The 142,663-nt window shown below is 41.8% G+C and overlaps 3 protein-coding genes and 1 long non-coding RNA gene across 4 annotated transcripts; all 4 read right to left on the reverse strand.

Moving 5' to 3' along the window:
- Positions 1-12,341: 12,341 nt before the first annotated feature.
- On the reverse strand, positions 12,342-39,525 carry slc7a6os (solute carrier family 7 member 6 opposite strand). The gene is made up of 5 exons (XM_034185499.1): positions 39,287-39,525; positions 29,536-29,865; positions 25,468-25,674; positions 24,869-25,001; positions 12,342-13,752 (listed from the first exon to the last, which is right to left on the reverse strand). Exons 1-5 carry the CDS (start codon positions 39,473-39,475, stop codon positions 13,601-13,603), a joined length of 1,011 nt encoding a protein of 336 aa, XP_034041390.1. The 5' UTR covers positions 39,476-39,525; the 3' UTR covers positions 12,342-13,600.
- Positions 39,526-68,951: 29,426 nt separating this feature from the next.
- adgrg3 (adhesion G protein-coupled receptor G3) lies at positions 68,952-89,036 on the reverse strand. Its single transcript, XM_034185510.1, has 13 exons — positions 88,904-89,036; positions 88,765-88,830; positions 87,508-87,559; positions 84,080-84,167; positions 81,094-81,234; positions 79,427-79,594; positions 79,293-79,347; positions 79,124-79,215; positions 77,518-77,636; positions 76,092-76,366; positions 72,029-72,131; positions 71,584-71,915; positions 68,952-71,505 (listed from the first exon to the last, which is right to left on the reverse strand). The coding sequence occupies exons 1-13, from the start codon at positions 88,962-88,964 to the stop codon at positions 71,375-71,377; spliced, it is 1,683 nt and encodes a 560-aa protein (XP_034041401.1). The 5' UTR covers positions 88,965-89,036; the 3' UTR covers positions 68,952-71,374.
- A 5,779-nt stretch (positions 89,037-94,815) lies between these two features.
- LOC117523896 (adhesion G-protein coupled receptor G2) lies at positions 94,816-119,942 on the reverse strand. The gene is made up of 7 exons (XM_034185521.1): positions 119,917-119,942; positions 119,232-119,338; positions 102,213-102,328; positions 100,592-100,860; positions 100,344-100,449; positions 99,053-99,381; positions 94,816-95,024 (listed from the first exon to the last, which is right to left on the reverse strand). The coding sequence occupies exons 4-7, from the start codon at positions 100,761-100,763 to the stop codon at positions 94,912-94,914; spliced, it is 720 nt and encodes a 239-aa protein (XP_034041412.1). The 5' UTR covers positions 100,764-100,860; positions 102,213-102,328; positions 119,232-119,338; positions 119,917-119,942; the 3' UTR covers positions 94,816-94,911.
- Positions 119,943-123,951: 4,009 nt separating this feature from the next.
- On the reverse strand, positions 123,952-130,921 carry LOC117502147. The gene is made up of 3 exons (XR_004558197.1): positions 130,768-130,921; positions 124,734-124,854; positions 123,952-124,067 (listed from the first exon to the last, which is right to left on the reverse strand). It is a non-coding gene; the product is annotated as an uncharacterized LOC117502147 (long non-coding RNA).
- Between the last annotated feature and the right edge of the window lie 11,742 nt (positions 130,922-142,663).

Genomic DNA, 142,663 nt, shown 5'->3' on the forward strand with positions numbered 1-142,663 from the left:
TGTTAGAGGTGGGCAATACCAGGAATTTTGGTATTGATCCGATACCACGTAAATACAGGCCCAGTATCGCCAATATCAATACTGATACCAATACCGATACTTTTTCATATTTAACCTTCATAGATCAAAAGGATCCAAAAGACCTAGGAGAGAATTTTGTCAAACATTGTATGTGACAACAAAATACTTTATTATAACAAGCAACATTTTTGTTTTAAAAAAATATCACTCAACACAACTTAAAACAAAATCTCTTGAGGTAGAGGGCTGACAAACCACAATACAAGGGTGCGCTGCTCCATGTTGTGTGACACAGCACAGCGCTGCTCTTACAGACAGAGAGTAAACTTTGATGAATCTGCGTGCGCAGCAGTCAATGTGTGCAGGAGAGAAAAAAGCTTGAGTATCGATCTTTTTACACGAAGATCGTTCAATATCAATACCAGTGTTGGTATCGATATTATCAATATTAGGATCGATCCGCCCACCTCTAGTGTGTGGCAGGAACCACAGGACAGGTGCTCTCCTGCCGTGCGGTCCACGGACCATCAGCAAAAACGAGGCAGGCAGCCTTTGAAAGCAGACAGACAAGGTTTAAGAACGGGTTTGAATGTCACCGGAGAAAACAAACTGCCCACTCTCAGAAAAAAAAAAAAATTGTAAAAAGGAGAGCCTGCCTATAGAGCATGAGGTGGGGTACACCCAGGACAGGATGCCAGTCTGTCACAGGGCCACAAACAGACAAACAAACACATTCATACCCACTCGCACACCTACGGACAATTAAAGATTCCAGTCCATCTAACTCGCAAGTCTTTGGATGTGGGAGGAAACCGGAGCACCGGAGGAAACCCACGCAAATACGGGGAGAACATGCAAACTCCTAGAAAGGCCACAGGCAGGAATTGAACCCATGACCTTCTCGTTGTGAGGCAACATTGCTAACCACAAAGCCACCGTGCTGCCACTACATTAGTAAAGCAATATTTAATTCTAATGATATTTAATAACTTTGAAATTATAGGGCACCACCTATTTAAAGCATAGGTACTTAGGTACTTACATAGGTACAATAATCATTGATCAGTCTCAAATCTAAAAATCATAACTTCTACGATACAATTGACCAACAGTGTTTCCACCTGAACACAATAAAAACCCACGGCAGGAATATTTACACATATACAAAGAAATGAACAGTTTACTGACATTTTGAGTATATGAACAATGATTAAATAGTTTTATTATGGACACATTTTGTTCCTCATGAGACGCTGAAAGACAGCATTGAAATAAAGTTTAAGAAATTAAGTAAATAAATCTGATTTGAAGTTAGTGATGAATTTAGTGATGTCCCTAATTACAGCCCTCTTAACCCCCTGCCACTTTAAGCAATTTTTTGATGTAGATGGAAATTAATATTCAAAGTTTTCAGCTAGTTGACAGTAGGGCTGTACAATATGGCCTAATTATTGTATCTCAATACTGTCATAGCAATATGATATACAATATGACTATGATTTCACACAAATTGCAGCAACAGTGAAAATTAAACATTCTTAAACAAAACAGTAGTAATACCACACTCATTTTGCACTCATCATAAGGTTTGGATACTCTGCCGTCCAAAAGTATTGGAACACTTGGTAATTCACACATTTTAATTTGTTTATGCCATTTCAAATACAAGAAATAAAAATATAAAGAATAAAAATTTCTAAAATTATCTTCCTCAAACTCAAACTGAAAGCAAATCGCTAAAACTCGACAATATCTGTAAATAATAATCAGTTTTATTGCCACTTTTCTTCAGACAAGTCAGGGGATGGAAGCATGAACATTTCCAACTCACTGAATATGTCTTGGACTTTATTTACATCAATTATGAAGAAATACAAAAGTTTCTTTCACCAAAACATCAAAGGCTTACATCAGATGCAAGCCTAGATTACCTTTCTGGTAAATTGTAGCTAACGTTCAGGTCTTCTTTTTAAGAAAATCCTCCTCTACACCACAGGAAGCTGCATTTTAAATTTTAAATTAATTTATATTAAGTTGTAGACATTTGATTTCATTTTGAGTTAATTAATTGAAGATTTATTTTGAACATAACAAAAGAAAAAATAAAACAACAATGCAAAATTGAAGTTAGTTCAAAAAGAAGTGAGAAGAAGTTGAAACTTATCAAATCCCACCCCTTCTCCCTGTGTAATGATTCCTGTTTCAATATCAATTCCTGTTTCCTTAAAAATACTGCTGTTGACAATCATGATAATAATAATAATAGTAACAATCATAATGATACAATACAGTTTTAGAAAAAGACAAAAAAGAACCCAACAAAACAAACACAACAAAAAAGATAGACCCAACTAACAGTGAACATAAATAAATCCATAAAACAAATATACAAATAAATAATCAATAACAGTTTCCCGTGAATACCGAGTGACTCTCACACTTCATCCCTGTATCCCATGAAAACACATTCTTTATATTTTAGTTAGCTTTAAAACTCCAGCTTTTGCGGGCTTCTGTTATTCTTCTCTGCAAGAGTCAAGACCGAAGTCAGACTACCAAAGCAAGAAATTTAGCTGAGGAAGCTTCTGCGATTAGAAGCAAAACGTCCTTGCATCAAGCAATCCAGTCCAGTTGAAGATTCAAGCTTCTCTACTATCAGGCTGGTATGTTATTATCAAATTTACCAAAAGTTATGAAACAAAGGATGAAGCCATGTGGTAGCTTTTAGGTAACTGGGCCTGTTTTGTTGTGTGGGCCGCTGAAGAGGAGGTACTGCTGGCCCACCACCACCAGATGGCGCCCTGTTTGGAGTGCGGGCTCCAAGCACGAGAGGGCTTCGGAGCCGCTGGGAGTGACAGCTGTCACTTATCAGCACCAGCTGTCACTCATCACCATCACTATAAAGGCCGGACTGCAACTCCACCTCCTCGCCGAGAAATCAGCTACCAATCGAGGTAACCTTCTCTGCTGTGAATATGTGTAACTAAAACATTGTTCTGTGTGCAGCCGTGTTCCCGCGGGCTCTGTCAGAAGCTGGATTGGCGGATAGTGGGAGGGCGACGTTCTTCGCCTCTCACTCCATCCAGGAAAGAGACCAACAGGAGCTGCACGGGTGAAATTGTTTCTGGAGGTGGAGGTTCTCCCTACCGGAGGAACTAATCAAGGGACAATTACTGGGTGTGTCTTCACACACCCACCATTAACTGTTTCTGTTTCTGCCAGCAGTACCTGGTCTGACAGCTGGAGACGGTGGCCACCTGGGACTCGGGACTTGGTGGCTCCGGTGTTCTTCAGATCCGCTGGCGGTGGAAGCCGTGTGGGATCCGGCTCTTCTTTGGACAGACGTCTTCTATCCTCGAGCCTGCCCACACGTCACCTTGTATACGATTGACTGTACTCCTCTATTGTTTTTGTCTGTATTCCGTTGTGCAATTCACAACATTAAATTGTTACTTTTTTGTTGTGTGGGCCGCCGAAGAGGAGGTACTGCTGGCTCACCACCACCGGATGGCGCCCTGCTTGGAGTGCGGGCTTCAAGCACAAGAGGGCGCCAGAACCACTGGGAGTGACAGCCGTCAATCATCCTCAACACCAGCTGTCACTCATCATCTCATCATCACCATCACCATAAAAGCCGGGCGGCGACTCCACCTCCTCTCCGAGAAATCTCTTACGATACAAGGTAATCTCTCTGCTGACTTATACGTCGAATAATAATCTGATCTGTTTTGCAGCTGTTTTTTCCTGGTGGTATTCCTTGACTGGATTTTCGGAGCTGCACGTGTGTATGATTGGAGGTGGAGGCTCTCCCTCCACAAGAATCAGTAATCAAGGTTGCTGGGTGTGAGGATTCACACTCACTACCTTCTGTTTTTTCTGCCAGCAGTACCAGGGCCGACAACGGAGGACAGAGACCACCTGGGGACTCGGGGCTTGGCGGCTTCGGTGTTCTTCAGGCCGTTGGTGGTAGAAGCGGTGTGGGTCCCGGCTCTTCGTTCATCTGAGGTCTCCTATCTTCGAGCCTGCCCGCAATCCTCTTGTGTGTGATTGGCAGTACCTTTGTTTATTTTACGTTGTGTTCTTGTGCAACATTAAATTGTTACTCCTTCCCTTATCCATTGTCCGTTCATTAGCGCCCCCTGTTGTGGGTCTGTGTCACTACACCTTCCCAACATGTTTAGCCACAAATAAAATTAAGCGCTTGGAAAAAGAGAGAAAAACAAGAAAAGTGAGAAGAGGCAAGAATCCGAAGACAGAGAGGAGGGCTCAGTTCTAAAAATTTTAAAAGGGACTCCTTGTCATAAAACTCCACCCACTTGGGTGTGTAATTTCACATCAGAACATTTCATTTCATGTGCAGGGAGACACAAATGAGTCAAATACTTAAAAACATTAACTATGTTAACACACTTTGTTCTAGGCACTTTTGAATATAAGAATATTGAAGTTCCCTAAATACAACATGAACAAACTATTGGTTAGAAACAAAAGCTTGGCAGTGAAAATGTCCTACAAATTACACTGGCCGAAATTTCACCGATGAGTATGGTTTCAGGGAAAACTTTGATGAGCTCTAAATTACCACTCTGGACAGCACAGCTGGAGGGAGTTTTTCAGGAGACATCTCCAGGTGGCCCCAGGAATTTCTAGTCAACTTGAAACATCAGGCCTTTTGGGGAAAAGAATTAATGCACTTATTAGATTACGGCTAAGTGAGGCCATGTTAGCTACAACCATCAGATGACAAAGTAAAACCTTTTAAATCATTCTAAAGTCAGTTTTTAGCAGAAACAGGGTAGTTTTAAGCAGAAACGAGGTGATAATCTATGAATGGCTGCTGATGCTCTGACATAGCACGTAAGACTCAGATGTGTTGCTATGGCAGTTTGATCACTCCCCCGTCTTTTCTTATGAAATAATGCTGAATTTATGTGGAAATTGTTGTACAAAAGCTTCAGATATCTGACACTGAGATAGATGATGACTGGAGTGCAGTTTTATACTGAACCGAGGTGATAATCAGTGAATTGCTGCTGACGTTCAGAAATAACGCATGCACAGTGAGGGCAGGGGGGACGAATTTTAGGGGAGAACTGTTCAGTCGGCGAACCGGCACTGGGGAAAGAGCGTATTGCTGAGGTCTGCATGTTTATTACAGACGTGGTCCAAGAGACTTTCTCATTTGGCAGCAACCAACTCTTCATTTCCAGCAGCAGTGGAGGCTGCCACCCAGTAGATGTAGTTGATGATGGACTGTCACCAGTCACCAATGGCCTCACACCCTTTGCTCTTTGAATCCGTGTCCAGCTTCTTTGACACACCTGCAGAAGACAACATAATGCCCTCCTCAATAATGGTGTTTGTGCATATTATAATAGATTGTACCATTTCCTTATTGGGTGTAATAATGAAATACCTTTTGCTACATGCTGGAAGCAATATGAAGTCATTGGCTTGTTCTCCCTCGTCTACTTGCCAACTTGACTATGCCGGTCTGTTACAAGGCTGCTGACATGTATTTGATGATCTCCCAGGGAAAGCCAGTGATTGCTGGAGCTCCTCCAACTCACACCAACTGCTGCTCCTCACTTCATTGATCTAGCAACATGAGAAAAACATTTAAATTAGTAACGGCTTTCTCACATATAAAAACAATGGAAACTTGTATTGTAAGTATACACATTCATATTAGCTTTTCACTTCATCATCATGTGTCATGTGTGTGTGTGTGTGTGTGTGTGTGTGTGTGTCATGTGTGTGTGTGTGTGTGTGTGTGTGTGTGTGTGTGTGTGTGTGTGTGTGTGTGTGTGTGTGTGTGTGTGTGTGTGTGTGTGTGTGTGTATATATACTCAACAAAAATATAAACGCAACACTTTTGGTTTTGCTCCCATTTTGTATGAGATGGACTCAAAGATCTAAAACTTTTTCCACATACACAATATCACCATTTCCCTCAAATATTGCTCACAAACCAGTCTAAATCTGTGATAGTGAGCACTTCTCCTTTGCTGAGATAATCCATCCCACCTCACAGGTGTGCCATACCAAGATGCTGATTAGACACCATGATTAGTGCACAGGTGTGCCTTAGACTGCCCACAATAAAAGGCCACTCTGAAAGGTGCAGTTTTATCACACAGCACAATGCCACAGATGTCGCAAGATTTGAGGGAGCGTGCAATTGGCATGCTGACAGCAGGAATGTCAACCAGAGCTGTTGCTCGTGTATTGAATGTTCATTTCTCTACCATAAGCCGTCTCCAAAGGCGTTTCAGAGAATTTGGCAGTACATCCAACCAGCCTCACAACCGCAGACCACGTGTAACCACACCAGCCCAGGACCTCCACATCCAGCATGTCCACCTCCAAGATCGTCTGAGACCAGCCACTCGGAGAGCTGCTGGAACAATCGGTTTGCATAACCAAAGAATTTCTGCACAAACTGTCAGAAATCGTCTCAGGGAAGCTCATCTGCATGCTCGTCGTCCTCATCGGGGTCTCGACCTGACTCCAGTTCGCCGTCGTAACCGACTTGAGTGGGCAAATGCTCACATTCGCTGGCGTTTGGCACATTGGAGAGGTGTTCTCTTCACGGATGATGCGAAGGAGATGTGTTGCACTGCATGAGGCAAATGGTGGTCACACCAGATACTGACTGGTATCCCCCCCCCCCCCCCCAATAAAACAAAACTGCACCTTTCAGAGTGGCCTTTTATTGTGGGCAGTCTAAGGCACACCTGTGCACTAATCATGGTGTCTAATCAGCATCTTGATATGGCACACCTGTGAGGTGGGATGGATTATCTCACCAAAGGAGAAGTGCTCACTATCACAGATTTAGACTGGTTTGTGAACAATATTTGAGGGAAATGGTGATATTGTGTATGTGGAAAAAGTTTTAGATCTTTGAGTTCATCTCATACAAAATGGGAGCAAAACCAAAAGTGTTGCGTTTATATTTTTGTTGAGTACAAGGTCTATAAGAAAAGTATCCGACATTATTTTTTTCAAAAACTATGTGGATTTGAATCATGTGTGATTGCGTCAGACAAGCTTGAACCCTCATGCGCATGCGTGAGTTTTTTCACGCCTGTCAGTTGCATCATTCGCCTGTGGGGAGGCTTTGAGTGAGCACTGGTCCACCCCTCCCGTCGGAATTCCTTTGTCTGAGAACTTCCTGAGAGACTGGTGCTTTGCTTGATCAAAATTTTTTCAGAAACTGTAAGGCACATCCAAGTGGACACCATTCAAGAAATTCAGACAGTTTTCTGTGAAAATTTTAACGGCTGATGAGAGATTAAGGAGTGATACTATCGCTTTAAGGACAGCCCACGGCACCGGACGGCACGTCGCGCCCCGAGCCGCCGTCGTCAGCCTGTTTCGAGCTGAAAACTTCCAAATTTAAGCCTCTGTTGACCCAGGACGTCGTGAGAGAGCAGAGAAGTTTCAGAAGAGGTCAGGATCAGCAGGTTATCCGGACATTCCACTGTTAAAGGAGATTTTGTAATGAAAGACATGCTGACGGATTCGCGCGTCGGCACCCAGCCGCTCATGGCGCGGCACCACAGCAAAACACCTCTGTGTTGATAACCATTCGTAAGATTCAGGCGGTTTTCGATGGCTTTCAGTTGAGTGAGTATCCGAGAAATTGTTTAACAGCTGGGCATGTTCAAACTTGTCCTGTAATGCTTCCAACGGAGGTGTTTTGCTGTGGATGATTTGAGAGGATGGGATATGCAGGGCATTATAGGTAAAAGTGATAGTAAATGTTTAAGGGCACTGATGGGCTTTCTGAGGGGAACAGGGCTTTATAATATAGTGTAGGCATTGTGTTCATCTGGATAGGTAGTTCCAACTTTGGTGCTTCTTTTATTATTATCGTTGTTATTTTTGTTTTATTGCTATTATTTTTTATGTGTACTTAACACACACCAGAATGTAACCTGAAGTATCTATACATCCATTGACACATCCAGTACACTAGGTGGCGGTATGGACCTAAGGTGATGGTTGCCACCCGCCAATCAAAGGGGCGAAGAAGAAGAAGAAGCAGAAGAAGAGCAGCAGTAGAAGTCTGTTTTGAAACGTTATCTCGTGTTTGAGCAGGGCAGACTGACTGACTGACTGACAGCTGAGCAGAGATAAATGTTTTAAAAGTGGTAAATGTTTTAAGCTAAGTGGTAAATATATCTGGCAATGTTTGCGATAGCTTGCTCACCTAGCTCGCCAACCTAACATACAAGGATATATGTCACGCATTTGAAACATAGTGAAATGATGTTGGTTGCTCAGCTTCGTAGAGGTGTGTGTGTGTATGTGTGTGTGTGTGAGAGAGAGAAACAGAGAGAGATGGTGTACCTAACTAAACAAGGTGAGGCAGACACTTTGCTAATGATTCTTCCCAACTTGTATAGAAAAAAATCTCTTCCCTACTAACACGAGACCTTCAGGTTTGTGAAAACCTGGTTCAGGATGACCTCACCAACGTGGTGCTGGCACTCAGACCAAAGTAGTGGTTGACCCCAGTGAGAGCTGTATGGCAATGCAGGCTGATGTGAGATGGCTGGTGTTTGACACAGTGGTGTCAAATGCCATGTTGACAACCTGGTCAGCACAGCACCAGTCCTGCAGCAACTTGCATGTAAACCAGGCAATGATCACTCCACATGCCTCATTGATCTGCTTCTTATACGCCGGGACACCAAGAAGCTTCAGCCGCTCTGCATCTCCGACCACCACTGGAAAACACTCCTCCACTTTGCTGAGCATCGGTGTTATCTTGCTGTCCCAGTGTAGGGTGCACAATGGACGTGGTGTCCAGTATCACCCCTTATGTTTAACAATAAAGTCAATTAAAATTTATATGTGTGTCCGACATCATCACTGCTGCACAAAACTCAGGGTAAGGCCACGTGAACTTGTCCCATTGACCTCCATTTAAATTGTCTATAGTACAAATGAATGGAGAATCTTGAAAGTTGAATTCTGAGAAATGCCCAAAGGGCAAACAAACAAGTTTTACTTTGATAACCCCATAGGACATGTTACTGTATAAAGGTTCACTGCATTCAACATTTCCAGGTCAACATTTTGGAAATTAGACTATTAATTGAACATTTTTGCAATTTCACAAACGTTTATGCATTATGTGGCAGTCCAAAATCTCAGTGGAGTGCCTCAAAACTTTGTAAAAGTCATTTTTTATGTTCATTGGAACAAATTGCAATGCCAGCCAAATTGATACTTTGAAATTAAAATTTCCCATTCAAATTTGATGCACCCTACCCCACATGGCTGCTTTTTTTTATGTCTTCGTTTTTGGCTGGCTCCTGCACCTTAATTTGAATATGTGCACAATCCCAGATTAAATAAGATATAAGTTTATCAGTATAAACAGTATAGTCATTTCTATATTGCAATTATTACATGTAAAGACAGCCTAGAACTTATGCTGTGTTCACATTACTAGCTGAAGTGACTGAATCTGACCCTTTTATGTGCCAGCAAGAGTATGTGTTTTTACAAAAAAAAAATTTCCAGCAGCTGGCAACTCTTTTTAATGTCATGAACACTGACAAAATAATAATAATAACAATAATAACATTTAAAATGAGGCTTATCTTCATAATTAACTGGTTTATTTGAGGGAGAAAAAGAATCACATTTGATTTCATTGGCATGGGAATGCTAGTAACATTTCAGTTTAGAATTTCTTTTGACCCACAGATGAAGAGCAAAAATTAGGGAGAAAAAAAAGGAAAATACTACATTATCAAATTTCTCTGAAACCTAAAACTTTAGCAGATTACTTAAGTTATTAAGTATTTATACATTTAGCCCAATATTTACAAACATCAAGCTAAATATGTATTTAGGTAAATGTTGAGATGAATATGCACCTTAATAAAAGTGCTATAGGGGAGGAGGAGGAGGAGGGAAAGACATTTAAATAAAGCTTCTAATGACAGACATTTTACATGTAAGGGCGTGTTTATTCAAATTTGCAACTCATGGATGTTTTGAGCTATTTTGTAGCCTGCAGTCTTTTATCAGTTTCAATTGAAGGGGCACTTGTAAAATAATAATGATTTTTAAAAATTGTTGTTTGTGCAAAAAAAATTTTGTGGGGGGGGCGCTCAGAGGGGGTCTTGCCCAGGGAGTAATTCAATGTAGAACCGCCACTGATGGCAAGGTTTACATCCTTCCTTGGTGAACTGATGCTGTGTGGTAAGTAAATGGAGTGGTGTCCTGAGTCCGGACCACTCTGTCCACACTCAAAAATCACCCACATCTGCACATACATCCAACTACTCACTTATCACCAAAGATAATTTCTGGCTCTGCCATTACCCCTGACCTACCAGTTTCGCCAACAACACAAATGTTGAACTCCTGTTTCCCACTGTACTCACTGTGAAAACACAAGCACCAGCACATCAACGGCAAACAGCAAATCTTACTTATGCCATGGCACATACAAATTATTTGTCTTATTCATTGCACCTTAGGGTGGTATCTCACTGGGCTGTGACAAATTGTGAACAGCATTCAAAAAGGAGTTCCTGAAATTTCGTGAAACATTTGCAGGGGTTTGCGTTCTCAAGACATGTCACAGGTGTCTTGAACTCTTATGAAATGAAGCCCCAATCACACATAGCAAGAATGAGCAGGAACCAGCCCGACACGGCAAATACTGCCGTAACGACACAGTCAGGAGGAAAAGAGGCGTGGTCAGCAGTGTCAGAATGTATCTAGATTACCTCGTCCACAGCTGCACGATGGCATCCAAAGCGCATGTAGACAACAGGTAGATGACACAGACTGCCCTCAGACGGCCATAAAAAGCGCTGAAGACTGCCCGATGTCCAAACGTCTGGATGGCAGACCAGAGTGGGAGAGAGCACTGTGTTCCTCAATTTGCACAGGACCCGCTGGTACCGAACACCAGAGTACAACCAACATATGGACCTGACTCACACCATATTCGGCACAGTGCGGTCACTCAATCATGCAATCACATCCCAGCGCTACTGACCTCACGTGCGTGTGTGCATAGAGCAGAGGTGCTGGACTGATGACATGATCTCTGGGTGTGGGTTCATAATGTGAATGAGCAGCAACGAGTGCGCCGTTGCCAGCTACTGGACACTGCTGGCAGTCGACCATGCTGTCCCATGTGTCAGACACAGGCTTTCTAGGGAACTTTCTTTTTTTGTGTGTTTTGGCTCACTTCAGCCGCACAACCCAACTCTGGACACCGCAATGGCTCTATTATCACATGGGATTTATTTTTGCGTGGTTGATTACAGCACACAGCAGCAGCAGAGGGAGGAAATTTTATCCACAGGCTGCAGTCTCGGCTCCATGTCCACCCTGCGCTGTGAAACACTCCTGGTCCACTGTTGGAGGTGAGATTCATGTTTATTAATGCTGTCACCGCCTGGCACAACAGTTCCATGTTGCATCTCCTACAGAGTTAGGTGATCATACATTACAGCGGTGAGAGTACAGAGAGGTGCAGCTGCCCGTGGTACATAAGAGATTTGTTTGAAAGTTTGCATTATTTATGTCACCCATGACACTGTACAATACAGTATCTAAAGTTGAGGACAACAAAAAGCATTATGGTCAGCGGTAGATTGTATTCCACGGAGTAACTCTAGCAGGGAACAATAATGAGATGCAGCGGGCTGGCACTCTGCTGGACACTATCCAGCTATTCAATCTGGGGAGTGCTGTGCCACCATGTTTCTTCCCCTACTCCATAGAGCCACTCTAGGCTTTTCCCTCTGTGGTTACATTCTGAGATTTCCTCACAGCCATCCTGACCACTTTGTCAGCAAGGAGCAAACGTGTTCATTTATATCACGCTTTTCCATCTGCATTAGACGCTCAAAGCACATTACACATCAATGCCTCACATTAACCCCAATATGAGGCTGCTGCCATGCAAGGCAGTGTGAGTCAAAGTTAAAATAATCACTCATTTGTGTTTTGTCACAAATTTGTCTCCAACTACTCACCAGCAATCGCAGCCCAGTGAGATACCACACTTTGGTGAAGTGTTCAATGTGCACGTTCACGTCATGACATTAAAAATGTGAATAACTGTGCAGCACTAATTCTTACATTTTCAAACAAGAAAGCAGATGGTTGAAGTGTTGACTTTAACCTTTCTTAGCTTCTCATTTACAGACTTTTAATCAAACAAATATTGTTTCCCGACAATCCCGAATCCTCTCCGGATCAAAACAAAATCTGTTTCATAGCTTAGTTACATTTCAATTCATTTGTGAATTTTTAATCAAACACTATAAACATTCATATTTTAACTTTATTTTCAAAGCTTTGTTTTATACACATCTACATATTTACAAAAATGTTTTGTCAACAAGCATCCATGGAACATAATCAAATTCAGAGCATATTGGCTTAACTTGCACACCCACAATAAAAGTTAGACATCGCGCTTCCACAGTACTCAATCTAACGCACAGGTACACACACAAAACGCAAACACGCGGCTCAAAACGACTCACTAGCAGCACATAGCACACAAGGTATACCGCACTAATGCACACAACTTCTAACATTCACAGAAAAGAAAAAAATTCACTCCATCAGCTTAAAAAATAAACACACTCTGGATCCTGCTGCAAAGACAAACCTCTACTCCTGCAACATTTGTTTAGTGAAGAGTCACAGGTGTGAGACCAATGTCTCTAAAATTTAATAGAGCCAAGCCATGCACAAAGGGGAAAATAAATAAATAAATACATACATACATACACTTATGTGGTGCTTCCCGCCAAAAAGAAAGAAAAAAAAAAAGTTTTTTCTGGCAAATAGTTAAATTCTTTAGTGCTTTAATTAACATATAGATTTTTATTATGTTTGCAGCATCTCTGAACACTTTTTTTTTTTAAGTTAAAACATCTGCAACTGCCAGTTAACTCCCAATAAATTTTTTTTATTCCCCTGATTATGTTCCAGACTGCCATCAGTATCGGTTCAGCACAGTACAAGAGACATTCTGTGATATTATTATTATTATTATTCCAAAACTAATAATAATAAAAAATCCACACCCACAGAGTGATTCAGTCTCAAGATCAAAACATGAAAGTGTTTTATATGACCGGCCAACTGCCGGATGGAGATGGGACAAGCAAATAAAAATTGCAGCACTTCAGTCTCACCATACCAAATACAATTACAACATGGTTGGAGACAAAACACACATTAATGCACCGCCGGGAAACATTTCGGAATAAATTTGCTGCAAAATATCTCCATTAACAATACTAATGCTGGATGACATTGAGCATAAATGACTTGTTACCAGAATGATCTAAATCCGTTGACAGTCAGGAAAATAAGTTGGCTTTGGAGGCTGCATTCTAGTAATGTACTCAAACTGTTTTGGCTCAAACATGCTAAACTGGGCACTGATATTTGAAAAATTACATTTTTAGCACATAGCAGGCGTAGCAGTTCTCCCCCAGTCACCCTTACAGACACAGTGGTCACTGGAGTTTGGTTTTGTTGGTCAAGAGGTTGTTGGGGAACGTGGAAAAGATCAATCGGAATTATAGTTGTCACAATCAACATCGTCGTCATCATCATCATCATCATTGTTGTCGCTACCATGGCAGCACAGCTCACGCAGCACTTCCCGCTGATAGCGCTCCCAGCTCCTCTGGCTGTACGAGTGCTCCTCCTCCCAGTATCCTGAGTATACACACATTAAGACAAAAATCACATAACGACATCAGGTAAGAAATGCATGTTTTCTAAGTTAATTCCAAATAAAGATTTTCCAATGCTTGTCCAAAATCAATCATGGCCATGGTACCAAGTCCAGACTGTTTTCACAGCCACTGATGCAGCTGAACAACAACGGACAAAAGTCCTTCAATTTTTTACATTGTTGAAACAATTTCCTGACAAAACCTAAGATATCCAGTGACTGAAAAATTAAAAGCATCAACGGCTCCAAAACGTAAATAAACCTATGAGGATACTTCAGAAGTCCACAGCCTCACCAAGAAACAAGGGATGAAAGTCACATTTTGGGGCATAACTCTATACTATAAAGCCTTGTAACAGTGTCCATAAAAACTGAACTGACTATTTCTCTGCAGATGAGAACTTCAGACAGTGAGAGAAAACCTGGTTTTTCATCCCTCAAAAACATCAAGCAGGTGACCCCTGCTGGGAAGGTGGTTGAAGTCATCCATGCCATCATATATATTTAAAATCTATCTTTGGATGTGTGAATCAAATTGAGAATCGACTTAAAATCAGCAAATCGATCTTTTCAACCCAGCACTATCATCTACAGGCAAATGATGGCTAAGTGTACATCAATTTTATTTATATAGTGCCAAATCACAACAAACAGTTGCCCCAAGGCGCTTTATATTGTAAGGCAAAGCCATACAATAATTACAGAAAAACCCCAACGGTCAAAACGACCCCCTGTGAGCAAGCACTTGGCGACAGTGTGAAGGAAAAACTCCCTTTTAACAGGAAGAAACCTCCAGCAGAACCAGGCTCAGGGAGGGGCAGTCTTCTGCTGGGACTGGTTGGGGCTGAGGGGAGAGAATCAGGAAAAGACATGCTGTGGAGGGGAGCAGAGATCAATCACTAATGATTAAATGCAGAGTGGTGCATACAGAGCAAAAAGAGAAAGAAACACTCAGTGCATCATGGGAACCCCCCAGCAGTCTAAGTCTATAGCAGCATAACTAAGGGATGGTTCAGGGTCACCTGATCCAGCCCTAACTATAAGCTTTAGCAAAAAGGAAAGTTTTAAGTCTAATCTTAAAAGTAGAGAGGGTGTCTGTCTCCCTGATCTGAATTGGGAGCTGGTTCCAGAGGAGAGGAGCCTGAAAGCTGAAGGCTCTGCCTCCCATTCTACTCTTACAAACCCTAGGAACTACAAGTAAGCCTGCAGTCTGAGAGTGAAGCGCTCTATTGGGGTGATATGGTACTATGAGGTCCCTAAGATAAGATGGGACCTGATTATTCAAAACCTTATAAGTAAGAAGAAGAATTTTAAATTCTATTCTAGAATTAACAGGAAGCCAATGAAGAGAGGCCAATATGGGTGAGATATGTTCTCTCCTTCTAGTCCCTGTCAGTACTCTAGCTGCAGCATTTTGAATTAACTGAAGGCTTTTCAGGGAACTTTTAGGACAACCTGATAATAATGAATTACAATAGTCCAGCCTAGAGGAAATAAATGCATGAATTAGTTTTTCAGCATCACTCAGACAAGACCTTTCTAATTTTAGAGATATTGCGCAAATGCAAAAAAGCAGTCCTACATATTTGTTTAATATGCACATTGAATGACATATCCTGATCAAAAATGACTCCAAGATTTCTCAGTATTACTAGGAGGTCAGGGTAATGCCATCCAGAGAAAGGATCTGGTTAGACACCATGTTTCTAAGATTTGTGGGGCCAAGTACAATAACTTCAGTTTTATCTGAGTTTAAAAGCAGGAAATTAGAGGTCATCCATGTCTTTATGTCTGTAAGACAATCCTGCAGTTTAGCTAATTGGTGTGTGTCCTCTGGCTTCATGGATAGATAAAGCTGGGTTATCATCTGCGTAACAATGAAAATTTAAGCAATGCTGTCTAATAATACTGCCTAAGGGAAGCATGTATAAAGTGAATAAAACTGGTCCTAGCAAAGAACCTTGTGGAACTCCATAATTAACCTTAGTCTGTGAAGAAGATTCCCCATTTACATGAACAAATTGTAATCTATTAGATAAATATGATTCAAACCAACGCAGCGCAGTCAGTGCCTTTAATACCTATGGCATGCTCTAATCTCTAATAAAATTTTATGGTCAACAGTATCAAAAGCAGCACTGAGGTCTAACAGAACAAGCACAGAGATGAGTCCACTGTCTGAGGCCATAAGAAGATCATTTGTAACCTTCACAAATACTGTTTCTGTACTATGATGAATTCTAAAACCTGACTGAAACTCTTCAAATAGACCATTCTTCTGCAGATGATCAGTTAGCTATTTTACAACTACCCTTTCAAGAATTTTTGAGAGAAAAGGAAGGTTGGAGATTGGCCTATAATTAGCTAAGATAGCTGGGTCAAGTGATGGCGTTTTAAGTAATGGTTTAATTACTGCCACCTTAAAAGCCTGTGGTACATAGCCAACTAATAAAGATAGACTGATCATATTTAAGATCGAAGCATTAATTAATGGTAGGGCTTCCTTGAGCAGCCTGGTAGGAATGGGGTCTAATAGACATGTTGATGGTTTGGAGGAAGTAACTAATGAAAATAACTCAGACAGAACAACTGGAGAGAAAGAGTCTAACCAAACACCAGCATTACTGAAAGCAGCCAAACATAACGATATGTCTTTGGGATGGTTATGAGTAATTTTTTCTCTACTAGTTAAAATTTTATTAGCAAAGAAAGTCATGAAGTCATTACTACAACCCCTGGCAAAAATTATGGAATCACCGGCCTCGGAGGATGTTCATTCAGTTGTTTAATTTTGTAGAAAAAAAAGATCACAGACATGACACAAAACTAAAGTCATTTCAAATGGCAACTTTCTGGCTTTAAGAAACACTATAAGAAATCAAGAAAAAAAAAAAGATTGTGGCAGTCAGTAACAGTTACTTTTTTAGACCAAGCAGAGGAAAAAAAAATATGGACTCACTCAATTCTGAGGAATAAATTATGGAATCACCCTGTAAATTTTCATCCCCAAAACTAACACCTGCATCAAATCACATCTGCTTGTTAGTCTGCATCTAAAAAGGAGTGATCACACCTTGGAGAGCTGTTGCACCAGGTGGACTGACATGAATCATGGCTCCAACACGAGAGATGTCAGTTGAAACAAAGGAGAGGATTATCAAACTCTTAAAAGAGGGTAAATCACCACGCAATGTTGCAAAAGATGTTGGTTGTTCACAGTCAGCTGTGTCTAAATTCTGGACCAAATACAAACAACATGGGAAGGTTGTTAAAGGCAAACATACTGGTAGACCAAGGAAGACATCAAAGCGTGAAGACAGAAAACTTAAAGCAATGTCTCAAAAATCGAAAATGCACAACAAAACAAATGAACGAATGGGAGGAAACTGGAGTCAACGTCTGTGACCGAACTGTAAGAAACCGCCTAAAGGAAATGGGATTTACATACAGAAAAGCTAAACGAAAGTCATCATTAACACCTAAACAGAAAAAAACAAGGTTACAATGGGCTAAAGAAAAGCAATCGTGGACTGTGGATGAAAGTCATATTCAGTGATGAATCTCAAATCTGCATTAGGCAAGGTGATGATGCTGGAACTTTTCCAATGCCGTTTCAATGAGATTTATAAAGATGACTGCCTGAAGACAACATGTAAATTTCCACAGTCATTGATGATATGGGGCTGCATGTCAGGTAACGGCACTGGGGAGATGGCTGTCATTACATCATCAATAAATGCACAAGTTTACGTTGATATTTTGGACACTTTTCTGATGTTTAAGGATGATGAAATCATTTTTCAAGAAGATAATGCATCTTGCCATAGAGCAAAAACTGAAAACATTCCTTGCAAAAAGACATAGGGTCAATTTCATGACAGGGTCAATGTCAACGAGCAGATGTGATTTGATGCAGGTGTTAGTTTTGGGGATGGAAATTTACGGGGTGATTCCATAATTTATTCCTCAGAATTGAGTGAGTCCATATTTTTTTCCTCTGCTTGGTCTAAAAAAGTAACCGTTACTGACTGCCACAATCTTTTTTTCTTGATTTCTTATAGTGTTTCTTAAAGCCAGAAAGTTGCCATTTGAAATGACTTTAGTTTTGTGTTATGTCTGTGATCTGCTTTTTTTCTACAAAATTAAACAACAGAATGAACATCCTCCGAGGCCGGTGATTCCATAATTTTTGCCAGGGGTTGTAGTTAAAGTTAAAGGAATACTCGGCTCAATAGAGCTCTGACTCTGTCAGCCTGGCTACAGTGCTGAAAAGAAACCTGGGGTTGTTCTTATTTTCTTCAATTAGTGACGAGTAGTAAGATGTCCTAGCTTTACGGAGGGCTTTTTTATAGAGCAACAGACTTTTTCCAGGCTAAGTGAAGATCTTCTAAATTAGTGAGACGCCATTTCCTCTCCAACTTACGGGTTATCTGCTTTAAGCTGCGAGTTTGTGAGTTATACCACGGAGTCAGGCACTTCTGATTTAAGGCTCTCTTTTTCAGAGGAGCTACAGCATCCAAAGTTGTCCTCAATGAGGATGTAAAACTACTGACGAGATAATCTATCTCACTCACAGAGTTTAGGTAGCTACTCTGCCTTGTGTTGGTATATGGCACTGGAGAACATAAAGAAGGAATCATATCCTTAAACCTAGTTATAGCGCTTTCAGAAAGACTTCTACTGTAATGAAACTTATTCCCCACTGCTGGGTAGTCCATTAAAGTAAATGTAAATGTTATTAAGAAATGATCAGACAGAAGGGGGTTTTCAGGGAATACTGTTAGGTCTTCAATTTCCATACCATAAGTCAGAACAAGATCTAAGGTATGATTAAAGTGGTGGGTGGACTCATTTACATTTTGAGCAAAGCCAATCGAGTCTAACAGTAGATTAAATGCAGTGTTGAGGCTGTCATTCTCAGCATCTGTGTGGATGTTAAAATCGCCCACTATAATTATCTTATCTGAGCTAAGCACTAAGTCAGACAAAAGGTCCGAAAATTCACAGAGAAACTCACAGTAACGACCAGGTGGACGATAGATAACAACAAACAAAACTGGTTTTTGGGACTTCCAATTTGGATGGACAAGCTTAAGAGTCAAGCTTTCAAATGAATTAAAGCTCTGTCTGGGTTTTTGATTAATTAATAAGCTGGAGTGGAAGATTGCTGCTAATCCTCCGCCTTGGCCCGTGCTACGAGCATTCTGGCAGTGTGACTCGGGGGTGTTGACTCATTTAAACTAACATTCATCCTGCTGTAACCAGGTTTCTGTAAGGCAGAATAAATCAATATGTTGATAAATTATTATATCATTTACTAACAGGGAGTTAGAAGAGACAGAGCTAATGTTTAATAGACCACATTTAACTGTTTTAGTCTGTGGTGCAGTTGAAGGTGCTATATTTTTTTCTTTTTGAATTTTTATGCTTAAATAGATTTGTGCTGGTTATTGGTGGTCTGGGAGCAGGCACCGTCTCTATGGGGATGGGGTAATGAGGGGATGGCAGGGGGAGAGAAGCTGTAGAGAGGTGTGTAAGACTACAACTCTGCTTCCTGGTCCCAACCCTGGGTAGTCACGGTTTGGAGGATTTAATAAAATTGGCCAGATTTCTAGAAATGAGAGCTGCTCCATCCAAAGTGGGATGGATGATGTCTCTCCTAACAAGACCAGGTCTTCCCCAGAAGCTTTGCCAATTATCTATGAAGCCCACCTCATTTTCTGGACACCACTCAGACAGCCAGCAATTCAAGGAGAACATGCGGCTAAACATGTCACTCCCGGTCCGATTGGGGAGGGGCCCAGAGAAAACTACAGAGTCCGACATTGTTTTTGCAAAGTTACACACCGATTCAATGTTAATTTTAGTGACCTCCGACTGGCGTAACCGGGTGTCATTACTGCCGACGTGAATTACAATCTTACCGAATTTACGCTTAGCCTTAGCCAGCAGTTTCAAATTTCCTTCAATGTGGCCTGCTCTGGCCCCCGGAAGACAACTGACTATGGTTGCTGGTGTCGCTAACTTCACATTTCTCAAAACAATCGGCAATAACCAGAGTTTGTTCCTCGGCGGGTGTGTCGCCGAGTGGGGAAAAACGGTTAGAAATGTGAACGGGTTGGCGGTGTACACGGGGCTTCTGTTTAGGACTACGCTTCCTCCTCACAGTCACCCAGTCAGCCTGCTTTCCCGGCTGCTCGGGATCTGCTGGAGGGGAACTAACGGCGGCTAAGCTACCTTGGTCCGCACCGACTACAGGGGCCTGGCTAGCTGTAGGATTTTCCATGGTGCGGAGCCGAGTCTCCAGTTCGCCCAGCCTGGCCTCCAAAGCTACGAATAAACTACACTTATTACAAGTACCATTACTGCTAAAAGTGCGGGAGAGACAGGAGAAGCCGTCATGCTAAACCGGCTAAGAGCTAGTAGCTGTGCTAAGTTAGCGGATTCCTAAAAACACACAAAGTGAATAATGTGTAAATAATTTAGAGGTGATTCAGCAGAGGGAGTGCTTTAGTTAAGGCACGTGAAGATTACACTGTGAAACAAATCGTTATCTAGTTAACTAGATCAATCTAACTGTGCAGACTAAACAGCTAACAGATACAGCAAAACACCGCTGTGCTCCGGAACAGGAAGTGATACAATACCGCAGTGAGAGCCAACCACCAGTAGAGGCAGAGTAGAGCCGTGTGTGAAAGAAGTACTGTGATTCACATTCTGGAGCAGAAGGTGGCAGTAATGGACTTTAGTGATAGGGGATTCTATCACCTGCATAGTCAGGTTACAGACGCCAGCTGACGTTAAATGTATTCCTGGGGTCAGAGCTCCCAACACTGCATCCCATCTTAGGGTGCTGACGCTGCAGAAGGGAAGCCAGACTAAGGAACATGACATGAGATATAGTTGCATAGGTATTTATGTCAGCACCAATGATGTCTGGATAAAGCACTCAGAGGTCACAAAAATGGACATAGAGAGGATTTGTGACCTTGCCAGGAAGATGTGTCGGCATCAATTAATAGTCTCTAGTCCCCTCCTCTCCCGGGGTAATGATGAGGCGTTAAGCAGGCTGACATCGTTAAATAGGTGGTTGGCGCAATTATGTAGACAGCAAGACTTTAGCTTTATTGATAATTGGCCTTCTTTCTGAGGCCGCCGTGGCTTGCTGATGCCGGAAGGCCTTCACCCTATTGGGATAGGCGCCGCCATCTTGTCTGCGAACATAGCTAGAGCTCTACAGGGAGGGTAACATTAGGAATTTACAGTAGGCCACGGAGCAGGTGAGACCCTGCAAGGCTTATGACAAATGTGGGTATGGAATTCGTTGGTTTAGCGGGGAAATTAGTGCAGAAAATCCACTATGGTGATAGTGCAGTTTATCTGCCAGGGAGGGGAAATTCAACAAGTCGAGACTGTGGCCTGCTTCCATAGACGTGTCCATAAAAATCATAGAGGGATATGCTTTGCAAACTTAGTACCCATTACAACATTGAATGATGTTGAAATTGAGGATGGCCCAGTGGTTGTTCTAGCAATAGCAAAGATTTCGTGTCCGCTACCTATAACACGTGTGGAATGTCTCAAACCTAAACCTACTTCCAGGCATCTTGTATATGCTACTCTGGAACCACCCCTAAATCCAACTGTCAACCCCACTGAGGTCCTTAGTCTGGGTCTCATTAACATAAGATCACTATCCTCAAAATCATTGTTGATCAATTATCTAATTATTGATCATCACTTAACTATGATTGGGTTATGTGAAACCTGGCTTAAACCTACAACTGTCCTCCCCTTAAATGAGGCCTGCCCACCAGCATATACATTTAGTAATGTCCCTCGTGATGCGAAGAAAGGCGGGGGGGTGTTGCTCTTATTTATAAATCTAGGCTTAGCTTATTAGCTGTTGGGGGTCACAAATGTGATTCTCTGCTTTGCTCAGGATATTACGCATTGCCAAGGTCAGAAGTATAAATCAGCTGTATTACTTTGTCACTGTATATAGGCGTCCTCGCCCATAATCTGAATTCTTAGATGAATTGGGTGCGTTCATCTCTAACTTGTCAACTAGTGCAGATATTCTGATCACTGGTGACTAACATTCATATAAATAGGCCTTCTGAGCCCCACTGCAAATCACTTATGGAAACTGTGGATGCATTAGGATTTCGGCAATGCATTCGGGACTCGACGCGCATTAGTGGAAATACCGTGGATCTGGTTCTTGCACGTGGTATTGCTGTCACAAATACTGACATAATGCCTCTTACATAGGGGTCTCTGATCACTCATTAAGTTTACAGTTTCACTGCCGAACAACATCCTTATATATCACTAAGATGATGCATCAACTCCTCAACTAAGACTGAACTCGAAGCTAGACTGCCCGATGTCTTAGCTTCACATTTGGCAAATACCCAATCAGTAGACAGTCTTGTGGATAGTTTAAACTCAGTGCTCAAAACTACACTTGTCATGAATGCGCCACCTGTGTTAAAACCGCGCTCCCGCAAAAAAGTCACCTTGGTTCAATGATTACCTATGTGACCTCAAGCACAAGGCAAGAGGTCTAGAACGGAAATGGCATCGTTCAAAATTAGAAGTATTCCACCTTGCGTGGCATGTTGTTATCTTAGACTAATAAGCATGCATTATTGGCTACAAAGCAGCCTATTACTCTGATTTGATCAACAAAAACAAGCATAACTCAAAGTTCGTGTTCGACACGGGGCAACACTTATTCATGGACAACCACCTGTAGTTCAGTCTCCTTTTACAGCAGAAAATTTCCTGGATTACTTTGAGAAGAAAATAGAAGTTATTAGGTTAAACATATCCCAGCATGCCTTAACCCAGCCACTACACCCTGCTATTGAGGTGGGCACCATTACTGAGGTATTAACTAGATTTACAGAATTTGATAGTATCTGTCTAGACATGCTGACGAAACTCGTAACGTCAACAAAAAGCACAACCTGTTTATTTGATCCTATACCAACAAAACTGTTTAAGGACCTGTGGCCCACTCTTGGGCCAACTGTGCTGGAAATTAAGCTCTCTTTAACTTCTGGATCTGTTCCTAAATGTTTCAAATCTGCAGCGATTAAACCATTACTTAAACCTAATCTTGATACTAGTGTATTGAAAAACTATTGGCCGATATCAAATCTATCATTTTGCTCTAAAATTCTGGAAAAAGTGGTGTCACGGCAGCTCGTGGACTATCTTACTGAGAATAATCTCTTTGAGCCACTGCAGTCTGCTTTTAGAAAATATCATTCCACAGAGACGGCTCTCACTAAAGTGGTGAATGATGATCTGCTTACAATGGATTCGGACCAGTGGTGGCGCCAAGGGGGGGCTTAGAGAGGCTTAAGCCCACCCAATAATGAGCCAAGCCCCCCTCAGCCCCCCCAATAATTCTGCCAATAATGTGAATAGCGACTGACATGTTTGTGGATCTCAACTGCAGTTTTGCACTGAGAATGTCTCAATATTGAGTAACTGAGCAAAGTGATGAATGTGTGTGTTCGGTGATCCACCAATGGTGAATCACCCTTCACAAACAGAATTTTCAGTTTTGCAAATAAACATTTATTTGTAAAAACCCACACACGTTAGAAATAAGAAACTTGTGTTTGTGGATCACAAAGCACGTGTACAAATCAAAGGATATTTGTAAATTACCCTCTGTGCATTTGCAAGTATTAATGAGACAAATTTAACTCCATACTCAAAAAAAATTAGGTTTCCTAAATATTTATTACGGCACTCTTAAAACTTCACTTATCTTTATTTATACCTATGTGCAAGTTTACTGAATTTGTAATCATTCTAAGTGATGTGTGTGTGTGCACTGATAACGACATTTTGTGGAGCCCCTCCAACTTTTACCCCAGCCCCCCCCCCAACAAAAAGTTCCTGGCGCCGCCACTGATTCGGACACCACTATGGTTCTGATGCTGTTAGATTTCAGTGCTGCCTTTGATACCGTGGATCATCATATTCTACTTGATAGGCTGGAAAATCATTTTGGGATTACTGGGAGTGCCCTTGCATAGCTGACATCATACTTGACCAGTTGTTCTCACTGTTTTGTACAGTAACACTACCTCTAACCTTAGTGACATGAAATTTGGGGTTCCACAGGGGTCCATCTTAGGCCCCCTGCTTTTATCAGTTTATATAGCACCCCTTGGGCACATATTGCTGTGTTTTGGGATTACCTTTCACTGCTATGCTGATGATACTCAGTTATACTTGCCAATAACTGCTGGTAATCTTGTTCATATAAAATCCTTAGAAGATTGCCTTGCATCAGTGAGAAGTTGGATGTCTAGAAACTTCCTACTTTTAAACTCTGAAAAGACTGAAATGATGGTTCTTGGTCCAGTGAGACATCTGCATCAATTTGACCAGTTAACGCTTAGCCTAGGCTCGTGTGTCATACATCACACTGACAGTGAGGAACCTTGGGGTAATTTTTGATCCTACATTGTCCTTTGACCTCCACATTACAATTATTACAAGGACTGCTTTCTTCCACCTGCGAAATATAGCAAAGATTCATCCCATCCTGTCTATGGCTGATGCTGAGACCCTGATCCATGTGTTTATCTCTTCTTGATTGGACTACTGCAATGTCCTATTTTCTGGTTTACCGCAGTCTAGCATTAGGTCTCTCCAATTGGTTGAAAATGCTGAAGCCAGACTTTTGACACGAATCAGAAAGTTCGACCACATTACACCCATTTTGGCATCCCTTCACTGGCTTCCTGTCCCAGTGAGAAAAGATTTTAACCCTCTGGGGTCCGAGGGCATTTTTTGGACAGTTCAGTCACCTGGCATAAATGTTTTATTATTGCTGTTAACGGCTCTCCAAGCATCCCACAATCAAGTTTTATGTCTCTTTTTTCAGGACAACAGTATGACAGTTGAGAACATTCACTTGTACATTTCATTTGAGAATCCGTGTTCAGAAATTAGCATCAGAACATTTAACAAAGTTGGATTTGAGGGAAAAATGGACAAAACAACTGAATAAGTTTCTATGTCAGCATAATAATTCGTGACAGGAATAAATCCACAATTTCATACCACCATAGCGCTCCTCTCTGTCACTGTCTGTGTTGCTTTCTTCATCTGGGTAATCATTCCTCCAGTTGCCTTCCTCATTTTCATCATCCTCATCTTCATACACCTCTTCTTCGTGCACAACATGGTCAGGCACCTGGAATAAACAGCAAACCGCCTCAATCGCTATATAGCCACATTTTATAAACTAATCAGTTATTAAGCGCAGAAACGGATGAAGCATAAACCCTCAGGCATTCAGCAGTAAACTGCCTGGGCCGTAACACGCTTTGAAAATAAGGTTTCAAAAAAATTACACATGAAATTTTAAATTAGCCAAGTAACATTACTATGGTTTAACAACAGTATTTCCTGTATAGGCTCAAGTTAACAGTGGGAACATCGGACCAAAGATCTAAGCTTCAAAACGTGTTCACCACTGCCCCCCCTTAAAAACTAACAAATATTCATCTTAGCAATAACAAGTTTAGGCGACCATTCTACTTTGTATAAGACTTCTCAACACAAGTGTTTTCAAGAGATGCTACTTCTGAACTTTCCCTGTGACTTTACTCAACTCTGAACTAACTTACTGTGGTTTTATCACATTCATCCACACGTACCAGTTCTCCCTCATCGACGTAAGCCCTGACAGACAGAATGTCCTGGATCCAGCCCGGTGTGGCCGTTTCCTGGTAGTAAAGGTCGTAGACGTAGTCATCGTTCTGCTCACGGTGTTCCTCTCCTACTCCTGTTCCAGACACGCTCAGGCGCTCCCGCAGCATTTTCACGTTGTTACACAGGATTGTTTCAGGATCGGAGGTCAGGGCCTATAGAAGAACACAATAAGTTAGAACTTGAAGCTAGATTATATTAAAAGCTTCTGCAAATAAATAAACGACCCATGTCACATTAAGTGTAAGACCCCTCTGTCTCCCTCTGGCTCTACCTCACACGCAGGACTCCACACATCCACACGTTCTTATTTGTGCTTTGATGAGAGCTTTAAACTTCATGTCTGGCACATCATTAGCTGTTGAGTACTCTATCATCCATAAATTATAATAGTACACTTTTCCTTCCATCACTGTAATGTAACATACAGTGAGGCAATTAAGTATTTGATCCATTGTCGTTTTTGCACGTTTTCCCACCTACAAAGAATGGAGAGGTCTGTCATTTTTATCATAGATACACTTCAACTGTGAGAGACAGAATCTAAAAATAAATAAAATAAATCAGAAAATCACATTGTATGATTTTTTAAAAATTAAGTTTACAATAAATAAACAAAGCAACCTGTGATGGACTGGAATCCTATCCATGGGGAAATTGTGGACTCGCGTCTGTTTCATGCCACAGAAAGTGGAAAAAAAGCACCGGCCCAATGGGCCATAGGACCCATAAATACTTGACTTTTTCCTGTATGATTTACACTGAGGCTAAGAACCATATTGTAAATCTGATCAGATTAAAAAAAAAAACTCCTCCCTTTCCACACCCCCTATTTAAATACACAAATTCATGTAAATAGGCCCTGGGAGCTGGGAATCCCCACTCCGTCAGATCAGTCAACATGAACACAGAATTTATAGAGTATGAGCTACAGATGACTGGACACGGTGTGGAGACACATGGATAGTTTATTTGGTACCCATGCAAATGGAATAAATGTTAGTGGGAGCATGCGTGTGCTGTGAGCTCAGAGCAGCACACACATGGAAGTTGAAAGAAAGAAAGAAATTAGGTGCGCCAGCTGGCAGTGTATGACATTCACAACTTTACTGACACGTTTATTGACAAATAATGAACAGGGAGACAATTGGGGGCCTGTTAAGAATCTGCAGCTCTAGTGTCATCATCAAGGAAAAGAAAACATTAATAATAACAAAAAAACGCATTTGAATGCGCACTTGCCTAAATGTGCCCACGCTGGTTTTGGTCGGAACAATTACAAGAATAAACTATTTACCCACACATCCACTGCACTGTGCACAATGGATGGCTGTTCCCAATCCAATGCATTTGCGCATACTCTCTCTCTCTCTTTTTTTTTTAAGTTAGCGGTTTAATATGATGAAATTACTGGAACATGGAAACAAATTTTGAAGAAAATCTGTATACAAACGGAGGTTTTGCAGCCCTGAATTTCACTTCAGTATGTGCACATTATAAATAACTGCACCACACTTAAAAATTTCAGTGATTGTAAGCAAATTTTAATTGCATAAATAGAATTATTGGAAACGTACCTGAGCACTGGATGTTGTGAGCTTCGGGGCTCGTTGTGCCTGTTCCGCGCTCTTCTGGAACCGGGCAGATTAGTCTGTTTAATATTAACTTTGGTGACATGTTTCTTCATCTTGCAGTGTTCTTCCAAGGATTTATTGATGAAATCCAAACATGCAGAGAGCTTTACCGGGGAGCTGAACCTTGCGGACGAATTCTCAGAGTCTTGCCTTTGTCCTCTCTCTCTCTCTCTCTCTCTCTCTCTCTCTCTAAGCCCGACAGACCAAAACTTGCAAAAAGACAATCAAAATGGCCCCATCCAGGTACTTTCGATATTATCGAGAATCTGACTGGCTGAAAGTTTGCCGTTTTAGAAAAAGTAACCAATGACAGTGCGCTTTTTTGCTTGCAGTTCCCGTGTATATGAGGAAAAATTTAACTCGCACGGGCTTACACCAATCTCAGACATGGCCCAGAAATCCATGAAGAATTCTCAACCCTGCATAATACAACCCCTGGCAATAATTATGGAATCACTGGCCTCGGAGGATGTTCATTCAGTTGTTTAATTTTGTAGGAAAAAAAACAAAAAAAAAAAACAGATCATAGACATGACACAAAACTAAAGTCATTTCAAATGGCAACTTTCTGGCTTTAAGAAACACTATAAGAATTCAGGGAAAAAAAAAAAAAAAATATGGACTCATTCAATTCTGAGGAATAAATTATGGAATCACCCTGTAAATTTTCATCCCCAAAACTAACACCTGCATCAAATCAGATCTGCTCATTAGTCTGCATCTAAAAAGGAGTGATCACACCTTGGAGAGCTGTTGCACCAAGTGGACTGACATGACATGGCTCCAATACGAGATGTCAATTGAAACAAAGGAGAGGATTATCAAACTCTTAAGAGGGTAAATCATCACGCAATGTTGCAAAAGATGTTGGTTGTTCACAGTCAGCTGTGTCTAAACTCTGGACCAAATACAAACAACATGGGAAGGTTGTTAAAGGCAAACATACTGGTAGACCAAGGAAGACATCAAAGCGTGAAGACAGAAAACTTAAAGCAATATGTCTCAAAAATCGAAAATGCACAACAAAACAAATGAGGAACGAATGGGAGGAAACTGGAGTCAACGTCTGTGACCGAACTGTAAGAAACCGCCTAAAGGAAATGGAATTTACATACGAAAGCCATCATTAACACCTAAACAGAAAAAAAACAAGGTTACAATGGGCTAAGGAAAAGCAATCATGGACTGTGGATGACTGAATAAAAGTCATATTCAGCGATGAATCTCGAATCTGCATTGGGCAAGGTGATGATGCTGGAACTTTTGTTTGGTGCCATTCCAATGAGATTTATAAAGATGACTGCCTGAAAAGAACATGTAAATTTCCACAGTCATTGATATGGGGCTGCATGTCAGGTAAAGGCACTGGGGAGATGGCTGTCATTACATCATCAATAAATGCACAAGTTTACGTTGATATTTTGGACACTTTTCTTATCTTATGTTTGGGGATGATGAAATCATTTTTCAAGATGATAATGCATCTTGCCATAGAGCAAGAACTGTGAAAACATTCCTTGCAAAAAGACACATAGGGTCAATGTCATGGCCTGCAAATAGTCCGAATCTTAATCCAACTGAAAATCTTTGGTGGAAGTTGAAGAAAATGGTCCATGACAAGGCTCCAACCTGCAAAGCTGATCTGGCAACAGCAATCAGAGAAAGTTGGAGCCAGATTGATGAAGAGTACTGTTTGTCACTCATTAAGTCCATGCCTCAGAGACTGCAAGCTGTTATAAAAGCCAGAGGTGGTGCAAAAAAATACTAGTGATGTGTTGGAGCGTTCTTTTGTTTTTCATGATTCCATATTTTTTTCCTCAGAATTGAGTGATTTCATATTTTTTTCCCTCTGCTTGGTCTAAAAAGGTAACCGTTACTGACTGCCGCAATTTTTTTTTCCTGAATTCTTATAGTGTTTCTTAAAGCCAGAAAGTTGCCATTTGAAATGACCTTAGTTTTGTGTCATGTCTGTGATCTGCTTTTTTTTTCTACAAAATTAAACAACTGAATGAACATCCTCCGAGGCCGGTGATTCCATAATTTTTGCCAGGGGTTGTACAGAGAATTCAAAGGAAAAAAAAAAAAAAAAACCTAACAACCTCAAAAGACTGTGCAGTCACACACTAACCTAAAGAGAAGCTAAATTGCTTTAATGCTGCTTTTCTTGTTTCCACTTTACTAAAACCTTAACGAACCATGACTACAGTTATAAATCTATTTTTTGACATAAAAGTTACTTCAGAACATATGTTACAGGATCTCCCAAACAAGTTAATAAAAAAAAAAAAAAAGCCTGTAACTCATAGCCTGGAAAATATACTATATAAAAAAAAATTAAGTATATTTAAAATGTATGGGCCAACCCAACTCAATTTAACCCACCTTAAAAGCAGATCTGTCCTCATCTTTGGCATCTTCATGCACCAGATCGACCACCTGCACCTCCCCAACACTCCAAGGCTTCTCCAGCTCTTTCACAGTTTCACCTGCACCTTCAGAAGCAGCCATTGGCAAGCTTTGTTGCTCAGTTGGACTAGGCAGCCCTGCACGGTGGCTTGACAGTATTCTATAGCGTTCCTCCCGCCTGGTGCTCCACTTGGTGTGGCGTAGGTCTCCAATGATTCGTTGAGAACTGGCAACAGAGGGGCGCAGAGCATGAGCCACACGAGGGCGGGCCAATGCCTGTCGAACCTCTGTCTGAACGGGAGCATCCTGTTGATATGAAGACGCATGAATTTCACTATTAGTTATGATACAGCGCATCCAGAAAGTACTCACAGTGCTTCACTTTTTCCACATTTATTTTTAATGTTACAGCCTTATTCCAAAATGGATGAAATTCATTTTTCCTCAAAATTCTACACACAATACCCCATATAATAACAATGTGAAAGTTATTTTTTTTATTTTATTTTTTTTTTAGATTTTTGCGAATCTATTAAGAATTTTAACTAGAAGCCCTAAGAAATCACATGTACTAAGTATTCACAGCCTTTGATATAAAGGTCCAAATTGAGCTCAGGTGCATCCCGTATCCACTGATCATCCTTGACATGCTTCTATAGCTTAATTGGAGTCCACCTGGGGTAAATTCAGTTGACTGGACATGATGTGGAAAGGCACACACCTGTCTACATATAAAGGTCCCACAGTTCACAGTGCAAGTCAGAGCACAAACAAAGCATGAAGTCAAAGGAATTGTCTGTAGACCTCAGACAGGATTGTCTCAAGGCACAAATCTGGTGAGGGTACAAAAACATTTCTGCTGCTTAGAAGGTCCCAATGAGCACAGTGGCCTCCATCATCTGTAAATGGAAGAAGTTGGGATCTACCAAGACTCTTCCTAGAGCTGGCTGCCGGTCTAATCTGAGTGATTGGGGGCAAAGGGCCTTAGTCAGGAAGGTGACCAAGAACCCTATGGTCACTCTGTCAGAGCTCCAGCATTCCTCTGTGGAGAGACGAGAACCTTCTAGAAGGACAACCATCTCTGCAGCAATCCAGCAAGTTTCATGAAAATCGGAGGAAGTTGCCAATTTACCATATTTGGCCTCTTCGTGAAGTTGTCCAACAAAACTGATGCAAAAAGGGTCAATAGCAAAACCAGCCACAAAACTCTAACACCGGGTTATCCGAGTGTGAGAAGAGGCAAAAGAAACTCTGAAAACTTATTTATATAATTTTTTCTTCGGAATCGGACCAAACGGACAACGGCTATGGATTAAAATACAATGTAAAAAAAGGTTATTGGACCTTGGATTTATGTAAAACAATAACTTTCAGCACAGTTTGGGACCGCGGCTAGCCACGCTACTTCCAGGTGAGGTACCGAGCAGTGTAAACAACCGGAGTTGAAAACACTACAATTGGCACCAAAGAAAAGTTCGGTGGTTGAGGAGTCGGAGGAGGTTAAAAAGGCGCTTGAGTCAGTGTCACTGGACATAGCTGACATAAAGGACAAGCAGGACAAGATACTCAAGCTAGTGGAGGAAGTCGCGCGACTACGAGCGTTATTAGAGGATAAGAACAAGAAGATCGAGGCTCTTGAGAAGAGAGTTGAGGACTTGGAGCAGTATTCAAGGATTAATGATGTGGTTGTGACTGGTTCAAAGATTAAACCCCGCTCATATGCCCACGCAGTGACCGCGGGCAGTGATCTCGAACCCGGCGAGATGTAGGAGAGCTCTGAGGAACAACAGGTCGCCGCGTTCCTGGCGTCCAGGGACATTGATTTGGACATAAACTGTCTTGAAGCTTGTCACCCTCTCCCAATGAAGAAAGGCGCTCCTCTTGTGCTTATGAGGTTTTTCAACAGAAAAGATAAGGTTACATTGTTGAGGCAAGGAAGAAAACTGAAAAGGTACAAATGTTTACTTGAATGATCACTTAAAAACAAATGCAGACATTGCTAAAAAAGCCAGATACTTAAGGAAAACAAACAAAATTCAGAATACATGGGTCAGGAATTGTAAAGTCTTCATTAAACTGAATGGGTCTCCTGACGTAGCTAAGGTGCTGGTTATTAAGGACATAAAAGAGCTGGAAAAATATGAAATATGAGTCAATAACGCATGGAGAAATAAAAAAGTGTAAAAAAAAAAAACTAGTTCTACTTCACAAACCACTGAATCAAAACTTCAGGAGATGAAATAATACAACAGAGTATAATAAACCAGGAATTATTGGAATTAAAAGCAACTGAGTATACTGAACATAAGATAATGGATTTGGAAAACGAAATAGAGCCTGATAATGTTTTTTTGACTGATACCGTTCTTTGCAACTACTATACGGAAAAGGATTACAATAATACAGTTAAAACAGAAGGTAAATTATCAATCATCCACTTTAACAGCAGAAGTATGTACACAAACTTTAACAGTATCAAAGAATATCTTCAGCAGTTTACAAAACCCTTTAGTATAATAACAATTTCAGAAACATGGTTCAATGCGCAAAAAGGAATACAATTTGAGTTGGATAGTTATAATCTAAACTACATCAACAGAGTGAATAAAGGAGGTGGAGGTGTTGCTATATATGTGCATAAAAATATTAAATTTAAGGTAACGAAAGTATGACATTAACAATAAAAGATGTGTTAGAATGTATATCAATAGAAGTTTAAAATGGAAACAAGAAAAACATAAGTTGTTCATGGGTGATTCTTAGACTACAGGCACTTATGTCCTTTGATCATATTGTATGAAAAACAGAAAAAAAGGGAAATTTCACACTTTTATAGTTATCTTTACAATGAAAGTGTTTTAAGAAATTTGTTCTAGTAGTCTATGATGACTTTTTCACCTTTTTTCAGCATCATTATATGCAAATATTGCCGTTTTGTGCTTGTCCCACACCGACTTTTGATCTTCAATGATAAAAACGAATGGTAAAGAAACATTTTTTCTAATGTTTTAAAATATCTCTGAAGAAAATATCAGTAAACTAATCAAAACATAATTGGGGTATTCAATGTCATACAACTGTTGTGATTTTTTTTAAACAAAATGTAGTTGTCCCACACTATTGCCATAATTTCCACCACAACACTGTAATGTCCCTTTAAACAGTTTGTATGAAAGATTGTTTGGGTAGTTTCTATGGAGATAAACAGTGACATCAGAGCACATGTATATAGCGCCAAATCACAACAAACAGTTGCCCAAGGCGCTTTATATTGTAAGGCAATGGTGTGCTGGAAATTACATTTACAAGGCCAATAGTGCCCGTAGTTAAAGAATCACCCTTATATAGGGCACCAGGCTCAAATATGGCTATATTTACAAACTGGGTGGACAAAATGTTTTCATCAATAAATAACAAAAAAATATTTATATGTGGAGATAACATTGATCTAATAAACCCCAATAGACACACACCAACAGACAAATTTATAAACAATGTACAGCATGAGCTTATACCCAGTTATCACCAGGCCAAGCAGAATTACATTGAATAGTGCAACTCTAATAGATAACATCTTCACAAACAATATAGAAACTAAAAATATAAGTGGTTTATTGATATGTGACATAACTGACCATCTTCCTGTGTTCACTGTGTATGACTCCAACTGTAATTTTCAAGTAAAACCCCAATACTCTGCATTTAAACGAGTAAGAACCCAAAAAGCAATAGCTCCACTCAATAATGACTTAACAAAACAAGATTGGCACACTGTGTACAGGGAGAATGATGTGGATTGTGCCTTCAATAAATTTCTAGACATTTTCAGTTCATTATATGACAAACTGTCCAATACGCCAAGTCAACAAAAACAGTACTGCCACCAAAAGTCCATGGTTAACAAAAGGTCTACAAAATGCTTGCAAAAAGAAGAATACATTATACAGACAATTTGTTAGACTAAGGACAAAAGAATCTGAACATAGATATAAATTATATAAAAACAAACTAATATAATCAGAGCCAGCAAGAAATTATATTATAACAATCTATTAAATAATATTAAAAATGACACCAAGAGAATCTGGGAAATTCTTAACACTATAATCAAAAATAAGGTAAGAGGTCATTCTTATCCAAATTATTTTATTGATAAGAACAGGGACATCTATAATATGAACAACATAGTTAATGGTTTTAATAACTTCTTTGTTAAGATTGGACCCGACTTGGCAGCAAAAATTCCTGAAGGTGGTAACAAGGAGCAGGAATCACTCATAAAAATCAATCCAAACACAATGTTTCTCTCCAGTGTTAGTGAAGCCGAAATAATAGATATTGTTAATAAATGTAAAAATAAAAAAATAAAATAAAAATCAACTGACTGTTATGACATAGATATGAAGCTAGTAAAAACAATAATTAAAAGCATATCAAAACCCCTCACTCGTATATGTACCTTGTCATTTCAAACTGGGACATTCCCAAACAAAATGAAAATGGCAAAAGTTATTCCACTATACAAAAATGGAAATAAACACATCTTCACAAACTACAGACCGGTCTCTCTACTCCCACAATTTTCCAAAATTTTAGAAAAGCTTTTTAACAACAGGTTAGAATCCTTTATAGAAAAATATAACATTAACGAGAGTCAATATGGGTTTAGGTCTGGAAGGTCAACTTCACTTGCAATAACTGAAGCAATAGAAGAGATCACAAACACCTTAGATAGTAAAAACTATATAGTTGGAATATTCATTGATTTAAAGAAAGCGTTTGACACACTTAATCACTCAATTCTACTCAATAAACTGGAAAGATACGGTATCAGGGGAGTGGCTTGGAACTGGATTCAAAGCTATTTAACAGAGAGACAACAGTTTGTGCAGATGGGTGCATTCAAATCTGGATGTTTGGGCATCGCTTGTGGGGTCCCACAGGGATCCATACTGGGTCCACATTTTTTTAAATCTTTATATAAATGACATTTTTAATGTGTCACAATTATTAAAATTATTGTTATTTGCAGATGACACCAATATATTCTATTCCTGTGATAATTATAGCAAACTTATGTGGTAAATAGTGAATTAATTAAGCTGAAAACCTGGTTGAATATTAATAAATTATCCCTAAATATAAATAAGACTAAAGCCATGTTTTTCGGAAATCATAATGACAGTTTTAATTTACCAATAAAAATAGACGGTGTTGAAATAGAAAAAGTGTCATAAATCAAATTTTTAGGGATAACCATTGATAGTAAATTAAGCTGGAAGTCTCATATCAGCCACATACATAAAAAAGTTTCCAAGAATGTCTCTATTATGTACAAAGCAAAATATTTTCTGGATCATAATGCATTATATTTATTGTACTGTTCTTTAGTCTCTCCTTATTTAACATACTGTATAGAAATCTGGGGCAACAATTACAAAAGTTTGCTACATCCCCTCTGTATACTCCAAAAGCGTGCAATAAGAATCATCTATAAGGTAGGATATCTCGATCACACAAATAAGTCTATTTTTGCAATCCAAATTGTTGAAAATGCCAGATTTGGTTAATTTCTACACTGCACAATTATTATATAAAGCCAGTAAAAACTCATTACCTAGTAATATTCTGAGTCCCTTCACTCAGAGAGAAGGGAGCTATAACTTCAGGGGATGTGGTAACTTTAAAGTCAAGGCAGTAAGAACTACCAGGAAAAGTTTCTGTGTGTCCGTGTGTGGCATTAAACTGTGGAATAGTTTGGTACCTCAGGGCAAGCAATGTACAAATATCCATCAATTCAAAAAAGATACAAAGAAATGGTTCTGTTGAAATACATGAATGAGGAGAGAGGTGCGTGATCATTATGTCTTTTTAATTTATTTCTACTTAATTTACCTTTGCTTTTTTGCCTTGTCTGCAACAGAAGGGGCCTCGCTAGGACACACAAACTTTCATAAAATACCTAGAATTATACTGTACATCAATTTAATTATATATATCACAGCAATAATTGAAAATTATATTAAAAAAGAAAATAATAAAATCTTACTATATGTTTGTTAATATATGTTAACATATTTGCATAATACCTGTTATTGCTGGTGTCGTAACCATGGTAATAAAAGTATTATTTTTATACATCAAGATCCTGTAGTCAAAATGCTAGTCAAATAGAAGTATGGTGCCGATGGTAATAACTTAGAGAGGTGGGAAACACACACACATATATATATATATATATATATATATATATATATATATATATAAATTTATTGATACATAAAAATACTTTTCTTTTTCTTTCCTCCTTGTTTCCCCCACTTACATCACTATCACCAGATCAGGGCCGGCAAGTGGTGGTCTGTTGCTCGAAGGTCTCCTCCTTCTGCCAAACCTTGTCTTTTAATGCAGAGCCTAGGACATTCAGCAAAGGGTGGACCTGTGTCAGGGGGCGACCCCTCTCTGGCAGCAGGTTTACAAAATACTTTGCATTGTTTAATGCACCACACACAAGACGAATGGGGAAGGAGGGGAAGGTAATAAAATTAATGAAACATATTTGTATACATATGTGTGTGTGTGTATATATATCTATATATATATCGAGAGAGAGAGAGAGAGACAGAGAGAGAGAGAGACAGAGAGAGAGAGAGACAGAGAGAGAGAGAGAGAGCGAACTACCATCAACGCATACAATAATAATTCTTCTAAATAGTCATTCCCTGAATAAATGTGGGGAACTTACTGACATATGAAAATGACTCAAGGAATGACACCAGCAATATCAATAAAAAAAACTGATTGACAATAATAATAATAATAATATTATTATCGTCATTATTACTAACTATTATGGTGGGAATTCGTCGTCTTCTTATTATTATTAGATATTCATCACTAATATATGACATCAATTACATAATAATAAAAAAGGAATATTGGTCACACTCGTTAGTGGTAATAATGTATGGGTGTTTGGGGGTGGGATTAAATAAGCTTGTCTTCTGCTAAACTCGTCTTGTGCTAAACTGATTAGCGCTTACACGGCTTATGTGCATGCTCTAGTCTTCTGTTTGTTTTTTTCTGGGGATGTCACAGTGCCACACACAGGCCTGGCATATGTACTACAACGTTAAACAGCTGCGAGCCTCGAGCATTTTTTGGAATGGAATTATTCAAGTTACTCCACTAATCGTTTCAGCCCGACACTGGAGAAAAGCATTTTTCACAATGCCACACTAACTCCCAACCTTACACAAAGTACTCCCTTTTCTGAACGGGTTTCTATTTAGTTTTATGGAAAATCTTCAGTCAATTATCAGAAAGCCTGACCACAGCTTCAAAGTGAAAATACTGAACATTTGCAATAAAATCCAGTGTTCCAGTTACAACAGCCTCATCACAACTTATTTTAGACTCTAAGCGCTTTAGAGAAAACTTAACTGTCCTTAAACCAGACAGCAACCTTTTCAAACAAAAACAAAACTGAATACAAATGGGGTTATAGTGAATAAGCTTTTGAAAAGCTGTTTTTCACGAGTTAGACAAAATTGAATCGCTCCAGATTTGGTTCAGTTTTTAAGGTAAGTATAAATAAATAAAAACTGTCACCCTGAGAGTGATCGGTATCTTGCAAAAAAGTTGAACAAAACAGACTGCCAGGAGGAATGACCACCATGAACAGGGACTAACGGGCAAGGGAATATAAGATATTCATGCGAAATTTGGAGGAAAAATTTCGAAAATTGCAACCAGGAAAGTTGTTACATTAAATTTGGTGTTTGACCTTGATCATGTTTGCTGAAAGGTATCTCCATATTCCATATGACCGCTATATGTGAACTTACAAGAGTCTGCAATGATAATTTACATGCTTTGTCAAAAGCGTTTTTTTTTGTCAAAAAAAACATTAAAATGAAATTGTCATTTCAGCACTAGAAATACATTCGCGAGTGCACAAATTAGCCATAATTGGATGCTCAAATTAACCAGGAAGGAGTTTCATAAAGAAGGCCATATTTATAACACATAAAGTAGATATCAATACCTTCAAAATGGAATCAGTGAAGAGTTTTATTTACTGCCCACATGAGCGTTTCTTCTAATACAATTTGACCACAAAATGTTTTTTTCAGATTTCAGAGGTTTCTCCCACAATAACTGTTTACCACAGATATGCCAAATTTACATATTTCATAGCCAGTATAGCTGGCATTAAGGAGCCAAGAAATGGAAAGGCTTCTTTGACAGTAATGGTATGCTTCAGTGTCTCAAATATGGATGCTCGCAATAGTCAATGTCATATTTTCCACAGTTTGAGCATACATAAACTTCACAGTTTAGTGTCAATGTCTGTCTGACTATCGTCCAAGTCAGAGTGTCCATGACAACGGCCCCAGAAAATTTCAGGCATCTAAGTCCATTATTTGCTGAGATATTCTACCTTGAACATGGCTCCAGAAATGATGCCCATAATTTTTGCCTAAAAAACGGCAGACCCCATGCACACTAAATTCGCCATATCTCATACTACTTGGCCTACAGGCCTCAAACTTCAGATTTGTTGTTCTGTATAGTCTGGGAATGTTTGATTAAAATTTGAAGAAAATCAGAGACAAAGTGCGTGAGGCCCTCGTTGAGATATTCTACCTTGAACATGGCTCCAGAAATGATGCCCATAATTTTTGCCTAAAAAACGGCAGACCCCATGCACACTAAATTCGCCATATCTCAAACTACTTGGCCTACAGGCCTCAAACTTCAGATTTGTTGTTCTGTATAGTCTGGGAATGTTTGATTAAAATTTGAAGAAAATCAGAAACAAAGTGCGTGAGGCCCTCGTTGAATTGACATAGAATGACCCCGCTGCGTTTTCTAGGCCCGAGCTCATTTGAAATGGACAGACGGAAAGTCGAAAAGTGTGCCGTGGTCTGATAAGTCCACATTTCATATCGTTTTTGGGAATCATGGACGTTGTGTCTTCCAGACAAAAGAAGAAAAAAAAAAAAAGACCATCCAGATTGTTACCAAAGCAAAGTTCAAAAGCCAGCATCTGTGATGGTATGGAGGTGTGTAAGTTGCCCATGGGTTGGGCAACTTACACACCTGTGATGGCACCATCAATGCTGAAAGCTACATCCAGGTTTTGGAGCAACACATGCTGCCATCCAAGCAATGTCTTTTTCAGGGACGTCCCTGGTTATTTCAGCAAGACAATGCCAAGCCACATTCTGCACGTGTTACAACAGCGTTGCTTCAAACCAAATTATATTAAAATAAAAACAAATGAGCAAGAAAGGTTTTTTTTTTATGTCAATTTCTGTAACAAAAATAAAGTCTGAGTAAAACGTGTCCTGTTTACCAACAAGCAAACACCAAACTATACGCTAATCTGCGTGACACAATAAATGACGTGACAGACATGTTAAAAGACCGTGTAAAAAACATAAATACTACCAAGCTTATTTATTTTGCTTGGGGGGCTGTGAAACATTACTTTGAGCGGCCTACATCACATATCACAACTCTGCTAAGCTACCTGGAAGCGGGATGCGCGGCTAACAAAAGATGGCAAAGACACGTTGCTAATCAAAGGTAAACATGGTAAAGAATATACGACAAACAGACACTTCCTATTCTTAAACAGCGTGAACGGACAGATCGGCTGACATTAACAGACACCTCGCCGTTAGCTCGCAGCATTAGCCGCTAGCAGCGGCCCTCTCACCTGTGTCGCGACAGTCGTCACAAGCTTAAACACAGAACTCTCCACTTCAGCTTCACTGGACTCCGGAACCGATTCCGTCGAGTTCTGGGATGTCTCCGGTCGAATCCGTTTGCACGCCAGTAACAAAGCGTCCGCAGGATCGACTCCTCTTTTCCGCTTAACTCGGAGGATAGTTGTGTTTGGATCCATGTCGCCTTTATGTCTGAGTGAGGCGCGAGCTGCGACTCCGCCTCTTTGAAGGAGCCCGCAAGCAGACAGTGCGGAGGCGCCGCTCTGCGCATGCGCAAAGTAACATTTCCATCTTCAATAGGAAAATAGTTATGCTCAAAAGTTTACATACTGTGGCAGAATAGATTTTTTTGCCCATTTTTCAGAGAATATGAACGATAACACAAAACTTTTTATTATTTTATTATTTATTATTATTATTATAATCAAGGTTGAAGACTCACCTTTTTACAACTGCTTTTTATTAGAAGATTTTATTGCTAATATTCATTTTTTCTTTCCAGCTATTTTGTTTTTTGAATTGTCTTTTTGGTTTTTTAATGTGTTGTTGCAATGTTTGTTTGTATGTATATGTAAAGCACTTTGAATTGCCCAGTATTGCACTCTATGGTAAATCTGCATGGAGTAGACAGTTCTCCAAAAACTGACTGTGCAAGAAGGAGAAGAGTGAGGAAAGCCAACAAGACACCCAGACAACCCAGAAGACGTTACTGTATAGGCTTATGTGGCTGTGATTGGAGAAATTGTGCACAGTGCAAATTCTGCATTTTGTATCACCAGTTATACAGTGTCATGATGAAGTAGTATAGAGGAGGATTTTCTTACAAAGAAGCCCTGAAAGTTTAGCTACAAATTGTCAAAAGGTACATCTAAGATGCAAGCCTAGATTTGATCTGTTTTGGTGAAAGAAAATCCTTCTCTGCTCTGCTCTACTATGAAGTTAAGAAGCAACATTACATTCTATTCAAAGCTTCACTCAGTTGTTGATGGTTGACCCATAGGGGGCACTCTTCTGATCACAGCACATTTTAATGTAGACAGGCAATGGAAGCTTAATGTCAATGTGTTTATTTTATCAAGATTACAGACCCATCAACTTGATTTTTTTTCTTGACACAGTACAGTGAATTGCTAGCAGAGTTGTAGATGCACAGTAGTTATATCTTATTGGCTGAAAAATACCCTCCATTGGTGACAACTTCAGACTGCGAGACAATGTCTGACAATGAAGAGCTGTCCTTCATACTGGAGTTACTTGCCCCAAAGAAGAAGAAGAAGAACAACAACGTGAACGACGTCAAGGCTCTCTTCCCCACTAGCTCCACGTACAGATTGGCCACAATGGGGGATACTGGAGACTCCATTGCGCAACCATGAATCTGCCTCTAGTAATTCCCCCTAAACAGGAAATATGTGGTGTTAAGACAGATCTCCAAGAGTTGGCAGATGTGGTCTGATGTGAGTTTGGTCCTTTCAAGTAGAGTGCATCCTCCAGCAGTCTCTGCCTCACAGCTGAGACAGGTCAAGCAACCCAGTCCAGTCGAAGATTCAAGCTTCTCTGCTATTTTTTCATAATGTGAGTCTGAACTAATTAATGACATTTTATCATACTTTTAAACAGACTGTTGAAAGTAAAACACTCTCACTCACACACACTCATCTTCAATCACTTCAATCACGGGTCACGGGGGCTGGAGCCTATCCCAGCAGTTATCGGGTGTGAGGTGGGGTACACCCTGGACAGAACGATAGTCTGTCGCAGGGCCACATATTGACAAACAAAAACATTCACACCCGGAGGAAACCCACGCAAACACAGGGAGAACATGCAAACTAAACCACACAGAAAGGCCAAAGGTGGGAATCGATCCCACAACCTTCTCGCTGTGTGTAACCACTAATCCACTGTGCTGCCAGTAAAACACGTCATTTTCATTTTTATGTGTTTGTTGGCCACAGAACCATGAAGTGAGCAACAATAAGGACAAGCTTGATAATCAAAGTAAACCTCAAAATTAGATTGAGGTATGTACAGTAATGACTATGACCAAAGACCTGCCAGACGTTCATCAGGAGGAGTTGAAAGAGCTGGAAGCTCAAGCGATGAGAAAAGAACATGATAAGGAGTTGCAAGCACAAGAGGAAAGTTATCAAATAAAGGTGGAAGCCCAGAAGACCATGGTCAAAGAACTTGAAGAACAAGCAGCCCAGTTCCAATACAAGCTGGAAGGTATGAAAAATAATGTCAAACAAGAGCTGGCATCAAGAACTTTGTCACTTTTTTTTTATTGAAAAACATAAACTAGATTTACATAAGTTTAATTAACTATAAATTGTTAAGTTACTAAAACTTTAACAATTAAATGTTTGAAAATTATTTTATTTAAGTTGGCAAACTCACATGGTTTAAGGCAATCGGTTTCCTCAAATGGTTTGAGTTCATCTAACTCATTGAGTTTTATGGTGTATGTTTGGCACACTTTTAATTATGACTGGTTAAACTGCTTTGTCACAAAATAGAGTTATAGCAAACTTCAAATGTTTGTCTTTGAAACTACCTACAGATATGAAAATTCTGTTGGCTAAATAACCCAAATGATGTATTTAAATAATATCTGAACTTGTAACAGTTTTGTTGCAAGTATGAGTCATTCTTCTATTGAAAAATGTTAATTTTACACACATTACTACTTTAATAGAGATTTCTGCCCTAAAATATCCACCAAAAATAACACAAATTTATGTTTGCAGGAGTTGAAGAATAATTTGATTTACCTGTAGGTCAGCTTTAGCCAATCTACCTCACAATGTCTCATAAATAATTTACAGTTGTTATTATTATTATTATTGTGGTTATTAGTGGCAGTAGTATTAGTGCATCCCTCTGACAAAGTCCAGTTTATGCCATTTAGCAGTGTGTAAAATAATAGTTTTAAAAAGCCTGATCATTTCTCTGACCATTTGAGTACAATTTTATTGTTGGGAAAGTGTCGTGACACGGACCCACAACAGGGGGCGTTAATGAACGGACAATGGATAAGCCAAAAGTAACAATTTAATGTTGTGAATCGCACAACGAAATACAGACAATGACAGAGAATGTGGATCGTCAATCATACACAAGGTGACGTGTGGGCAGGCTCGACGATAGAAGACGTCTGGCAAGAGAAGAGCCGGATCCCACACAGCTTCCACCGCCAACGGATCTGAAGAACACCGGAGCCGCCAAGTCCTGCGCCCCAGGTGGCCACTGTCTTCAGCAGTCAGACCTGGTACTGCTGGCAGAAACAGAAACAGTTAATGGTGGGTGTGTGAATACACACCCAGCAATCTTTCAGTGCTTAATTCCTCCAGGAGGGAAAACCTCCACCTCCAGACACAGAATCACCCGTGCAGCTCCTGTCAGTCTCTTCTCTGGAAGAAGTGAGAGGTGAAGACGTCGCAAACCCACACTATACGCCAATCCAGCAGAAGACTGTATCCACAGGACAAACGGCTGCACACAGAACAATATTCGGTCTCAATAACCACAGCAGAGAAGGTTACCTGAGTGGTAGCTGATTTCTCGGCGGGGAGGTGGAGTTGCAGTCTGGCTTTTATGGAGGATGTGGTTGATGAGTGACAGCTGGTGTTGATGATGAGTGACAGCTGTCACTCCCAGTAGTTCCGACGCCCTCTCGTGCTTGAAGCCCGCACTCCAAGCAGGGCGCCATCTGGTGGTGGTGGGCCAGCAGTACCTCCTCTTCAGCGGCCCACACAACAGGACCCCCCCCTCAACGGGCGCCTCCTGGCGCCCGACCAGGCTTGTCCGGGTGACGGTTGTAGAAATCGGCCAGGAGGGCCGGGTCCAGGATGAAGCTCCTCTTCACCCAGGAGCGTTCTTCGGGTCCATACCCCTCCCAGTCCACCAGATACTGGAACCCCCGACCCTTTCAATGGACGTCCAGGAGCCAACGCACGATCCATGCTGGCTCCCCATCGATGATCTGGGCAGGAGGCGGTGCAAGTCCAGGGGTGCAGAGTGGTGAGGTGTGATGAGGTTTGAGACGTGACACATGAAAATCCGGGTGGATCCGCAGTGAAGCTGGCAGCTTTAGCTTCACTGCGGCCGGACTGAGGACTTTGAGGATGGGAAATGGTCCAATAAACCGGTCCTTGTGTTTTTGTGACTCCACTTGAAGCGGGATGTCCTTGGTCAACAACCACACCTCCTGCCCGGGCTGGTATACAGGGGCCGGGGAACGCCAGCGATCTGCATGGGCCTTGGCCCTCGTCCGGGCCTTCAACAGGGCAGAATGGGCGGTCCGCCACACCCGGCGGCACCTCCTGAGGTGGGCCTGGACCGAGGGCACTCCGACCTCTCCCTCCAGGAGCGGGAACAATGGGGGCTGGTACCCCAAACACACCTCAAATGGGGAGAGGCCGGAGGCAGACGAAACATGGCTGTTGTTGGCGTACTCGATCCAGGCCAGATGGTTGCTCCAGGCCGTCGGGTGCGCGGAGGTCACGCAGCGGAGGGCCTGCTCCAGCTCCTGGTTAGCCCGCTCTGCCTGTCCGTTTGTCTGAGGGTGGTACCCGGACGAGAGACTCACGGTGGCCCCCAGTTCCCTGCAGAAACTCCTCCAGAGTTGGGAAGAGAACTGAGGACCACGATCCGAGACGATGTCCCACGGTATCCCATGCAGACGCACGACATGGTGGACCAGGAGGTCTGCCGTCTCCTGGGCCGTCGGGAGCTTCGGGAGGGCCACGAAGTGGGCCGCCTTGGAGAACCGATCCACTATTGTGAGGATGGTGGTGTTGCCCTGGGACGGCGGGAGGCCTGTGATGAAGTCCAGGCCGATGTGGGACCAGGGGCGATGAGGCACCAGCAGAGGCTGGAGGAGGCCCGAAGTCCTTTTGTGGTCAGCCTTGCCCCTGGCACAGGTGGTACAGGCCTGGACGTAATCCCGGACGTCGGCTTCCATAGACGCCCACCAAAAGCGCTGCTGGACCACTGCCATGGTTCTGCGCACCCCTGGATGACAGGAGAGCTTGGAACCGTGACAGAAGTCCAAAACCGCAGCTCTGGCCTCTGGTGGGACGTACAGTTTGTTCCTCGGGCCGGTCCCTGGGTCCGGGTTCCATGCCAGGGCCTCCCGGACGGTCTTCTCCACGTCCCACGTGAGGGTGGCCATGACAGTGGACTCGGGGATGATGGTCTCTGTTGGGTCCGATAACTCGGCCTTGGCTTCCTCTTCGTGCACCTGGGACAGGGCATCCGATCGTTGGTTCTTGGTCCTGGGGCGGTATGTGATCTGGAAGTCAAAGCGCCCGAAGAACAGTGACCAGCGGGCTTGCCTGGGGTTCAGCCGCTTGGCGGTCTGGATGTACTCCAGATTCCGATGGTCCGTGAAAACCGTGAAGGGCACCGTCGCTCCCTCCAACAGGTGTCTCCACTCCTCAAGAGCCTCCTTCACCACCAGGAGTTCCCGATTGCCGACGTCATAATTCCTTTCAGACGGGGTCAACCTGCAGGAAAAATAGGCACAAGGATGGAGAACCTTATCGTACTCCCTGCTCTGGGACAGCACGGCTCCTATCCCTGAGTCAGAGGCATCCACTTCAACTATGAACTGGCGATTAGGATCAGGCTGCACCAGAACTGGCGCAGTCGAGAACCGGCGTTTCAACTCCCTAAACGCGGCTTCGCACCGATCCGACCAGGTGAAGGGGACTTTAGTGGAGGTCAGGGCAGTCAGGGGGCTAACTACCTGACTGTAACCCTTAATGAACCTCCGGTAGAAATTTTCAAAGCCAAGGAACTGTTGCAGTTTCCTACGGCTTGTTGGTTGGGGCCAATCTCTCACCGCCGCAACCTTGGCCGGGTCAGGGGCGACAGAGTTGGAGGAGATGATGAACCCCAGGAAGGACAAAGAAGTACGGTGGAACTCGCACTTCTCGCCCTTCTCAAACAGCCGGTTCTCCAACAACCACTGCAGGACCTGACGTACATGCTGGACATGAGTCTCAGGGTCCGGAGAAAAGATGAATATATCGTCTAGTTATACGAAGACAAACCGATGCAGGAAGTCCCGCAAGACGTCATTAACCAATGCTTGGAACATCGCGGGGGCGTTTGTGAGGCGGAACGGCATGACCAGGTACTCAAAGTGACCTAAGGGGGTGTTAAATGCCGTCTTCCACTCGTCTCCCTTCCGGATCTGAACCAGGTGGTACGCATTCCTAAGATCGAGTTTGGTGAATATTTGGGCTCCATGCAGGGGCGTGAACACCGAATCCAACAGAGGCAATGGGTATCGATTGCGAACCGTAATCTTGTTCAGCACTCTGTAATCGATGCATGGATGGAGTCCGCCGTCCTTCTTACCCACAAAAAAGAAACCCGCACCCATCGGGGAGGTGGAGTTCCGGATCAACCCGGCAGCTAAGGAGTCCCGGATGTAGGTCTCCATTGATTCTCGTTCCGGATGTGAGAGGTTGTACAGCCTGCTGGACGGGTACTCAGCGCCCAGGATCAAATCAATGGCGCAATCGTACGGTCGGTGCGGGGGAAGAGTGAGTGCCAGATCTTGCTGAAGACGTCAGCAAGATCGTGGTACTCTTCCGGCACCGCCGTCAGATTGGGGGGGACTTTGACCTCCTCATTAGCTGTCACACCGGGTGGAACCGAGGATCCTAAACATTCCCGGTGGCAGGTTTCGCTCCACTGCGTCACAACCCCAGACAGCCAATCAATCCGGGGATTGTGCTTCACCATCCATGGAAACCCTAAAATCACTCGGGAGGTAGAAGGTGTTACATAAAACACAATCTCCTCCCTGTGATTCCCAGACACAACCAATGTCACGGGCTGTGTCTGGTGTGTGATTAATGGAAGAAGGGTGCCATCTAGTGCCCGTACCTTCAAAGGTGAAGGCAGAGCCACCAGAGGGAGCCCTACTTCCTTTGCCCATCTGCTGTCCAGCAGATTCCCTTCCGACCCCGTGTCTACTAGTGCTGGGGCGTGAAGGGTTAAATCCTCACTTAGGATCGTGACTGGGATTCGTGCGGATCTACGGGGTTTCCCCGCGTGCGTGTTATGGCCCACCCTTAGCCCAGTATCTAAGGACGGGCGTTGTAGTTTGACTGTTTGGGGCAATTCCTCTGTATATGATCACTAGAGCCACAGAAAAAACACTCCCCGCGGGCCAGCCTCCTTTGTCTGTCATTTGATTTCACTTTGGCCCTGCTCGTGTCCATAGCTTCATCAGCAGGGGGAGCTGTTGCCACACGGAGCCCTCTGGCTGTGGAGCGTGGGGACGACGGCACCCTTTCGGACCCGGAAGGAAGAGGGATGGCTCGTGCCCGGCCACGCCCCCCGCCCTGCTCCCGACGGTATTCCTCTAAGCGGTTGTCTAAGCGTATAACCAGGTCGACAAGCCCGTCAAAATCCCGCAGTTCCTCCTTAGCCAGCAGATGCTCCTTCAGGACCGGAGACAGTCCGTTTATGAAGGCGGCGCGGAGTGCAACGTTATTCCAGCCGGCCCTCGCTGCCGCGATGCGGAAGTCGACTGCATACTCTGCTGCACTCCAGCGCCCCTGTCTCATTGACAGTAGCACGCTCGAAGCGGTCTCGCCTCTGTTGGGATGATCAAAAACCTGTTTGAACTCCCTTACAAACCCAGCGTATGACGTTAGGAGCCGTGAGTTCTGCTCCCAGAGCGCCGTAGCCTAGGCGCGTGCCTCTCCTCGAAGCAAATTGATGACATAAGCCACCCGGCTAGCATCTGACACGTACATGACGGGACGCTGTGCAAAGATGAGCGAACACTGCATTAGGAAGTCCGCGCACGTCTCGACACAACCTCCGTACGGCTCCGGAGGGCTTATGTATGCTTCAGGGGACGGTGGGGGGGGGGTCGTTGAACGACCAGTGGAACGTCTGTGTTTGGCATAGGACCAGCAGGAGGAGGTGCTGCAGCAGCGCTCTGATCGCGTGCCTCCACCCTGGCGGTGAGAGCCTCCATCCTCCGATTGAGAATAACGTTCTGCTCGGTTACCAAATCCAACCGAGCAGTGAAAGCGGTTAGAATATGCTGCAGCTCACCTAACACGCCTCCTGCTGGCGCCTGTGCACCTTGCTCTTCCATTGGCTGTTCAAGCTCTGGTTGACGCCCCTCAGGATCCATGACGCTGGCCAAGAAATCCTGTTGGGAAGGTGTCATGACACGGACCCACAACAGGGGGCGTTAATGAACGGACAATGGATAAGCCAAAAAGTAACAATTTAATGTTGTGAATCGCACAACGAAATACAGACAATGACAGAGAATGTGGATCGTCAGTCATACACAAGGTGACATGTGGGCAGGCTCAACGATAGAAGATGTCTGGCAAGAGAAGAGCCGGATCCCACACAGCTTCCACCGCCAACGGATCTGAAGAACACCGGAGCCGCCAATTCCTGCGCCCCAGGTGGCCACTGTCTTCAGCAGTCAGACCCGGTACTGCTGGCAGAAACAGAAACAGTTAATGGTGGGTGTGTGAATACACACCCAGCAATCTTTCAGTGCTTAATTCCTCCAGGAGGGAAAACCTCCACCTTCAGACACAGAATCACCCGTGCAGCTCCTGTCAGTCTCTTCCCTGGAAGGAGTGAGAGGCGAAGACGTCGCAAACCCACACTATACGCCAATCCAGCAGAAGACTGTATCCACAGGACAAACGGCTGCACACAGAACAATATTCGGTCTCAATAATCACAGCAGAGAAGGTTACCTGAGTGGTAGCTGATTTCTCGGCGGGGAGGTGGAGTTGCAGTCCGGCTTTTATGGAGGATGTGGTTGATGAGTGACAGCTGGTGTTGATGATGAGTGACAGCTGTCACTCCCAGTAGTTCCGACGCCCTCTCGTGCTTGAAGCCCGCACTCCAAGCAGGGCGCCATCTGGTGGTGGTGGGCCAGCAGTACCTCCTCTTCAGTGGCCCACACAACATTTGTGGTGAAATTAGATTTTCTGTTTGTTGAGTTAAGACCGAATTTTTGTTGCATAAGCATACCAAATTAGCAAACATCATAGCAAGAAGGCTAACAAATGTGTTACACCACCAATTAATATTAGCCCTTAATTCATGACATGGATACTGTAATCATATAGAGGCAACACAGTTGCATACCTTTACCTTTTGCCCATTTCTCCTCTATTTTTATTCCTAAATTGGGCCCCTGGTGGCTTTGACCGTATTCTGTCCATCAGTTTATTTGGCAATCGACAATCAACAGATTTCCCGCCCCACTCCCTGCCCTCTACTCATGACCAGAAGTCATGTTGACCACATAATCATTTTGTATCACCCAATGAAGTTGGGACCTTGTGTAAAATGTCAATAAAAACAAAATACAATGATTTGCAAATCCTCTTCAACAATTGAATACACCACAAAGACAAGATATTTAATGTTCAAACTGATAAACTTTACTGTTTTTGTGCAAACATTTGCTCATTTTCAAATGGATGCCTGCAACACGTCTCAAAAAAGCTGGGACAGTGGTATGTTTACCACTGTGTTACATCACCTTTCCTTCTAACAACACTCAATAAGTGTTTGGGAACTGCGGACACCAATTGTTGAAGCTTTGTAGGTGGAATTCTTTCCCATTCTTGCTTGATGTACCACTTCAGTTGTTCAACAGTCCAGGGTTTCCATTGTCGTATTTTGCACTTCATAATGCACCACACATTTTCAATGGGTGACAGGTCTGGACTGCAGACAGGCCAGTCTAGTACCCGCACTCCTTTACTATGAAGCCACGCTGTTGTAACACGTGCAGAATGTGGCTTGGCATTGTCTTGCTGAAATAAGCAGGAACGTCCCTGAAAAAGATGTTGCTTGGATGACAGCATGTGTTGCTCCAAAACCTGGATGTACCTTTCAGCATTGATGGTGCCATCACAGATGTGTAAGTTGCCCATGTCATGGACACTAACACACCTCCATGCCATCACAGATGCTGGCTTTTGAACTTTGCACTGGTAACAATTTGAAATGTGGACTCATCAGACCACAGCACACTTTTCCACTTTGCGTCTGTCCATTTCAAATGAGCTTGGGCCAAGAGAAGGTGGCGGCGTTTGTGGATGTTGTTGATGTATGCTTTCGCTATGCATGGTAGAGTTTTAATTTGCACTTGTAGATGTAGCGATGAACTGTGTTAACTGACAATGGTTTTCTGAAGTGTTCCTGAGCCCACATGGTAAGATCCATTACAAAATGATGCAGTGCCGCCTGAGGGATCGGAGGTCACGGGCATTCGATGTTGGTTTTCGGCCTTGCCGCTTACGTGTAGAAAGTTCTCCAGATTCTCTGAATTTTCTGATTATATTATGGACTGTAGATGATGGAATCCCTAAATTCCTTGGAACTGAACGTTGAGAAACATTGTTCTTAAACTGTTGGACTATTTTTTCATGCAGTTGTTCACAAAGTGGTGATCCTCACCCCATCTTTGCTTGTGAACGGCTGAGACTTTTGGGGATGCTCCTTTTATACCCAATCCTCAGTGTCGTCAGTTCCCAAACACTTATTGAGTGGCCGCCATGTGGCACGCCGCTAGTCACGTGACGTCATTCCAGGTCTCTATTTCCATGGAGAAACCCAGAGGTGAACTGTTCCCTCCCTTTTCTCACACGGCTTCTGTGTACCGTCCTTCCGAGCAAGCAAGGGCACCTGTGCAGCTGTAGGGGGCGCCAATTCCACACACAGTGAGGAGAAAACTGCTTTGCAGTGCAGATGATTTTTTTTTTATAAGTGCTTGTGCCCACGATGCTTACGCGTAGCCAAGGGTGGGCCTGGGCCCGCCCACTTGTCAGCCAGGCCCGTCCCATCCAATGAGAAGGCTGAGTCAACACTCGACAGTCTCATGTCGTTGCCTCATTGTATTCCTATGATATGGTATTGCATTAGCACTGAGCAACAATTAATACATTTTGTCAAAAAAATCTGATTCATCTTCTGTGATTTTTATTAATTCATTTTCAGAGTACAGTGGTCCCTCGCTATAACGCAGTGCACCTTTCGCGGCCCCGAAGTTTCGCGGATTGTTTTAGTGCAATTTTGCATGCATTTTTTTTAACGGCGCATTGTGTTCTGTGTCCTTATCAGGCGGGCCGTTCGCGGCACTGGTCAGCATCACCGTGATTGCTCTCACTGCCTCCGATGCGCTTTCTGCGGGCTCGGTAAATGCAGCAGCGGGCCACCTCCTCCTGTCTGTTGTGCGGAATTGCGCCAAATCTGGCAACAGGTCCAGAGATACGCTCGCTGTTTTGATCCGGATGTTGATCGCAGCCGCAAAGCTCCGTGGCCACCGAGAGAGGACTTGGATTCTTTGCGGGTCCCGCATCCGTACCTCCAGAGGCAGTGAGCGAAGGGAGAGCTGCACATTGTGTTCTGCGTGTGTCTGTTTATAATCTTCTCGCCCAGAAGAAAAGAGAGAGTGTTTGCACAGGAGAGAAAAGTGAGAAAATGTTAATGCCTGTTTGAGAAAAGTGTGTAGTGAGGGGTTTTACAGCCTTAAAACATCTATAATAATTGTAAAAACTAACGCTGACTACTTTGCCGGATTTCATTTATTGCGGGTTATTTTTGAACGTAACTCCCGCAATAAACAAGGGACCACATTTTTCCTCAAATAAATAGTCTTCTGCCGGCCCTCATCACAATGCCAATAACAACATGCACCGTCGAACGGCTGTTTTCTGTTGGGAAGGTGTCGTAGCACGGACCCACAACAGGGGGCGCAAATGAACGGACAATGAATAAGCCAAAAAGTAACAATTTAATGTTGTGATAATACACAACTAAATTCACAGAAATCTGCACAGTCAATTGACACCAGGTGACGTGTGGGCAGGCTCGAAGATAGAAGACCCCCGACGAGAGAGAAGCCACGTCCCACACGGCTTCCACCACCAACGGTCTGAAGAACACCGGAGCCGCCAAGTCCCGAGTCCCCAGGTGGCCTCTGTCTTCGGCTGTCGACCCTGGTACTGCTGGCAGAAAGCAGAGATAAGATGAATGAGTGTGAGTCTGCACACTCAGTAATCCACAGTTCATACACAGTTAGGAGGGAGCACCTCCACCTCCAATCACACACTCGTGCAGCTCCTGGTTAACCACTTATCTGGGTTGGGGTGTGAGGCGAAGCAGTCGCTGTCACACCAAACGCCAATCCCCCAGACAAGGCAACACTCCAGGAAAACGGCTGCAACAGAAGTTCAGGTTATTACACACAAAGTGTCAGTCAGCAGAGAAATTACCTCTTCAGTCGTTGCGATTTCTCGGCGAGGAGGTGGAGTTGCAGTCCGGCTTTTATGGTGGTGATGATGATGATGAACGAGTGACAGCTGGTGCAGAGGATGACTGACAGCTGTCACTTCTTCTGGGTCTGGCGCCCTCTCGTGCTTGGAGCCCGCACTCCAAGCAGGGCGCCCTCTGGTGGTGGTGGGCCAGCAGTACCTCCTCTTCAGCGGCCCACATAACAGTTTTCTACTGTTAAATGGATAAAAACGTCCACCAGAACATCCATGTTGACTCACAGACTGAATGCACTCTCCCTTGAAAGAAAACTGACTGAATCATTGGACTGTGATGATGTGATAAGAGAGTTCAACAAAAAACCCCGTCGTCTCCTGCTGGAGCATACATTAAAAGGATTCGTCAAATGTAAGTGTGAGACCATTAATTACTTTTTTCTTCTAAATAGGCCTAATTGTTAATATTATATTGCAACTGCCACGAATCATGTTGGTATCCATTCTGATGGTTTTTAATTTGGCCGCCGAGCCAACCTGTTTTCATGTTGCGGATATATTTTGAATTTTTATTTTAAAGGACTTTACATGACTAAGCGTTGCGTTGCTGCTTGCATTGTCCATGGGGTGCTTGTGTCTGACACTTTGCGTCTGTATAACTGTGCACACAGCGTCTGTGCAGTTGGCTGAGATGTGTTCATCATTAAACTTGGAATTCATTTTTGAAACAATGCCTTATTTAAATACCTATTGACGTTTTGGGTTTAGGCCGAGCCAAGTAGGCTACCAGACTTGCACTGAATGTGTGTGTGTGTGTGTGTGTGGCGCTGCACTGCAGCTTGCATTATCCATGAAGAGTACTTGTGTCTGACGTGTTGTGTCTGTGTGCTCACTTTGCCAGTGCTGTAGGCTAAGTGATAACCTTGCTTGCGATGTCCAAACGAGGCACTTTTCAAACGGTGTATTATAATACCTACACCTTATGTTGTGAAAGTGTAGGAACACGGACCCACAACAGGGGGCGACAATGAACGGACAATGGAGGAATCAAATATACTGTTTTTACTGTTGTGAAAAAAGGGCACAACAAATGCAACTGATAACAATAGAGAGCTTAAGTCTAATTCAAAGGTGTCGTGTGGGCAGGCTCGACGATAGGAGACGTCTGTCCAAGTCGAACCGTAACCAACCCGATCTCTGCCGCCACCGGACCCCGGGGATACTGGAGCCGCCAAGTCCCGAATTCCCAGGTGGCCACTGCCTCCGCTCGCCGGATCCGGTACTGCTGGCAGGAAACAGAAACAGTCAGGTGTGGGCGCGGCTGCACCCAGCAACACGGAGGGTGGAGAGTCCACCTCCACCTCTCGTCAACAAAGCAACACTGAAGTGCAGGAATATGTGTACTTATCAAAAGGTCCAATTCGGTCTTCCGCTGTTCCACTCACTATCTGCGCAAAAGCAACAACGTATTATGTTCAAAAAGACAACACAAGTGGCTGAGTACGTTACCTCTTTGGTATGGCGATATCTCGGCAAATGAGGTGGAGATGCCGTCCTGCTGATATACCTCCGTCTTGATTGGGATCAGCTGTCTCCCGTGATGGATGACAGCTGTCGTCCTGGCTGCTCCTGTGAGGCGGCAGCGCCCTCTGGTGCCTGGAGCCCGCACTCCAGGCAGGGCGCCCTCTGGTGGTGGTGGGCCAGCAGTACCTCCTCTTCAGCGGCCCACACAACAGGACCCCCCCCTCAACGGGCGCCTCCTGGCGCACGACCGGGCTTGTCAGGGTGGCGACGGTAGAAGTCAACCAGGAGGGCCGGGTCCAGGATGAAGCCCTTCTTCACCCAGGAGCGTTCTTCGGGGCCGTACCCTTCCCAGTCCACCAGATACTGAAAGCCCCGGCCCATTCGTCGAACGTCGAGGAGCCGGCGTACGGTCCAGGCCGGCTCTCCGTCGATGATCCGGGCAGGAGGCGGCGCCGGACCCGGAGTGCAGAGGGGTGAGGTGTGATGGGGTTTAATCCTGGAGACGTGAAATACCAGGTGAATCCGCAGTGAGGCCGGAAGCTGGAGCCTCACTGCGGCGGGATTGATGACCTTGAGGATTTTGTAGGGGCCGATGTATCGTTCTTGCAGTTTCGGGGAGTCCACTTGAAGGGAAATGTCCTTGGTGGACAACCATACCTCCTGCCCAGGACGATACGTGGGAGCCGGGGCCCGCCGCCGGTCTGCATGGTTCTTCGCCCTCGTCCGGGCCCTCAACAAGGCAGAACGGGCGGCACGCCACACCCGACGGCACTTCCGTAGGTGGGCCTGGACCGAGGGCACACCGACCTCCCCCTCAACCACCGGAAACAACAGGGGTTGATACCCCAAGCACACCTCGAAGGGGGAGAGGCCGGTGGCGGACGACACTTGGCTGTTGTGGGCGTACTCGATCCAGGCCAGGTGGGTACTCCAGGCCGTCGGGTGTGCGGCTGTCACACAGCGTAGGGTCTGCTCCATCTCCTGGTTGGCCCGTTCTGCTTGTCCGTTGGTCTGGGGGTGATACCCGGACGAGAGACTGACCGTGGCCCCCAGTTCCCGGCAAAAGCTCCTCCAAACATGCGAGGAGAACTGGGGACCGCGATCGGAGACGATGTCTGATGGTATCCCATGCAGACGGACGACGTGGAGGACTAGGAGGTCCGCTGTCTCCTGGGCCGTTGGTAGCTTCGGGAGGGCCACGAAGTGGGCCGCCTTGGAGAATCGGTCCACTATCGTGAGGACGACGGTGTTTCCCTGGGACGGCGGGAGGCCCGTGATGAATTCCAGGCTGATGTGAGACCAGTGGCGATGAGGCACGGGCAGCGGCTGTAGCAATCCCGGTGTCTTGCGGTGGTCCGCCTTGCCCCTGGCGCAGGTGGTACAGGCCTGGATGTAACCCCGGACGTCGGCCTCCAGGGACGCCCACCAGAAGCGCTGCCGGACGACTGCCACGGTTCTTCGCACCCCAGGATGACAGGAGAGCTTAGAACCGTGACAGAAGTCCAAAACTGCAGCCCTGGCTTCTAGTGGGACGTAAAGTTTGTTCTTCGGTCAGGTTCCGGGGTCCGGGTCTCGTGTCAGGGCCTCCCGGACGGTCCTCTCCACGTCCCAGGTGAGAGCGGCCACGATAGCGGACTCCGGGATGATGGGTTCCGGGGGATCCGACGGCTCCGTTTTGACCTCATCTTCATGTACCCGGGACAAGGCATCCGATCTTTGGTTTTTGGTCCCGGGACGGTAGGTGATCCGGAAGTCAAAACGGCCGAAGAACAGTGATCAGCGGGCTTGCCTGGGGTTCAGCCGCTTGGCGGTCCTGATATACTCCAGGTTCCGGTGGTCAGTGAAGACCGTGAATGGCACGGACGTTCCCTCCAACAGATGTCTCCACTCCTCGAGAGCCTCTTTCACCGCAAGGAGCTCTCGATTGCCGACGTCATAGTTCCTTTCGGCTGGGGTCAACCTGCGGGAAAAATAGGCACACGGGTGAAGGACCTTATCGGTCTTCCCGCTCTGGGATAGCACGGCTCCTATCCCTGAGTCCGAGGCGTCCACTTCAACCACTAACTGGCGATTAGGATCGGGCTGCACCAGAACAGGTGCAGACGAGAAGCGCCGTTTCAACTCCTTGAATGCGACATCACACCGATCCGACCAGGTGAAGGGGACTTTTGGTGAGGTCAGGGCTGTCAGGGGGCTAACTACCTGACTGTAGCCCTTAATGAACCTCCTGTAGAAATTAGCAAAGCCTAGGAACTGTTGCAATTTCCTACGGCTTGTGGGTTGGGGCCAGTCTCTCACCGCCGCAACCTTGGCCGGATCAGGAGCGACAGAGTTGGAGGAGATGATGAACCCCAGGAAGGACAAAGAAGTGCGGTGGAACTCACACTTCTCGCCCTTCACAAACAGCCGGTTCTCCAGCAACCGCTGCAGGACCTGACGTACATGCCTGACATGAGTCTCAGGATCCGGAGAAAAGATGAGTATATCGTCTAGATATACGAAGACGAACCGGTGCAGGAAGTCCCGCAAGACGTCGTTAACCAAGGCTTGGAACGTCGCGGGGGCGTTTGTGAGGCCGAACGGCATGACCAGGTACTCAAAGTGACCTAAGGGGGTGTTAAATGCCGTTTTCCACTCGTCTCCCTTCCGGATCCGAACCAGATGATACGCATTTCTAAGATCAAGCTTGGTAAAAATTTTGGCTCCATGCAGGGGTGTGAACACCGAATCCAACAGGGGCAACGGGTATCGGTTGCGAACCGTGATTTCGTTCAGCCCCCTATAATCAATGCATGGACGAAGTCCGCCGTCTTTTTTACCCACAAAAAAGAAACCTGCGCCCATCGGGGAGGTGGAATTCCGGATCAACCCGGCAGCTAACGAGTCCCGGATGTAGGTCTCCATTGATTCACGTTCAGGCCGTGAGAGGTTGTACAGTCTACTGGACGGGAACTCACTGCCCGGAACCAAATCAATGGCACAATCGTACGGACGGTGGGGGGGAAGCGTGAGAGCCAGATCCTTGCTGAACACGTCAACAAGGTCGTGGTACTCCACCGGCACCGTCCCCAGATTGGGCGGGACTCTGACCTCCTCCTTAGCTTGGGAGCCGGGAGGAACCGAGGAACCTAGACACACCCGATGGCAGGTCTCGCTCCACTGAACCACTACCCCGGACGGCCAATCAATCCGGGGATTGTGCTTCAACATCCAGGGAAAACCTAAAACCACACGGGAAGTGGCCTGAGTCACAAAAAACTCGATCACCTCCCGGTGGTTTCCTGACACCACCAGCGTTACAGGTGGTGTCTTATGCGTGATCGGAGGGAGTAGGGAGCCATCTAGTGCCCGAACCTGTACAGGCGAGGTAAGCGCCACCAGAGGGAGCCCTATCTCCCTGGCCCATCTGCTATCCAACAGATTCCCCTCAGAGCCCGTGTCCACCAGTGCTGGGGCCTTCAGGGTTGAATCCTCATAAAGGATCGTAACTGGGAGTCGTGTGGCGATGTGGGTGTGTCCCACGTGAATGTCTCGGCCCACCCCTAGCCCAGTTTCTAGGGGCGGGCGTTGGAGTTTAACCGCTCGGGGCAGTCTCTCATATGGTGCTCTATTGCACCACAAACAAAACAAGCTCCATGGGCCCGTCTCCTTTGTGCATCTGGTGCCCTAAATGTTGCCCTACTCGTGTACATAGCTTTGTCAGTAGGGGGAGCTGTGGCCCCACGGAGCGCAGGGGCCGTGGAGCGTGGGGAAGGCGGAGCGCGGTCGGAACCGGAAGGGAGAGTGATGGCGCGTACCCGGCCACGCCCTTCGTCTCGTTCCCGCCGACGTTCTTCTAACCGGTTGTCTAACCGTATGACGAGATTGATGAGCCCATCTAAGTCCCGCGGTTCGTCCTTAGCCACCAGGTGCTCCTTAAGAACCAAAGACAGTCCGTTTACAAAGGTGGCGCAGAGGGCAGTGCTATTCCAGCCGGATCTCGCAGCCGCAATGCGGAAGTCGACTGCATAGGCAGCTGCGCTCCGACGCCCCTGTCTCATTGACAGTAGCACGGTTGAAGCGGTCTCGCCTCTATTAGGGTGATCGAACACGGTTCTGAGCTCCCTTACAAACCCATCGTATGTCAGAAGGAGCCGTGACGTCTGCTCCCAGAGCGCTGTAGCCCAAGCGCGTGCCTCACCGCGAAGCAGGTTTATAACATAAGCTACTTTACTAGCATCGGTCGCGTACATAACGGGACGCTGTGCGAAGACGAGCGAACACTGCATCAGAAAATCCACGCATGTCTCCACACAGCCTCCGTACGGCTCTGGGGGGCTTATGTATGCTTCCGGGGAAGGTGGGAGAGGTCGTTGAACAACCAGTGGAACGTCAACGCTACGCACAGGGTCTGCGGGAGGGAGAGCCGCAGCGGCGCCCAGAGGGCGCGCTTCCACCTGTGCGGCGAGAGCCTCCACCCTGCGGTTCAGGAGGACGTTCTGCTCGGTCATCAAATCTAACTGAGTCGTGAAAGCGGTGAGGATCCGCTGCAACTCACCGATTACCCCTCCCGCGGACACCTGCGCGTCCTGTTCTTCCATTGGCCGTTCAACAGCCGGTTGATGCCCCTCGGGATCCATGACGCTGGCCGAGATATCCTGTTGTGAATGTGTAGGAACACGGACCCACAACAGGGGGCGACAATGAACGGACAATGGAGGAATCAAATATACTGTTTTTACTGTTGTGAAAAAAGGGCACAACAAATACAACTGATAACAATAGAGAGCTTAAGTCTAATTCAAAGGTGTCGTGTGGGCAGGCTCGACGATAGGAGACGTCTGTCCAAGTCGAACCGGAACCAACCCGATCTCTGCCGCCACCGGACCCCGGGGATACTGGAGCCGCCAAGTCCCGAATTCCCAGGTGGCCACTGCCTCCGCTCGCCGGATCCGGTACTGCTGGCAGGAAACAGAAACAGTCAGGTGTGGGCGCGGCTGCACCCAGCAACACGGAGGGTGGAGAGTCCACCTCCACCTCTCGTCAACAAAGCAACACTGAAGTGCAGGAATATGTGTACTTATCAAAAGGTCCAATTCGGTCTTCCGCTGTTCCACTCACTATCTGTGCAAAAGCAACAACGTATTATGTTCAAAAAGACAACACAAGTGGCTGAGTACGTTACCTCTTTGGTATGGCGATATCTCGGCAAATGAGGTGGAGATGCCGTCCTGCTGATATACCTCCATCTTGATTGGGATCAGCTGTCTCCCGTGATGGATGACAGCTGTCGTCCTGTCTGCTCCTGTGAGGCGGCAGCGCCCTCTGGTGCCTGGAGCCCGCACTCCAGGCAGGGCGCCCTCTGGTGGTGGTGGGCCAGCAGTACCTCCTCTTCAGCGGCCCACACAACACCTTACCTACAACCCCAAAGGTTGGGCCTGTCTGATTTTTTTTGGGCCCACCCGTTTTATGATTTCTGCCTATGCCCCTGCCACGATGCCACGGCTGCTGCCCCGCATGAATGCCATCCCAGGTGGCTGCCCAGTTTGTGTGTACCTGTTAAAGATTTTATATATATATGTTATCACTGTTAAACATTTGTACCTTTTGTCTTCTTTCTGATGAGAACGGTGTTGTGCTGTTTGCACTTAAACCCGAGAATGTACGTGTTATTCAACCTTGTTTTAGCATGCTGGGGTCAATCTGAACTGGGAATGAGGAGCTGGATGTACTTATTATTATTATTATACAACTTGTTTTCGTAGCCGCTAACGACTGGGAGTAAAAGAACTGAAGGTTGAATTTTGACTGATTGTGATGTGATGCTTAGTGTTCCAGGCAGATGCAGAACAGCTGATAACTGCAACAGACGAACGAGATGTGCTGACCTTCGACGATAAGAGTAAAAGAAAGAAACTGTTTTTGCTTACAGCTGCACTTATTGACGTGTGTGTTTATGTTACGGGAAGAAACTTGTCTTGCGTCATTCCCCCACCCTTAGGACAAGTTTTTGTTTATGTGATGAGGGATTCACTAATAAAAAGAGCGGAGCGCAGGCCAGACTTTAGTGTAGCCTTGGTGTACAGCCTGACTGCACTCCGCGCGTAAAATTTGACTTTCTGTCTCACTGGTGTTTCTTGACTCTGTTTGTCTTGTTAAAGGTTTTAAAAATGTTTGGAGGAGAAAATACCCAACATTGACTGGGGGCTACGTCTGGGATCTCAACAATACCGGAGGTGTCCAGCGGAGGTCGCCAAGTCCAGACGTAAATCCTTGGCCAAGGTCCGATCGATTGATCGTGTCTGCAATTGTCGACCACCGTTGGCATCGTCTGGTTGACGAGATTTTCCCGAAGAAGACAGACAGGAAGTCGAGTCAGTGAGTAAAATTTCTTTGTAAATAGTACTGAGTGAGTGGTGATCAGATCACATAAACAGTTAAATTCTGCAAGCGATGATACAGAATCGTCTGTTAATGAAACACAGTTAAACTCTGTAAGGAGGGTGCGGACTCCTCTGTTTATATACGCGTACCGATAGGGGATAAAAGTGATCACATAAAACAGTTAAACTCCGTAAGCGATGGCGTGGAATCGTCTGTTAATGCAAAGCAGTTAAAATCCGCGAGGAGGGCGGACTCCTCTACGGTTGCGAGGGACGCCCGTAGTTAAATTCCGGAAGGAGGGTACGGACTCCTCTGTTTTAATACGTAAAGGAAATCCCGGGTAGAAATACGTGCACTGTAAAAAAGCAGTTAAATTTGGCAGGGACGGCGGAGTCCCCTAATGCAGGACATTAGTTAAATTTCACGGGAGGGCGAGCTCCCCTGGCATAAGAATACGCGTACGATTATTAAAAGTGTTTCTATGTGTAAATAGTGTTTTGTGTAAGTGTAAATAACTGTGTGAAAGTGTAATACTTTGGACAACGTTAGTGACAACCGTGTGCGGATGCAGAGGCAAGTGATTCCGCTTCCTACGGGGAGGTGAAAGGAATCAACCACACGACGGCAAATTAATTGTCACGTCCGAAGAAGTGAAAACTTCAGATTTAGAACACCCTAGGTGTGCCCCCGTCTGAAGTCCAAATTCTAACAAGGGATAATAAAAATGGGGGGTAAGACGTCTAAAAATAAGGAAAATTTATCAACTGACGACTGGAAATTTATGGAAGCAAAAATCCAAAAGCAACAAAGAAATTGGAGACCTGGATAAATAAACATGACTTTGACGGACGACTGAACCTGATCAGTATACAGAAGCTAAAGAAGGAGTTAGAACAGGAACATAAAGGTGATGAGAAAAGATGCAGAAAGTAGGGGCAGATTTAGTGGCATTTTGGGAGGAGGAAGCAGAGAACAGACGGAAGGGAGCAGAGAAGCGACGATTAGAGAAAGCAAGGAAAAAGAAAGTTGTAGGTAAGGCAGAAGAAGATGTGATAATTCAGCACAGAGAACCAGAACAACCTCAGCAACCACCGCCGGCTGGATCGTCGGTGACAACAACACCTTTATATCCTCTACCAGAGGATGACGATGTACCGCCACCACAGTATGATTTGGCAGTAAAACCTAAGGTAAAAAGTGAAAAACCAGAAAAACCAGAAAAACCACAAACACGCAGTCAAGCGAAAGTGCCCACAGCCCCTCCCATGGTGGAACACAGTGACCAGGGAGGTGCCTATCCTATGATAGAAGTACCAAATCCTCGTGCAGGAACAGCAGGACATCGATCAACCATGCTCGTATATCGAACATGGAATGCTGATGATATCAAAGCAGCAGTCGACATGATACCATCGCCACATGTCGATATTGAGGGATTTATGCAGGATATAGAAAACATTAGAAATTCTTACCACCTTAATGGACCTGAAGTCCAACAGGTGTGGATGAAAGCATGTGGCCCTAAATGGAGTCAGATACGCGGAGACTGGAATCCTGCAGACCAGGATGGCGTACCATTGCCACATGATGATCCAGTCTTGAAAACAAGAGTGGAAGCTATGATTACACGAGCAAAAGGTGTGTTAGGGCCAAAAATAAATTACACTGAAATTACCAGGACAACACAGAAAGAAGGAGAACCATGGACAGAGTTTAGATGCAGATTTGAGAGTGTATTTAGGGTCCATAGTGGCATATTGCCAGGAACACCAGTGTATGAACAACAATTGAAAAACGCTCTGATCTAACATTCCAATAAGGATATAAAAGCTTGGATACAGAAACATTGGATTGGATTGCCTACAGGCACATTGGAAGAAACACATACACACTGCTGTCATGCAGAAGGAGTCTTAAAGCAGAAAAAGACAGGGAACAGCAACAAAGGAGTGTATGTAGCACACGGAGATGATGAAATATGTTACCAACAGGGTAACTTAAGACAGCAGAAGCAGTGCAAACGCCCCCAAAAGCCATGGCAAAATAGACAAGGTGGACAGCCACAACGTCAAGGACCATGGCAACCACAACAGCAGCACAGACAGGGAGGGCCACCACGTGGTCCCCTGATTTGTTGGAACTGTGGAAGAGAGGGACATATGTATAGAAATTGTCCGAATCCACCTACTGAGGGAGCAGCAGGAGGAATTCCACAACGGAATAATCCTCCGCAGCCACAGTATCCACAATGACTAGAATCCATAATCCATGATTCCACATCAGATAGGCAGTCTGATTGTGATATGGATCTGTGTGCCTTACTGGGAAATCCGGTACCAAAACCAGAAGTGACTTTGTTGGTAAATGGACGACCAGTGACATTCCTTTGTGATACAGGAGCATGTAGAACCACATGTAATGACAACATACCTGTCCATCAGTTAAGCAACGAAATCTTTAGGGTTCGCTCTGCAAATGGACAAACATCAGACGTCCCTATCACTAAACCCATAACGTTGGCAGATCCATTTGGCCTGACATGTACTATGTCAGTGTTGAACATGCCACAATGTCCAGTTAACCTTTTAGGACGAGACGGATTGACTGCATTGGGCTTGTCCATAATTGTGGAACAAGGGAAATTAGTTGTTGAACGCACAGGAGGCGTTAACATGGTAAGAGAAGAAAGCGATGACCCCACATTCCACTATTACTATACATTTGACATTTCAGAAGAAGATGCTGCAGGATGGGGTAAAGATGTCGTCTTGCAAGCGACAGCCCTACTAAAAAATCCTGAACAAAAGATGTCACCACCTGACCTGCATGTCACAATGTGGCATAAAGATCCTCCAGGTCCGGATGGTGACTATGAAAACAAATTGAAAAACGTTTCACCTGTGAAGCTGACAATGACCGATTTGATTCATGATGGCAACTCAACAGCTGTCATAACAGTAACAGGCGCCACTGAAGATGTATCAAAATTGAGATTCACAGGCATGCCATTACATATGTCACTTTGTAAGCCATATTTGACAGAATGGCAAGAATTGGGACTGACAGTCATAACAGCTTTGTCAGCCACTGATTGGAGCAGAGTTGGACCACGAACGGAGTTCAGCCCATCAACTAAATTGTATAAAGTGCCAGTTAATGTCTCATTGGTGCTGACAGCTGGAACACACATTGATGTGTCCACTTCACAATCCTGAGTGTTTCAGTTGAGTCCTGAAGAGGATGATCTTCTCTCTTCATCTCTCTCAATCATGTACCATCAGAATTGTGGACAACAGGTTCTTCAGACGTAGGACTGATAAAAAATGCACAACCTGTAGTTATAAGACCAAAAACAGAATACAGACCATGTGTAAGACAGTATCCATTGAAACCTGATGCAATTGAAGGAATCAGGCCAGTAGTAGAGAATTTATTAACAGCAGGAGTAATAGTGCCATGTCCAGATTCACCATGTAACACACCCATATTTCCCGTAAAAAAGGCTCCGCCCTCAGTGGGGTGGAGAATGATTCAAGATCTGCAGGCAGTAAATGCTGCTGTGATTAAAAGAGCACCATGCGTTCCAGATCCACACACCTTGTTAAATTCGCTGAGACCAAATTCTAATAGTTTCTCAGTAATTTACATAAGTAATGCATTTTTCTCTGTGCCAGTACATCCAGATAGTCAATTCTGGTTTGCTTTTACCTTTAAAGGACAACGATATACATTCACCAGATTACCGCAGGGTTACGCAGAGAGCCCAACTATTTATTCTCAAGTCATGTCAGCATGTTTAGCTAATTTCGTTCCACCGGCAGATAGCCAACTATTAGTGTATGTCGATGACATTTTGATTGCCTCTGACACACGAGAAAACTGCATAACTGACACAGTAGCATTATTATGTTTCTTATTTGATAATGGCCACAAAGTGAGTAAAAACAAAGTTCAGTTGTGTAGGGATAAAGTAAAATATTTAGGACATGAATTATCAGCCACAGGGCGTACTATCCTGTCTGACAGGAAGGAAGCAATTTTGCACGCTCCAAAACCACAAACCAAAAAGCAGATGATGTCATTTCTTGGACTGACTAATTACTGCAGGGCATGGATTCCCTGCTATGCAGAATTGACTAGTCCACTTTCTGATTTGATGTACAAGGATGATATTTCAATGTCAACCGTGTTGGAATGGAACAAAGATGCTGAGGAAGCTTTTGTAAAAGTAAAACAAACATTAGTGTCATCCACAGTTTTGGCACTACCAGATTATAGTAAACCATTCATTCAAACAGTTGATTGTAAGAATAAGTTCATGACTAGTGTTTTGGTTCAAGTGTATGGCTCAAAATTGAGGCCAGTTGCCTACTACTCATCTAAATTGGATGCAGTAGCAAGTGCTTTACCACCATGCGTACAAGCTGTTATTGCAGCCTCTATGGCTGTTCAAAGTAGCAGTAATGTTGTTCTATTCCATCAGTTGACACTGAAAGTTCCACATGCAGTTTCTGCACTTCTGTTGCAGACAAACATGAGCCTTTTGTCCCCAGCAAGACATCTTTCGTGTATGTCCTTGCTATTATCACAACCACACCTTACGGTAGAGTGCTGTACAACATTGAATCCATCCACATTGATACCCTTACCTGAGGATGGTGAGCCGCACAATTGTCTTGATGTAGCTACAGTCTGTACGAAAGCACGCCCAGACCTCCGGGACACACCCATCCCAAACAGTACAATTGTGTATGTGGATGGTTCTTCCACTAAAAACGCTTATGGACAAACACAATCTGGATATGCTGTTGTCACAAATTCAGAGGTATTGGATTCTGCTTCATTGCCATCGTCATTTTCAGCACAAGCAGCTGAATTAGTTGCTTTAACTGCAGCTTGCTATCTGTTTAAAGGTACGGCTGTAACAATTTATACAGACAGCCAGTACGCTTTCAGCACAGTGCATGTGTTTGCAAAACTGTGGGAAGAGCGTGGAATGGTGACATCATCTGGAAAGCCAGTGACTCATGCCACTCTCCTAACTGCACTACTGAAGGCTGTGAAATTGCCTAAACAAATTGCTATATGCAAATGTGCGGCTCACACCAAAGGCTCTGACAGTATTTCAAAAGGAAATGATTTTGCTGACAGAGCAGCAAAAGAGGCAGCAGCAGCTTCTTCTATTTTTGTTGTACAGGAAACTACTCCAGATTTGCATTTAGGTCATACACTGCTTGCTGACATGCAACAGCAGGCAACTGACAGAGAAAAACAAATGTGGATAGCTAAAGGGGCTACGTATGCAAATGATTTGTACGTATGACCACAAAAGAAACCCATATTGCCAAAAAATATGTTTAAATGGGCAGCTATTATGAGCCATGGCGTGACGCATGTCTCATCAGGGGGTATGATATCGCAATTGCAATCTATTTTTTGTCTTTATGGGTTCGATGCATATGCAAAACAGCATTGTAGAGCATGCATGATATGTGCAAAACACAACTCACAAGGCAATTTGAGACCCCAAAGAGGCAAATTTCCAACACCACAATATCCCTTTCAAGTGATTCATATGGATTATATACAGCTGAGTAAACATGAAGGGAAGGAATTTTGTTTAGTCATAATTGATGCCTTCTCAAAATGGGTAGAATTGTTCCCTACAAAACATGCAGATGCACTTACAGTGGCTAAGGCATTGTGCAAAGACATCATTCCACGATTTGGAATACCAGAAACAGGTTATTCAGATAATGGAGCGCATTTTGTTAATACAATAATGCAATACGTAGGAGAAGCGCTACAGGTCAATCTCAAAAATCATTGTGCTTATCATCCACACAGTGCAGGATTAGTGGAAAGGACAAAGGGCACAATAAAAATAAGATTAAGGAAATGTATAGAAGAGACAAAACGAACCTGGATTGAATGTTTGGACCTAGTAAAATTGTATATGAGAATAACACCAACACCATCAGGGTTAACACCATTTGAGATACTTTATGGACGACCATATCGTCTACCAATTTTGACATGGATACTAAAACAGCAGATGAGGAACAAACATTAGCAAATTTTATGAAAAAGATATTAACACAGAAAGAGATAACTTAAACACATTTACTGCCGAATAATTTTGATCTTCCACAGGACGGCCTTCCAGTAGTCTAGCCAGGAGACTGGGTGTTCATCAGAGTGATTAAGAGGAAGAACTGGTCCAGTCCTCATTGGGAAGGTCCATACCAAGTGCTGTTAACAACACCAACTGCAGTAAAGATAGCGGAGAGATCAACGTGGATACATCACTGTAAGATACAGCGTGTGTTGGCTGCCTCCACAGTGTAAGGGGAAGTCTGGCTACAAAGGGAGTCTATTTAATTAGCAATAGATTGTCTCAATGCCAGTGAAGCAGGGAGATCCTTGCACTATTAGGTGAGGTGGTTAACAACACTGTATCCTAGCAATCATGACTGAACTACAGCAGACCCCGGAGCGGCGTGCTCAGTGCCGCCGCTGCCGGACTGTTGGTAGGGCAGCCGGTTGCGTTGTGATCTTAGTGTGTTTCGTGCTCCTCGGATTCCTGGCCTGGTGGTTGACCCAAGAATTGCAGCTCACTGTGGACCGAGCCAGAGAACAACGCAAGCAACGTCAGAAGAGGTTTATTCATAATGTGAATGAGACAGATGGACACCCTCATATATACCATACTAATATGTGGTACAGATATGTTCATTTATTGGCTATGGAATTACGTTACTAATTGTTATGTTTATTCGCAAATACCTATATCCTCAACACACCCAGCTCTGACGGCTAAACCGTACCCTGCTAGGGTGACAGAATGTCTTATCATACGGATGCATAATCAAACTGTATTTCGGGGGCAGCAGTTCTCAGCAAATCTGATAAGATGTAACACCACTTGCCTCAGTGCAACCACTTATATGATAGGGATTTCAACAGAGGACGTACAAGCGTGCCCAAGTGCTGCTCCATTGACTAGACTGAAGGGAAACGCAAAAATATCATCACGTTAAATTGTCATCACAACGGCCATTCCCAATTTGCTTTTACGGGACAGGGAATAAAACTGTAGGTAAAATTAAGAAACGTCTGTGTACCCAAACGTATGTTTTATCAAATAATTTAAGCCTAACCAAAACATAATATGTGGATGGTACTTATCTTCATCACATTGGACGGGGATGTAATTATACAGGCTCCTGTCCATGGGGGAACGGATGAATTATGTGCTTATGTTAGTAAGTTTTTGCTACCACCTGTAAATGGTACTCCGGTGTATGATGACATCTATTGGCTTTGTGGTTCCAGACTGTACATGAGTCTCCCACCAAATTGGGGTGGTGTGTGTGCACCTACCCAGGTGACTGACCATACATATGTGGTAGTGCCAAGGACCTCCACAGAGAAGAATGGCAGCACCAGACGGAGGAGATTGATATACCCAGATGTGTTACCACATGATCACATGTGGGGCTCGGATGTACCAAAGGACCAAAAATTGTGGTCTGTAGGAGATAAAATAGCACATTCATTGTTCCCCTGGATAGGAGTGGGGAAAAAAAAAAAATTTCATTAATGATTGAAACACTGAATTATCGATTGGGTCTGTTCATGAATGTAACTGAAAAAATAGTAGCAGCTCAAAACACTGAAATAGATGCTTTACGTACCATGATGAACCTCTTAGTGAAAATCTCAAAAAGAAGTGCTAAGCTAGGTGATAACTACTACTGTATGTTTAACAGGTGATAAACAGGAGGGGAATGTTAAAGATTTTATATATATATGTTATCACTGTTAAACATTTGTACCTTTTGTCTTCTTTCTGATGAGAACGGTGTTGTGCTGTTTGCACTTAAACCCGAGAATGTACGTGTTATTCAACCTTGTTTTAGCATGCTGGGGTCAATCTGAACTGGGAATGAGGAGCTGGATGTACTTATTATTATTATTATACAACTTGTTTTCGTAGCCGCTAACGACTGGGAGTAAAAGAACTGAAGGTTGAATTTTGACTGATTGTGATGTGATGCTTAGTGTTCCAGGCAGATGCAGAACAGCTGATAACTGCAACAGACGAACGAGATGTGCTGACCTTCGACGATAAAAGAAAGAAACTGTTTTTGCTTACAGCTGCACTTATTGACGTGTGTGTTTATGTTACGGGAAGAAACTTGTCTTGCGTCATTCCCCCACCCTTAGGACAAGTTTTTGTTTATGTGATGAGGGATTCACTAATAAAAAGAGCGGAGCGCAGGCCAGACTTTAGTGTAGCCTTGGTGTACAGCCTGACTGCACTCCGCGCGTAAAATTTTACTTTCTGTCTCACTGGTGTTTCTTGACTCTGTCTTGTTAAAGGTTTTAAAAATGTTTGGAGGAGAAAATACCCAACAGTACCAAAAACAGCTACTGGCCCCAGAACAGTTCCCGCCTCTGCATTTTGGCAGCATGCATTAGTTTTTCCACTGGAACTCAGGGAACTCCCAGCCTCGGCTCTGCCTGTGCATAACTCTGGACTGTTCAGGAAGTGCTCTGTGCACAGTGCATCCTCATCTCCTGATTCTTTCTGTGGTCTGTGTGAAAATTGGATGCTGACATGTGTTGATCTTGAACAAAGTCAAACACAAGCTGGCCAAAAGTCCAACTAAGCTCCAGAAAATATTCAATATGCTAAAAGCATGCATGAGTTTAAGCAAGCTCTCCTGAGTTGTACTGATCGCTTCTCAGCAGTACTTTCCGCTGAGATACACACGACCTGCGCTGAGGCACTGGTGTGAGTCTTTTGTGTGTGTTCATTTCAGTTCTCTGGCCATTTTATGTGCTATTGCATGTATGTGTGTTGTGAACCCTCTTATGTAAAGTGCAGCTGAGTGCTGCACTCTTTAAATACAGCACAATATTGAACGTAAAGACAAGGTTTTTGGTGTGTGAAGGACAAACGCTTTCTGATGATGGATAAGATCAATGCGGCATCACAGTGCTGGGTCACAGTCCAAGTATATTTTGAATGAAAGGAAAATACAGTGCATCCAGAAGGTATTCACAGCGATTTTGTTATGTTGCAGCCTTATTCCAAAATGGACGAAATTCATTTTTTTCCCCTCACAGTTCTACACACAATACTCCAAAATGACAATATGAAAAAGCTTTTTTGAGATTTTTGCTTATTTATTAAAAATAAAAAACTAAGAAATCACATGTACATAAGTATTCACAGTCTTTACTATGAAGCTCAAAATTGAGCTCAGGTACATCCTGTTTCTACTGGTCATCCTTGAGATGTTTCTACAGCTTAATTGGAGTCTACCTGTGGTAAATTCAATTGATTGGACATGATTTGGAAAGACACACACCTGTCTACATACATGTAAGTCATTAAAAAATACATGTAAACAACTGATACTTACAAGATTGTAGGATAATGATGACTATGATAATGATGACAATAATACCAATAATAATAAATTTATTTATAAAGCACTTTCACATCATATATTCAAAGTACATTACATTTATATAGGTCTTGAGGCCTGTTGGCGCTTATCTCCATAGTATCAAGCAGATGACAGTCTACGACTCCCCCTGGACGGGATGCCAGCCCGATGCAGGTTACTTTCCCAGCCACGGCTGGTACCCATTTACAGCTGGGTGTACTGAGACAATGTCGATTCAGTGTCTTGTCCAAGGACACCGACAGATAGCATGAGTGGGATTCGAGCCCAGGTCCACGTTTTAGCAGGCCTGCTCCTTATTCACTCGCTACTCGCTCTACTGAAGTGTTTTGCAATATAAAACAAAATAAAACGCAAATCACTTAACAGCAAAACAGATGGAAAATAAAAAAATGACAGTTCAATCACATGAACACTAAGTTAAACAAAGTGACATGAGAAAAATGTTAGTTTTACAATACATATGACTTCAACATCTGAGCCAAACTGAACTGTCATTCCAACAGGCAGACTTTTCTACAACACTGGAGCACAATAGACAAACAAATGTTCTACCAAGTGTTGCTTTAATTTAAGATCACAAAATAAACCAGCATCCTGAGAAAGACCCACTGGTGTTAGTGCATAAAGCTCAACCAATAGGATGAGCTCAATATGTTTAGGGTTATTTAGTGCATATATTTGCATAATAATCGAGCAGAAACGATTGTTCTTGTGAACACGACAACTGATTTACACAATGTCTGAGACGTGGATCATAGGTTCAGCCTTGGAAATAAATTAGCTCATTGTATTTGAAGATCATTTCATACATATTCTTCCAAAACGCCAATAATGTGATTTTTTTTCCTCACAACTATTACTCAAGAATCCTTTCTGGGAGGACGTTAATAATGTGTGTATTGTATACTGACACAAAAAGGGTGGTATCCACAAATATCAAAATTAAAGTTCAATAAAAAGTTCAGAATTTAAGTTCAAATCAACATCATTTCCTGTGAGATAAATAAAGCTGATGTATGTTATCTTATCAAATCAGTAGAAATATTTTGTATTCAGTCATAACTGAAGAATGCTTGAAATTCCATAAGGTCAATGTTGTGTGGAGACAGACTGGACAACATATGGATGGAGGTAGTATGGTATTCATTTTGTTTGTCTATTTATAGAGGTGTGCACTCAGTGAATGCCCTTCCATATGTGAGAAAACATCTCTAAGGATAATGTAAGATATAGAGTCGACACATTTGTGTACTATAGTCCCTGACATATGAGACAAAATTTACCTTTCTTTCCTCCAAAAGGTCTATCTTATTGATTTGTTTTGTAGTTTTTATTCTTCTCACTGCTGCTGACTCATGAAATAGTGTTGTTTTAGATCATATTGATATGGTTCACACCTTTGAAGCATTTTAAAATACTGAAATCCTGTGTTGCTTGTTGTAAACTAAGAATGCTTTGAGTAGAACCAAGGACATACTTACTGCACAGACACACTCAGGGCCTCTTCACTCTATGCACATCTTGGCCAGTGCTCGTATCAGGTTATAGCATTTTTAATTCTCACTTTTTCAAGAACACACAATTAATTCTTGGCAATTTTGACCATCTTGGCTGGTGCAACTGACACAATAATTACCATTTAGGTAAGGAAAAAAGTATTTGAGCATGTGAAGTTATTGATACTATTTGATTTAAACATACTAAAATATGACCAGTGTTTGTTTGTTTGTCCCGCTACCACTCCAAGGCACTTGTGCCAAACTGGGTGCATGAAGGTTGACCCCAGAATTTCCATTAAGGGGTTTGTTTTGGCAATTGTCAAGGTCATTGGGGTCAGCCCAGGTGATATAAAATTGACCAAAGGTCAATCAATTTGGTCAAGGTCATTGGGATCAAAAATCAAAAGTGATGTTTTACACTGTGATTTATACAAAACATGACACATGTATGGAGGTGGGTTCTGGAATTACTCAATATGGTCAAAGTTGTCGATGTCAGTCACTGGGATCAAGGTCATATTTGGCTGTCTGTTTGTTGGTCTTCTCTTCCCAGATTCTTTTGCTGATTTCTACCAAACCTGCTGTGCCAGTGAAGGATGAAACTGCAATAAAAAAGTAATTTTGGCAAATTTCAAGGTCAAGGAATTTTATTTTTAAACTAATTTGGACAACATGGATTCTAGAACTACCCTGACAAGGTCAATCATTTGGGTCAAGGTCACTGGGGTTAAATGTCAGACTGCTATAGCCCTTAAGGCCTTCATGCCCAATGGGTACTATTACGTCACATGCCCAAAGTCCCAAAGTCCAGCACCTATAGATAACGCACAATTCATTGCTGTTGTTGTGGTCTTAATCCTTTGAGTCTTATTCCTTTGAGTATCCATTTTAGGATCACTGTGATGGTGATACTAAAGAGTTTATTGACCATTACTGAAATTAGTATCTGTCATCTTCAGAGTGGAAGGGTCTTGACTTGACTTGGCTGAGGAATTACTGTCAGATCGAATTTTGCAGGTCAATGCAAGGGACCACAGGAACACAATCACACCTGGAAATGAAAAGCAGCGAATTTGTCTGGCAGCCAAACATATCATCACAAAGTGTTCAATGTGGTGCACATACTCACCCTGCAAGGAGTTCAGGATAGTGAACAGATAGATCCAAAAGAGGGAGAAGTAAGAGAAGGTGCTGAACGCTAAAGCCCAAGGTATCCCCAGGACAAAGCTGAGACCCAGCACTGTGGCGCAGTCTTTCCATAACTGGGTCCCTTTTTCTCTGTACATCTTCTTCCAACCACCACTGCCATATTTGTCTCCACTTGCTCTCCTCAGCATCCTTAGCTTGAAAATCACCAGTCCCAACATGCAGGAATTATACAGTATCACCAGGCACAGGAAGCCAACAATAGTGATATAGCTGACTATATTCCTCTGTGGGAAGTTGCTGCTGATCCAACATCTGAAACAAAGTATCATCAAAGGCCTTTTATGGTTAAAAATGGGTTTTTGGACACACATTTGCTCAGAAGCACTGGATGTGGTGGCATATTCACAACAATGAACTTTCCTTACATTTGTGAAGTTGTCGTGTGGTTGTTACCATCTTTATGTACCAGACTGTATTTGCCATACACACCTAATGTCCCACAAACTACTGCAATTACTGTAGGAAATCCTGAAATGCATAAAACAAGAAAGATACTGTCAAACATTTACACAAAGCCACATTTAGTGGAAATAATATAAATATGCATTTGCAAGTTTAAAAAGAATGCCAAGTAGTGTCAAGTCAAGTGTGGAAGCATGCAATGGTGCTGTTTATCACCACATTTAACACACCACGGAACCACCTTGGGCTTTGGATGGAAACCACCCATGCAGAAAACCAGTCCATCCCCACAGCTTGAAAGTAATCCTCATTCTGGTGCAACCAGGTGAAATATGGGCATCCTGTTGACTTTTTCCCACTGCCTAAACTTGAGGCATGGATCATACCAAGAGATATTTGTCGTACACACATGGACAAAAATGTTGGTACCCCTATATTTTATGTACACATTTATTGTAATGTCAGAAATAAATGCAAGCAAAGCAATTTTGTTTAATCAAAATATTTTTACAAATATCCAAAGTTATTTGGCAACAAGAACAAAACATGTATGTGTTGTGTTGTCATGTTGTCCTGCATGTTTTCATTATGTCTGTCCCCCGTGCGCCTCTCCCGAGTCATGTGTGGCGTTTAGTCCTGGTATATGGCAAGCCAACAGTGCCACAATTACGCCACTTTCAGACGCGTTTCACCAAAAATGCCATAAAAAAATGCTGTTTTGTCAGTTATCACAACGCTTTTTACGCCGTAATTAAAGATGACACCATTAAATGCGGCATAATGTGTCAAACAATACGTCGTTTTTTTACACCGCAATGGAACCCTAAAAAAAAAATGCCGTAAAAAACACCGTTCAGATGCCCATGATGCGCGTAAAATATAGCGTTTGTGCAGTATGATAATTATCTCCAGCCTCTTTTTCTCTCAGCCACTGAACTTGAAGTGTTTGTGTCCAATCGCTGATCAAGACGAGCAGACAGAATCAGTCCAGCACAGATCTCTTTGTGGCAAAGTTTTCTCCAACTTACCTGTTGTGTCATTTAACATCGGCTAATATTTTGGGGGTTAGGCAGGAAAATATGTCATAAATTAACATCCTCTTTCATACATCGTTTCATAGTTTTTTTTTATTAAATACATTTCTCTCCTTATTTATTTGAAGGATTTTATGCGTGTATTTCGTAACTACGGTCGTGGTGCAGCGGTAAGACTCCTGTCTAGCGTTCATTTCTTTTCAGGTTCGAATCCCACGAGTGGCAGTATGCACAATTTCTCCAATCACAGCCACAGAACCCTATAACTTCAGAGTTGTCTTGGGTGTCTTGGTGGCTTCCCTCACTTGTCTTCTTCTTGCACTGTCACTCAGTTTTAGAGAACTGCCTCCTCCAGACAAATTTACCATACAGTATCCTACTGTTTATATTTCTTAAACACTGACAGAAATGAAGTCCAAGATATATTCAAGGACTCGGAAATGTTCATGTGTCCATCCCCTGACTTGTCCAAAGAAAAATGGCTGAAAAAGTCATGATTTACTGTAAATTCATCAAAGGGTGCCAACAACTGTGTCCAGCATACATTTTATTTGAGTATTTTTTTGTTTCACTTTTTGAAAGCATTTTGTTTTGGACATTTTTAAAAATATGTTGATTAAACAAAATTACTTTGCTTGCATTTATTTCTGACCATACATTAAAATGTGTACTTTGTGGCTAACACAACACACAATGGACTGTCCAGACATAATTCACCATACCAGATGTTATAGTATGTTTCCTGCTCTGCATGTAAAACCTGCTCCACATATAAAAGTTGCCACTTTTGGCTGTAGGGTGTTCCCTGCCTTACATATGTTAACAAGCCGAGACATGGATATTAATGCCTTCCCGGCAGGACCCCTGCATGGATGATGGGCGATTGTCTGTTTTCTGTCCTGTGCAGAAGGCTGTTTCCCTGTCTCATCAATGTGTATCTGTGTTCCAATCACATGCAACCTTGCACGAAGTGCAGATGAAGGTCTCTGTATCTCTGTGGGTGGTGGGCGACTGTCACAGAGATTCAATATCCATAGTCACTAAAAAGCACTGGTCTGAGACAGTTATAGTATGGAATAGCTTCAAAAAAAATCCATCAAATCTTTAATAAAGGATGGGAGGGAAAAAAACAAAAGTTGAAGAAAATCTCTGTATCTCTGTATACTAATGTCCCCATTGGGGGTGGATTACAAGCTATGCAATTTTTTCTTAATCAGAGGCCGGATTGCACACAGAGTACCCAGAGCATTGTTGACCTTGCAGGTATTGTATTGACTTCTAATTTTTTTATGTTTGAATCTGATTATTACCTGCAAATTTTGGGGATTAGTATGGGGTCAAAGATGGCCCCCAGTTTTGCCTCAGTATTCTGTGGCTTTTTTGAACAGGATATTGTTTTTTCAGATCAAAATCCTCATTTACATCAAATTTCACATTGGAAAAGGTATATAGATGATATTTTCTTTGTGTGGCATGGCACAGAGACATCACTTGTAGAATTTCATAAGTTTATTAATGATAATTGTAATCTGAAATTTACTATGGCATATGATGCACATAAAATTCATTTTTTGGATATTCTGGTCTATAGACAAGGTAACAGATTGAGATCTACCCTGTACAGGAAAAGCCCTGTACAGAAATTCCATTTTGCATGGAAAGTCATTTCATCCAGTGTCTCTTAAGAAAAGTTTACCTATTTCACAATTTAATCATATACGTCATATTTGTAGTTCAGATTCTGATTATCAAGTACAAGTGGATGATCTTGTACATCATTTTCAACAGAGAGAATATAATCCTATGTGGATCACTGAAGCCCGCAATAGATTTGATACATCACTCAAAATGAATGTTTGCATTACAAACGAAATAAAACTTTGACCACTAGCTTTAACTGTATTACACAGTATTAATCGTTGAGTAGGGAATTTGAGGAAGTCTTAAAAAACACTGGAATATTATTGAAACTGATCCACATTTGAAAGATTTAAAAGCGTTTTCTTCACCACCCAGGATTGTACACAGGAGACCACCTAATTTAAACAGCATGTTGGTACGCTCTAATTTGCTGCCTTTGACTGATTCATGCTCTTTACCCAAGATACCGGAGGGTAACTATAGATGTGGTCATTGCAGTCAATGCAATTTCACATATCAAACAGAAATTTTTCCACACCCCAGGACAGGTAAGACATTTAAAATCAAGGGAGTTATCACATGTGAGTCATCCAATGTCAGCTACATGTTGAAATGTCCGTGTGGATTAGTGTATATTGGAAAAACTACAAGGCCTTTAAAAACAAGAATTTCGGAGCATAGATCCAAAATTCATAATCATGATAACAAAAGTCCTGTGGGTTGTTTACTTTTCTGTGAAAAATCATAATGTGAGTTCACTCAGGTACTTGGGCATAAAACATGTACAACTCAATAATCGTGGTGGTGATGTTAATAATGTGCTTCTGAAAAGAGAAACCTTTTGGATTTATACTCTCAGTACACCTTCCCCCAGGGGCCTAAATGAGGATTTTGACCTCAGACCGTTTTTATAATATATATATTTTTTATGATTCTTTGTCCACCATGTAACTTTTTTTATTATGGAATTTGTCTTTTAAATTATGAAGTTGTTTTATGTTGTATCTGTCTCTGCAGGACGTGTCCCGTTTGTACTTTTGCCACTATTTTTGTTATCATGTATTTTATTTTATCTAGATATGTGGCCTGTATTTATATCAGTGTCTTTGTTTGTTTTGTTTGATGTCTTTGCCGGCTGTGGTGCTTATTTATCTGTTTGCTCTCATAAATGTGTGAGTATGTTTGTAGCAGATAACATGACAAGATGTTTTTAATTGGTCTGATTAGTCTTCAGGTGAGGGCAATCATTAATTATGTCAGTATTTAGACAGGTGTTGTACATGCTGTCCGATGAAGGGCTGGTTGCCCGAAACGTTACATTTATCTTTTGTTTAGTCATTGCATCACTCACCCCATCCCACCAAGCTGAGTTTCAGCAGGTATCTCCTGACGTAGATGTTGAAGACTCTGACAAGGAGAAGGTAGAGGTGGAATCCCTCCAATGCCATCCAGCAGAAAGTAGCTAGCAGTGACCAGTGCAAAAATAGCCCCAGAATCTGGCAAACCAAACTATCTTCTTTCTGTAACCACACCCAGAAACTACAGAGCAGGAAACTGAGATGAAGGCAAAGCAGCGCCACCGTCAGTTGCATGTGTAAACCGATGGCCTTCTCTGGACGCCACTGTCTGAAATGGAAATGATATATTTCCAAATTAATTATACATCTGGCTCTTTGTTACTTAAATCTTACATTCCCACTTACATCATAGTGTACTTCATTGTCGAAAAAGTGTGCTAACCCCTGTGTATGTGTGTGTGTGTGTATGTGTGTGTGTGTGTGTGTGAGGCCAGTCATAGGTGGACATACATATCCATAACTGACATTTTATTGTGCTCTCTGCATATGTTGTGGCCTTGTGCTTTCTCTCTCCTCTCTCTGTCTTGCTAGTTGAGCTGTTCATGACCTACACCTGCTTCAGCTGGAACACCTACATCTCATCAGCCTCGCAGTATTCCATTCCAACTTCGCCAGATTATTCTTTCTCCTCTGTGGTACAGTTGGTCTGATGAAGTATCTGGGTTAAATTAGTGTCTCTGTTCCTTGCTGACCCCTATTTTGATTCCTTTGTCCACAAATCCCAGCTCCACTGGTGCCCACTTGGTCCTGGCAATCTACTGCTCAGGTTCCAGCAGTTGCCAGTGCCTTCTCCTCCTTCTGCACCTCGTGTATGTTTCCAACAACATCTTTCAATAACCGTATTGTACCCTTCTTTTTTAATCTGCCACATGGTATTTTGGGTTCTACTCATTGTTTGCCTGGGTTATCACAAGACTTTTATGTATAAAATATCCTGTAAACAGTGTAAACACACACAGTATATATTCATAACTGTAAGTTGTGCTTGTCAGGAGACATTCCATCCTTCCATACATCCTTCCGCCAAACTTTCTTATCTTAAAACTCGAGAATGGTAAAGCTCTCAAAACAGTACGACTGGAATGTCAAAGCTCTGCATGCCAAAAAAAACAAAATCATGCATTTCTGACATTTATAAATGCCTTTTTTTAACTGAATTTTGAGTTTCAAGTTGGAAATGTACTAGAAGCCCTGAAATGCTCACATCGCATACTAGATGGTGACAAGCTACTCAAATGTGTGGCAAAATAAGATGGGCTGACAACTTAGAGTTGTGTCTTTTGCACTTATGAGCAGTTTAATTGTATATATATATATATATATATATATATATATATATATATATATATATATATATATATATATATATATATATATATCTTTGGTTAATAATGTCAAATTCAAATATGTACTACTTACTGTAGACATATATAAATAACTAAACTGATGATTGCAAATATCACAGACAGCACCGATCCAACGTAGGTGATATAACTGAGGCTCACAGCATTAGTTGAATCCACAGATGTTATGGGGTTCTGTAAGAGAAGAGACAGCTACAATTAAAATTAAATGAAGTATTAATTCCTTGTTGCTCTTGCCTTATCTAAACAGTGGTGACTTATTGTTTCTTTGTTTATTTATTATATGAAGTTGTTTAAATATGTTGTATACTTATTTGTATCTATATGGGGCAGGGGTGGTGGCCAAGTGGTTAGTGTGCTTGGTTTCAGTGCAGAAGGTTCCCAGTCCAAACCCACCCCTGCCACATTGCTCCATGTAATGTGGAGTTGCATCAGGAAGGGCATTCGGTGTAAAACCTGTGCCAAATCAACATGCAGTTTTGCTGTCGTGACCCCGAGTGAAAATGAGGGAGCAGCCGAAGGGACTTACTTACCTACTTATTCATATCTATAGATTTAAGATGTTACTGTAGATGTAACTGTAAGATTGCTGTCTTACAGTTATGACATTAATTATGTTGTAATTATGTCATAATTAAAACATTGTTATTTGAAAATAACTGGAAAAACACAGCAAAAAGATAAAAGCAAGGGCATCTCATTTCTCCCTACCACATATAAGAAAAATCAGCCCAGAATGCATTGCATTGTCAACATCAGGATTTTGTAGTTGATACATGCGCCTCCGGTAAGATTTATTTTGTAATTACGTTTAGTGTTTGTTTACCGTTACTTTAAGTCTGTCGTCAGCGCTAAAATTTCAAGAATCCACAAAAAAATTCTCGCTGTAAGGGGATGTTTCCTGCAGTGGAAAAGCGTGACCAAGAAGAGTCGGAGAGAAAGCGATGGCGGTCGGATCTGTTCACGAGCTTAATGGGAGAGCTGTGACGTGGACACAGGACTTGAAACGGCTACCAGTCGTTTGTGTTAGCGTCATGTATCCAAACGCAAGTCCCTTCTGCTTCTTTGTTTTTCTGGTGGTTCTGCATGTTGACTCTGCACAGGTTTTACGCCTTAATGCCCTTCCTGGCGCAACTCCACATTACACGGGGCGTGGGCAGGGGTGGGTTAGAACCGGGAACGTCTTGCATGGAAAGTAAGCGGATGTAACCGTCTGCTTACCCGCTTATTGACTACAGACGGACAAAGGAAAGACTCAAGCAACACAAACGTGACGGCTGTTGGATGTTTACTCGCCGTCATGTGGAACTGGGAGACTTTGTGTACATACACAAAGCCATGTGAAACCAGAGTTGCGCCGGACATCAGAATGATATTCTACAAGTAAAACCAGCGGGATGCGGTTGTGTTTCACGGAATGCATTTATTACTACTTTGTTTGGGCTTTCAGAATACACCACTGTTTATAAAGGAGCCAGAGCCAAAATTACGTTTGTCGTCTAAAATTCAGGCAAAATCAAACTGTGTACCCTCCGTGGCAGTACGTAAGCACCTATAGGCAGTAATGAGAATTTATTTCTTTCCAAAACGCATAAATGAGCTTCTGTAAATAAGAAACATGAACCAATACTGAGGAAATACTGTATGAGAAGTTATTTTACCACAAGCACTGCAAAAAAGCTGAGGTGGTTGCAGCTGCATGTGATTTTGTTTTGCTCATAGGTGGTGTGACAGCCGTCTGCTCTCCAGTGACCTCAAACAAAAACAGACATTTCAGCACTTTGTGTGGTTCATCATCATGCCTACATGCCAGTGTCTCATGCAGCTCACCTGTTCCATCCTTCATGTTTGACTCCAGCCAAAACACACACGTCCCATTTTGCACCTGGAACACGAGCAAAAAATCTGATTTGCTGCACTTTTCCCAAATGAGATTCCAGCTGGAGCTTATTGTGTCACTGTACCTGGTTGTTGTGTTTGAAGATTAGTTTAATGGGCTCTGAAAGGTTATGAACAGGACCACTCCCTAGCTTCACTGCCAAAACTGTATTCCCCAAAATAATGACTTGGTTGTGCTCAGACTGGTCAGGCGTGAGTCCTCTTCCTCGAGCTCTACCCTGACGGCGGCTCAGCTGGACAGACAGACGGGTCAAACGGAATAAAGAACCTTCAAAGCACCAACATCAAAACTGAACTTTGTGTATCAAACACTCTTTGTGCTCCATATTCATAACACACAAGGACCAACTGTGATCATTCATAAACATAAGGCAAATCAGTGTGAAGAAGAAAATCCCAACAATAACACTGCAGTGTGTCAGATTTAGCACCATCTAGTGGTAAAGATGCAGAGTGCATTATGCAGCCAGGTGGCAGTGGAAAGGGCAGTTACCACTGATTCCCCTGCTTATTTTCTTCAGTCTTGCAGTCATGCTCCAAAATGGAAAACATAAGTATGTCCCTTTTGGGCTACTGTTTCAATATGGTACTGCAATATGGCACCTTCCAAAAGTGGGTCTGCTCCCATGTAGATGAGATGGGCTAATTCTAAAACTTATGAAAACACATATACTATATTCCATTTCTGTTCATAAACACACGTACATTCTATGTGCTGTACCTTTAAATTAAAGCCCTTATGAAATTGTCGTCCGTTGCGATTTTTGATTTCCTCAGCACTACTAAAATTTTGTTCCTTTGTAAAATAAAGGATTCAGAATGTTATATCACCATTACAGTCAACAATTTAAGATTTTGCCCCATATGGCTTAAAATACAGCGGCAAGATGCCATGACACACTTGGAAACTCAATTTCCCAGCATGCTGTTCGAGGGTCAAAAGGCACACCTGTGCTATATAAGCTGAATGTGCCCCCTACCCCTCCAAAAACAAAAAAAAAAAAAAAAAAGAAGAAAATGAAAAATAGAAAGTGATGGACACCACCAATAAATATAAACCAAGAGACCTTCTGTTAGGAAGAACTCCAGATAAAACCTCAACAAATTTCACACCAAAGTCTTGCTGAATAACTGCTGGACAGGACAGTTAAGACAATACTCACACTGGTCTGCTGTGATGTTCATTACAGTTACAGTATTTTTGTTTGGTTTGTTAAAATGAGACAGTTTGGAGACTCAAGTTTTATCACAGCTTTCTTAGCTATAACAGTCATAGCTACACTTCAGAAAATCCAGGCTCCCAATTTCCAATGATTGCAGCATGAACTTCCAACCTTGTGCATGAGCTTCATTCTTCATATCACCTGCAATCTCTCAAAGTGAAAGTTTCATATTTGCCAAAGTATCCTTCCAAACTAAATAATGTACCCACAGAAAAAATTGCTTTCATTTTGTGATATACTACAGATATAAAGATACTTGATTATAACTAGATGGCAAAATTAAGTCAATTTTGTCAGTTTTGTGAAAATTCAGAAGCTACTGCACCTGTAAGACATTATTTCTTCATGCACCATGTGTTGTAACTGACACTTCGGTTTTTTGCAAACCATGAAAACACTTCCCTGTTTAATACTTCTCTTTATTTAGACTGGCACTGACATGACAGCAAACAGGAAGGACAATGGTGCATTCGCTCTTATTCAGTTGTTTATTTTGACAAGCTTCTTACCTTGAAGAGAGAGCTGTTGAACACGGCGATCACCAGAGGTATTACATACTCCTCCTGGCTCTTAGTGTCTCCTCCTTTGCTTCTTCTGAGAGCCGAGGATGGGACGTGAACCCTGTGATGATCTGTAGGGCTTTCTTCTGCCTAAAATCATATTCAGACACTTTAGCTGTACTTTTGCCCGTTGAGGCAAAGATGAAAATAAAGCAGCAGTCAGCAGAGTCAATACCTCAGCCAAGATGCAACCGTCACCTTCAATCTTATTAAACTCAAGCCTTCAATCATATCGAAGACTTTGTTTTTTTAACCTGCAGAGTAATCATAAACTATATGTTATGGACAAACCTGCCGTGATGTGACATGAGGCTTTCTCAAGAGTGGGTTTGAAACTTAAGAAAGTTGGGCTTAGATGTAGCCATCTTGGAAGTGCCTGGCTCTGCCGACATCCAGGCCAACCCTGAAATTTGTAAAAGGGTGAAGCGTGGGCAAGACTGTTGGGACATGTGCGGGAGGAAGGAAGCCTCAGCAATCCGTCTCTCTCAAGTTATCAAGCTAAGGCTAACAGGCTACATAACCTGGGCTCAGGTCAGTGAGTCTTATAATGGGTTGCTTGGGTGTGGCTATTAAAAACTACTATGACAACATTGCGTCATAGCGTATAGCGACAGCCTGCTAATTAGTGTTAATGGTGCAACATTCAAATAATAATAATATTAATAATAACAATAATAAAATTAACTAAATTTCACTCAGTGGAAATATTGGAAATAGATGGCTTACTAGTAAAATTAGCCACACAGCAAGTCATATTATTTCAGATATTTGTAATAAAATACTCAGAAATGGCAAACAGTTGAATCTGCTGAATTTCATCTTATTACTAAGCGGATGAAAATAATCTAACCCGTCGGCACACTAGCTGACATTCAGTGTGACCATGCCCTTAACTATTCATGACTTTATGATTTCAAACTGTCTTAAACTGATTGACAATATCAAACGTCATCCCCTGTACAGTAGTCATGAATAAGGAAACTAGCAACTGAGACCAAAACTGAATCAGCCGTGACTCAAGGAATGCCAGGTTTTTACACTTCCACACTGGTTTTATTTTTCATCACAGGAGATTATTGTTTGGGTTTAATGACTTAGTAAAAGTAATTAGAAATGGGCAAAAATACATTTAATTTATTCATTAAACAAAGACGTAACAACAGCATATAGTTTTGAGATTGGGCTGATCATCATCACTCCCTTCTGATGCTTTCTTGAAATATGAGAAAATGATGATTAGACACACACATTTTCTTCCACTGACCAGAGCCCACTGCTAGGATAGACTCCAGCCCCCCTGACTCCCCCTGCTCCCCATGACCCTTAATTGCAGTAAGCGGTTGAAGATGAGTGAGTGAATGATCAGAGGCCACAGATGGATGCTGGGGTGGAGGCGGGGCTTAGTAGCAGCATTGACAGGCAGAGGGAGAGCTGGGAAATTGTTACATCTGAAAGAGCCCGCCCAATTTAGAGGGAGTGATTTAGAGGATCATGAAAAACAATGTGCTTTATACATGATAATTACGTGAATGAGGCATGTTAGTGTACATGTAGGAAGCAGCGCTTGTTGTCTGGCAGAATTCGCTCTTGAACATGCTTTATTTTGGAGTGTACCAAAATCCATGGTTGGCCCGTGGACTATTCTTGGCTCTGTCGATCCTGTAAGCTCATGGTTTCTAGGCCCGAGGTCGTCCATCAAGTTGTTGTGTTGCAGCACCTGGTGTGGCCGATGTGAGACCGGCACAGGCTGCTACAGTTGCTGCAGGTGTAATCTGTCGGTGTGGTGTCTGTGGTAGTGAGTGCTGGCTGGAGGCTCTGCTGTCAGCAGAACCTCCTCTCCCCCCACCGGGCCTCTCTCCTCTCTTCCACTTCCCTGATGATGGTTCTAGTGGTGGACCTCCAGCCGGCGTGGTCTGCAGCTGCCGTTTCCAGGTCCACAGGGTTGAAGCCACCTGCTCTCAGGTTGCGTTTACAAATGTCTTTGAAGTGAAGCGCAGGTTGTCCTTTTGCTCTGGAGCCTGTGGCTAGCTCACCCTACAGTACATCCTTTGGGATGCGGCCGTCCTCCATTCGCCTGACATGTCCGAGGCAGCGCAGGTGTCTCTGGATCAAGATGGCAAACATTCTGGGCATCCCTGCCTTGGCCAGGACATCAGAGTTGGTGATGCAGTGCTGCCAGGTGATGCCAAGGAGTCATGTGGAAGGTGCTAAGCACTCCTGCCTGATACACCCTCATCTTGGTGTCGGTTATGAGCATGGTGTTGTCCCATTGCTGTTGATGCCTTGCCAATCCTCATGTTCAGCTCGGCGTTGAGGGTGAGGTTGCTGGAGATGATAGAGCCCAGGTGGGTGAATTGCTCCACCACTTCCATGGTGTGGTCAGCGATGAAGATGCAGGGATCGCTGCTGAAGTCCTGGCCCATGACATGGGTCTTCTTTAGACTTATGGTAAGCCCAAACTCACTGCAGGCATTCACAAAGTGAGTAGTCTCTGTAGCGGTTCCTCAGTGTGGGCAGTGAGGGCGGCATCATCTATGAACAGCATCTCTCCGATGAGCACCTTTCATACCTTCATGTTTGCTCGTAGGTGTGCGAGGTTAAAGAGGCCGCCCTTGCTTCTGCTGTGGAGGAAGATGCCATCTTTGGACTGTTGGAAGGTGTAGCGCAGCAGCAGGGAGAAGAACATGCCAAAGAGGGTTGCTTCTAATTAGGAAGGGGTCTGAGGATGATCCATCACACTGAACAGTGCCACTGTTTATCATGGAAGGATGTGATCATTCTCAGGAGTTTGGGGGGACATCCAGTCTGGTGCAGAAGTCCAGTGGCCTGTGGACTTGCTTAGTAACTCTACCAGGATCGCTGGCACGGGTGTGGCAGTAAGAATCTTTTGTCTGCATTAATAGTTGATTATAACGTTGCTCAGAATTCGACTCACCTCTTCAGATGTACTCATCATGCGACGTATGAAGCCTGGGTGCTGTCGCCCTCTCACAATACAGCTGACACTTCTCTTTTCAAAACACCTACAATTACACACAAATTCACACAAAATTAGTATAAAAATATGAGACATGCTTTTTGCAATGACTAATCTTCCGACATATCGCCATTGCTGGTGAAATCTTTTCACTCTAATTTTAACCCTCTGGGGTCCGAGGGCATTTTTTGGACAGTTCCCTCGCCTGGCATAAATGTTTTATTATTGCTGTTAACAGCTCTCCCTGCATCCCACAATCAAGTTTTATGTCTCTTTTTTTCAGGACAACCTGTGTGTTCATAATATATATGCTTTTGTTGTGTTTTATACGTGTAATAAAGGTTTACAATCAGAAATAAGAAAGTAAAAAGTAAAGTGGAAAATAACTTTCCACACACATTTATTCAAAACACACAGCAAACTATAATAAACAACTGTTTTGTGTGAAAGACGGTACAACAAAAAGGTTCAAACATTAAACACAAATGCACATTTTGAACAATATATACAAAATGGTCTATGCGTTTTTTTGTCTTCATCTCAAAGCAATTTCTGTCTGCTATTACACAAAGGTTACAGCACAAACCTCTACTTCTACTGTGTTTTGGAGTGTTCTGTGCTGCTCCTAAAGCAGCTTTCATTCACACTTTGGCCCACTTTGGCTCCTTAAGCCCCTTTCACACCGGGGCTGCTCCCAGTTGCTCCCTGTGGCGTCATGACGACGCAGGAATTTCTGCGTCAGGTGCGCGCAGCAGGGGACCGAGAGGAGGTGAGAACGCAGCCTGCAGGTTCTCTGCACAGAGAAGTCAGAGTGTACAGTTTGGCTGCAGACAGACTGTGCACTCTGACTTCTCTTCTACTTGTTGTGCTGAGCTGCAGGGCTGCGCTCTGAGTTCTGTTATAGTTTATCTTTCCTCCCTTGACCGCAAGATGCGCGCGCACGCACGGACCGTCCTTTAGCAAATGTGGAGATTGTTGAAGTTCTACTTGATGTTGACATGTCCTGGACTTATGTCCTTTTTTAACTGTGATGAGAGAGTCTGGAGAGAAAGGAACTAACTGCCTGCAGACAATTTTTTTTCTTTTCTTTCCTCCTTTGAGCGCGAGATGCGCGCACACGCGAGTGAACCGTCAAGCAATGCGGAGATGTCTGGAGTTCTACTTTGATGTTGACATGTCCTGTCTCAGGACTTATGTCCTTTTTGTCCTTTTTTTAACTGTGATGTGAGAGTTTGAGCAGAGAACAAGGAACTAATGCCTGAAGCCAGACTTTGGCTTGAAATACCGCGGAGTTAACTTTTCAGCAAAAAAAGGTAAGTTTCTATTTCATGTCATTAAAAAGTTATTTATATTTTAGTAACGCTTGGTCTTAGCCGTCGTATACGATGGCGTCGGCCCCAGAGGTTTAAAGATATTACAAAACATTTTAACTTCACCAACGATTTCTTTAGAGAAACAAGACTTCTCTTACTTGTGCCATTATCACATTTGAAAAGAAAAAGGGCCTCTCAGAGAGTTTAAAACCTGCTTTTCAGACACTGAAACTGAGTCATGCAAATAAATTCTTTTTCATTTGGTGAGACAATATTTTCTTATGTGTAAGCTTGACATTTGAACAATTTCTTGCAAATTTAAACCACTTGAGCCTCAGCTAACCCACAATGCTTCCATCATATTTAATCCATACGTGCTTCATACATGAGTTCAAAAGTCATGACCTTGACTTTAACCTTTCAAGGTTGTCAAAGGACATGTGTCCAAAGAAAGGTGATATATGACTTTGCATGTGTTTAATAGTAACCATGGGCATGTCTTGATTCAGTTCCTCAGAATAGCTATCAAATTATCCCCTGAATATCAGTACAAGCAAGCTATACTTTAGTGCAAATACAGACCCTGCACTAACTGTAGCCTTTAGATACAGGGAGGTGATGGTCCATAGGTTAAAGCCTTTTCAGACAGGAAAATCCCCAAATTCACTTGGGCAAGGTCCTTAATCCTCAATTTTCTCCCGGTGTGCAGTTGAGCACTTTGAATGGCAGCAACCTGACATTGGTTTGTGTGTGTGTATATGAATGAAAGACTGAATGAAATATTGTGAGGTGTCATTACATTGCCTTGTTATGACAACAAGAAAAATAAATGGAAAGGGACTACAACTTTAACAACTACAATTTAAATTTCAGACTGATGGCCCCCGGGCCAGACAAGGCCACAAGGTTGTACGTCAGGGCCAGTGGTATACAAATAATGGATAACTGTTAGTGCAATGGTAAGATGATTTTCAATGCTGGAACAGTAAAGCTTTCAGTGCAAGAAAATATGCTTTCTATTTGCACCAATGGAAAACATCCATTATTTGCTTTATATGACATCTAAATAGACCCTTGCTATTTGATATTTTACTTAAAATTAGGTGAGAAAGTACTCAAGTCTACGTTCCTCAATCTAATGAAAAATTGTGAGAGGAACTTGTCCAGTTCTTCATCTTTCAGCACTTCTATAGTCACTAAAGATGTCTGCGACCACACTACATAAGCTACTGATAAGCTTATGGTGTACTGACTTTAGCTTCCTCGTTATGTGGACACATTTTTAAGACACATTTTTAGTTAAAGAAACGTATGGTACCAAAAATGTATGGAAAATTATAGAAATCATACAGTGGTCTGTTTTTCTATACTGTGGGATAAATAATCAAAACCATATGACATACAATCCACCAAGCAAATGACAAGAATCTATTTAGGGGCTGTATAATATGCCATACTGAATGAGAGGTCATGAAAATTCAGTAAGGTATGTCTTCTATAATACGAGGGGTAGTGGCCAAGTGGTTAATGCGCTTGGTTTCAGTGCAGAAGGTTCCAGGTTCAAATCCCACCCATGCCACATTTCTCCATGTAATGTGGAGTTGCGTCAGGAAGGGCATCCGGCGTAAAACCTATGCCAATTCAACATGCAGATCCACCTTGGATTTGCTGTGGCGACCCTGAGTGCAAACAAAGGAGCAGCCGAAGGGACTTACTATGTCTTCTATAATACATTCCATTTCTAAGGTAGAACTCGACTAGTGTATACTAAGGTATATGTAAATATCTAAAAAAAAGAAGAGTAGAATAGAAGAGTAGAATAGAGTAGAGCCACTTAGGTGCCTGGTCTTGAGAACCAGGGATGGTAGGTTTCATGTAAGCCTTTCAGCTCTTTGTGTGGAGTCCCAAGGTGGCCCACCCGGGTTTTATCATTCCTAGGTGTTCACTAAAATCACCCAAAATCCTCTAAATGCAGGTGCTCGGGAGGCATCATAATCAGACTTCTTACCCAACTCATTTCGCAATTTTTTCACTGGCCTTCAGTATTATCGTCTTGTTGTCTAAATAACTTACTGAGTCCAGGGTACTTCATTTAGACAATCCTGGATCACGTTCTTGCAGTTGTCTGTCAGAGATTAAACAGAGTTTAGGAAGTGGCAGTTTCTATTTGAGCATGAGAACATTTGCATTTACAACTACAAACAGCACTGAAGGCAGATCTAACTGTCAATAAACATCAGGGGCCAATTTTGCAAAAAAGGTAATCTGAATAAAGGTGATCTGAATAAAGGTGATCTGGATTTGGGAATCATGTTCTTTTTTTTTTTTTTTGCTATCAAGGGTCACGCAATCCATGTTACTTGTTTTAAAGCAACATTGGACTAGATTACGCTGATCCAGATAGAGACTTCAGGATTACCACATCCACATGAAAAGTGCTTTAAATGGGATTAAATATTACAATATAAGCTTCCTGTATATTCGTTTTGTAAATTGCTTTGTCAATTGTGCTGGTAGCATGACCCAAGCAGAAGGTCACCCCTTTGAGTCTGATCTGCTTGAGGTTTTTCCTCAAATCATCAGAGGGAGTTTTTTCTTTACCACTGTGTGCTTGCTCTGGGGGTTGGTAAGTGTAGACCTTACTTGTGTGAAGCACCTTGAGGCAACTTTGTTGTGATTTGGCGCGATATAAATGAAATGAAATAAAACTATACCAAGAATTACAACCAAAATAGCAAGGAACAACAGCAACAACAACAAAAAACCCTTTTTGTCATTTCCTTTTAAACAGTCATCTGGCACAGAACCCCCTTCCCACCCCCAAAGAATAAGCCAAAAACAAATCAATTGTTATTCATAAATTAGTTTGTAATTTGTACATTTTAAATCATAACAACATGAAAACTGTCCAATAAATACAAAGAAAAGTGCATTCATAATTCTTCATTTAAGAGCATACCAGCTACATGACACAAATGTGTCATCTGACCAGTGATAAATTGGTTTCATTATATTCTCCTTAAATCTACACTGAATTCTCTCTTCTCCTGGGATACTTAAGTTTCTCCTGGTGTGATGTTGAGCACTTTGAATGGCATCAACCTGACATTGGTTTGTGTGTATGTGTGCTGTCGCCCTTTCCTAATACAACCCAAAAACTCAAATCCAAGATTGGATTATTGTATCTAATCACATTATAGAATTCTTTTCTTCTTTTGAAGAACCCATTTTTCAAGATTTGATCCAATCCAGATCTCTTTTATCCAGACCAGTTTTTTAGCAACTAGAATGTAGGAATGTAGGATGAGAATTGTTTGGATCCATACTTACTGTCATGAGACGCAGCTTTTGTTGTTGGAACGACATGAGTGTTGCTCCGTGGATATGACCAATGACCTACACATTGTTATAACAGTTAACATGACCACAAACAGACTTTAAACACATTAAAACCATCTGAAGGACTCACTGCCAGTGGGTGTTGCAGAATAGCAGACAGTTATTTTGAGAAAAACAATAATCCGTATCATTGTTTGCGAGTGTTCCTCACACAAGTACAGCGGTAAAGTTGACTCCAGGCAGCCGTTTGGCTCATCTGATGCTTCCTCAATGAGGCAGGTTTCACATCTCCATCAGTCACATGGGGATGATGATGCCATGTCGGAGGAGTGACGTGCACAGGAAATGATGAGTCTCAGTGGTTCAGTTCACAGTAATAGGTAACACATTACAAATAAAGTTACATTAATTAGCATTCGTTCATGCAGTAATTGTCAGGTTTTGGCCCCAGTCTGGCCCAGTCATGTTTTGTCCCCTATTGTTTTTATCTGGTCGTTATAGTTTAGTTATTAATCTGGTCTCGTCATACTTTGTTTCTGATTATCTTGCTCCTGTGTGTAATAACTTTTGTCAGTGGTTTTATTTTCTGTTTAATTTATTTCCTGTTTATCTTACTTTAGTCATGTGTCTAGTTTCAGTCCTACCTTTGTATATTCATTCCCCGCAGGGCCGAAGCCCATAGGCCCGGGGTCTGGGGGCCACTTTAGGCCCTCAGAAGCCAACGGTTTCTAGATAAGCTCAGATGCATTCTGAGCATCCAGAACAGTAATTTTAATGTTTTGAGAAGACAATAAAGTGGACACCATTTGACTTATGCAATTTGAAACTGTGGATATAAGTACTTTATTCTGAGAATAGCCAGCATTGAATTTATTAACATCCTGGTGTAAATAAGGTATCACCACATGTGTAGAACTCAAAAAGAATGATAGGTTGAGTTTTCATTAAAAAAACAACTACAATGTGGTAAAATGTATTCATATATATGAAAGAACAGGCTCTTAATAATTATTAACTATCGCATACTGTATTTTTTTGTTTTTGCATAAATTTGAAAAAACAACAGGATAAATTAATTATCATGACTTTAATTTTCGAAGTGGCACTAATGACAACACTCATACTGAACATAATTTCGCTTGCATAGACTGATTTTGGAGATCAAGCAATAATTGCAAATGGGCTTTCTGAGGTCCCAGATAGCTTTTCTGATTTCCTTTTCTAACTGTCAGAATTTAGTAAATTAGCATATGGTCCATTGATACTTATGTGTAGACACTAGTCCCTAGAGGCAACTATTTTTGGTTTCAAATCTGGGCAAATGCAGCTCCAGAAAATTCTGAATGTGACAAACAAGAAACAGGTGGTGTAAACAAGTCAATGCTGCTAAAAATACAAACTTGCAAAAACAAAGATACTATTCTGACATGGTTTGCACATAAGACTGGCATAGCATGTTTCAAGTACACACATATATGTCAGCAGGTGGGGGGACATACCATATTCTGTCTCCCCAGTTGAAAAGGTGGGGGGGTAGACATGTACCCCCTACCCCCCACCAAATTGCGCCCATGACTGTGCTTGTTGTTGACTGCGCCTCTGCCTGACCCCTGCATGTACCGCTGCTTCTCAGACTGCCTTCCCGTGTACCTGCCTGATTTCTGAGATAAAGCCTTTAACTTATACCTTAGTATTTTGATTCTGCATTTGTGTTCAACCTACTTCTGTGCCATGCCTACCCAGCTTATGACAGTAATACACATTAACTAACGGGTAATTATACCTTAAAAAATGTTTTATTCATAATTTAGTTATAGTGTTGATGCTGACTAAGGTATTCATTTAAACATTATTTAAAAACTTATACTATATCAACTTAAATGAGTGCTTTACTAAGCAATAGCTAACCATTAATTAAGAGTTAAATAAATGTTTACCCTTCATTTGTGAATAGTGTTTGTGCTACCTAACATATACGCTATTTAATAACAGATTGAGGGATTATATTTCCCAGCCTGACTTGGGAATGCCCCTAGATCCCCGGGAAGAGTTACAGTACTTGGCCAAGGATAGAAAAGTGTGGGATGAGCTGCTTGGTCTGCTGCCACTGCAATCCGGATAAGCAGCAGAAAATGAATGAATGAATGATTTAATAATGTATTATTTACTAGAGATGTGAGTTAATACAGTAATGTAGATTGCTTAACAGTTAAATAACACAGTAAGTATTATGCAACTGTTAACCAATATCTTGTTAGCATTTATTGTGTTTTGACTTTATAACATATTTTAGTTACTATGACATAGTACATGAATGAAAATGTAAATCCTGATTAAATGTTAACAAGACACATTGATAGATGATGCTCATTTTTGTATTATCAACTGTTCATTAAGATTTATTTATATAGCACTTTTTTCAAGATACAATCACAAAGTGCTAAATTTTAATAAAAACACAAAGATTAAAAACAGCAACAACACAACATTAGGTGAAAACAATCCTGTACAAATGAGTCTTGAGCTTGCCCTTAAATGCTCCAACAGAGTCCATGTAGGGCATATCCAAAAGCAGTGGTTTGGGTACTACCACCCCAAAATGCACAGTCTCCCTTGGTTCTCAACCTAGACCTCCGCACACCCCACAGGTTCTGGTCTGAGAACCTCAGAAACCTGCTTGGAGCATAAGGGTGTAGGAATTCACTGATGTAGAGTCACATCTGACCATGCAAAGCTCGGAAAGATCAGCAACTGCAAACTTAATTGATTGGGGAGCCAATGCAGGGAGGATAGAATTGGTGTTACGCGGGACCTCTTGAAAGACCTAGTAAGAAGACTTAAAGCTGCATTCTGGACAGTTTTTAAGTGGTCCAGAGAGGACTTGCTGAAGCTAAAGAACAGTGAGTTACAATAGTCCAGGTGTGAGGAAACAAAGGTGTGGATAATCATCTCCAGCTCAGATCTGGACACAATGCAGCCAAGGTGGGCAATATTTGGAAGGTGGAAGAAACAAGATTGAACAAGATGGGTAACATGTCCAAATTGAGAGCATGGTCAAACATAACACCCAAATTTCTGACTGCAGAGTGATCAAACGAGGACAGAGAGCCAAGGTTCCTCATCATGGAGGGAACAAACTCTTCAGGGGCACAAACAAGGACCTCCATTTTTCCTGTATTAAGAGATAGATAATTAGATGGCATCCAGCTTCTTATGGCCTCTACGCAGGTCTGAAGGATGGCTACCCTAGTAATATTCTAAGGAGTAAATGAAATGTACAACTGGATGTCATCTGCATAACAGTGATATAAGGCCTTGCTCTCACTGCCTCTGATGCGCTTACCGAGTCTGCGGGTTAAGTAAACGCTGCAGCTGGCCACTCACACCACCCCCCGGAGCTGCAGCCAACTCCAGCACTGCACCCTGTCTGCTGTATGGAGCTGCGGCCAACTCCAGCAACAGGTCCAGAGGCTACGCATGCTGTTTTGATGCGGGGCGCTCCGGCAGCCCGCAAGGATAGAGTTCTTGCGGAAAAATCCGCAGCACCACAGGGTCTCGGTAACCACAGCTGCAGAGCTGCGTGGCCACTGAGAGAGGTCTGTATCTTTTTAATGACTTGGATTCTGTGCGGGTCCCGCATCTGTTCCCCGCAATGGTGACACCAGATGTAGTGTGAGTGAGGAGTTAGACTTCAACAAAAGAGCTCAAAAGGTGTCTAAGTGTGGACAAATAGGTTAAGTAAACAGGTTAAGTAATGTACATTACTGTATTAACTAATGGTAATATTACACAATACATTTTGAAATCATGTCTAAATTAACACCTTAATTTACATTAACACCGTTAATTATTTAGCTTTTAATTAACAGTTAGTTAATGCTTATTACTGCATTAACCAATGTTGATAATATCTAAACTGTATAAATTAATACTGCAGTTAGCGTGAACACCTATTATTAAATGACAACAAACACAATGTTTAACCCTTACTTAACTGTTAGTTAATGTTTCTTGCCACATTAAGCTTAAGCATATAATACTGGAACATATTTTACCATAAAGCCACAACTGTGCTACAAACATCTCTGAATGTCACCATTTTCAGATGACAGGTGGATGCTCCATTCAACACCCCCCCCCTCCTCCGCCCGACCACAGTCATTTCTGAAGATAACTTTTTGAAACCTCACCGCTTGAACAGGAAGTGAAACAGATGCTGTAGAACAAAATGTGTTCCAAAGTTCAGACGGCTGAAAAGATGGAAATTAAATTTACATTTTTGTCTTCAGAAGATCTTTGGTGGATTTGTTTACTTAGAAATTATGAATAACCCACAACAACTATGAAGGGATTAATTAATTTAAAACCATGCTTCAATAAATATTACTTTAATCCAGAAATTAAGTAAAAAAAAAGTGCCAGATTTTTGTGTGTCTGTTTGTGAAAAGTGTTATTAATACATAAACGTATGAAACCATACATATAATAATAGTGTCTCATTTTTATGCACGTACCTGAGTTGTGGCGACAACCCACCACAGTTCTGTGTAAGCTTACTCACAAGAGTAGCGGGGCACTCACATGTAAAACTGCCTGATATGAAAATTACTCCTAAAGTCATTGAGTTTTTGCAATGACCAGGTTTTGACTGTGACTTCTTGTTAACCTATACTTGTTCACTGGGGTCACAGAGTGCTTGCATGTGAACTAGTCCAAAAAAATTGGCCGAGAGAGAGCATGTGGAGGAGACATGATATCTGAAAGCGCTGATATTTTATTGTGGCGACAAGGGCAGGCATAGAAGGATGCAACCCATGTTAATGTCCCACTTCTGAAGATAACAAGACAAAAATGCATGTTCCATAAGCCATTAGGGTCGTAGATTTGATTTTAAAATTCAGAAACAACTTGGCTCAAATGATTTATTAGACATTCAGAATACATAATGACATAAATAACTTAAAATTGAACAAAATAGCAATTAATATATTTTCAAACACACTTACACACAAACAAAACTTTAACAAAGTTATGACATGTTATTAATTAAAGGTTAAAAACATGCAGTTTTATGTGGTCACCATCATTTCATTTGTTAATATACATCCAGCCCTATATTGAAGACCTGTGACACATTCCAAAAAAAAAAAAAAAAAAAAAAAAGGTGGGATGAGGAAACTTTATTCTAAATATAAGAATTAAATGATCAGTTTTACAGTCAGTTTTCTTGAAACGAGTCAGAGGATGGATACATGAACATTTCCAAGTCACTGGACTCACTTATACACTGAAAAGCATTTGACCAATGGTTACTTAAAAAAATGTTGCAACAAAGTGACACATAATATAATCAAATATATTTTAAGTTCTAAATTATAGAAGTGATTAATCATTATAGTTAGAATAAATTGCCCCATCAGAACTTCCATCCATTTTTCTATACCCACTTACTGCAATTAAGGGTCATGGGGCCCCATCCCAACTTAATTTTGGAATGCATTTCAGGCCTTAAATGTAGGGATGAATGTATATTAACAAATCATTTGAAGTTGACTACACAAACCATGAAATATCCTGGGTTCATACTGTCTGCAAAGAAATAGAAGTATAAATACAAGTCAAATGAAATGTAGGCACTGTTTTTGTTTGTATGAATTAATTTTCCAGATCGTCCTAATTTGTTTCTGATTTGGGGTTGTAGTTGATGGTACTCTATTTTTCCTATGAATTCTTGTTATTACTGGCTGAAAATTATATCTGTATGTCTATATATGTCTGCTTTTGTAATGTTTTATAGTTTGGCAGAGGAAAAGAATTATAGTCATAATCTATCTGCATTTTTAACCGTGCTTCCTTTCTCAAAGTTCAGTAACAGTCAGAAGACTCATAGTTCATAGTTTTTTAACATGACACAAAACACAAATACATGTACGAGGGTAGGCTGAAAAGTTCTAAGGCTCACTATAATGCAGTTAATGCATTACTCCTTCATGGGGAACCTTAGAACTTTTCAGCCTACCCTCGTATCATGGTGAAATAGACTGAAATTAATTAAAATTTGAACCTGGAATCCACTCCTTCACTATTTCCGTTTGGCCACTTTTGACAGAATTACGATTGGATGACACAAAAGGGGGTTTAGTCACTTTTGAGTCCTGAACTCTTCATGGGGGTTGAAGTTATCTTGGTTTCATCTTCTCTCTTCCACTCCTTCTTGGTTGACAAACAGATCCACAGGAAGATAAAGAAACCTTAACAGGGACACAAAAATACAATAATTTTCAGGTTTGTTAACAAGCTGTAAAAGAGAACTTAAAATGGTGCCAATAAGCAATTTTGACAATAAGTAAATATGTTTAAAAAAAAGTCACTGAAACAATAAAGGTATCCACAAACCACAAACTTTAAAATCACAGACTGCAAAATTAATGAAAGTATCAAAAAACTGAAAATGAAAAGTTAACTAGAAAAAAGGAAAGCCAAAATATCTCCCCTAGTCCCCAACATCTTCTGTTTGATTCTACATCTTTCCCAAGAACAGCAATGGGATAGTGACCTAAAGGTCCGGTCCCACTGGGGAGAGAATTAATTGTGCATGCATTGAGTATACAAATTACGGGCGTTCATTGTCGTCCGCAACAAAATTGGCCAAAAATGACAAATGTCCCAGTATCAATTACAGATATATTAATAATGTATAGCGAATATATGACGAACAATCACTGTTGTATAATGCATGTGTTGAGGAAATGGATCCGATGCATTGTGATTATCATGGCAGTATTACAGATGCAATGTTAATGCATCGCGCACATGTTACGCGTGCGTGGGATCTGCATTGCGGTCATAAAAGCATCACTATTCACACCAACACCACAGCCTCTGGAGCAATAGCTGGACTCGGACAAGTTGATCACAGAGTTGATGTTCATGTTGTCATGCAAGGGTTAGCTGTTAATGACTTTAGGGAGTGGGGGGGGAGCTGCTCGGGGTTGTGAGACTGTTTTTTTTTCTCCAAAAAGAGAGATTTCAACGTGAGTTGCGGCTAAACAGCAACTCTTCCTTTTGTTGGTGTTAAATAAAACTCCTGACAGAGAACTGAGGTCCACGGCTGACTTCTCTGCAGCTGGGGATTTACAGTATGTTGTTGGATTGCAGCAGCTATTACGTCTTTGGGGATCTCCACAGGTGGACCGGCACTGACTAGCAGGTATGTCTCTTTCTGCATCATATAGTACTTTGGGTTTACATGACACGTTTGTTATGCATTTGCAGATTGTCCACAAATCAGCTGCAAAGCAGACGTCATCCAAATGCTTTATCCGTGGCCAATCTGTGTGCATTCACTACAACTTATTTTAATTTGTGATATGGACATGATGGGCACACAATATATCCCTTTTACACACTGTCCCAGTCCGCTGCCAAGCGGCAAATCCCCGTCAATTGCGTATATCAGCGGCTAACGGTGGATATACAGTGCATAGCATCAGTATGTATTGAGTATGTAAGGTGGATGTCATCCGCAACCAAAATTTTGTGCAACTCAAAAATCCTGGCAACGGAAAAACGTGCCTCTGCGGATAATTGCGGACATGTGCGGGTGTTGGCCGACTCATACAAGCATGTTTCACAGATATTGCGGATGTTTGGCGAATATGAGCCAATTTTGTGCGCAATCCATACACAAATCTTCCCAAACGCCAGTGGAACCGGGCCTTAAGCTGTACATGTAATTTGAGTTTTGAATACGTATTGTATCCCATTAACCATATTTGTGTAGCACTAACTGGAGTATATACTTCTACCAAAGCACAGAAAGGCCTGTATCACAGTGTTGACCAACATTTTAAAGTTTCCTGACTCAATCTCTTTATCTAGAGCCAGGCTAATTTATTGAAATCTCTATATAAGGTCTTAACCAACTTTTTAATCATCTTCATTTAAACAGTCATATTGGGCCAAAGCAGTATTTAATACTTATATGGTAGCGGTTTTGTGTTGACCATTCTCCAAAAGCCCACAGTGCTTTCACAACATTTAGAAATTAATCCTGCTTTGAGCAAAAATCAATCTTCAGCAGCTGTTTTTGCAGTGGTTGATGACCTATTAATATCAAGACTGTATCCCATTTCAGTTGGCAAAGACTTTCCCCAATGAATCCAGCTGTTGCCGCCACTTTCAATATGGCCCACATGTGCTGCACGTGAAATTGTGAGTATGTGATATCAGTATAGGCAAAAGAATTACATAGCTTGCAGAACTGGTGTACATTATGGCCTTTTAAAAATCTGCTTAATGGTTAAATAAAGTTTAAATGGTCTGGTTCTGAACTTTTTTGTGATTTCAAATCTAGTTCAAAGCCAGCCTTTGGGGACTTTATGGAAATGATGAGATTTACACAATCCTGCCCATAAGGCAAAGAGATCATTCTGTTTTTTAGAGGATTAGGTAATGTTGTATCCATAAACTGTAGTAATTCACCAGTGCTAGAAGGCTTGAGGTCGGCCTGTGCCTTGGGGCTGTTTTTTTTTTTTTTTTTTTTTTTTATGCCTTGGCCTTACTCTTGCTATCTAATGACTCAGTTTTGGCCTTTGTATTGTCTGGCTGGTTTGAGGCCACTAGTTTTTTTTTTTTTTTACCTATTTTTCCAATATTTATTTCCCACCAAACAAAAAAGTGCCTGTGTTGGCTTTCTTTACACATACAATGGTTTATGCATGTATTGCTTGAATGCATTGGTTTCTAGTCACCACAGAACTACACGTATACAGGTGCATCTCAAAAAAATTGAATATCATGAAAAAGTTCAATATTTTTTCAGGTATTTCAGAGAGTGAAGATTTTACATATTCTAGTTTCAGTACAGAAAGTAAAATGCTTCAGTCATTTTTTTTAATTTTAATTTTCATAACTACAGCCTCCTGCTCCAAAAATAGACAATGTATATTTCAAAATATTTGAATATTTTATTTAAAGTCACTATTTATGCAACATGAATAACACAAATCTCTCAATTCTGATTCAGTACACACAACCACAATCGTGGAGAAGACTGCAGACTTGATAGATGTCCAGAAGACACTCACAGACACAGGGAGGTTAAGCCACAGAAGGTCATTGTTGAAAGCTCTGGATGTTCACAAAGGTCTGGATCAAAGCACAGTCATGGAAAGTTGACTGGAGAGGAAAAGTCAGGTAGGAAAAGATGCACAAGCAACAGGGATAATCGAGGCCTTGAGAAGATCGTCAAGCAAACAACTCCAGAAGTGTCGTCTACCAGGAGGTTTTAGAACACTTCATGCTTCCATCTGCTGACAAGCTTTACAGAGATGCTTATTTCCTTTACCAGCAGGATGTGGCACCTGCCCACAGTGGCAAAACTACTAGTAACTGGTTTGCTGACAATAGTGTTTCTGTACTTGATGTCCCCATAGACAATCCCTCATTGATTCTTTAAAGGGTATTGTCAAGAGGAAGATTAAAGACACCAGAAGGCTGCTATCAAAGCAACCTGGACTTCCAGAAGAGCTCAGCCTCCACGCCATGCTGCACTGATGCAGGAATTAATTGACATGGAGCCAAGTACTGAGTGTATAAATTTCAGCAGATCAGTTTTTTAAAAAGGATTTATAATACAGAATATTTTGAGATATGCCTTTTCTATTTTTTGGAGCTATAGGCCATAATTATCAAATTAAAATAAAAAAATAAGTGGAACGTTTTAGTTTCTATGTATTGAAACTAGAATATGTACAATTTTTATTCCAATTAAATACCTGACAAAAAATATTGAACTTTTTCATAATATCCTAATTTTTTGAGATCCACCTATAGACACATGCTACACTATGCTATGTCTACAAGTACTAATGTGTAAAAAACTTCTTAATCAGCCTTGTCACTACCCAAACACTGTGTCTAGAAAGTACGCTCAAAATTATATAAGGCCGCCTGTGACTCACTTGGCTGTGGTTTGGAATTATGCATGTGTCTATGGGAACAGACTGCAGCTACTGCAATAGATTTTGTGTAATACGAGCGGAGTGGCGCGAAACTCGCTCTATAGACGGAGGCACAAACCAGAAATGGCACAAAAAAATCTCCCCAGTGGGGAAAAAGCCACAAACCGTTGTCATAAAAACCTGTAAAAACCCACATAAGCTGAGCAACTTATATTATTTGTGATATTTTGGCTTCACTTAGTTCAGAAGGAGGGAACATGAGGGTGTAAGGTCCATATTTTTATTGCAATTACAGACACAAATGAACACCAAACCTTGAGTGGAGTTCAGGATGCAGAAAAGGTAGAGGACTGTGTAGTTGACGTAGCCTAATCCCAGGAAGGCCAGACCCCAGGAGGTTCCCAGCAGGCAGGTAAGACTCATGACAGTGATGCTACTCTTACACGACTCATTGAACCTCACTGGATCCCACTGACTGCTTTCCCCAACCTTTGTTCCAACATTCTTGTTTGTCCTGAGCACTCTTTTCATCTGACAGATGTGTGAGGACACTGTCAACAATATAGCAGTGTTGAAGATTATTATAACGGTGACGTACACCAAGTTCAAGGAATAGAAGAACGTGTTGTCTGTGATCCAGCAGCTGTGGGCAGCAGGCAGGAGACCAAAGGGACAGTAAAAAAAGAATTGTTTCATAAGAGGATGCATACAACATATGAAGCGTAAAACCATAATAATATAATATTATACTACAGTGTACTTTGAACAATGTAATATTTGTGATGCATTAAAAGTGGAAGCATTAATAATAAGTAGTCACAAGTTATTACTGCGTTGGTCCATGCAGCTGGGCTGGACAAAATGCACACAATGAAGTGCAAACAATATGCAGCACCCCGGACACTACATGATGGATTCAGCTACATGTTGTAAACACTGACATTTATTTTTTAATAATTACATCGTAAAATCATAACAATTCTACACAGACAGATTTAATTTTTTTTTATTAAAAAATCCAATGTAATTATCAGCAAACTCCACAATAATCTTGCACATCACTACCTCTGTGATGGAGAACACACAAACGCCAAACAGAAAGGCCACATGTGGGAATCAATCCCACGACCTTCTTGTTTGTTCCTAAATTACCTGAATGATTATTTGAATATGAGTTAATATAGTTAATGATTATTGCTGTTTTGTAGCCTGGTAAACGAGATACAGAATTCAATATGCAAATAAATTCGCTTTGCAAAAAGCGTTTGGCCTCCTGCCATTCACAACTGTTTCCTTTTTGCCAAAACAGGCCAGACCAATCGCAACTGCTGAACTGAGCAAATGGCTCCAAAGCCTTCCTTTGTCAGAAAGATGTGTCTGCCTTTCTCCAGACTGCACATTTGTGGACACTAATCTGGTTGTCGCTCTGCCTCAGTCACATGTATTGTATTGTTTTGATTGGTTGTACATCTGTCCAATAGCATCCACAGGCAATTGTTTCTGCGTCTGATGGATGGAGGGGGACCAGACTAATCTGTCAGGATAGTTGAACAGATGAACAGACATACAAATGATTCCACCCATAAACAGTTAACAGGTACTTACATGCTTTTAGTGGTGTTACTGTCACCCATGGTCACCACTGTTATACCATATAACTGTTTATAGTCCTTCATTGCCAAAGAGACCCCAACAATTAGACCAGGAATCCCTGGAAAGTGAAACATGAAAACAATAGTGCAATTAGAAAGTTTTACAAACAATAAAGGCCTTTGTTGATTTATACTTTAATATTTTTTATTTATTTCAATTTTTTACAGATGACATCAACCTGTCTTTGTTGCAGCACTCACCCCATCCTGCAGCAGACAGTTTGACGATGTAATGTTTGTAGTAGGTGTTGAACACCTTTATCAGGAGGAGATACAGGTGAAGCCCCTCTATTGCCATCCATGTGAATGTGCAAAGGAGGAAGTAATGCAAGGCAGCTGCAACAACCATGCACACACCGTCAGGCTCCACCATGGCCCCCCACTCACTCAACAGGAAAAAGGTATTAAGAAGAAACAAAGAGGTGCTCAGAGATGCGTGGATAGAGATGGAAGACTCCCTTTTCGGTGTTCTGGGGAAAAATATAATGTATGAAGACATTCTGTGAGCTTAAAATCAATAACTGAAGATCAATTTTTGTCAAAAGATTCCAAAATATGTAAATGCAGTCATGGAATAGTGATTTCCATTTGTTTGTCAGATGATGTAGTACCTAACATATACTCACTTTCTTAGGATTTTGGACATTTTATAATCTTATGTTTAAAATGGAATTACTTTGAAAAAAAAAAATCAAATTTTAAAAGTCAGGGCCCTTTATGCATTTTTTTAAATGGTCTTTTTTTTTGTTTATCTCATAATGAAGGCAATTGCAGCAGTGCTGCTTTGTGTACACCTGATCCTTTCAGATGCCAGATGTGAAGGTCCTGGTTAGTACTTGACTGGCAGACCACTTAGGAAAAGCAGACAACTGGATCTCCTGAAAGTAGCCATCTATCTGCCACAGCCAGGTCATACCTGGGCAACCTTCAGCCTTTTCCAGTTGCTGAGATCCTCAACACTGAGACACCTACATGTTGGATCATGCCATAGCGTCGTAGACCTCACATTGCAAGAAGTACACTTTAGAACATACAGTCATTCAAGTAGTACCTAAGGATCCTCCAGAGATCACTTTGCTTTATACAACACAGAACATGTACACAAAAATAATGACTATCCCTGAGAGATCATCCATCCATCCATCCATCCATCCATCCATCCATCCATCCATCCATCCATCCATCCATCCATCCATCCATCCATCCATCCATCCATCCATTTTTTTTAAACCCACTTATTCCAATTAAGGGTGACAGGATGAAGGGGAAATGAAGCCTTCCTTAGAGATCAATTAAATATTTTTTAAAATAGAAAGACTATTGAGCAGTTTGATAAAGTAGCAGTGGTCATGGACAAAGGAGATGAGTGAGGGAAGCCACCAAAACACAACAACTACTCTGAAGAAGTTACAAGTTTTAGTAGCTGTTACTGAAGAAACTGTGAACACAAACACTTTGACACAGGTGTGACTGAGAGTGTTAATGTTTGTTTGCCAGTCAGTATCAGTGCTGTGATGGACTGGCCGTCCTGTCCAGGGTGTAAGGTTCCAACCATATAGAAAATGAATGGATGGATCGGTGCAGCTCACTGTGATCAACAAATGACTCCCACACTTGACAAACACAACAAATACTATTCAGGAACTAAAAATTCCATCCATCACTGGTTGTGTGTTGATAGCATGGTCACAGTTACCGTGTTCTGTTTATTAGAAAATTAATGTGGAGCAGACTTGTAACTGAGCACCAATACTGTATGCACTATACAAATGCATGACTGCAACAAGCAACTTTCTTCATAATACACAGTAAAGTTACGTACCGACTGAAGACATATATAACGATGGACAAAGCGGTGAAGAAAGCAGACAGGCTGCAGCCGATGTAACTGATGTAGGACAGAATGTTCCAGTGGGCTTCTGAAATGGGCTCTCTTATCTGCAGGACAGATCATGTTAATCTCTACAATTACACACTGTATTTTGTACCAGTAATGAACAAAGATCATAAAACAGCACATCTGTTTCATACCTCATTAACAAGACCAACCAAGAATTCAAGCATTTATTTTTTTATGAAAGTTTATATCCGGAGTTGATATAATTCTTGCTTGTTCTGAGTTAAAGTTACACTTACTTGTACAACAGTGTTAATGGCCTCTTCACACATAACACAACTGAGGCCAAATGGCACACGAAAGAGGATTCGAATGCCACTTGTGAAAAACCTGAGCCACCTCCATTCGGGCACAGCACATGCACTCTACATTCACGTGTCGCTTGCACCGGAAACCCATTCAGATGGCGGACAAGATGAGATCGCACTGTCATCTGATCGTGCTCGCAACATTTGAATGTCAAATGCAGGTCGGACATATAGTGCCATGGCCGAAGGGCTACTCGAAATCATCGGCCACGTCGAACCCTGGCCGAATTGCGTGACCGAGGCAACCTTCACACGCGTGCGAGTGGCCATTCGACCCACTCTCGGAGTCTAGGTGCCACCCACGAATATCCAACACCACTTGTGGGGCATTGAGAAAAGGTGGGGCCAGTCGCGCAGCCAGCACAACAGTAGAGAGCAGGCAACCACTTTTGACCTGGCTGCATGAATGGCCCCACATTTTGTAAGTGCCCCGCGAGTGTACCGTGTCCCCCTGAGCAACACAAATGGCGTGTGAGTGTGTGGTGTCCCCCCTCCCCCCAGCAACACAAATGGCATGCAAGTGTGCCGTACCCCCCACAAAACAAATGGCGTGTGAGTGTGCCGTACCCCCCTGCAAAACAAATGGCATGGAATTTTTCAAGTTTCACCAATTTGTTTTTTTTTTTTCCAGCCAGTTTCTGCATCATTCGCCCAGCTTCGCGTTATGTGTGAATAGGCAATAAAATATGAGCATTAATACTTACCTTTGTAAATGTCATAATATTTACGTATTATGACATTAACAATCAGTATTAACATTTTAATAGTGTTAATTTACTATTTTAAAAATGTTATAATTAAAAGCTGTAATTATTTGATCAGACAAAGGTCTCAGGTTGGAAAAACCAAAACCCTTCTGGTTCTTTAGCAACCACGCTGTCATAGTATCCCGACAGAATTCCGTTTTCTGTTTTGTCACTCACTGGCAAAATGACACCTTCAGATTTGAATCAGCACTCACATGATCATCTCCCAGAAAAACTAACACTGAGTGTTACAAAGTTGTATAATGACTTTAAAAGGTTAAAATCAACACTAAAAATTTTGATTTGAGAATTTTGGCAGTTCAAAGGTTACTGCGTATATTGGTTGTGAAAAGAATTTTCAGGATGATATGAATCAGTTTTTTTTATTAAGAAAACTGAAAAGTGTTTATTTATTTATTGACAATAATGTATGATCTCTGTATGAAAATCAAATGTAAACACTCAGATTAGTTGGGCGTCACAAACATGGTAGAAATATGCATTTTGCTTGTGTCCAGTGGGTTAATTTGTCATTTTGGATGATCAAATTAAATCTGAATTGAACTGCAGGAGATTATATTTTCACCATCATACGTACGTCTGTTAAGAGGATTACACAACAGCTGCCACACAATCTTCAAATGTTCCATCTTATGAAAAGGAACTCATTCACAGTTTTTGTGTTGCTTGGAATCAGGATGTGGTTTCTGGGGAAATTCTTTCATTTCCATAGAGTAGAGAAGTTTTGTTTTGACATTTGACTGTTTCACAAAAACCTGACAGTTGATCTCAAAGATTAATGGAATCATAAATCTTGTGAATCGTTTAAAATTCAATTTCAATTTTGGCAGGGTTATGGGTGTGAATTCTGGACAGGTTATGAGACAGTAATAATAAAACTGATGGTGATGATAATTATTATTAATTTTTGCAGTTACAAATGCTGTAAAAAATAACTATGTAAATAGGCACAGTCAGTTACATTTGAATGGTGATTAGGTTTGAGGTGTGAATTCTGGATAATTTATGTAATTGTATTGTTATTATTATTGGTATCCTTTTTTGTTTGCACAGTTTTAGTAACAGTTGTTATTATGCTTCAATTCACAAAAAAGCTTAAAACTCCAGGGACCTTAAACAAATAATTAACCTCAGTTTTAACACTGATTTAATTCTGATGGCAAATTCTGGATCATTCAAAACATTTTAAGTCTCTTCAAAATGTGATGGAATGTTTATTGTCAAGAATGAAAACCTGTTTTTGTGTGCATTTTTTTGTTTGGGATCTCATCATCAGAGCTAGCTTTTGGCATAGGGCGCCACCTGCTGGAGGGATGTCGCTGCAAGCCCCAAACAAACAAAAAACCAACAACAATAATTGAAACAATACAGCCCTCAACATTAACGCTTGTCCAATCATCCGGGACAAGTAAAAAATGTCATAGGACAGCACAGATCCTTTATAACTTTGCAGAAATCAGACAAGTCCATTTTTCTTTCGAAAGTGGTCAAATCATTTAGTTAATTATTTATATGTGTCATTGCCAGTTTTGGAGTTTTACCAACAGAACGTGCACATTGTGAACAGTATGTGAGAAGCTTTTCTGCTAAAGCTGCGTTGATAAATCCGCTGTCCACCTTGTTGATGAAAAGATGAAAGGTCTGATCAAATCAGTTAAGAATCCATGCGATAAAAGTGGTTTGTTGATTAGTCAGTTAATTCACTTTGTGTCCTGTAGTCCAGGGGGTCGACTCGAACATAGTGCTTTTTTAAAAAACAAACACACTGCTTCACTTTAAACACGCAGTAAGTCTGTTCATCTGTCTCACTGTTTGAGAGAACAGTCGATAAGAACAGGCAGCAAACTCTTTCTCTGCAGGTGCACAAACACTCTGCAGGCCTGTGGTGCAGGGGCGGACCCACAGGGGTGAGGGTTGGGATACTCCCCCTTCGCCAAACCCTTTAAAGGACATGTTGCACCAAAATCATAACAATTAAGATTTAGTGGCATCTGATGATCCACCGGGATGACTTTGTGCACTTCCCTGACCAGTTTCAAAGAATACGGCATTCACAGCAAACAGCTACGGAGACTTCTGAAAACAAAGTACTCGTGAGTACTCGTGGGTTTCTGACAGCAGTGACCTAGTTATTAAAAGCGTCCCAGTGCATGCTTGAATAGAATGTATCTGCTAATGTTAAGAACTGAGGCACAGATTAATTTTAAAGTTTACACAGATGTGGTTATGCTATGATGAGTCGTTTTTAAGTGATAACTGTTCATTTTTATGCAGTCACAGTAAAAGCAGCAGCACAGAGTATTTAGTGCACCCATGGCCATTTGTCATAAATGCACCCTGTTAAAATCAAAACTATATATATATATATATATATACACACACACACACACACACACACACACACACACACACACACACACACACACACACACACACACACACACACACACACACACACACACACACACACACACACACACACACACACAGTGAAACAAATTTGATCCACTGCCAATTTTGCAAGAATGGTCTGTAATTTTTATCTAAAAAAAAATATTCAGAAAATCACATTGTATAATTTTTAAATAATTGATGAGCATTTTATTGCATGAAATAAGTATTTGATCACCTACCAACCAGCAAGAATTCTGTCTCTCACAGACCTTTTAGTTTTTCTTTAAGAAACCCTCCTATTCTGCGCTCATTACCTGTATTAATTGCACCTGTTTGAACTCATTACCTGTATAAAAAACACCTGTTCACACACTCAATCAATCACACTCCAACCTGTCCACCATAGCCAAGACCAAAGAGCCGTCTAAGGACACCAGGGACAAAACTGTAGAGCTAGGATGGACTACAGGACAACAGGCAAGCAGCTTAGTGAGAAGGAAACAACTGTTGGCATAATTATTAGAAAATGGAGGAAACACAAGATGACTGTTGATCTTCCTTGGTCTGGGGCTCCATGCAAGATCTCGCCTCGTGGGGTAAGGATGATTCTGAGAAAGCCCAGAATTATATGGGAGGACCTGGTGAATGACCTGAAGAGAGCTGGGACCACAGTCGCAAAGATTACATTAGTAACACACAACGCCGTCATGGTTTAAAATCCTGCAGGGCAGCGAGGTCCCCCTGCTCAAGCCAGCACATGTCCAGGCCCGTTTGAAGTTTGCCAGTGACCATCTAGATGATCCAAAGGAGGCATGGGAGAAGGTCATGTGGTCAAATGAGACCAAAATAGAGCTTTTTTGGTATCAACTCCACTCGCTGTGTTTGGGGGATGAGAACAATGGGGGTGGAAACATAATTTTTAGAGGTGCTTTTCTGCAAAGGGGACAGGACGACTGCACCGTATTGAAGGAGTCATGTATCGTGAGATTTTGGCAAACAACCTCCTTCCCTCAGTAAGAGCATTGAAGATGGGTTGTGGCTGGGTCTTCCAACATGACAATGACCCCAAACACACAGTCAGGGCAACTAAGGAGGGGCTCTGTAAGAAGCATTTCAAGGTCCTGGAGTGGCCTATCTAGTCTCCACAACTGAACCCAATAGAAAATCTTTGAGGAGAGCTGAAACTTGAAACCTGAAAGATCTGGAGAAAATCTGTGTGGAGTGGACCAAAATCCCTGCTGCAGTGTGTACAAACTTGAATGAATGAATGAATCTATTTATTTATTTGGCACACAGATGAACAATAACAAAGACAATAGCAAAAACTCATAAAAAGGACAATGTAACAGTGAACCTGTGTGGCCGAAAGGGTGAAGGCAGAAGCAGAGCTTGTAAATACACTCCGCGTATACCATAAAAATAAAGAATGTATTCATATATAAATATATATACTCATAATACCAAAGAAATATGCACAAACAATATAACTTAATCAATGCACTAAAATTTCAAAACACAACCAAACAAGCAATAGTGCACAATAACAAAATCGGTAATCCTAATTCTTCAAACTATAACAAGCAATCATATTATGTTTGTAAAGCCTTTTAAAGCCAACTAAGGTACCAAGTAATTTAATATTATCAGGACAATTATTCAAAAATATTAACACCTTTAACAGAAACACAATGACTTTTTACAGTAGTTTGGATCTTTAATTTCTCAAATAATAATGTTCCTCTCAAATTATAATTGGTGTCCCTCATTTTAAACAGGTCCTGGACATGTTGAGGCAAAAGTTTATTTTTAACTTTATACATAATTAGTATTGTGATGTAATCAACCAAGTCCTAGAATTTTAAATTGGTAAACAGACAAATAATGGATTTGTTCACACACAATATGGTTTATTACTGATAATTCTTATAGATTTCTTTTGCAACAAAAAAAAATTGGATAGCATTAGTCCGATATGTATTTCCCCAAACCTCAACACAATATGTCATATATGGAACAAGTAATGAATGATATAAAATGGTTAATGAATGTTTAGAGAAGAAGTCTTGTGCTTTATGCAAAATTGCAATGGCTTTTGACATTTTATATTTAACATAATTAATATGTTTTTCCATCTTAATTTAGCATCAATATAAACACCAAGAAATTTTGTATCAGTTACAATTTCAATTTCGATATCATGTAATAATCAATTACTGCTTAAGTTCCTGGACTTATTCTTAAATATGATACACTTAGTTTTACCAAAATCGAGTAATCATTTGTTTGAATTGAACCATTGTTAAAATATCTGTAATTCATTCTCCATCCTGTTCAAGAGCTATCCCAAATGATCCCCACCACAAAACACAGTCGTATCATCAGCAAATAAAATACAACTTATGGATATGGAAACCAAACATATATCATTCATATACAAAAGAAACAGCAATGGCCCAAGGATTGAACCTTGTGGCACCCCACAAGTAATCTTCAAGAATTCAAAATTTGGCCTACCGATGTGGACACACTGATACCTATTGTGTAAGTAGCTCATTATCCAATCATGTGCCAATCCCCTGATACCATTCTTCTTTAATTTGTCCAAAAGCAAAGTATGAAGTACAGCAGGGCTATTCAACTGGCGGCCTGCGGGCCAGAACCAGCCCTTTAATAAATTTAGACCCATCTACCCGTAAATAATAATAAATGCACGATCAAAAGCCGCTACAAAGCACATTTGCCAATTTTCGGCATTTTACGACACTTTGTGGCGCTTTGCGGCATGTTGAGTCCTGCACGTCAGTACTGTTTCCAAACAGACCCACGTCACGTGAGGGCATTGCGGGCACTGAACAGTTGGTGCCGGTAATGTACCGTCTTGGTTTGCAAACCGCCAATAAACTCGAACGAAGAAGAAGACGACGACAACATGGCGCATTCAAAGGAGAAGAGACATAAAGTTGATAATGAAAATAGAAGATTTAATAATGACTGGACTGATAAATATGTGCACATAAAAAATGCCGAAGGCAATCCTATGTGCTTGCTGTGTTATGACCGTTGCTCGGTGAATAAGGACTATAACGTACGGAGGCACTTCATTACGACTCACTCACGTTTTGACAATGAATATCCACTGGGTTCTGATGCTCGTCAAATAAAAATAAAAGGACTTAACATGAACTACAAGCGAAGCACTGCAATCTTTTCCCGTAGCTGCACTCTGCAACCAAAGACAACAGCAGCGTCCCTGTGTGTTGCGTGGGTTCTTGCTAAAAAGAAAATGCTGTTCACTGACTCCGAAACAGTGAAAGAATGTATATTAGCTGCCGTCGACGAGGTTGTAGCAGACGACAAGCTAAAACAGCTCCCTCGATGGCAGGAAGGGTCAAAGGACTGTCTGCACGACTGTCTGCTGTTGCACCAAAACTACAGTCTGTCCACTGTCTCGTTCACCAGTGTCCTCTGCTCTCAGCTTAGTGGTGAGTTGAAAAGTACCATAGACTCTGTGATTGCTCCAGTGAACTTTATCAGAGCAACATCCAGTCTTCAGCACAGGTTGTTTCGCAGACGACGTGCTGATATGTCAGCTGAGCACTCTGACCTACTTTTACACAACGTCAGGTGGTTAAGCCAGAGCAATGCACTTCAGAGAGTCTGTGAACTCAGGGAGGAAATGATCACCTTTCTACGTGAATGCAAGCACAAGAAGGCTGAAACATTTCTGACAAAAATGCTGGATGAGAAATTTGTCTCAGAAATGTGCTTTTTAAGTGATATCATGCATCATTTGAATGGTCTTAATCTGAGTCTTCAGGGGAGGGATAAAACAGTGGCTGATGTGGTTGAAAAGCTGACTGCTTTTATAAAAAAAAACTAGACATTTTTGCATGTGAACTTAATGACAGGCTGCTGCACTTTCCCACACTCACACCCACACTCATTAAGTCATCACAATGTGCCAGTGTCACAAAGGTAATGTCAGATTTTCTAGATAAACTGAGGCACAACTTTGCACAGAGACTGAATAATTTTGGCATCCCAAAAGAGCTGCTGGATGTAGTGAGGGACCCATTTACCAATACAACACACTCCCAAAGCAGCAGACTTCCTCAGTGACATGAAGGGCCCATGCAGCTGGAGATTGTTGACATGCAGGCATCAAGTGAACTGAAAGATGCTTTTAAGCAACAGGGCTGTGCAGAGTTTTGGACCAGGTGTGTTGTTGCAGAGAAATTCCCCAAAATGAAAAGGTTGGCTTTGTGTGTGTTGATGTTTGGTTCAACATACACCTGCGAATCCAGTTTCTCTCACACGAATGCCATAAAAACAGACAATTGTGCCTCTTTGACAAATGAGCGTCTGCATCATTGTTTGCGGATCGCCCTCGCTCCATACAAGCCTAATTTTTCAGCCCTAGCTCAGTCAAAAAAAAAAAAAAAAAAAAATGCAATTTCTCTCACTAATATCAAAAAACATGTAGTTATAATCTCTTATTTTGTCTTTTTATCTCTCCAGTACACACTAACACACAAAGCTTTTATTTTTTTGCACCATGTACAAAAATGGCCATTTTTGTTTTTAGTTTTGAACTGAGAAAGCCCATTCTCAGAAATGTCAGCAGCGACAGTTATTTAAACCAGAAGTTGGTTATGTTTAATTTCTGTTGCACATAAAGCCACCAGCTGCTATTGGTTTTTGTTATTGTTCCTTATGAGGAGCTGTTTGTTTACTTTTTTGCACTAAAAACAGCATTTGGGATTACTGTGATGCTGTCAACCCAGAAGCTGATTATCTTCTCTTTTTTGCACATTAAGTCTGAAATAGTTATTGTTTTGTTGTTAAGCCAGAAGATGGTATTGTTTACTTTTTACTTGCACTAAGAACAGTTATTCCTGTTGTGACTGTGATGTTATTATATCAGAGGCTGCTAATGTTGGTTGAAACCTGCACTTAAAGTGTGACTTTTGGTGTTCTGTTAAATAAAAAGGTAAAAAGAAATGTAGTAGCATTTGTCTCAGTTGTACATAAAAGAGTAATAGTACAGGTCACGAGACTGTCCGGCCCACAGGTCATAGTATTCTGGCAAATTTGGCCCCCGGAAAAATCTTGTTAAATAGCCCTGATGTACAGTATCAAATGCTTTCTGTAAAAAACCCCTACAGTATACTGCTTATTTTCAATCACATTAGAAATTTGTTCAACGAAATCCATTACAGCCAGTGAAGTAGTGCGATTCTTTCTAAAACCATATTGCTGCTCGCTAAGGATATGATGTTTAGTTATGACATAGTGATAGTGATAACATTTAACCTCATTACATTTGTTTGAGCTTAACGGTATAAGTCACTTATTAGTTTTGTGTTGGTTCATTTTTTGTGGGTGTTTTTTGAGTTGGTTTTTGTGTGGGATTTTCTACACTATTAGTGTTCTGGGGTCGTGACCTTGCAGGCTGTCTGGAGTACAGACAGGACCCAGGTAACCTTATGTTAGTCTGTTAGTCTTTCTTTTTATTTCTTTTGGTTTCACCTCCCAGGGTTTGATGGGACGGTCCTCTGGGGGGTGATGGGGGGGTAATTGGGTTGTTTTTTTCTTTTTTCTTTGTTTTTTTTTTGTTTTTGTTGTGCCCTCTCTTCTCCTCTGACTCCAGCCGTGTGAGCCATAGGTTGTCGGCGTTGCTGGAGTGGTGCAGTTTGGTTATGCTGGGTGTTTCCCAGGTAACCTCTGCGCCTGGGAGGGGGGGGGGGGGTTCGGGGTGTTGTTTTTTTTTTTATGATTCCCTGTTCCACCTCCAGCTTCAGCGCGCCTTTGAGCCGTATGCCATCGGCGTAGCTGAGGTTTGGGGCAGTGGAATATACCCGCAGCTGGTGGCTGGTTTGGAAGTCGGAGGGGTGGCGCCGTTTTGTGCCGTCTGCCATTACCGCTGTTCCACTCCTCCCGGTTGACTTCTGGGGTATAGTCGTGGTTGGTGACACTGGACGTACTTCCAGTTTCCACTGCGCCGAGGGGGTGGGGTTGGGGTTGTTTTGTTTGTATGTTTTTTTTTCTTTTGTTTTTCCCCCCAGTTTCCGCCCTTTATTTCCGCCCTGGTGTCCTCTGGGGGGGAAAGGGCTGTGGGTCCATCTAGCCATAGACGGCCGGGGCTGGGTCTGTTAGTCATGAGGGGGGGGCGTCTCCTGGGGTTTGATGGAACGGTCCTCTGGGAGGCGCTGGAAGTCCCCGTGGGTGACTTTGGATCCCAGAGGGACCTCGGCTGTGGTTATTACTCCTGGAGCTGGCGGGATGTCCTCTGGAGGGTGTTGGTCCCTACATGTCGTCCGGGGGGGGGGGGGGGGGGGGGGGGGGGGGGGGGTTTGTTAGTGTTTTTGTTTGCAAGCTTAAGTTTGGGTTGTGTTTTTCTTTTCTCCTCTTCCCGGGGTTTGATGGGACGGTCCTCTGGGGAGGGGGGGGGGGGGTGGTTTGGTTGTTTGTGTTTGTCTTTTTTGTTTTATGACTAATTAGACTTTAAACATGGTTGGACAAAGGCTGACCGCACAGGTTTAAGAACTCCTGGCCACACCTGTGCAAACTGATTGACAGAAACAAAGGCAAAGATGCAGTTAGAGGTGAAGACGTCAACAGTTCTGTTAAATGAAGATTCAGTTGGAAGATGAATGCAGATACTGTTTCCAGCCATGGTCCCTGGAGGGGGGTGTTTTTCCTGGGCCAGGTTTGTGTGGTCGCCGGGAGGCTTCCCGTGAGGGTGGGGTGCTGTTGTATGGCTGGGGTGCCTGGCTGCCTTTTGTTTCTGTCTTCTGTTCTCTGTCTTTTGTTTTTCCTTCCAGGTGGCATGCGTTCAGGACTGAGTGGATGTGTGGCTGAGTTATTAGGACCTCACCCTGATCACCTGAAGCTTGTCATGTGCAGCTCGTCAGGACTCACAGCTGTGGTGCATCTTTATGGATTGGGGCATGGTTGCATTTAAGTCTGGAGTACACAGTGTGTATTTGCCAGAGACCCGACCTTGTGACCAGACGGGTGAGATCGTCGTCTAGAGAGCCATCTCATCATCATGGATGCAGAGACCGTACCAGGTTTGATGCCATGGTCTGTGAAAGAGGAGGGGGTGAGGTCTCACGCTTGTCAGCACACTTCCTGAGGTACTTTAGGTTTTGTGACTAACATGAGTACAGTCAGTAGATGTGGTGTCCCTCACACCTTATTATATTGAGCTGTTATGTTAGTCGTTTAATCAGCTTCCACTGCAGTGGAGAATTGAACTGGGTGTTCCATGCCTGCAGGGTGGGAAGCTGATTGGTAATTAAGCCAGGAAGTGTTTGCTGTTTATGTACACCTTTGAGTGGTCTCTCTGTGTGTGGAGTGGTGGACTCACATGATGGTTTTTTCTTTCACAGACTCGGTTGGTCGCGGCCACCTGGGGGGTGTCGGCGGGGTCCTTGGGTCCGAACTGTTCTGGCTCCGGACCGTTTGTGCTGCTGGGAGCGCACCGTTATTCCACCTCGCCAGACCGCGCACTCCTTTGTTATTATTCAGCACTCACTGTTATGTTATTAAATTCTGTTATCCTTTGTACCGTGCTCTGCTTATTTTATACTGGGTCCTTCAAACGCTGGTCGGTTCTCCGCCCGCGTCCGACACATAACAGTAACAGTGAGATTGGCCTATAATTTGAAAAAAAAAGAGTTTGTCACCAGATTTAAACAATGGTATCACTTTAGCTATTTTCATTTTGAAAGGAAATTTCTCTGTTGTGTGGGCCGCTGAAGAGGAGGTACTGCTGGCCCACCACCACCAGATGGCGCCCTGCTTGGAGTGCGGGCTTCAAGCACGAGAGGGCGTCGGAACCACTGGAGTGACAGCTGTCACACATCATCAACACCAGCTGTCACTCATCACCTTCATCCTCCATATAAGCCGGACTGCAACTCCACCTCCCTACCGAGAAATCAGCTACCATTCAGGTAATTTTCTCTGCTGAACAAAACATTGTGTAATAGTCTGAACTTCTTTTGCAGCCGTTTTCCTGTGGTGTTGCCTTATCTGTGGGATTGGCATTTGGTGTGATCAGCGACGGCTTCGCTTCACACCCCAACCAGATAAGTGGTTAGACAGGAGCTGCACGAGTGTGTGATTGGAGGTGGAGGTCTTCCCTCCTGGAGGATTCAAACACCGGAGGATTGCTGGGTGTGTATTCACACACCCACCACTAACTGTTTCTGTTCTCTGCCAGCAGTACCGGGTCTGACTGCTGAAGACAGTGGCCACCTGGGGCGCAGGGCTTGGCGGCTCCGGTGTTCTTCAGATCCGTTGGTGGTGGAAGCTGTGTGGGATCCGGCTCTTCTCTCGCCAGACGTCTTCTATCTTCGAGCCTGCCCACACGTCACCTTGTGTATAATTGACAATCCACAATATTGTTATTGTCTGTAATTTGTTGTGCGATTCACAACATTAAATTGTTACTTTTTGGCTTATCCATTGTCCGTTCATTAACGCCCCCTGTTGTGGGTCCGTGTCACGACACCTTCCCAACATTCTCAGTCATTAATGACAAATTACAGCTATACGTTAAAGGTTTAACTATACAATCCATAATATTTTTAATCAAAATTGTCACTATCAGTTGATTTTTTTTTCACTTAAGTTTATGGACTATGTTCCTTTAATAAACATTCATCCCAGAACTGTGTTAATTGTTTTACTGTAATCAAAAGAGCACATTTTAGAAGGTACAATTGAATTTGCTAAATTTTTACCCACGTCAAGAACTACGGGAAACATCTGACCTCTGTAATTACAAACAAAGGTTTCTGTAAAAAATATTAAGGTCTGTTTTTCTATTGTATGAAATACTTATTTCATGCAAGAAAATGCAAATTAATTATTTAAAAATCATACAATGTGATTTTCTGATTTTTTTTTTTTTTTTTTAGATTCTGTCTCTCACAGTTGAAGTGTATGATAAAAAATTACAGACCTCCATTCTTTGTAGGTGGGAAAACTTACAAAATTGGCAGTAGATATTTGCTTCACTGTATAAATATATATATATATATATATATATATATATATATATATATATATATATATATATATATATATATATATATATATATATATATATATATATATGGACTAAGTGTGGAGGTCCCATTTTTTTGTCCTCAATGTTCTCTGGATCTGCTCACCTCACACATCATCTCTATGCTCTCGATTTTCCCATTTCCTCTGTAATTACGGACACATATCATGTCTCTTTCGCAAATCCCCTTAATTGCCCACATTTTGCGGTTATTTGAACCGCAGATCTATGATATACCGCCAAAGAAAGGAACACAAAGCAAAAGATGAAAAAAATGAACATGCCACTCACCCAGTTGTAAAGCTTTACAAATAAAAAATCCACAACATCAAAGAGGCCCCCATGCATGTATCGCGAGCACGTGTGCGAGTGCCAGTCAAGGAAAATGTTGCTCATCCTCAATCGGTTCAACAGCCAGAGATCATTTTCAAGTTCCACTAGACCTCAGTTACAGATCGCTGGCCAGAGAATAATGTCTAGGTCCACTTGCCCTCAGGTTCTGATCAGGTTTGTGCGTGCATAATATCGGATCGCAGCTCTACCTTCAGCTCAAGTTCTGTCACAATTGTGGCACGTTAGATAGAGAGTCATTATCTCCTGAAAAGTGTATTATTTAAAAAATGACTGTATAAATTAAAGTTACATATATAGGGGAAATACTACTCAAATAGAGAGATTTCACGTGGCGTCACTATTCACAGAGGAGCTGCACGGCGCTGTGTCAGCGTCCCTCCACTATTGTTATAAGGCAGTAAAGATAGACTGGATAGAAGGTTTTAGTGTTACATTATAGTTTTATGCTGTTTTGTTGGCACATTCTGCTTCTATAAGGCCCATTGTGACCAAATACAAGTACAAAGTATTCACTGACCATAGCTGCTATGGTCAGTGAATACTTTGGGATACCGCCATTTCCTTTTAGGTTGCTGAAAAAAGTCTAATCTATCTATGTCTAATCTATTATTGAATAACTTTTCTAATAATTTGGAAAATTGTGGAAGCAAAGAAACAGGTCTATAATTTGTGAAGTGGTGTCTATCCCCAGTCTTATACAGCGGCACAACCTTAGCTATTTTCATTTGATTGGGAAATTTACCGGTTTGAAATGATAAGTTACAGATGTATGTTAATGGTTCTACAATCCATTCAATGACCTGTTTTACCACCACCATATCAATTTCATTTAAATCGGTAGATGTTTTATATTTACAATTATTCACAATGTCTATAATTTCTTTTCCATCCACTGCTGTGAGGAACATTGAACAGGGATTTCTTTCTATGAGATTATTATCCCAATCCTCAGGTTGGGAATCGGGAATTTTTTCTGCCAAGCTTGGTCCAATATTTACAAAAAAATTATTAAAACCGTTGAACTACCTCATCCTTATTTTCCTTCTTGACATTATTATCAATGAAATACTGAGGGTAACTCTGTTTTTTATTACCATTTTTGATAATGCTATTTAATATATCCCATATTCCTTTAATATTGTTTTTGTTATTATATAATATGTTACTATAATATTCCTTCCTACATACCCGTATAATATTAGTTAATCTATTTTTGTATTTGTTATATCTATTTTCTGTGTCTTTAGTCTTTAGTTTTATGAATTCTCTATACAGTGTATTTTTCTTATTACATGCATTTCGTAACCCTTTCGTCATCCATGGTCGAGCTTGGATTTTTTGTTTTCTGTAGTCTTGTTTAATTGGACAATTTTTATCATATAATGATGTAAATATTTGTAAAAAGTTTCATATGCACTATCAACATCACTTTCATTGTATACCTTTTCCCAGTTTTGCTCCTGTAAATCCTTCTTTAGTGTGTTCATGTTTCCTCTGTCCGCACTCGCCTGTATTTTATTTTCTCCTCTGGCTGATTCCGCCGATGGTTTCTATTATAAACGATGAAAACTGGTAGATGATCACTAATGTCATTGATTAATAATCCACTCAGTGTTATTCTCAATATCATTGCTGAATATATTATCAATTAAGGTAGCACTATGGGATGTAATTCCTGCTTGGCCTGGTGATTTTTGGATATAAACTCATACTGTACATTATACTGATAATTCATCTGTTATTTTATGCTTATTTGGATTGAGCAGATCAATATTTAAGTCACCACAAATGAACACAGTTTTTTGATTAGTTTTTGAGAACATTTTTCCCATACAGTCAGTGAATGTTTCAATACTAGATCCTGGTGCTCTATATATACAGCTGACTAATACATTTTTGCTTTTTTCTTCACATATTTCAATAGTTATACATTCTAATAAGTTATCGATCACAGTTGTCATATTGTCTAATATTTTATAATCCATGTTCTTATCCACATACACAGCCACTCCTCCTCCACTCTTATTCTTTCTGTTTACACAATTAAATTCATATCCATCCAGTTCAAAATCCATTCCTTTATCTTCATTGATCCATGTTTCTGATATAGCAATATGTTAAATATTTTTTTAAATTGACTTAAATATTCTTTAATGTTGTTAAAGTTTGCATATAGACTTCTGCTGTTGAAATGGATTATTGATAATTTGTTATCCGTTTTAATGATCCGATTAAACTGTTCATCTGTATAATAGCAACAACTGTCATGGATATTTGAGAAGAAATTATTGTCCGGGTCTATATCGTGCTCCAAGTCCAGTACATTGTGGTCTGTGTATTTAAATGTTCTCAGTTCTACTTCTCCATGATCAGCAATCCTTTGAGTTATATCCTTCTTGTCTCCAGATGTAGATGATGTAGTAGATGAATAGGTTCCTCTGGTCTTTGTCATGGTGTTGTGATGTGTTTGTGTCCTCATACCTTATTGGTCGTATTTGTCCAGTTCCTCGATGTTCCTGATTACCATAACCTTCGCTTGTTCTGGTGTTCCATTCAATTTGATAAATGTTTTGCAGTTGGATGTCCATGTCTGTTGAATTTTTCCCTTCTTTTTTAAGAAACGAGCTTTCCTGGCGATGTCTGCGTTTCTTTGGTCAGATGTTCATTGATGAATACGTTTGTTCCTTTGAGTTTCTGTCCCTGTTTTAACAATGCTATTTTATGTTTTCTATTGACAAACCTCATTAAACTGCTCGCTTGTCTCCATCCTCTCTCCTGGCAGGGGGTGGCACGCTTCAATGTTATTACAGTCCATTTGAATACCTTAGATTGCAGGAAGTCGACCACCTGTTGTTCCACTGAGCTGGCCTCCTGCTCGCTGGCCTCCCCTCCGCTGTCTTCTGACACCGCCCGTGCGTAGGATCGAGGTTTAATATGAATTCCTGTAATAATAACGTCGTTCATCCTTGTGTACTGTTCCAATTCCGCAACACGGTTCTCCAGGTACACCAGACGCCGGTCTTTCTCGGCATTCTGGATCCGGAGAGCCTTCACTTCTTCCACCAGCTCCATAATGGATTTCTGCTGCATTTTAACAACAGAGATTTGCTCAGACAAAAAGTCCAGGGACTTCTTGATATCGTCTCCCTCCTCCGCCGTCAGTGCCTTCTTCGGACCCATGGTCAGATAACTCCGCGCTGGCGCCTCGGGCCTCGGTAAAGCCGCGCTGGTGGATGTGCGCTGGCGCCTCGGGCCTCGGTGGAGCCGCGCCGGTGGAAAACAATCCTGCTGTGGATCAGCCCTTTGAGTTAAACCTACACTACAACTTTTGTATTCTGTTTTTATATTACATTACACTGTTTTGTATTGTTTGAACATTTCAGCTTTTTATTATTCATATTGTGGGAGCTGTCAGGACTTTCTAAATATTTGCCCAAAATCTGAACTGGAATTCTGGTTTTATTTATGTTATTTCATTCAATAATTTTTGTTATTGTTATTTATGTTATTTGAGTGTGTGTTCGTGTATTGGATTAACAATTAAACCTTTAAGGTCTGTCATATGGCTGTTGTCCATTAATGTCTGGGGTGATGTGTGTGCACGGAGGAGTGTGGGGGGGCACACCATAATCTTGCCTAAGGTCGGCTCTGCTAGTCATAAAGCCTGGCTGATTTATTTTCATCCCTATATAGTGTAAGGTGAAGCTTTTTATATTTGGACTGAATTTTCAAATGTGAGTACGCTGATGATAATGAATAATATCTACTGACAGATAATCAGAAAGGATCTGGACGTGTTGCAGTAAAAGATACATTGATGTAGGGGGTGGGGTGTCACTGAAGTTGAGTTGTAGGGCTGCAAACATGCAATAATGTTAAACCTAATGCAGATTTCTCCATTGGTTTTGGCATGAGATATGTGCTTTGTTAACAAAAGTTTTTATTTATGTTTATTTTTAAAAAATGACACGCCAATGTGTCACAAGCCTGCTATCTACAGTGAGCACCACACCAGCCATCATGAGTCATGCAGCTTCCTTACCAGTAGGATGGCAAAGGGCGTTGTGTGGTCACAGCTACAGGTGAGTTCAGTGTTGCTTTCATTGGTTCTGGAAGTGAGCGTACATCCATCTGCTTTCCATTTCAGGTCTGAGGAGGTTTAAATTAGCCGTAATTCTGGTCATTGGCCAAATACTAACTAAAACAACAACAACAACAATAATAATAATAATAATGAATACAATTCAGTAATATTGTCAGAATAACAGAACAACTTGAAACTGTTTCCCACTGTAAAAATCATAGCAAATCAAATAGTAAACTAGTCTGAAAATAAATATCTGATGTAACTAAGATTTCATTTTAAAAATATTTCAGCAAAGTCAGTATATCTATATTTTATATTACACAGGGATGCATCTGAATATCTGACCTGGGATGGACCAGTAATTAAAGGGTTTTATTTGTGAAATAAAAAGAAATAAACACATTCATGCATTTTAGACTTTGATACAAATTTTGATGATTTTATTGTTTTTGTCATAAATATGTTGTAAATGATAATCAGTCAATATTAACCGCAAAGCTAAACTCAACACAGAGTTCATTCACACTGAAAAAACAGAACAAAATATTTGTTGTTTGCAAATATTAAATACAGTCAGTTATAATGATTGTGTAAGTTTAAAAAATGTTAAATAGTATGCACATCCCGTGCATACACCTACCATGTTCATCAAAATAGCAGCACTTTATCGGCTCACTTTCCTGTAACAATACAAGAATGAAAAGCAGAATTGAATTTGGTTTAATATAACACTGAAGGAAACACAACTAAAGCTGCTGTCACACCTGCCCAGTTTTACAGAGCTTCGCATAACATCAAGAAGTTATAATTTAGAGAAACCTGTCTGATTTCTTTAACCAGCTGTCTCTTGGCCATTTGGTGATGAGTCCTCCAAAGCAACCACATGACTTAGAACATGACAGGAAAAGTGTTTCCCCTAGAATTTGATCAAACTCCCATCCACCTTGGCCCACAGTATACGCTCAACTTGGTGCAACTTCCCACTGTTGCCAAGTGCTTGCTCACAGGGGGTCGTTTTGACCGTTGGGGTTTTTATGTAATTATTGTATGGCCTTGCCTTACAATATTAAAGCGCCTTGGGGCAACTGTTTGTTGTGATTGGCGCTATATAAATAAAATTGATTGATTGAATTGATTGATAACTGTGGTGAACTTGGTGCACACTCTGGGGGAACTTGTACTTAATGGGATAACTCTGTTAGTCTTTTTGTGCTGACGTGAAAATTGGTCTTGCGTTGTGCTGAGCTGGTACAGAGCCTCCACAAGCGAGCACGAGCCAGGCCAGAAATGATGAAACTGACAGGAGTCCCCTGGCCAAGTCATTTTTAAGCCAGGCAGACTGGCGCAGCGCAGCCTTGTTTGAAGGGTTGCGGGGGCTGGAGCCTATCCCAGCAGTCATAGAGCGCGAGGCATGGTACACCCAGTCTGTCACAGGGCCACAAGCAGACAAACCATCACAGTCACACCCACTCACACCTACGGACAATTTAAAGATTCCAGTTCACCTAACCCGCCTGTCTTTGGATGTGGGAGGAAACCGGAGCACCCGGAGGAAACGCACACAAACATGGGGAGAACATACAAACTCCACACAGAACGGCCACAGGTGGGAACTGAACCCATGACCTTCACCAAAAGTGGTTTCACAGCGGCTCGTGGTCCACCTTACTGAGAATAATCTTTTTTGAGCCTCTGCAGTCTGCTTTTAGAAAATATCATTCCACAGAGACAGCTCTCACTAAAGTGGTGAATGATCTTCTACTTGCAATGGATTCGGACACCACTACGGTTCTGGTGCTGTTAGATCTCAGTGCTGCGTTTGATACCATGCATCATCATAGTCATCATCTAAAAAGGAGTGATCACACCTTGGAGAGCTGTTGCACCAAGTGGACTGACATGAATCATGGCTCCAACACGAGAGATGTCAATTGAAACAAAGGAGAGGATTATCAAACTCTTAAAAGAGGGTAATCATCACGCAATGTTGCAAAAGATGTTGATTGTTCACAGTCAGCTGTGTCTAACTCTGGACCAAATACAAACAACATGGGAAGTTGTTAAAGGCAAACATACTGGTAGACCAAGGAAGACATCAAGCGTGAAGACAGAAAACTTAAAGCAATATGTCCTCAAAAATCGAAATGCACAACAAAACAATGAGGAACGAATGGGAGGAAACTGGAGTCAACGTCTGTGACCGAACTGTAAGAAACCGCCTAAGAAATGGGATTTACATACAGAAAAGCTAAACGAAAGCCATCATTAACACCCTAAACAGAAAAAAACAAGGTTACAATGGGCTAAGGAAAAGCAATCGTGGACTGTGGATGACTGGATGAAAGTCATATTCAGTGATGAATCTCGAATCTGCATTGGGCAAGGTGATGATGCTGGAACTTTTGTTTGTGCTGTTCCAATGAGATTTATAAAGATGACTGCCTGAAGAGAACATGTAAAATTCCACAGTCATTGATGATATGGGGCTACATGTCAGGTAAAGGCACTGGGGAGATGGCTGTCATTACATCATCAATAAATGCACAAGTTTACATTGATATTTTGGAAACTTTTCTTATCCCATCAATTGAAAGGATGTTGGGGATGATGAAATCATTTTTCAAGATGATAATGCAGCTTGCCAGAGAGCAAAAACTGTGAAAACATTCCTTGCAAAAAGACACATAGGGTCAATGTCATGGCCTGCAAATAGTCTGGATCTTAATCCAATTGAAAATCTTTGGTGGAAGTTGAAGAAAACTGTCCATGACAAGGCTCCACCTGCAAAGCTGATCTGGCACAACAAATCAGAGAAAGTTGGAGCCAGATTGATGAAGAGTGTTTGTTTGTCACTCATTAAGTCCATGCCTCAGAGACTGCAAGCTGTTATAAAAGCCAGAGGTGGTGCAACAAAATACTAGTGATGTGTTGGAGCGTTCTTTTGTTTTTCATGATTCCATAATTTATTCCTCAGAATTGAGTGATTCCATATTTTTTTCCCTCTGCTTGGTCTAAAAAAGTAACCGTTACTGACTGCCACAATTTTTTTCCTGATTTCTTATAGTGTTTCTTAAAGCCAGAAAGTTGCCATTTGAAATTACTTTAGTTTTGTGTCATGTTCTGTGATCTGCTTTTTTCCTACAAATTAAACAACTGAATGAACATCCTCCGAGGCTGGTGATTCCATAATTTTTTGCCAGGGGTTGTACATCACACTGACAAAGTAAGGAACCTTAGGGTAATTTTGATCCTACGTTGTCCTTTGACCTCCACATTAGAGATATTACGAGGACTGATTTCTTCCACCTGCAAAATATAGCAAAGATTCATCCCATCCTGTCTATCGCTGATGCTGAGACCCTGATTCATGCATTTGTTTCTTCTAGATTGGACAACTGCAATGTTCTATTTTCTGGTATAGTCCAGCATTAGGGGTCTCCAATGGTTCAAAATGCTGCTGCCAGACTTTTGACAGGAAGCAAAAAGTTTGACCACATTACACCCATTTTGGCATCTCTTCACTGGCTTCCTGTCCCTTTGAGATCAGATTTTAAGGTTCTGTTACTAACCTGTAAGATTATTCAGGGACTAGACCCTCCCTATTTAGCTGACATAAATAAACCCTATGTACCTGCCTGGGCTCTGCGTTCTCAGGTTTGCAGGACAACTTTGTGTCCCTAGGGTAAATAAAAAGTCTGTGGGTCACAGAGCTTTCTCTTATCATGTAACTGCTTTGTGGAATGATCTCCCTGCATCAATAAAACAGTCAGATTCTGTAGAGAATTTCAAGTCCAGACTTAAGAAGCACTTATTTTCCCTTTCGTATGGTTAGTGTACTGGCATAGTATGTTACTATGCTGTTACCCTTTTAAATTCATTTTAGCCTCAACTTTATCTAAAGTCTGCATCTTTAGTAAAGCGTAGGGCTAGTGGCCGGCGACCACCTTAGTATTTCTTCTGTTTTCCTTGTTTCTTAATGCTGACAATCTGTATTTGTTATCTTTCTGCCACCTGTTTCTGTTTTTTCTCTCTGTTTGCTGTGCAGCTCCATCCAGAGATGGGAGTGGGTGTTTTCTTCTGCAGGCCTCCTGTCTTGTGCACCAGCATGGACTCCCAAAATCTCCCAAAATTTCCTGTATAATTTCCTGTATTGTCAATTGTGTCAGTAGCATGACCCAAGCAGAGGGTCACTCCTTAGTCTGGTCTGGTTGAGGTTTCTTCCTCGTGGGAGTATTTCCTTACCACTGTCGCCTGTGTGCTTGCTCTGGGGGTTGGTAAGGTTAGACTTTACTTGTATGAAGCGCCTTGAGGCAGCTTTGTTGTGATTTGGCACTATAAAAATGAAATAAATTGAATTGAATTGAAGAAGCCTTACCCTTTCTCAACATTGCACCCAGTGAGTCAGCAGTGGTTGTGTTAAAGTGCTTTATGAATAAAGTTGGTATGGTATGGTAAAATTTCACACGTTCTCAAGAACTGTTGGTTTCTCAGAATGCAAAAGATGTAGAACCATATCCCTAATTTTCTGTGTCACACTGAAACCTTCTCAGTTGCACCTCATACATGAACACTTTTCCATACAAAATCATCACCATCATCCAAATGGCATCCATATCAATACTGAGCAATGTGGCAAATATATATACATATATATAAAAAACAACTTACATTCAGATATGTCAAACTACAAACAGAGAAGATAATTTTGATTGAAGTCGCCAGATTCTGGAGGTGTTTCTTTCCGCACAGTTCAATCCTGACAACCATTGATACAATCTCCACCTTTTCTATCTAATATGATAAACAGCATCAGAAGGCAACATAAGACAATATTTATCTTGTAAAATAATGCAATATATTAACATAGGTACACTCACCGGACACTTTATTAGGTACACCATGCTAATATTGGGTTAGACCCCCTTTTTTCAGAAGTGACTTAATTCTTCATGGCATAGATTCAACAAGGTGTTGGAAACATCCCTCAGAAATGTTGGTCCATATTGTGATGATAGCATATTGCAGTCGCCAATTCAACCAGTCTGCCTATTCTTCTCTAACCTCTGACATCAACAAGGCACTTTCGCCCACACAACTGCTGCTCACTGGATATCTATTATTTTTTGGACCATTCTCCGTAAACCCTAGAAATGCTTGTGCCTGAAAATCCCAGTAGATCAGCAATTTCTGAAAAACTCAGACCGGCCTGTCCGGCACCAACAACCACGCCGCGCCACATAAATCCCTTTTCTTCCCCATTCTGATGCTCGGTTTGAACTTCAGCAAGTTGTCTTCACCATGTCTAGATGCCTAAATGCATTGAGTTGCTACCATGTGATTGACTGATTAGGTATTTGTGTTAACAAGCAACTGAACATGTGTACCTAACAAAGTGGCCGGTGAGTGTAGATCTTTACATATTACAGATGAGATGATTGAGGTATGTACATTATGTACCTCAAACTGGCTGTGACACTATAGCGACCAAACCAATGACCCGCTCCTCTTCTGGAAGTTGTTGCAGGGCATCGACTGGCATCCAAATTTGCGGAATGGATGAAGTGTTCTGTGGCAGAAGCTACCAACACATGGAGAAAGATGATTTCACCTTGGTATAGAGACACAAAAAGGAGCATAGCCCCATCATTTTAAAATTACAGTTGCAAGGTTGCTGGGCCTCAAGCAAGAACATTTTCATAAACTTTCTCTTACCTATTTTTTGTACAGTGGGCTGGTATTAATGTGCCATTGGCAGATTTGGCAAATGCTTGTAAATGCAGAGAAATGCATAAATTACCTTTGGGAATCTCCTGAATTCTACCTCTATGTAAATGAGCATGCATTCACGAGAAAACTGAATCGTGTATATAAAGCACCTGGCGTGTGAGCCGCTGTCTGGCTCTGTGTGTGTGCATGCATGTCCACACCCAATATATGGGTAAAGAGGTGGAGCATGGGTGAGAAAGTGCATGACTTGGGAAGGACAGATGAAACCCGAACACTGACAAGCTCGGCTAACAGGGTTACCTCGGTTTGGATGTTTGTTAAATTGTATTTTGGGGGGCTGAGTGGTGGTTCTTGCTTTGCTGTGGGTATTAAAAATTATGATTCGCTTATTTCCTGAGTAATCATGGATTAACAACTTTTTTCCCCTGTCTGCATATATAGTAATGGTAATGCCACACTGGCAGAACCTTTTATGAACATTAATACACATATATGCAATTTATTCTTGCAGGACAGAAGGTATGTAGTGTGTGAGTGAATGTGGTGGGTGTGTGTGTGTGTGTGAGACCCCCATCCACCCTTCCCGATCACCCTACAAGATCCTACTCAAAGCCGACTGACAACTTCTATCAGGAGGGACCAACCACCAAAACAACACGAAGACAGACAAAAACGAAGACAAGTGGTGAAAGCAAAACTGTGAAGTGAGACATCAAGGAGACGGGTCCCAACATAAAACATGCCGGAACAAACCACCACACATGAACAAGCAGTGACAGCGACAGTCTGTTGACTAGTTAGTGGGCATTCATTCCCTAATCTAGGACACCAGAGTCTTGATCCCCTTGAGAGCACCCAAAACCGAATTGTGTCAGCCACGAACACATAAACAACCACACACAGAGACCCAGATCACAGCTATATATTCGATCACTACTGTGCAGGTGTGTTGGGCCAAGATAAAAGTACAGAACCCTACATAAGACATGGACCACTCTGGTGCGTCGGAAGCCATACGGCCGACCGCAAGCGACAACGGATTAACAACTTCATTACATGAAGCTCCCAATAGGTGGTAAAAATGTTAAAACTATTCGCATCCAAAATTACATCACACATTAATTTTATTTGACACAAATATGCCACACACACACACACATCTTAGATGATATGTTCAGAGATTTAACTGCACAAACAAGCCATATTATTACAGATAATTGTTTAAAAATTGCTCAAAAAGAAAGAAAGAAAACATTCCTTCACACTAGCTGCAGCCTGAGCTGGCCTCTGACCACTGCAGAGTTAAAAAAAAAAAAAAATGCTGTCACTCATAGTGGCCACACACCTAATGTATTAGTAGAACTGGGCTTTTGTGAAAGTGATGATGAATTGAATGATGATGACGAATGAAATACATTAAATAAATATTGATATTGTACCACTGGGCTCTGCTCTGACACATACGTACGTATTTTGATCTAAGTTGTTTTCATTTCTTTAATGTGCTTGAGCAAAGATGATGACAATAACGCTGTTTTCCACAACAAAATGATGGCAGCCATGGCCACTATTTACGTCTCTTTTGTTTTCTTTTTCATTGCTTTTATTTATTCACATATATGTAATCATTTGCCTTATGCATCGTTTCCAACAGGTATGCAAGTACGAGGTCCTATTAGAAAGTATCCGACCTTATATTTTTTTCAAAAACATATGGATTGTGAATCACGTGTGATTACATCAGACATGCTGAACCCTCGTGGGCATGCAAGAGTTTTTTCACGCCTGTCGGTTACGTCATTCGCCTGTGGGCAGTCTTTGAGTGAGGAGTCGTCCACCCGCTCGTCGATTTTTTTCATTGTTTAGGAATGGCTCAGAGACTGTTGCTTTGTTTGATCAAATTTTTTCAAAACTGTCAGGCACAAACTGAGTGGACAACCATTCAATAAATTCAGCTGGTTTTCGGTAAAAATTTAACGGCTGATGAGAGATTTTGGTCTGGTAGTGTCGCTTTAAGGACGGTCCACGGCGCCTGACGGCGATCTGCGCTTCGAGGCGGCAGCGTCTCGCCATTTCAAGTTGAAAACTTCCACATTTCAGGCTCTGTTGACGCAGTAAGTCGTCAGAGAACAGAGAACTTTCAGAAGAAGTCGGCATGAGGAGTTTATTCGGACATTCCATTGTTAACGGTCATTTTGTAATGAAAGAACGTGCGGGCAGAGTTGCATGTCGGGCTGGACCCGACCGCGGGGGGTCGCGGCAGGAAAAACACCTCCGTTGGAAATCTTAACGGGCAAGTTGGAACATGCCCAAGCTGTTAAACAATTTCTCAGTTACTCACTTGTTGAAAGCCATTAAAAGCCGCCTGAATTCTACAAATGGTTTTCAACACGGAGGTGTTTTTCCTGTCGCGGCGCACACAGATTTGCCGAGTCGTCACGGAAACGACTCGGCGAATTTGCGCGTACGTCTTTCATTAAAAAATGTCCTTAAACAGTGGAATGTCCGCATAAATTCCTCATGCCGGCCTCTTCTGAATCTTCTCTGTTCTCTCACGATGTCCTGGGTGAATTAAGCCTTAAATTAGGATGTTTTAAGGTCGAAACAGGCCGACGACAGCGCCTGGAAGCGCTGCAGGACGTCCCGCTCCGTGGGAAGTCCTTACACCGACAGAAACACCCCATAATCTCTCATCAGCCGTTAAACTTTTCACAGAAAACCAGCTTAATTTCTCGAATAATGTCCACTCGGATATTCCTCACAGGTCCAGAAAACATTTTGATAAAGCAACGCGCGCCGTCTCGAGCAGCGTGTGAAACAAAGGAATTCAGCCGAGAGGGCGGGACCACATCTCACTCAAGGCCTGCCCACAGGGAAATGACGTCACCGACACGCGTGAAAAAACTCACGCATGCGCACGAGGGTTCAAGCATGATTGGTGTAATCGCATGTCATTCAAATCCATATAGTTAAAAAAAAAAATAAAAGGGTCGGTTTATTATCTAAGAGACCTCGTATGGACACACATATATATATATGGCTTGTTTTAGCTTAGCTCATCATTTCATAAATTAATGATGTTGGTATGCAGTATACATTTAAGATTGTAACTTGTAGAGTTAAACAGAATAATGTAAACATAATTATGTAAGAAAATTATATTATAGAAATACAAGAAAATTGGCAAAACCAGGGTATCTCCTAAATCGCTTCGTACAGACATTTTTGAACGATCCCGTTTACAAGTGTGGTTCCTGCATGAGGGGCACTGTGTTTGAACCTTGGCGGAGGGTTTAGTTTAACTTAGTTCATAAAAAGTCAAAATCGGTGCTAGTTCCTGAGGAGGAAAGTTTATGTTTTTCTCCTGTCTATGAGGCAGGGGCGCACTGGCCCAGGGTCATCCTGTCCTTCTTGTTTTTGTTATGTGGAGGTCCTTAAAGTGTAGGTGACACGATATGTAGTGGTTTTTTCTGAGTATTTAAGACTAAAATTAATCAACAGTTTGAAACTGTCCTGATGTGCAGTTGCGTAAGAGATAAATATTTGGATTTTGATCTGTGCACCACTAAAAACCAGGAACTTCCGGTCGAGTCATGAAATTGGGGAAGCAGGAAGTGACATCAGTGAGAGAACCATTGTTTTAGCAGGCTCATTTGTTTTGTTAGTGATTGGACGTATTTCTGTGTGTAGCTGCTACTTCATTTTCTGGAGTTTTGCCGACTCGATGTGTTTATTAGAAGACTGGAGCAGGAGGAGTCAGCTGGTGTCAGTTTCCTAAGGATCATGTGTGTCAGAACAGATAAGTGGGTCACCCAGCAACCCGTCTGTCCTGTCCTCAGCACATTTTTGAAGACAGCTGTTTTGACACCCTCTCAAGGGTGAGACTTCAACTGGAACCAGACGTTTGTCAGCTGTGAACCAGCAGGCTAAACACGCTACTTTTTTCACACGTTTTGAACACTGCAGCTTAAACAATGATGTTGCTAATTTATGGATTTTTACAGGCTACTGACAATAGTCCCATTTCCACCAAGTGGTTCAGGTCCGTGCTGCTTGGTATTATACGTGTCAGAGTGGTTACGTCTGGCAGGCAAAACCTTTTTGTTTGGCAGGTTTAACACTTATATTGATGAGCACGGATTCGCGTGGCGTCTCTACTCCATACGGAGGCAAAACTGAGTGTTTTCATATTATTGTTATTATTATTATGATTATCATTTTTTGTGGATCATGGGATCAGCACAGCAGAGACTCAATCCAGCAACCACAGATATCCGATCAACAGATTACACCTACAGGAGACCATGCCGGTGTCGCCGACCGAAAGGTCCCCACTAAAAATCGGTCCGCCTTGCCTTCACTGTGCATGCGTCATTTCAAACCATCAGCAGTGATTATCACCTTGTTTCTGCTTAAAACTGCACTCCAGTCATCATCTATCTCAGCAACAGATATCTGAAGCTTTTGTACAACAATCATTTCCAAATAAATTCAGCCTCATTTCATAATAAAAGATGGGGATCAATCAGAGCACAATCAGTAGCAAAATGAGATGATTATTGCCTCGTTTCTGCTTTAGAATGATTAAAGAGGTTTTTACTTTGTCATCTGATGGTTAATAATCAAATTATTCCCTTTGATTGGTTTGAGTGTAGAGAGTCGGACTCAAACGCATGTGCAGTGAAGGCAGGGCGGACCAATTTTTAGGGGGAGCGTTCGTTCGTTGACACCGGTCCCGGATCAGCACAGCAGAGACTCGAACCAGCACCCACAGACACCCAATCAATGGATTGCACTTGTAGGAGACCGCACCAGTCCCAGAGCGGTACAGCCACAGGAGACGCTGCAACCTGATGGATGGATGATCTGACAGAGCAACTGTGACACAAACTGCCAGTGTCACAGAGGGACTTTTCTTTAGCCAGGACAAGGAATTAAAGTTTTTGTCAGCTGTTGTTTTCCAAAATCAGGCTTTATGTGGATATGTCAGACTTTGAAGATGAATCTCACTGAAACGAACAGGTAACACTTCATATTTACTCCGTGTGTGAATGGTTTTAATCTTAAATATTTATAAATATAATAGCATGTTCATTGCGCTACTAGAGTACAGTACACTACTGTATTCAAGAAGGAAACAAGATTTATTTTAAAAATAGCTGATCATTTCAGTCCCTCACAGGTGTTTGTGTCTCATTTTTCAGATTTGAAATGGATGTACCTCTTCTAAGAAAAAAATAAATAAATAAATAAAAAAGTTCCACACTAGAAAAAAAAAAAAAGGTCAGAAAACAGCTCGACCTCCGCTGTGTTTACAATTGATTTGAGCTTGAATCAGCAGGTCCCATTCCTGTGATGACGTCACAACAATATGGCTGTGGCTGATGGCTGAAATAGAGTGCAGGCTTCAGACAGCTGTTGCTTATCCTTCACCCACACACGTATGATCAACTTTTATTGTTCAAGATTTTTTTAAATATCAACATTTCATAATTTTTAGTAGTTATTTTTGGTGTCATCTTCTGTTTAAAATGGCTCTCTGAGTATGGGAAGACAGAAGGCTCTTGCGATACATTGCATGCTGTACCTTTGTGGAACGTCTCCATGTGCGTCTGTTTCTGCTTCGACCAGAAATAAATCTCTGTGCATTGATATGTCTGACTCCTGAATACTCCTTCATCGCCTGTCTCATTTTATGCTGACATTCATCACAGAAACTCCACAATAGCTCCCACCAGCAACATCATCTTTACAACTCATGTACCTGTGGAGGGTTCATCTGGATCCTGTTATTGGACATGCTAGATGTGCGAGTAGCTTGACTAAAGTTGACCACACTCAGGGCTACATCCTTCATGTTGTAGGTTTTGTTGTTTCCAGTCCCGAGTCGGGTCATGCCTAAGATATCATGGAGGATTTCATTTTCAAGCCTATAAGATGAAATTCTTTAGTGAATAATTCGGAAGACATGAACAAAACACGACACAGTAGTGTCCCACTACTCATAAAAGCAACATGCATGCCACATTTCCTGTGTATAGATACGGTATTCATTTAGAGTGGGTTGTTACTGCACCATCGTATGGTTGCATGCTGTGATAATGTGAACCACTGTGGTTACCATCCCTGTCAACTGAGTGGTTACCTTCACACATGTGAAAATTGATCCTTGCAGATAGCTCCATGAAATCTGATCAACACTGTGATAGCCTGCTGTCTGTGTTTCTGGACATTCAGTCTCTTTGCAGTTTGTTTTGTATTTAGCACAGTCCTGCTTGCAGAATGCAAAATGCCTAATTCTTTTTGCCTCTTACATTATTCACTCTGTGAATGTATAGCGACATCTGATTTGATTTGACTTTGTTTTTTTACACTTTTACTAAGAAAGTTTTACAATTTTCCATTAACATGCAAAAACGTTATGTTGCTGCAGCCACGAGCCTCGAGCTCTCTTTAGCCAGGAATATTCCACCTTCATATCCTTTCACTAAGGTACTTATATCATGTCTCCATTTACATTTTCAACACGTTTTACTTTTTAATATTATTATATTTATGGAAATACTGGAGGAGTGGGGTAAAGTTAGTTATACCCAACAGCTAACATTAGCTTATCTAGCCGGCTGTAGCACCGTTTATCGTAGCTTACAAAATAGTTGATTCTTTTCTGTTTGATAACCCACATTAATTCATACTTTTGTCCACATTTATTTTAATGTAGTTGTTAATACCGTTATTGTAGGTTTAACTACCTATTATACTTTATACACTAATTACCGTTTTTGTTTATCTGTTAGCTTGCTAGGTACAGTGGCTTATTAATGGCTAATTTAGCTCTTCTAACTAAAACTAGCTTATTTTTGTAATTTTACAATTTTATTTTCATGGTGTAGATTTTTAATGATTCATCAGTTTATGTGTTCTTTAAAGATATCAACATATAGGACCTTAGTTCCTAGATTTCCATTTGATAGCATATAGATGATGCTTTTTATTTTAACTCAGCCCCTGGGGTGTGCAGCCAGTACATTCTGAGTGCCGGTCCCAAGCCCAGATAATGAGGAGGGTTTGCGTCAGGAAGGGCAGCCGCGTAAAACAAGCCAACCCAACTATGCAGCACCTCTAGAATCGAATTCCCATACCAGGATCGGTCGCGGTCGGGTGTCCGGTTAACAACGTCCGCCACCGGTGCTATTGCCCAACAGGGTGCCGGTGGAAATTGGGCTACTGTTGGGCGAAGACGACAACGAAGAAGAGGAGGAAAACGTTGCCACGAACAGCGGGAGAAGAAGAAAACTAGAAGGGTGGAAATGAGAGTGGGGACTTTGAATGTTGGTAGTATGACTGGTAAAGGGAGAGAGCTGGCTGATATGATGGAGAGGAGAAAGGTAGACATATTGTGTGTGCAAGAGACCAAGTGGAAGGGAAGTAAGAGCAGGAGCATCGGCGGTGGGTACAAGTTGTTGTACCATGGTGAGGACAGAAAGAGAAATGGTGTTGGGGTCATTTTAAAGGAAGAGTATGTTAAAAGTGTGTTGGAGGTTAAGCGAGTGTCTGACAGGGTGATGAGTGTGAAGTTGGAAATTGAAGGGGTGATGATGAATATCATCAGTGCATATGCCCCACAGGTAGGTTGTGAGATGAAGGAGAAAGAAGATTTCTGGAGTGTGTTAGATGAGGTGGTGGAGAGTGTGCCCAAGCATGAAAGAGTGGTGATAGGAGCAGACTTCAATGGGCATGTTGGTGAAGGGAACAGAGGTGATGAGGAAGTAATGGGTAGATATGGTATCAAGGATAGGAATGGGGAAGGACAGATGGTAGTTGATTTTGCAAAAAGGATGGAAATGGCTGTGGTGAATACCTACTTTAAGAAAAGGGAGGAGCACAGGGTAACATATAAAAGTGGAGGAAGGTGCACACAGGTGGACTACATTCTTTATAGGAGATGCAAGCTAAAAGAAATCACAGACTGTAAGGTGGTAGCAAGAGAGAGTGTCACTAGACAGCATAGGATGGTTGTTTGTAGGATGACTTTAGAGGTAAAGAAGAAGAAGAGAGTGGGAGCTCAACAAAGGATCAAATGGTGGAAGCTGAAGGAGGAAGACTGTTGTGTGAAATTTAGCGAGCAGGTGAGAGAAGCACTAGTTGGAGGGGAAGCAATTTTGGACAATTGGAGAGTTACTGCAGATGTGGTGAGGGAGACAGCTAGGGCTAGTACTGGGTATGACATCCTTGACAGTGGAAGGAAGACAAGGAGACTTGGTTGTTGGAATGAAGAGGTCCAGGAAAGCATAAGAGAAAGGGTGGCGAAAAGTTTTGGGATAGTCGGAGAGATGAAGAAAGTAGAACAGGATTACAAGGAGATGTGGCGTAAGACGAGAAGAGAAGTGGCAAAAGCAAAGGAAAAGGCATATTGCGAGCTGTACAGAAGTTGAATAGTAAGGAAGGAGAAAGGACTTGTACCGATTGGCCAGACAAAGGACAGAGCTGGAAAGGATGTGCAGCACGTTAGGGTGGTAAAAGATGCACATGGTAATGTGCTGACAAGTGAGGAGTGTGTGCTGAGAAGGTGGCAGGGAATATTTCGTAGAGTTGATGAATATAAGAAAATTAGCGAGAGAAAAAGGGCTGGATGATGTGGTGGAGAGTAAATCGAGAGGCGAGATTGAGATGGTTGGACCATGTGCAGAGGAGGGACCCAAGGTATATAGGGAGAAGGATGCTGAGGATGAAGCCACCAGGCAGGAGGAGAAGAGGGAGACCAAGAGGAGGTTCATGGATGTGCTGAGAGAGGACATGCAGGTGGTTGGGTGTGACAGGAGGAAGATACAGAGGACCGGGTGAGATGGAAACGATTGATCTGCTGTGGCGACCCCTAACGGGAACAGCCGAAAGACAAAGAAGAAGATGATGCTTTTTATTTTCCTATAGTATGCTAGCAAAGTTACTTTAGATACTGTAGATACCAATACACATTACATCATAGCTTTGTTTCTATAATAAATACCAGATTTATAGCTTAGCCTACTAACTATAATTAAATTTTACTACTAGTCTACATACTAAATTACCTATACTACAATCTTCTCCTGTATTAATATTTAGGTTTTAATACCTACTCCTGTATATTATATAGTAACATATTTATTGTATATGTTGTTTATTACCCTTAATATTTAAATGTAACTTATATATTACATACACGAGGTCTGTTAGAAAACTATCCGACCTTTTTATTTTTTGCAAAAAACCATATGGATTTGAATCACGTGTGATTGCATCAGCCAAGCTTGAACCTTCGTGCGCATGCGTGAATTTTTCACGCCTGTCGGTTGCGTCATCGCCTGTGAGCAGGCTTTGTGTGAGCAGTGGTCCACCCCTCTCGTCGGATTTTTATTGCGAATAAATGTCTGAACGATTTGGAGCTTTGCTGCATCAAATTTTTCCAGAAACTGTGAGAGACCTCCAGGTGGACACCATTCGGAGAATTCATATGGCTTCAGCGACGATTTTATGGGGATTACACAGATTAAGGAGTGCTCCAGCCGGTTTTAAAGACCGCCCACAGCGTCTGAGAGCGCGGCGCACTCCGAGCGCTGATTGACAGGCTGACACCCCGCTGAAAACAACCAGATCATTTCCAACGTGAAGGCTTTGTTGATCCAGGACGTCGTCGACTTCCACAAAAAAGGCAGAAGGCGTGGACATCAGCACTTTTTCGGCACATTCCACTGTTACAGGAGTTTTTTCATGGAAAGAGGCGCGGAGGAATGCGCCACCCCTGCCCGTCATGGCACGGCACAAAACCACCTCAGTGTTCGTCTCACAGGACGGCTTTCAGATGCTCAGATGGCTTTCGGTTGCTTTTCAATCGTGGTGGAATATCTGAGAAATTGGCATGAGCTGGACATCAGCCCCAACATGTCCTGTGAGGCTTCATCACGGCGTTGCTTTGCGCCATGCTGGAAACGTCCCGACGCGCGGAATTCCTCCACACGTCTGTCTCAATGTGCTGAAAAAGTGCTGATGTCCAGTCTAAAATAAAAAGGTCGGGTACTTTCTAACAGACCTCATTATATATTATATATATATATATATATATATATATATATCTATATGATGCCTTATCTTTCTTATGTCTTATATTATGTCAAATTTATATATACTTTTTTCTTGAGCCGCTTGGGTGGGTAGGGAGAGTTCCCATGGGATAAAAAAGCTTTTCAACCTACCATCCCTGGTTCTCAAGACCAGGCACCTAAGTGACTCTACTCTTTTCTACTCTTCTAATATACTCTTCCTTTTTTAGATATTTAGATATACCTTAGTATACTAGCATAGTTCCACCTTAGAAATGGAATATAATATATAAGATATACCTTACTGAATTTTCATATACAAACATAACTCTCACTGAACGTACCCTCTTACCCCAACTGTCCTGGGGTCAAGAGCAGACACAAATCTCAAAATTGCATAAAAAAAGTTAATGAGGGTCACAATGGCCAACTTATTACCAGGCACAATTTATGTAATTAACCCTCAACCAACTGAATGGGGCCATTTATGACCGTGGGCATATATTTTAGTGCACCATTTTTCTATTTTTAACCCTAACCCTAACCCTAACCCTAACCCTAATCAGGAAAAAAAGTTTCCTACCATACCAAGTATAATCCAAACTTGTGTAGGGTCACTTATGACTGCAGGAAGATCTATGAGATATTCGACATTATAGCTTCAGATGGTACTGTAGTTTGCCAACTCCCATCATTATATTTTACTGTTTTACAAGCATGGCCAACAGACCTAGAATAGCAAGATTTACAGCTGCACAAGCATTGAGACTGATTCTTCATGCCCAGAGTGAGGATGAACAAGATGATGGACAAATAATTGCATTAGAATGCAATATATTGTTCCACAAACCTGATTGTTAATCGTGTGAGATTCCCAGACCATACAATATCGCGGCAAATATTTGACTGTGTTCACATTTGATGTATTACTCCACACCCTGACCGCGCACGTTGCTATGCAGATGTCATAATGGAGCTGTCAGCTGAGAGCAAGAGAAAATGGGGGAGTAACAATGATGCCGAAAATGGTGTGACTTGAAGCTACCATACGAAAGTACTGATGTGGATTCTGATACAGAATTACTCAATGCAGTTGATGAGATGGAGAAATCTGTGGGTCTGCTCACAGAATTTCCAGTTTGGCATGACGACACTGTTGCTACGGTAAGCTTTGATGAACCGACCAAACCAAATTACTTACAGTAAAATAAACCGTGCAAAGGAGGAATTGGATACAATAAGAATAACCCCCTTGTGTCTGATGATTTGCGGATGTTATGCTAGATTTACGTTTGCAAACAGTGTTTTACCAAGCGACGCGTTAGCAGAACTAGGTAAAACGTCAATTAGCAACCGTAATTAGAGTGTGACCTAATTAGAGAGTGAAAAAATATGAAGAACCCTAAAACAATAATTTATAAAGACGTATTCCAATAAAAAGTCAGTGGGGTTCATAAACAACCCCACTCGGTCATATTAGTCACTAAAATACGCTTGGTCGCTATTGATGGTTAATAGAACATTGATATCATAAATGAAGGTATTCAATTAACTAAAAAAAAAATTATTCTTTTTTCTTCCTTCTTGTGAAAATTAACGTAAAGAAGAAAACACTCCTTCATGGTAGCAATAACCTCACTGTGTGATTCTTAAGTAAATGGTATGGAAATTAGCTCTATGATTTAGAGCTAATTTCTTTACATGTTCAACAAAAAAAATGACCATGTTTTACCAATTTGGCCCTGGGTTTGTCTCAATGTACTCATTTTTCTCAAGTTGAGTAATTCCTCCTGTATCCAGCTCTAAGAACTGGTTTCTGACACAGATTTACCGTAAGTACCATACTGTTTGTATTCCTTAATGATCGATGTAAATGAAGTACAAGACTATTCAGTGACTTGGAAATGTTTATGTATTTATCCTCTGACTTGTGTCAAGAAAACCAGCTGGAAAAGTGATAATTTAATCCTTATATTTAGAATAAATAGCCCCACTCCAACTTATACGTCTCCAAGGGATGTAATAAAATCACCTGCGTTTATTTGTCTGTCTGTCTGTTAGCAGGATTATGTCAAAACTACTACATGGATCTGATGAAATTTTCACCACAGATACATAATAGGCCATGGAAGAACCTATTAAATTTTGGAGTGATCCGGATCCACATTCTAGATCAAGTTTCACTTTATATACACTTTAAGGATTACTGTTTAGCAGGGATTATGTTAAAACTACTGTACGGATTTTGACAAAATTTGCAATGGCAGATACATATTCACCATGGAAGACTCCATTAAATTTTGGAGGTGATCTGGATCCAGATCTGGATTCTGGCTGATCAAGTTTCAAAGTATATAGTCTTTGAAGGATTACATCAAACTACTTCATGAATTCTCAACACGTTTTCACCTGGATACATATTAGGCCATGGAAGACTCCATAAAATTTTGGAGGTGCTCCAGATCCAAATTCTGGATCCAGATTTCACTTTAGATATGCTTTAAAGGATTACGCTCAAAACTACTTAACACGATTCTCACCAAATTTGTACCACAGCATAGATATTAGGACATGGAAGACTCCATTAAATTTTGGAGGTGACCAGATCTGGATCTGGATCAAGATTCACTTTATATACGCTTTGAAGGATTACATCAAAACTACTTAACGGATTCTCACATTTTCACCACAGATAGATATTATGGCATGGAAGACTCCACTGAATTTTGGAGGTGATCCGGATTCTGGATCAAGATTCACTTCATATAGGCTTTGAAGGATTACGTCAAACCTACTTACTTATTATTATTTTGGAATGTGTTTCAGGCCTTAAATGCAGGAATGAATGTATATTAACAAATGACAGGAACTTGGTCACACAAAACATGAAATACCTTGGGTTCAGACTGTCTGCAATGAAATCAAAGTTAAAATACGTGAAAGGATCACTGCAGTTTTGTTTAATGTCCATATTGTCCTAAATTTTTCTGATTTGGAGTTCGATAATATCAACGCTGTAACTTGTTTATCGTGCTTTTTATTTTAGTTTGTGATGAATCACTATGATCAGTGCATCTTTTGTCTAATTCTGACACTTACTTTAGGTACAGCCTCTTGACATATCGATTGACACGGAAGAGATGCACACATGCAGCTCTTATATTGTAGAGCTGAATTTGCCTAAACTGGGCAGAGCCGTCGGTGCCGAGGTTCATCATCAGTGGTACGATAACTGTCTCGTTGCACTCGTGAATGGTGCAGCTAGTATCTGAGAAGAAAGAAGAGATACACACTAGGATATTAACAAAAAATTAAGCTTTATGTTATACAGGGTGAACACAAAAACACTCCTTGGTTTCAAATACTTATAATATCAAAAGTCACGTGAATACTTTTACAATTTTAAAGAAGAAGAATCTGCAAAAGAGAGAGAGAGAAAAAAAAAACTTGATTTAGTTTCTCTAACTGCTGATTCCAAAATTGTAAAATTATCCATGTTACTTTTGATATTATACATATCTGAAACCAAGGAGTGTTTTTGTGTTCACCCTGTATAATGGAAAATATACTGACAAGCACGAAATGTGCACATTTTGGGTGAGTTCTGGCAGGCTTTAATGAAGGCAGTCTATTTAAGGCCAACTTTCATTATTGGATACTCAACACTAGAGGGCAGCAAAAGACAATTAGCTTCAGTGGCATGAAGCAGCAAGAGCATGTGTATGATTCTGAGACCATCTGCACTGTATTGACTACACAAGCAAAAGCCAACCTGAAATCCAACAAACTTAATATTATGTCGCAGAGATTGTGTACTTACATGGTGATATGTAGAACTGAGTTGACATATTTGACATTTTCTCAACTGCCGTTGCAAAGCAGAGAGACTGGTTGCCACTGAGCCAAAATCCATCGGTTGAATTGCATTGAATGAAGCAGTCATAGTCACAGGGAGAATCAAGCAAACTATGGCATCTCACGCCAAAAGGCCGCCTATCATCTGTGATGCTGACATTCATTATCTTCATTGACATTGTAGTGTCTGAAATATTGAAACAAACTGAACACAGAAACAAACAAAACATATAAAATATGATACATCATTCATGTTATTTTAAAAGAAATTGCTTACTCCATAAAAATAGTTTTGACATTACAATAAAAAAATATGCACAAGTATGTTCTGTACTATCAGCCTGAAAGAAAAGTAAATAAATAAATGAATAAATAAAAATAAAATGTAATGCTCAAAATCAGAAGCTAATTTTGGAATTAGAATTGCAGGAATAACATTTACTTTTTAAGGACACCTTTCTTCCCAAAGAGTGTAAAAGTGTGGTCAGGATGCATGACTGCATCCCCCACACTACAGAGGCCCCTTGGGTTCAGGATGGCAAGTATCCAGGCATCCAATCACTCCTTCCCTACCTCTCAAACATAGTAGTCCATGGGACAGCATGGTCCCGCATGCATCCCCCCTACCCCCCAACCCTATAACTTGAGTATCATCAGAAAGCTTAGGATGTGTAGCAGATCTGCTCTGTGTCAGCCTGATCCCGTCAGATCTCAGAAGCTAAGCAGTGCGGGGCCTGGTTAGTACTTGGATGGGAGACCTCTTTGGAACACCAGCGGCTGTGTGTGTTTCTCCAGGTTACACTGGAGTTGCATCAGGAAGGGCATCCGACGTAAAACTTATGCCAAATGCCAATGCGGATCTGACTGTATCCGCTGTGGCGACCCCGAAAAAAAAAAAAAATCGGAGCAGCTGAACGGACAACATCAACAACAGAAAGCTTAGGATGTATAGATTACAAAAATAACTGGTAACAGAAAAAATACCTGGGCTCATTATGACATATAGCAACACTGGATTACTACCCTATCATTAACCACCCTATTATGGAATACAAAACTGTCAGAATGCCTGTGAGTAGCAGAAGAAGCCACACATGAAGTAAGTCAAAAGTGGTAAGGAAAAACTCCCTCTGATGATTTGAGGAAGAAACCTCAAGCAGACCAAGCTCAAATGGGTGACCCTCTGCTTGGGTCATGCTACAGACACAATTGACAAAACAATTTACAAAACGAATATACAGGAAATTTTGGGAGTCCATGCTAGTGCACAGGACAGGAGGTTTGCAGAAGACACCACTCCCATCTCTGGATCGATCTGCACCTCAAACAGAGAGAGAAAAAAACCCAAAACAGAATCAGGCATCAGAAAGACAACAAATACAGTACAATTTGTCAGTATGACGTGCCAAGAAAAACAGAAGAAATACTAAGGTGATGGCCAGCTACTAGCCCTAAGCTTCACTAGCAGACCCAGACTTTAGATAAAGTTGAGGCTGCGGCACACTCCGTTTACTAATAAAATGAAATTAAAAGGGTAAAAAGCATAGAAACATACTATGCCAGTATGCTAACCATACGAAAGGGAAAATAAGCGTGTCATAGGGGTTTGTATGAAGGCATACCCTCTGAGCTGTACAAGAAAGCTGTGCAGATAATTCAAAATCTAGTCGATTCTGTATAAAGACAGCTTTTGGTGTCTTATCTGCCCCGTTTGCTTAAAAGATGATGATTTGGTAACTCTTTATGTTGTGTGGAAAAAAAAAATCAGATTTCATAATCGGACATTCCTCCTATCTTTTGGCTAGGGTACGTCAATAAAAGTGCTCACGTGTTGTAGTGAGGGTTGCACGCTGGACCATGTTGGCCTATAGTCATCTATCTGCTGCTACAGACGTATACACAAACTGCTTACCCAACCTTGCTGCCAAATTCATCCTTTTAAAAAAATAGTTTTTTGGTTTTTTTAGCTGCTTCCCTGGTTTGAGGCACCCAGTGAGCGATTAAAGTCATATGTGAATCACTGTCATGACTTCATATTTCTGTTCAATAGTAGTTATGGCTTCACCCTTGAGCTTCTATAGTGCACATTCTAAACTGATCTAAACATTCTAAACACAAAGTCATTTGAGACATGTCTGAGTACACATTTCTGTCTCGATATCACCTCTTCAGATTGCAAAGGAGTACTGTGCACACAGGGGCTGGATTAATGGGCTGTATTAATCAAGGGGGTGTTGTTGGAATTCTGTGGGCTTATTACATATACTATCAATCAATGTCACCTGTCATCCCCTTTAAACAGGGGTTACCAAGATTACAGTGCTGTTTTTGCGTGGAGTGAAAAATTAACATTAGAGGCATAAAGGTTGATAAAGGCATGAGATTGATAGAGGGACTGGGGCTGTGTGTGAGGTCCTGCAGATGTTGCATTGGACCATTGTGATGAAGAAAGAGCTGAGCCAGAATGCCAAACTCTTGATTTTGAATTTGTCAGTTTAGAATTGTTTCATCACCTATGGTCCTGAACTGTGGGTAATGACCAAAAGAACAAGGTCACAGACACAAGCTATGGACATGAGATTCTGCCGTTGGATATTTGGGCTTACACGCAAGGACAGGGAGAGAAGCTTGAACATCCAAGAGAGACTCCAAGTTGAGATGCTGCTCCTTCACATCGAAAGAAGCCATCAGAGGTCGTTTGGGCATCTATTGAGGATGCCCCTTGATCTTCTCCCAGTGAGGTTTTCCAGGTAAGTTCAAATGGAAGGAGGAAGGAAGACCCAGGACACTGGAGGGAATATTTTTCGTAGCTCGCTTGGGAATTCCCCAGAGAAACCACAGAAGAGTGAGAAGACTTGCCAATGATAGGGAAGTGTGGGATGAGCTGCTTAGTTTGCAGCCCAGATAAAATGCAAAAAAAAAAAAAAAAAAAAAAAAAAAAAGAACAAATGAATGAAAGGTGGAAACCAGTGTTGTATCATGTGTTGCGTTTGGGCATATAGTGACCCATTGATCCTCTATGACATTTGGTGGCATACAGCACATAAATGTGCTGTATAGCACCTGGAGGTGCTACGTGGAAGCAGTGCCCCTATGAGAAAAACCATTTTAGTTCTATTCATAACCGTGTGAGTGTGTGTGTGTGTCAGGGTTGGGTAGGATTACTTTGAAGGAATACATGTGGATTACATGTATGTACGAGGTCTATTAGAAAAGTATCCGACCTTGTTATTTTTTTCAAAAACCATATGGATTTGAATCACGTGTGATTACATCAGACATGCTTGATCCCTCGTGGGCATGCGAGAGTTTTTTCATGCCTGTCGGTTACGTCATTCGCCTGTGGGTAGTCTTTGAGTGAGGAGTGGCCCACCCTCTCGTCGTTTTTTCATTGTTTAGGAATGGCTCAGAGACTGCTGCTTTGTTTGATCAAAATTTTTTCAAAACTGTAAGGCACAACTGAGTGGACACCATTCGATAAATTCAGCTGGTTTTTGGTAAAAATTTTAACGGCTGATGAGAGATTTTGGTCTGGTAGTGTCGCCGTAAGGACGGCCCACGGCGCCTGACGGCGATCTGCGCTTCGAGGCGGCAGCGTTTCGCCGTTTCAAGTTGAAAACTTCCACATTTCAGGCTCTGTTGACCCAGTAAGTCATCAGAGAACAGAGAACTTTCAGAAGAAGTCGGCATGAGGAGTTTATTCGGACATTCCATTGTTAACGGACA

This window comes from Thalassophryne amazonica, chromosome 2 (genome assembly GCF_902500255.1).
Source record: "Thalassophryne amazonica chromosome 2, fThaAma1.1, whole genome shotgun sequence".
Classification (NCBI taxonomy): Eukaryota; Metazoa; Chordata; class Actinopteri; order Batrachoidiformes; family Batrachoididae; genus Thalassophryne; species Thalassophryne amazonica.

Excerpts from the sequence above, each read along its gene's own strand:
- slc7a6os (XM_034185499.1), bottom strand. The coding sequence starts at position 39,475 with ATGGATCCAAACACAACTATCCTCCGAGTTAAGCGGAAAAGAGGAGTC. Across the intron at positions 29,866-39,286 it reads TGACGACTGTCGCGACACAG|GATGCTCCCGTTCAGACAGA; the intron begins GTGAGAGGGCCG and ends TCATATCAACAG. Across the intron at positions 25,675-29,535 it reads AGGACAGATCTGCTTTTAAG|GCCCTGACCTCCGATCCTGA; the intron begins GTGGGTTAAATT and ends GTTCTTCTATAG.
- adgrg3 (XM_034185510.1), bottom strand. The coding sequence starts at position 88,964 with ATGATACGGATTATTGTTTTTCTCAAAATAACTGTCTGCTATTCTGCA. Across the intron at positions 88,831-88,903 it reads TTCTGCAACACCCACTGGCA|GTCATTGGTCATATCCACGG; the intron begins GTGAGTCCTTCA and ends AACAATGTGTAG. Across the intron at positions 72,132-76,091 it reads ACTCAGCTTGGTGGGATGGG|GATTTCCTACAGTAATTGCA; the intron begins GTGAGTGATGCA and ends TATGCATTTCAG.
- LOC117523896 (XM_034185521.1), bottom strand. The coding sequence starts at position 100,763 with ATGGTGGAGCCTGACGGTGTGTGCATGGTTGTTGCAGCTGCCTTGCAT. Across the intron at positions 99,382-100,343 it reads AGTAACACCACTAAAAGCAT|CTGCTGGATCACAGACAACA; the intron begins GTAAGTACCTGT and ends TGCTGCCCACAG. Across the intron at positions 95,025-99,052 it reads CATCCTGAACTCCACTCAAG|GTTTCTTTATCTTCCTGTGG; the intron begins GTTTGGTGTTCA and ends GTCCCTGTTAAG.